Source organism: Cheilinus undulatus, linkage group 6 (genome assembly GCF_018320785.1).
Source record: "Cheilinus undulatus linkage group 6, ASM1832078v1, whole genome shotgun sequence".
Lineage (NCBI taxonomy): Eukaryota > Metazoa > Chordata > Actinopteri > Labriformes > Labridae > Cheilinus > Cheilinus undulatus.
This window is the reverse complement of record NC_054870.1, coordinates 23,398,057-23,504,053: the sequence shown is the minus strand read 5'-3', so window position 1 is coordinate 23,504,053 and position 105,997 is coordinate 23,398,057. Positions and strand designations below refer to the sequence as shown.

Below are 105,997 nucleotides of genomic sequence, written 5' to 3'. Positions count from 1 at the left end.
AAGCCTATGAAGGCTGAGCTGCCCTGTCTAGCCGAAAGTTTATCTTAAAAAATACTTTCTGAATCAATTGCTCATACAGTAAACACAGAGAAATCTAGACATTATTTAAATTTAAATTTAAATTAAAAATAAACTCATATTTTATCATTTAGATACTGACATTCTAGTGACACCTGTAATTATGACTGTAAAACATTTGCTGCTCATTCACAAGTGCACTGGTGGGTTTGTGTCATTGCAACAAGCAATGCACATCACTCTAACAATTTGGCATATAAGTTATGTTAACTAATCATTTTACTTAAATAAAATTAATTTTGCAGTGTTCAGCTCAGTATGTGCACCATCACTTTGTTTATTATTACAAAATCAGATGATTTGTGGAGGCAGTCACAGATGTGTAATTCCCATGTAAAGATCCTAACATGGTAGAGATAATTTATTTAATATATAAAGAATATTTAGGGGAATGAGGTGGATGATGGAGACAGGGCTGCTTTAATACTGTAAGACAGCATCATTAACTATAGGTAAACTGTGTCTGCAGCCTTGGACATACATAGCTGCTGCTAGCAGGCAGCTGTTTGCCTGCTGGAGTTGTCTTCAATGATATAAAATCAACAATCAGTTGATCTCAGTACAGTCTGTTGTTAGCTGATATCACTGCCTTCATTGAAAGTTAACAGCCAACTAAATGCTGTGTTCTTCTTCATTGTAGGGTAAATTTCCTAAATCTATCAGCCATGTTGGCCTTCAGGTCATTAAAAGTATCATAACAGAGAGATTTGTGCCAGAAAACAGTAAATTGAATCCCAAAATTCTGTCACTGCTCTGGCACAGAGCCATGCAGCTGATTGCATTTCTTGTGAGTGGGTGCAACTGCAGCTCATTCAACAGACACCCCAACACCGCCCACACTGCCCACACTGCCCACACCATCCTGGAGCAGAACTTACTGCCTCATTTTTTCATGATTTTGAAGCTTAATTTTTATAAATCACTTTACAGGAACTTTAAGCATACAGCTTTTTAGTATAGAGTTCTCTTTTAATTGCAACACTGCATTATCATTATGCCTTTTAAGTCTGTGTGTTATGCAACATTAATATATATATATATATATATTATAAATATATATTATAATATATATTTTTTAAATCAGCCACTCAACTGTCATAAGCGTTCAGCTTTATTCACTCTTCTCTACAGAAGAAAAATATTCAACAAAATCTCTAATACAGAACATAAAGAAACATTATTGAGTTCCTAATATATACATGAAGTCTGCTTTTTTGCAACAAAAAAAGAAAGAGAGAAGAAATGGGAAGTGATACACATGTAAGACATTTACATACAATTAACTTACACAGAATTTACCCACAAAACAGTGCTATATGCTAGCTGGGGAGAAGTAAACAAAAGTGCTGGACTAGAGTAATATGAAAAATACACCTCTCTAGATCTCAGTGTTTTGAGAGTTACTATAATACAGACAAGCCTGATTTACTTTCCTCTAATCTAAGAAGGATTTAAATACTCCCCACATTACACAAAAACAGTAAAGTAGACCAAGATGATCTCACTATTCAGCCTCCATTATCACACTTTCAAATTTGGTGATTTTTTCAGTGGATTATTGTGTTGTCTCCTACGTTTTCAGTAAGCTGGGATAAATGGTCAAAAAGCATCAAGGAGAATTTGTGTTCATACTGTACATGTAGCACATAAATTCTTGTGACCTCATTTTAAAGATTTAATGCCTCAAAGAAGTATTTTTCTTACATAGTCAGCATCCCATGAAAACCCCCCGTTCATTTATCATTTTGTAACCCAGTTAGGGTTTTATTCCTAATAAACTTGTATATCTTCAGTCTGGAGTCAAGTTGGAAACAGAAATAAAATTTTGGAACTGTAAAAAAAAACAGAAATATAAAATGTATTGTCACTGGGAAAGAACATTTTAAAATTGATATTTTAAGATAATGATTTTTTAAAAACTACTTCTACACAAAGTACTAAGTTACTGTATATTTGAAATGAGTTTAGAGCTCATCGGCCCTGGGAAGTGTTACAGTTAAAACAGTTAGCTGGAAATTAAAAATTTCTTAAAGGTTGATTTTAAGGTAATAGACAAAGTTTTAAAGTGAGTGTCTTTGTATAAAAGGAGCCTTAAAAAAAACAATATCTAGAAGGTACAGGACGCTGGAGAGAATGGAAGACAAGTCAAATCACAAACTACTACTAAAAACCAGTCAACACATTTGATTGAACTGACAAACTCTTCATGCTGAATGTTCAGCTGTGAACAACTAAAACACCAAACTAAGGATGTGAATTATGCAACACAAATCTGATCAACTTGGCTGTTATTTTCCTCCTCATAGTCCATATCAGTAAACCAATACTAACAGTGCAGAGCACTGGATTAGTTGCATTAAGATTAGCATATTATGGCTACAAAATTCAAACTAACAGTCTGAGGGCTATTAGGCACATCTTTAACACAAAGGATCATTTCAAATACACAAACAAAAACACAACAACACAACTCTGATTTCCTCCCATTCTGATGCCTATAGGATTAATACCATAATTAAAGCTCAGCCTCAAATGCTTCATTAACTAGTGATCAGTAGTGATGGGTTCTCTAGTGCTGGTTTATCAAACACCACTCCTTTGCTTCTGTCTTTTTCACTATTTTGTTGAATGATATAAAATACTGAGAGAGTTTTATGCGTAGATCTTTGGTGGCCAATGTGGATGTGTTTTTCTGCTCTTTGGCACTGAAGCAGAACTGAGCTGGTTTCTGTTTTACGGCCACACATAATGCCTTTTGAAATGTTTATTATGTTAAATATATCAGATATTTTGGCACAAGTGGAACTATAGTAAAGATATACATAAGGTTAGATAACATAAACCTCTTGATTAATGTCTGGAAGATGTTATGGACTTTTTTTTCAAAAGAAGATGCATTGGCTTGGATGATCAGGGAGCAGCAAAAAAAACACATTTTATGTCATGTTAACTGCTCCCTTCCTCCCCAAGGAAATAATAATGCATGTTGTTTTGTGCTTTATCTAAATGCGTCTCAATTGTTTGATTTTTCCTCTTTAAGTTCACTTTTAAATTCAATGACTGTTGATTTTTTGTAAATCACTACAATATTGACGATTTGCAGAGTCATCTATAAGAAAAAAGGCAGCTACTCCTTAAAACAATTACTTTGTCATTCTCAAGACGGCACCGCTTCAGCTTTTCTGTAAATAAAATACAAGTCTTTCGGCTTCAGACTGTTACCAGAAAAAAACTGGTGCCCTAATGCACCAAGACAGTCCAGCTGACCATTCATCTGAGATAATGTACAGAAACATGCTAAAACTTTCTAAATAAAAATCAGATTAAATTTCTGTTCAGGATTAGTGTAAGGGTAAAAAGTAGGGGCTGGGATATTAAAATCAAAAGTAAAAAAAACCCACCTGCAAAACCTGGAGTAAACAGTCTGCATACAGAAATAAAGCTCATCCTCCATGAAAACATTCTAATGCAGCCAGCATAGCTTACATTGCTGCGATAGCAACATAGATAATGGAGCTACACAGCAACTGTAGCTATGTTTGCTGAGGCTCACACTGCTAAAGCTAACTTGGCTACACTGTAGTAATTACACAGCTAGTGTAGCTCTGTTAGCTTTAGCTAAAGTTTATGACACTAAAGCGAGCCAGCTTTTGTGTAGCTTCTTCTAAAATGGGTCTATATATGATCTAATCCCAGGTTAGACCTCTGACCTTTATCCTGTTTCATTTATGAAATGCTTCTTAGTCTGAAATGTTTTTAATGTGGTTATTTCATGAATGTTAATGCCAGACTTTGTTTATAAATAAAGTTGAACAGAAAAAAAAAATCTAAATCAGAAATACATATTATCAGCATATTACGACACTTCCTGTCTGAGATACAGTGCACAGTGTCTCAGATGAACGGTCTGTGAGAGTGGCTGTCAGAGACGTATGGTCTGCAGCCAGACACCTCTCTCTAAAGGTGTCACTGGGCTTTCAGAACTGTCAGCTGGCTTCCTCTAATCTATAATTGAATAGTACAGAAAATAATTACAAGATTTAAATACAAAGGAAAATAATTGTTACCAGAATTTACGTCATTATTTGAACATCAACATAACAAATCCAGCAGAGGCAGAGGCTGAAGAAGTTTATGTTTCCTGTTCTTATAAGCAAAGTGATGATATGTTACACGAGTTAACTGAGAAGATGTAAACACCTACAGTGCAAAAAGACCTTAATGATGGCAAAAACATAATTATTTTTTGTTTAGAGTAAAACAGAACTAAAAACAAAGGCAGAAGCATCCATTCCCTCAGTGAACAGTGCGTTCACTGGTCTACAGTTTAATGTGTAACTTCTTAGTTGCATCAACCTCCCATCATCATCAGAGGAGGGTTTGGAGCTACAGTTTGCTGCTTGGGTCCAGTTACTGAAATAATACTAAAACCAGAGCCCTTGTTTGAAAGAGTTATGACAATTTGTACAACAGTGGACTAGTAAAACCACCTCTCTGGTGCAGACACATGTACAACACATAACCGAGACACAGCCTGTCGATACTTTGCTTTTTTTGCTGGTAGTTTCCTCATTAGTATTTATATTTTTAATCACAAAGCCATCTTGTCCCCATTAGGATACTGCCACACTCACAAACAGAGACTGGAAACAGACGGGTTGGCTCTCTGTGTGCTTGTGTATACCATTAACTACTTCTATACATCATATCAATATCGTTGACACTCAATCTTTCTCCATCTCATGACAATGTTTGAACTACGATGACTAGATGATTACTTTTTTGCAGTAAGTCAGCTTCAACTCCAAATGTGACACACAATCTCAAGAAAGAAAGATTAACAGTCAAAATATGGCAAAACTAAACCAGACAGTGGTGTTATTACTAAAGAGAAGGAAGTCTTTTCGTAGGGAGCATCATTTGGAAAAACAAGAGCAGAAGACGTCATTCCAGAAATACAGTACAACGCAATCAGTGAGTATTTTTCTGTTAAGGATAAAACTGGGCAAATAGTTAAAAACTGGAGTCCTGGCTGCTTCAGTGTCAACTGAGATGTAAGAAATTGTGTGGAAGATGTTCCATCTCACTTAGTGTCCATTGTTTGGTGTCACAGCTGCTCCTAACACCCATTAGGTGCCCCATATCACAAGTGTTTGTTCACTTCAGCTGGGACAACCAGTGGCGCAGGTGAAAGAAACAAAACAACTGTCCTACAAGATCTGGTTTGTCCCTGGTTGCTGGGAGTTGCCGTCATCCCCGCCCTCTGACTGGTGTTTATAAAGATCACATGGCATAAGGGGGAGGGGCTGTCCCTGCTCGGCCAGCACTGACTCGTAAGGTGGCGCTGCTTCCAGAGGGAAAGAGATGGATGCGATGTGTTGATGCTCCTGCTGCGGGAGTCCCAGCGGGTAGTGGGAGGGGGAGAACCAGGCTGCGCTGGCTGAGCTCTCTCCACAGTATGGAGAAGGATCCATACTGGTGTAGTTGGGCTGCTCCTCCTGCTCTGACACTCTCTGACAGGGGTCCAAAAGGGAGTAAGGGGGTGGGTCATCTGTAGGAATGTAGATCTGGGTTGCACCTGGGCCAACACACTCATCGTATCTACAAAGAAAAAAACAAAAACCCAAAGGTTAGGGTTTTTAAATGCAGGCTATAGAGATTATTCCTGTATTTGATGTAACCATGGAAGAGTGAAAGGCACAGTCCCATTTTTTTGACCATGTGCAACCTGACCTGACCGATCCACACAGGCTCAGTGCTGTGATTGCAGCCAAAGGTGTATCTACGAAATACTGGCTTGACAGGGGTGAATATTTTTACAATCATTTATTTTACCTATGATTTTTTTTAATTTATTGACATTACTTTGTAGAAATCTGTTCTCACTTTGATATCAAAGACTTTTATGCTAAAAGCCAAATTATATTGGCCATGCTTGATCTGTAAAGTCAGTAAAAGGGTAAACATCCAAGGGGTGAATACTTTTTAAAGGCACCGTATGAACATTGAGAGTGTGGTATAACTACTAGCCTATATTACAATAAAGAATCACTTTTTGTTAAAACTAAAAATAATTAGTTTTGATTTTGTTTCTTCCTCTTACCTTAATGGATAATCATAACCTTCTGACAAATGCTTTGTCTTTGTTTTGTTTTGATGTCTGCATTCACTTAAAATGAATCTAATTAACATCTCAGCACAGAAATTGTGTTTGTCTTTCTACATTTTATGTTCGTATGCTCTGTTGCTGTTTTGTGTTGTATAGCACTTATGTCACCTGTTTCATTTCACACTTTGCCTTATAATAATAATAATAATAATTAAAAAAACTAAAATAACTCAAATTTTAAATGGAAAAGCTGTTAAGTAAGCTGCTGAAAAGAAATGCTTTCATCACCTTAACCTCAGAAATGACTTCCTAAATGTAAAGTGTTAACAAGTCTCTCATTACATACATAAAGTAAGAAAATGAAATGTAATAATTACTAAATGAACTTTAACAAGCATAATTAAAAGTCTACACTTTAGATGAAGTCAAAGAGAGTTTATACAAACAAATTCTATACCACAGTATTTAGTTTTAAGGACACATTCAGCACAAGAACATCATGCACTTCTCATTAGTGTTTAATAAAATGACGAATGCCATTTCACAGATGCCTTCCAAAAGCTTAAACACCATGTAGAAAATCATAACATCAATAATGGCAATCATATGGCTTACCCACCCCCACACTGTGGTTGGATCAGTGGTCTTCTGCAAAACAGGTTCTTTAAAGCAAGAACCTAATTTCTAAAGTTTTTATGTATATTTATCTCTTTAAGTTGTCCCACATTTTCCCTACATAAAAAGAGGTGTTGTAGTTCACTTTGTTATGGTATCAGATCATACTGTACATGCAACCCATCATGGACCATAAGCAATTAAAACATTATAAAATGGCTCTTAGAATTTCACATTTTTTTAAGACATAGAATTTCATTTCATCATGAAAAAGAATATGACACTGTTCTGAAAAGCTGTGTGCAGGGAAGTCCTTTTTCTTTGAGTTTTCTTCGAAAAGACACACCCTCCAGTGAAAAAATGAGGGCTTTACATACAATGATATTTACATTTCAAATAATATCCTATTTTTTAACTTCAATAAAAAAGTTAATCTTTTGTTAGTGTTGATGAATTTATCAAAAAAACACGTCGTGCTGGTGCGCAGATGGCCTAGCGGTCTAAGGTGTGACCCATGTGCACGGACAGCCTGGGTTTGAATCTGGCCTGTGGCCCTTTGCCACATGTCTCTCCCCACTCTTGTCCCATTTCTGAGTCTATCCACTGTCCTCCTCTGTCAAAGAAAGGCACTAAAAATCCCAAAGATAAATCTTAGAAAAAAAAACCATGTAGGCCTGAATTATTAAGTACATATTAATATTATTAATAAAATACCAATATTTCACATAAAAATAACTGTTCAGTAACTTCACTACAATGACTTAACTAGAAAAACATGAGCTCTGTTTTTTGTAGCTTCATGCCTGAAACCCCAATTTCTGCTGGTTTGAGTTTTCTGAGAATGCTTAAACTAAACAAATTGCAACATTTATTTATAGTTTTGTCAAACAAAAGATAAATTCTGTTTTTTTAATGTACTATGGATGATAGTGCATTCATGTATTTACTCTACCCAAACAGGAACGTTCACGTATCTTCTTTTAGTAAAGCAGGTTCTTCTGCATCTCTCTAACAGAGATCTCTCAGAGAGATGAAGGGTCTTCTGCATCTCTCTGAGAGATCACTGTTAACAATGTCTCTACGTTCACTTGTTCATCTTGACAGAATGATATAGCCTTTAGTCTCTTCAGGGGTTAGCATGTACTTCAACAATTCATGGAATTATCATTGCAAAGATACCATCTTTGTATGCTAAACACTAAGAGGCTTTAGGAGTTTTTTTTATGTGACCTTTTATTTAAATGCTGTTAAACTTGTTCTATCTTAAAGGAGAAGTAAAAGGAATTAGAAACAAAAGTTGCACAAATGAAGACATTTTCATTTATATAGTAAACTCATAATATGTATTCATTCTCTTCTGTACAATGCTCAGCGACAGTGCCTCTTGTATGTCATCATATAGTTGTAACAACAACTACTGCTTTAAGGTTAAATACCTTTTATTAATTGAATCCAACAACAATCATGCCATAGGTTAAAGTTACCTTATAAAGATTTGAAGATGTAAAACATTGCCTATAATTGATTTTGTACCAAATGCTGAAGCTCATCTGAACATTTTACTCAACTCATGTTCAGGTCAAACCCATTTTAAGCAGCAGTTTTTCTTGAATCTTTATTTTTTCATAAGGGTCACTCCTGGAGTTTGTCACAGAGTCAAAGAGGAATCAACACATTCAACAGAGAGAATCCCACCTTTAACACTGGAGCCTGCTTCTGCCAATAGGGTCTTTATTTCTGTAGCATCATGCTGAATTAATTCAGGGGAATTAAAGCAACCTTTTCACATAGATCCAGATCATATAAAGGATGACCAAAGCGTTAACATATCATTTAACTGTCCTAAAGACAAAAGTGTGGGATTTTTGAGAACATCATTAAATGAAAACTTGAAAACATCAATCCCCCTGAGAGTTAAATATGTGGATCCAGTAGTTCATCCCAGTTTTCAGCTCTTATGTGTTGTTCTGGATTATACTCTTATTGTCCAAGCTCAGACTGTGCACATTGCATATATACTACACCAAAACAAACCGTGTGACACGTTATGTGCTGACAGCTGTCCAGTTTTATAAGTCCTTCTACCTTAGCAAGAAGAATAAAAGGATGAAAAACTCAACTCTGAGAATTCTGTTACATAACAACACGAGGAAACACAGCCAAAGTCTGGCATAACAGTTGCAGACAGCCATATTTGTAATGTTTACTCAAATCCATATGCATACACAACAAACAAAATCTGCAGTCTATGTAGGCCACACAAATACAGAGCAGCACAAGCTGTAAAATATGTGCCTCAAGATGCCATTTTTCTATATGATACTTCATGACATTACATTCACACAGATCGTTCTGCCAGTTTGTTGCTTTCATTTTTCTGTTTCTGCCCTTTTGACAGTATTTATTATTAGTGCCTTTAAGATCAAATAAAACATCCACGTTTGGACAAGTTTTACTCAGTTTTACATTATTTCAAAATGTGATCCGTGTGTGTTTGGCTTGTTGATGATGATGCACATCGCAAAAGTCATCATCAAACACGAGTATGGGGCAGCATTGGCAGGAAGTGACTGAAGAAATGTGTTAAAACGAGGGTATTAGAAGCTTCAATTTAAACCCAAGACAGCACACCTCTATGAATTAACTTAATGAAGAGACGCACCGTCAGCGGACTTCCTCTGCGCTCTTTTACGCACGTTCCTCCATCCAGCGTGCATCCTAATATACAAGTTTTCATTTGAATTTGGCAGTTAAAGTCTGACTTCTTTGTGTGGACTTAGATTTATTGATATGACTTACTGCAAAGAGTCTTTACTGTTGACAGTTTTCACCTTTATAGAGGATTTCGGTAGGATTTTTTAAAGCAAGCCTTAAAAGAGCCGCAACTGGTCACTAAAGAGCCACATGCGGCTCGAGAGCCTCGGGTTGAGTAGGCTACCACTGGCCTACAGTGTCAAACTCTGAGCTTCACTGTACACCCAGGAGGAGAGAGGGAGGCGGGGTAAGTACAAGTTATGCTGGATGGGAATGCCAACGTGAAAACAGGGGGGCTAAGTAAACAGTGGTGATCCGCTGCAGTTTTATACATAAATGGGAAAAACTGTAAAGGATCAATGAGTCAGGCAGAATATACTCAACTAAGCATGCCTGCTCTGCCCTGACAGAGGGGGGATGGCAGGTTAACAAAGGGGACGCATTTTGGTCATTTTGCTAACAAGGGGGATGCCATCCCCCCTCATCCCCCCTCCAATTGCCTACTGACTATACTGTTCTATAGTTTACTATATTATACTATACTATACTATACTGTTCTATAATTTACTATACTATAATAAACTGTTCTATAATTTACTATACTATACTGTACTATACTATACTATAATATACTGTTCTAAAATTTACTATACTATACTATACTATACTGTTCTATAATTTACTATACTATAGTATACTGGTATACTGGTATACTATACTATACTATACTATACTATACTGTTCTATAATTTACTATAATATACTGTTCTAAAATTTACTATACTATACTATACTATACTATAATATACTGTTCTAAAATTTACGATAATATACTGTTCTAAAATTTACTATACTACACTATACTGTACTATTCTATAATTTACTATACTATACTGTACTATACTATACTATAATATACTGTTCTAAAATTTACTATACTATACTATACTATACTATACTATACTATACTATACTGTTCTATAATTTACTATACTATAGTATACTGGTATACTATACTATACTATACTATACTATACTATACTATACTGTTCTATAATTTACTATACTATACTATACTATACTATACTGGTATACTATACTATACTGTTCTATAATTAACTATACTATACTATTCTATACTATATCATACTATACTGTACTATATTTTACTATACTATACTATACTATACTATACTATACTATACTATACTACACTTTACTGTTCTATACTATACTATACTGTACTGGTATACTATACTATACTATACTATACTGTTCTATAATTTACTATACTATACTATACTATACTATACGATACGATACTATACTATACTGTTCTATAATTGACTATACTGTACTATACTCTACTCCACTATACTATACTATACTATACTATACTATACTATACTATACTATACTGTTCTATAATTTACTGTACTATACTATACTATACTGTACTATACTATACAATACTATACTGTACTGAACTATACTATACTATACTATACTACACTATACTTTACTATGCTATACTACTTTTTAATATACTACACTGCACAATACTACACCATACAAAAAGATACAAGTCTCTATCTAATATACTATACTGTACTTTATAATTTTGTCCTAGTCCATACAACACTGCCTAATTTATAGCTGTAAATTACACCACACTGCTACATGCTCATCCTGTTTCCTCGTCTGTTGTGTTCTTTCACTTGTTTTTCTTTTTGCTACTATTGTCTCACGGTCTCCTGTACCCTCCGTGATTGTGTGCCCACTTGCAAGCTATTTTAAAGCAGTGTTGGAGATTTTCAGTATGTGTCTGTGGTTTCCTTGAAGAGAGAGCCTTGGTGTTGAGACAAGGCTCAGTCAGAAAGACCTAATGTCCACTGCACCCACAGCTAGGCATCAAACAGTAAACACACATTTTCAGACACACAGACTCACAGTTTTGTAAGATCAGAGTGACATAGTACTTGGAAAAAAAAATCCTTTCTGTCTGCAAAATGATCAAAGAAATTACCCTGACTAGAAAGCAAGGTCTTGACTTAGGATGTTCATTGTAAGTCTGTTATACTTTTGTGACTTTCTACCTAACTAACAAACTAAGCAACTAGAAAAACATGCACATATGAAGGCTTTGGTTGTAACTGATGACCTTGACCTTGTGTTGGCCTTATGATAAGAGCACAGCTGCCTGGCTCTGTGCCAGAGAGAGAGACAAAGTTTTCTGGCTCAAATCTCGGTTATGATATTTTAAATGTTTCACACATCCATCTGGGAACGCTTCAATAGGAAACCTTTGAGAAAAGGCAGAGGCTTTGAGAAAAACTCGGAGGGTGATTGGGTGAATGTTCTGTCTATCTCTACAGGCCAATCAGAGCAACAAAACACGTGACATAGCCACTTTCAAGCTGGGCGTGCACAGCTACTCATGAATAACGCGAAACATGGCGACTACAGACATTTAAGTACTCGACTTTTGTCATTTTTGAAAAGAAAATAACTCACTGCGTTCTTTGTTCTTCTTTTAACGAAAAATTGTTGTCAAGTTCTGATAAAACTGGCGCTTTAGCAGCATCCAAACTAATCTCTTCCTCCATAACTGCACCAGCCTCTTGCTGCCACTCGTTTACGTCACGACTCTGCTGTGCCTGAAAGTACTGCCCCTCGTCGCTTAATAGTCCTGTCACTTTCTAACTGGGCCCAAATGGTTCAGATGGGAGCTTTGCAAGATGGATTCGCCAGTGAAAAACAAGGAAACAGGCGTATCCATCTGCTTTGCAAGGTTAGGAGCTGGGAGGAAGTAAATTAAATCTGATTCTAATTATTTATTTACCTTTTGATTAATCTGACCTTACACATTTCATGCTTCAGCATGCTGAGGTGAAAATTGGAGACAGTCTCAGTGGGCTGGGCAGAACAAGAGTGTTTTCAGAGGTGTTAATACACAGTACTACCCAGTGCATGTGGCCTCTCAGGAGTTATAAGCTCTTCTGCTCCCCTGTGGCCTTCTGCTGTGTGTGTTTCTTAAAAGAAAAAAAAATCACACTGGGTAACAAATGTGTTGTTTGACACTTCTGTGTGTTTGGCTAACGTGTTCCAGTGTGACTTAGGTGTGCCTGAGTGAAAACAATTTTTCCCCTCTGGGACACAAACTGAAAGTTATGCAACGGCTTCTGTTTATCTGTTCCTCTTGGTTTTGTGCAGCCTCTTTCTATTTGAGATCAAGACACATCATTTTAAAATCATTTTAAATTAAATGAATTTGATAGGTAATCGGATCAGGAAAATCAAATGTTCTCTGCTGGTTTGTCTATTTTATTCTTTTATCAGTCATGGGGTTTGTATATTTGTGTTTTTTTTATTTATTGTGATAACCTGCTCCTGTGACATAGCAACTGCACAAGTTAGTGTCTTTAAAGTACATTTATCAATCTATCTTACATTTATTCATTATATTGTTCTTACATTTTAACACTTAAATCTTTTTTCTTAATTCCTCACACCTGTGTCTTTATCCTCTCCTTATTTCCTTCTGTCTTTGATTCAGTTTTGGACTTGCTCATTTCTCTAGACTCCTAGACATGGAGACCATAAATCTCTGACGGCCACTCTCACAGACCATTCATCTTCGACACAGTATATCTCAGAACAAAAATAAACACTTTCAAAATATAGTCAGATTTAACCTCTGTTTAGGGTTAGGATAAGGGTTCGGATACCAACAGTTAAAAGTTAGAAAACTGACCAAAACCTGATTAGAAAACTTTTAATAAAGCCAAGTTAACAGTTTTCTTACAGGTAAAAAGCTCGTCTTTCATGAACACATTCTAACCCAGTAAGAGATTCTTATGTAGCTCTGTAAGCTACTGGAAATCAGGCCTACTTTGCTAACAAAGCTACATGACTTACATAACTAAAGCTTAGCTCACAAAGCAGCTATATAAGCTACATAGCCATGTTTGCTAAAGCTCACATTGCTAAAGCTAACTTAGCTTTGGATAAACATAGCTACATAGCTAAAATAACTAAAGCTGACTACATAAAGCAACTATGTAAGCTACGTGGCTATGTTTTCTAACATTCTCATTGCTAAAGCTCACATTGCACGAGCTTACTTAGCTTAAAGCTACCCATACATCAGAAGACTTTGAAAAGATTTGGAAAAGACTGATATAAAACAGCGCAGATTACCACCTTAAACTTAACAATAGAGATGACAGGAGCGCGCCGTGACTCCAGTAAGACTCCTAAAATTTACTAAAGACTTTCGGTTTTTAGTCTGGGACTGTGAAAATGTTTTGATGTAAGCCCAGCATTAGATAACATAGCTAAATTGCTAATGTAGCATAAGCCAAGCTCACAAAGCAGCTATTTAAGCTACATAGCTACATTATCTGCATAGTTAAGCTGGCTGACAAGAGACTGATAAACAGACTGTGGGTTTTGTGGTCATCATGATAAGGCACATTTGTTGTATATTCTTAGCACTTGCAGTCAGAGCCGGCCAAAGGCATAAACAATGTCTGTTGCTAATGCAGGGCTGTTTCAGGCCCTGGTGCAATCAAGGGGCTTCCAAGGGCAAGCAGGTGGATGTTCATGACTCACCAGCTACTTTTTAGGTATAGGTATGCATTGCTAGTACTGGGTTGGATCCCCTTTAGCCTTCAGAACTACCTTAATTCTTAGTGGCATAGTTTTAACAAGGTGTTGGAAACATTCCTCTGAGATTTTGGTCCATATTGACATGACAGCATCACACAGTTGCTGTTGGCTACACATCCATGATCCTACTGGACTGTGATCTCACAACTGTGGAGACCATAGAAGTACAGTGAACTCATTGTCATGTAGAAACCAGGCTGAGATGATTTGAGCTTTGTGGCATGGTGCATTATTATGCTGGAAGTGGCCATCAGAAGATAAGTACACTGTGGTCATAAAGGGATGGACATGGTTAACAAAACTCAGGTAGGCTGTGGCATTAAAACAATATTCAGTAGGTACTAAGGGGCCCAAAGTTACACCATTACAACACCAGCAGCAGCCTGGTACAAGGCAGGGTGGATCCATGCTTTTATGTTGTTTATGCCAAATTCTGACCCTACCATATGATGCTTCAGCTGAAATTGAGACTCATCAGACCTGGTAACATTTTTCCAATCTTCTACTGTCCAATTTTAGTGAGCCCTTATGAACTGTAGCCTCATTTGCCTGTTTTCAGCTGACTGGAATGGCTATCAGTGTGGCCTTCTGCTGCTGTAGCCCATCTGCTTCAAGGTTCGATGTGTTGTTTGTTCAGAGATGGCATACCGCAGTTGTAATGAGTGGTTGTTTGAGTTACTGTTGTCTTTCTATCATCTTGAAGCAGTCTACCCATCCTCCTCTAACCTCTGACATCAACAAGACATTTTTGTCCACATGGCTGCCACTCACTGGATATTTTCCCTTTTTTGGACCATTCTCTATATAAACCCTAGAGATGGTTGTGGGTGACAGACTACAAGAAAAAATACAAGAATAAAGTCTTAAAATGTTGATTAATTTTCCATCACATTTGTTTTGGTCAATATATGTGATCGTGCAGTATGATATCTGCTGCCTGTTACTGCAGCATGGGTATTTGTTAGAGCAGAGAAGGGAGTCCAACTCAAATATATGCAGGTCAGGAGAAAAGGAGGACCTCTGGCATGAATTCATGAGCTGGTTGTGACGCTCTCAGAGCTGGACTCTGGACAACTGTAGCTACAGCATGGACCATATGGTCTCTGTGTGTGCGAGTGAGCATGTACAATGTTGGCATGTTCTTTTACCACTGTGAAGAACCAGCCTGTGGAGTTAGAGAGCCGTATAGATGCTGAATTCACAGGTGTGTGCATCAAAATGAATTGTCAGCATTCAATTTAAAAGAAAGTATATCCGTGTGTGCTGTTTAGCAACACAGTAGAACATGATACATATGAATTTGACAATGTTGTTCATGAGATTTTATAATTGTGCCCGCATCACCACTATCATCATTCCCTCACTCTCCTTCTTTCTTACTCATTTACTTGTACTCGTAGTACTTGTAAAGTTCTCATCCTTGCTGTCTGGTGTAAGCTCTTTGTTCTCAGGTTTTTTATTGTTTCCTGACTCAGTGTTAAAATCATGAGGAGACATTCTGACTGACCACACTCTTCCTGTCTTAGTCAACAGCACTGACCATTTGTGTCAAACATTATGTTGCATGGATCAACAATGACTGCAACACAATCATAAGTTAATGAGACAATTGAGCAGGTTCATTTTTGTAGATATTTGTGAAGATGGCAGTGCACAATGGCACAGTGGTTCACACACTGCTCCCTCACAGCAAGAAGGCTTCTTGTCAGAATCATGATCAGACAGGGCCTTTCTGTGGGGAGTTTGCATGTTCCCCCAGTGCATACATTGGTTATCTCCAGCTACTCAAGCTTCCTCCCACAGTCCAAAGACAAGCTTGTTAGGTTAATTGGTGACTCTACTGTTATATGTTAGTGTTACAATAAGCATGCCTGGGAGTTTGTCACTATATGTCAGCCCTGTGATTGACTGCTGATCAGTCCATGATGTACCCCACCTCTTACTCTGCAGTGACAGCTAGGATCAACTCCATCCCCCCACAACAGCCCTGAATCAGGCAAGCAGTAAAGATGATGGACAGATGTAGGGATTTGTGTATCTTGACAACGATGTGGCCTTCCTCGCTATTTTCAGCCAACCTGCTCTGATGAACTCATAATTTCCATATACACCGGCCACCCCACACTCTTCAGTACCATGGTTTTGCTCGGAGTAATTTCAGAAACAGGCTGAAGTGCTGACAGTGGAGATGATCCAATTGACTAGAGGGGGAGCGTGCGAAAACATCTTCTCTGCTGAGACAAGCCTTTGGTGTGGCTCTTGTTTTAAAAAGAAATGTGATAGAGTTCCGATCAGACTGCCGCTTTCAAACAGCTACATCTGAGCTTCTGCGGATGCAGTTATTGGATCCACAGACCCCACCTATAATGAATGCAAACTCATGCCAAAGCAGACCAGGAGAAGAACAGACACCTCTATCCGGCATGAAAAGCTTTCAGTGCTGCTCTCTGCACTTGTTTTAATAATGAAATGTCCAGTTCTGAGAGAGCTGAAGCTGTGGCTAAGTCTGAGCTCATCACTCCACTAGCAGCCTTTGTGTACAACCACTCACACAACAACTAACTTCCCCCAAACCATCACAAAAGGCATGTCAAAGCAGGTCTGCAGAAGACTGAAAACATCTGTCCCATCATGAAAAGCTTTCAGTGTGTTTTTATTCTTTGTTTCCTACAGAAAAATGATCCTATTCTGGTCAAATTGATTTTAGACTAGAGCTATATCCCAGCTAATCACAGCACAGGAAGCAACCATTGCAAACGACTTTAAGTACAACTAAACGCCCCCCATAGCTAATGCCTTGTTCTGCTCAAATGATGCTGATTGGTCCAAACAGTGTTCGGTTCGGCATACACATTGTAGATTGGAGCTTTTCAAGATGGATTTGCTTGATGACAGAGATGGAGTCTGGAAAATCTGTCTGCTTTGCAAGGTTAGGTTGAAGTCTGAGTTAGAAAGAAGATCCCAAAAACAGTCTCAATTATTGCACATGGCAAAACAATCATCAAGTGCACAAGTGAGCGGTAGAGTGAAGAGAGATGGCCCTGTAACCAGCGCCAGTATAGCCAGTCTGGCTGCAGCCCCAGATAGCAGCAGATGACTGGGTTACTGTTTGAACACAGCATATGATCTGCATTATTGACAAACCAATAAAGGTATTACTGAATCATTTAACCGAGTAGTACTGACTAGCAAAGGGGATGACATGAAATCATTTGGTTGCCTAGTTGCAACTATTATCTTCATAATGAGTATTTAAAAAGAGAATACCAGAGTTTTAAAGCCAACAAATCTAAAAAAACTCAACTATGAAGATGTACAACAACTTGCTATCTACTTTACAATGCAAATTGAAAAAGCAGTGAGTGTGTTTTTGTATGGGCGCTAAAGCCTGCCCAGCTTCTCCCTGAGAGGAAGCAGAAGCTTTCAGTCTCCACAGGTGAAATGCTGATTCTCCTACATGAGTCTTTCTGGGAGATAGAGAGGGAGGGAGAGAGAGTGTCTGTGTCTGTGTGTGTCGGAAGTGTTGCCTTCACAGTCTCAGTAGGTGAGCTGTTGATCTGAGTTTCCCTGCACCATCTGTGGCCCACACACTCACACACACACCCCAGGATCATCACATGACTGCAACTACCTGCTAGCTGACAGCGCACCAAACAAAGAGTTGCCAGCTTCATGGTAAACAAAGTGAACTCTTTGTATATATGTCTGTGCATATGTCTGTAAGTGAGTTTGTGAGTTGGACCATGACTGTGCTGGCTGCTGTCCGGCTCACACACAGGCTGTCCAGAACAACGCTGCCCTGCCAAAGCGCTGACGTAGCTGGCTAACTCTCCTCTCCTTTCTTCCCTTTTCTTCCCAGTCTTGTTCAGTGTTTACTGTTACCCTCTCACATTACTGCTCTGTCAGTTCAAGTGAGGACAAACATTATGAATGGATTAATCAGAGGTCTGGTGAGAGCTGTAATGGGGAAACAGGACATTTTCTTGGCCCTGCAGCACCTAAACCTTGCTGCTGACTAGTTGCATCTTTCAGTAGCTGCAGCTTGTCTCTGTGCTCGACAGAAGCCTTGGTTTAGGCTGTAGCTCAAAACTCCAGCACCACCCTTACAGCCCCATTTCAACATGATGGATGTGAACATGCTCCAACGAGGGGTCAACATGAATTTGGATTTAAGCGGAACATTTAATTCCACTATTTAATTCACTAAGGCTGTAAAGAAGATGATCTATTTAGAGGAGATTCAGCTGCTTTGTTGTAGTGGTTTAATGATAAATGAAAGCATAAGGAGGACACTTCACTGCTATGAAACAGTTCTAATATTGGAGAAATGGTTGTGTTAGAATTACTCTGTTTTCAAACTCCAATTTTTGCACACGCCTTATTTTGGGTTCAGACTCTCAAGGACCCAATAAGTAGCAATACTATACCTTAAAATTCTGCTTATGTGTCACAAATGTAACCTCAAACACCAGATGGATGTGTTTCACACATCCATCTCGGAAAGCCTCAATAGGAAACCTTTGAGAAAAGGCAGAGGCTTTGAAAGAAACTCTGTGATTGGGTGAACGTTCTGTCTGTCACATCTCTATGGGCCAATCAGAGCAACAAAACACGTGACGTAGCTGCTATCGAGCTGCGCGTGCGCAGCTACTGAGGAATAACGCGAAACATGGTGACTACAGACATGTGAGTACTCGACTTTTGTCGTTTTTGAAAAGAAAATAACTCACTGTTGTTCTTTGTTCTTCTTTTAACAAAGAAATGTTGTCAAGTTCTGATAAAACTGGCGCTTTAGCAGTATCCACGCTAAGCTCTTCCTCCATAACTACACCAGCTTTTGCTGCTGCTTGTTAACGTCACAACTCTGCTACACCTGAAAGTACTGCCCCTCGTAGCTGATTGGTCTTGTCACTTTCTAACTGGGCCCAAACAGTTCAGATGGGAGCTTTCCAAGATGGATTCGCCAGTGAAAAACAAGGAAATGGGCATATCTATCTGCTTTGCAAGGTTATCACAAATGAGGAGTAGGCCTGAATAAAGAGAAAATATGTCATGTGTGATAACATTGCTCTGTATTGTGACAGCAATGAGAAGTATGTTTGAAAAAAACTAAAGGAAGAAATCTTGGCTATTATAACCAGGCCTTCCTCCAGTAGTTAGATGTAGTGGAGAACAGGATTGGTTGTCACATGGTTGGTTGTCCCACTCATTATATCTTGCACCCAGAGGGCGCTGTCCCCCATAATTTGGTATGGAAATGTCCAGAATTGGGACCAGATTTCACCAACATAGTCTTATCTGGAATAGGACAGCTGAACTTCAGGTGAGATGACTTTTTATGGTTTTCATGTCAAATTGTAAATATTCATCCCCTCAGCGTTTTCTTATATGCTTTTACACAATGGGTTTACAACAAAACAGTTGTCACTCTTAAAAGATGTAAAGGGAAAGCAATTGTTTAGATTTTTGTTAACTAGCTAACTTGTTGTTAGATGGTTGTTAGCCTTGATGCTAGCAAGAAATTTCAGTTGGGGTTGGTTGTCACATTGGGCTCTAATTTCGTGGCGCAGCGCAAGATGGCGCAGGGTGGTGGAGCATGGCGCACCCCGCGCAGTGGTAATTTTGTCTGGCGCACCACCGTGCGCAGCCAATTTGGCAATTTGGTAGACCGGGCTGCGCCGAGATCGGTGTGGCGGCGCACCAGGGGGAGGTGTCGACAGATTCAGCTTGGGGCAGTGACAATTTCGTGCCAAAACACTGCGTGGAAGGTGTGCTGAAAGCCCGCCAGCTCCAACCTGGTCTATTCTCGGCACAGGCGAAGCGCGCCCGGTGTAGTGATAATTTGGCTGACAGGCGCACAGTGCGCACACGTCAGGCAGGTTTCCAGAGTGTCAGGCACATTTCAATGCAATAAACAATCACAGCAACCACTATTTAATGTAACTGTCTGAACCAGCATATACATTTGTATCTATATAAATTGTCCCGTCACATCTGATGTCAGATCAAAGATGTTTGTCACGCGTAATTGAAACTCAACCTGATGGCAGCTGGGAGTGATAAAAAACTAGTGAGTTCACATCTCTCAGCCAACCACAAACAGCCACGGCATCTGATACAGAGTATATATTCAGCTTCTCTCATCTCATGAAATTCAAAAGAAAATAAAAAGAGAGAGACGCTAGCTGAATAAATGTAAGTCAGTCGGTGTCTTAAGGATTTACCAGTGATTGCCCATATTTCTCTGTTTTAATCTTTATTCTTAATGTGATCTAAAAAGATGGAGTACATTATTGCAAGGAGGATGAGGAGGAGACACCGGGAGAGAATATATCACCAAAGGTTTTCCTATTTGGCGATGACAGAGCAGGAATATAGGTGGATCACAAGCATGATGCCTGGATTAGCCTGCTGCTGTGTTTAATGTAATTGTCACTTAATTTTGTACTCCTATTCATGACACAGGAACAGATTACATCTGTCCCGCGAGGTGGACCACACGGTGACGCGCATCGTGGCCTCTGATGCACAGCCCGGTGGCCACTGTGTGCCTTCTTTGCTCTGACAGCCCTTTGGCCCTTCTCCTTACATCATTGAACGTTTTTTTTTCACATTCGGCAGCGGTTCTCTGAATATCTGGGCAAACTTGATTGACAATATTAGTAACTTCATCCCAGGCAGTTTTTGCATCATCAGCTCGTGGAGGTCTGTTAGCATTACCATATTTTCTGGTACTGCGAGCTTGGACCTCCCGGACCAGCACATCAGTTTCCTCCTGGGAGAAGTTTGGCCGCCTGGAGCTGCTGCTGCTGCCTTCGTCCATGGTGCTGGCGAGGTGAAATTGGCACTGCCCCTTGCCCGCAGCACATTTAAAGGCGAGGAGAGGCGTTCATTTGATTGGTGAAGATTACACTCGGCTGTGTTAAACCCACTCACACCTTCTCTCCTCCCTCTTTGGCACTTACGTCGGTGGGAGGGACGGAGGCATGGGTGCGCCGCGCCGTGCCGGACTGCGCCGAGCACGAAAATTGCACGCGGCGCAGGGCAGGTGCGCCGCACCTGCGCCTGGTCTACGAAAATAGAGTCCATTATCTTTTTGGTTGGTTGTCACAGCTGTTCAGGGAAGTTATGGGAGAAGTGTTGGATGTGCAAAGCTCTGCTTAGTTGGGGTGCAAGGACCCTACATTTGCCATCAGTGTAACTCAGATAGTGAATGTGTGTAGTCTAGTTGAGTAGGCTTTTATTGTTAGGCCTATTTGTTTTGTTCTTTATGTTGCTATAGGCCTATAGGCTGGTGGTCATGTTCATTGCTCATTTTCTTTTAAGATGCATTAAGTGATGTATTTTTCGATACTATTAAAGTTGTAAATTTAGTTCTGCCTTCTAGCCTTCTTTCTAAGATTTTCCCCATCAAAACAACATTGTCACAAGAAACACCATAGTGTGTCACAGCCATCCCTGTGATGAGATTGGTTGTCACAATGTGTCAGAGTGTCTTTGATAGTTAATTACTTCTTCGTTTTAATAAGTTGGGAAATGAGAGAGATACACATTTCAACCAACACCTTAAGCATCAATTTAATGTAGGAATGACTGTTGAAAGATATTTTGATGATGAGCAATTCCCACTAGAATAAAAAGTGGGACAACCAACCAACTACAGAAGAGTTAGACATCCAAAACATTTATTATGATGCAGTAGATTGTGGGGGAACAGTCAGGGGAAGTCAGATACCTGAAATAGTTTAGATGTCTGTTTTTAAATTAATATATGTTTGCAGTCATGTGACCATGATGAAATGGGTGGAAGGAAGTGAAGAACAAGGGTGCCTATCCCAATAAAGGGGGGCAAGAGCCTTTAATACTCTTGTCCTGAGCTAAGAGTCTAGCTGTGCCTTTTTTTGCAGCTTTTCTCCCTCATTTAGCCATAAACATGCTTTAAATGGAAACAGTTATATGTTATTAAGCAAATAAACCTTGTACCAAGTAATCGAGTAGTGATGTCGACTGAGGGGCAGTTGGAGGACGAGCTGGTCGTATAAACTGGTTCTTTTATTTTTATGAATGCAGATAGGTCCTGTTTGAGAGCCAGTTCCTTTTTTCCATTTTTGTCATTTTGTCTGGTGGAAACACCAGAAAGATCAGGGTTTACTATGTCAAACTGTGCCAAACTATACTGAAACACACTGGACTGATTCGTGAAAACCGTACATGAGCTATGTCTGACTATGCTCCCGCAGACTCTAGACAGAGGCTTAGACAGGTGTCACTACTTTCAGATGTGAAAGTAGTTCAGGGCTGTATTTCCTGATTTAAATGGTTGGTACTACTAGCATTTTGGTAGCTCCTCTTAATGCAGAAATCAGTTCCTGCTTGCCATCTGGAATTCTTTGCTGTGATTTGACTTCATCTTCAAACAACCCATAGAAAAGATAAAATGCTATCCAACATTGAATGATGAAATTGGAACAAATACAGGTGTTTGTAAGGCATGGCAACAATGAGTAGGAGATGGATGAACAACCCTCACTCTCTCTCTCTCTTTGCAGGGGAGGGATGTATGTGAATTATTAAAGTTGCCAATTAGACCCGTTGACATTTAGATCAAAAACACCATGACATTGGCCTTTAGAGAGCTCTTTCTTCCATTCTTTCTCCCTCACACACACCCCTATGCAATCTATGACACACACACACACTACCACACACCTACAGGCACACAAACGCTCATTCTGGCACCATTACAAAGGGCACCAAAGCTAGCAGCACTCCTTAATAAATGGATTACCACAGAGGAAGGGTCAAACCGAGTGGACTGAGAGCAGTGGGGGATGAAGGCTGAATGGCCAGGTGGACTTTTTATTGACATTTAAGATAATTGGGTAAAGAGGGAGTGGTTTACTTGCTTTTTGGACATATTGTAGCTGGATGTGGGTGAAAATAAGCAAGGTTTTTACTTTAAATATTTCAGGTCAAATTTCACCAGAACGTTGGAGCTTAAACTATCCAGTACCCCACAGACCAAATATGCAAAGTTCAGATTAAGAGGATATGTAAATAGTTCAATGAATGAATCAATATCTTCTTGTCAGTTAGCCTTAAGATGCTCTTTTAAGGCCCCAGACTTCAAACCCAAATTCTTTGTTATATCCAAAGAGTGTCAAGATTCATTAATACTCTGGACAGCAAGAAACCACATAGAATGTATTTTTTGCAAACTGATTTAAAGCATATTTGGAGGTAGTATCAAATGTGATTTAATTTCAGAGGCTCTCAAATCTAATTTGAATGTGTCTTTAGCGTCATCCCTGATACACATAACAATGATGTCAAATCCAGACTGACTATGATGTTGCTGAGGAGAGGAGTCCTGTAAGAAGACCTAACCACCGCACACCAAATAAATCTGTGTACACGCAAAACATATCTGATCATTTCCTAACTGCTGTGCTTCTACTCTATCTTATGGGATCAAATTCAATTAAAAGTCCTTCTTTTTGGGCAGTAAAAGAAAATAAATGTCAAACTTCTACTTTAATGCAGGACTGTTTGCCTGTCCTCAGAATTAATAAAGCCCTATATTCACACTTACCTTGGAGGTGAGTCTGGGTACAAGTTGTTGACCTGCAGAGTCTCTCTGAATGAATCAAAGTCTAAACCAGGAGGAAAATCCTCTAAGCAGGTTGATCTCAGTTCTCCTACTGACCCTCCATAAGAAAAACCGTCCAGACCTGTAGACACAGAGACCAGAATTTCAATATTTTAATGCCACTAAGAAGCATCCAGTAAATTTGCAATGATTCAAGCAGGGTTTTTTTTTTGTATGTGCACGTGTTGTAGCTTCTCAAATAAAGCTAGCCTTTTTAAGTCAACATGCAAGCCTAGATTATTATGGCAGCTTAGCTTAGAAGCTATTGTTCAGGCTTCGCTCAGTGCCTCATTACATTTATATTTTCTTTAGAAACCCCAAAATTTACTTGAGATTTTGGAAGCAAGTATTTTAATAAGTATTTCAGAGGAGAGAATTTCAGGCCAACACCAGCAAGGCAAATATACAAGTGTTTCTTCAGTTAAGAGAGACTACAAAAGTCTCATGCCTTTTTTCACTCCCTTTTTCTGTGATAACAGGTCATTTCTGTTGTTTTTTTCCCAGATACTGAGTTATTTATCTCATTGTCTCTAGTTAGCGACGATAAGCAGCTAATTTCTCCAAAATTTATGGATGGATTTCCTCTCAGGGCTTGCACACACTGTATGGACATTAGCACTCGGCCACCTGACCACTACACAAACTGCAATGACATTTGTATTAAAACACATGTACTTTAATGTGGACTTAGACCCCTTTTGCAGTTATAACAGCCACCACCCTTCTTCTTCTTCCCCAAACTGTTGCCACAAAGTTGGAATCATAGCATTGTCCAAACTGTCTTGGTATGCTGAAGCATTAAGATTGCCCTTCACTGGAAACAGGGGCCCTGGCCTGAAAAACAACCCCATACCATTATCCCTCTGTCACTCATCTTCACAGTTGGCACAGTGCAGTCAGGCAGGCAGGTAATGTTTTCCCAACATCTGCCAAATCCAGACTCGCCCATCTGACTGCCAAAGAGAAAACCTTGATTCCTCACTCCACAGAAGACATTTCGAGGGCTGTAGTCAACCAAAGAAAAACTTGGTTGACCAAAATTGCACCCAGGCACCAACCAATCGATTGGCCGTTCAGGTTAAAAATAAATAAATAAATAAATAAAATTAAAATCACCTTGTTGGAGACCAGTTTAATCCATACAGGTTCCTTACTGCACCTGCTTGGTTGTCTAAATGATCCGACTCGCAGCTCGCAGACCAGGGTGATCTTGGTTGGACAAAAGCTTTTTGACCAAACACTCGACCAATCGAATGGAAGCTGTCAGCCCCACACATTTCCACTGCTCCACAGCCCAGTGTCAGTGTGCTTTACACCACTCCATCTGATGCTTGGCATTGGACTTGCCGGATGTGGCTGAGTTGCTGTTGTTCCTAAGTGCTTCCACTTTCTAATAATATCACTTATGACTGTGGAATATCAAGCAGAGATGAAATTTTATGAACTGCCTAATTGCAAAGGTCGCATCCATCACAGTACCACACTTAACACCACTGGGCTCTCCAGAACAACCCATTTTGTATTTTAAATGTTTGCAAATAGAGACTGCATGGCTAGGTGCTGGATTTTATACAAATGAGGCAATGAGTCTGATTGAAACACCTGAATTCGATCATTTACAGATGTGGCCAAATACTTTTTTCCATATAGTGTATGAAGCCCCCATGTAAGAGATTTTAAAAATGGGGCCTTAAGACTTTACACACTTCAGTTTTCCAATTTAAAAAAGACTGATCACCGAATGATTTACTTTGAATTAAGTCTACAGTAATATTCTTCTTGCATCTGAAACCTCACAATTCTGCAGTCTTTGGCAATAAGCAGCTGTATTTGAAAGCCAGATATTGCAACAATTCAAAGTGGTTATTCCTGGGTTAGGAGGTCAGAAGTTTGTCAGCAGACTGACCGTAGCTGGCTCGGAGGTGTGGGTTACGGAGTCGACTGTCTTTACGCAGGCTGCCGACGATGATGGTGATGCAGGAGAGGAAGAGGACCAGACCTATAACGATTCCCGCCACCACCAGCGGAGACACCAGGAGAGACGCCTCCCCTCCTGACTCCCTCTCACTTCGGCAGTCTGGGTACTCCCCATGGCTCTGGTTGGAGCTCACTGCAGGGAAACAGAGACAAATGGAGGTCAGGACTGAGAGGGTGTGTTTGTGTTTCCATGTGCATAAACATTCATGTTTATATCTGATTCTGGGACAGATTTCAAACCCTAGTTTGTGGTTAACTCTGAAAGGGATGTTTCACATGATACTCCACTTATCATATACAAAATGTGACCCTATATTAAGTAGGAGTTTCTGACAAACAGTGGAGATTTTGATTTTACTTAGAACAGATAACTCCATGGAAGAAGGAACTTGTTATGGATTGGAAAGGAAATAAGGAGACAGTTAAAAGGTAAATATTATAATATCTGTTTCTAATCACTTGTATGGATCAGCCACTGACCAAGTGAATGAATTAAGCTTTATCCGTCACTGACTGCCCTGCCCTGCCCTGCCCACTTAGGGATGCTGTATGCAGAAGTACAGGAGTGTTTCATCATAAAACAACTTAAGATTTCCAAACAGCTGACTCGGGTCAGAACACTGAGGGATGGGAAGGGAGAGAGGGGAACGGTGTGCTGAGGAACCGTAAAAGTGGGCTATTGTATACATTGAGATGCTGGTATTCAAGTGCTACATCTACTGGACATCTGTTCTTAAAGTTGCAAATTATACCTTAAACGTCTGCTTTTAGTGTAGGGCCTTTGGACAGTAACAAACAACATGCTATTTCACCTCAGTGTCTTAAAATGTATGAATCGCAAAACTCAACTTGTATAACATAGTCGAATACAACATGTTATTTAATGTGCAATACATAAATGAAGCGAAGCCTCTGGGCTACTCCAGGCAAACAACTCAAGCTGTGTGGATTCCACACTCAACAGTTGTCATCATCCAAACACCTGAAAAACATCCTCTAAACTGGCAGTCCATTGAAGCAGCAAGATTTCAGGTCTTTCCCTCTGCTCTGCCATCTTTGCCCTGCACTCATGCTTTCAACCCCACCAGAACTGAAGCATCCACCTGTAGCCTTTGAGGCTTTAGATACTATTGTAACCATTATTTCTACACAGAGTACATTTATTTAGTTGATTAATATTACTTGAGTTCATAAAATTCTTGGTGGTTATTAAAGTAGTTTGTGCACTGCATTGAATTTAGCATATTACTGCAGGAGTAATTCTATTCTATTCTGTTCTTACTATTTATGGTTTACAGAATTAAGTTTACAATCATTAACAACTATTATCTTATTTGCATTTACTGTACTCTAAATCTTATTTATGTTTACACGTGTAATATGTAAGTTACTATATAAGTCCCCTTTCCATTGTTGTAAAGATTAGTTCCTACCAGCTGTAGTTTCAGGAGGGACATAAAAACTGTGGGACAGAGTGAGTTTGACTCAAGTAGCCTTCAGCACGTACTGACGAGTGAATGCTGTATTGTCTTGCTGTTTTGGTGTTTATTATTATTTATTGAATAAACCTGTAGCCGTTTATCACCTACACCCAGAAGAGACTGGAGAAGGGAACCATTCAAGAAAGGATCTCTATCTCTTCACTCCTCAGACTCAGAAAAAATCTAAGAATGATGAGGATGGAGGCTTGAAGCCACATGTTGACTATGTTCATCTGCAACAATCAACGATTTAAAACTTTACAGAAGTAACTGCCTGACTGAATATGCATGTCTTCAGCGCCTATATTTATAGAAGTCATGACATCATTTATCCACAAACAATGAAATATCTATCAAAACACATTTCAAACAAATGAACATTCACATCTATCTGTCTGTCAGGCCTTATGACAGTAGTGCACCAGGAGTTCATGTTACATAACCGCTGTCTTGCCCTACACACGTTGTCATCGAGGACTTTTTTTCATTTCAGTGTGGCAGATAATTAGAGCTGAAGTCTGCACACATACACAGTTTCTTTCTCAGTAATCATCATCATTAGATTACAGCACAATCCTGTTCCTCTCCATTTCTGTTTAACGTCTCATCTGTCTGTTTTTGTTCTGCTTGTTCACTCACGTCTACTTTGTCTGTCTGCCTCCATACATGTCTCACTATCTGTCACCCTCGATCTGTCTGTCTGCACTCAACACAGCAGAGACGGGACAGGGAGGGAGAGTACAATTTGTTTTTTATCTTTACTGTAACCAAAGTGCTCTGGCTCTGTTCTTTGTCCCTCTTTATTGCATGTGACACAAATGTGACACTAAGACATAAAAGAGAATGTGTGTAGTTTTAAATGAAGAACTTGTTGTGTAATCGTTCTCCAATCACAGAAGGCCTCATTTATCTCATGGAGAGGACTGACATTAATGGTAATGTTTCTTGTATCAGTATGTTGCAGTTGACATTGTAACCATAAACCAAACCTCCTTTTGGTGAAAACAAAAGTCAGCGATGAAAATACTTTCAAATATTTTTGTTCTGAGTGACAGGTAGAAATAGCATATATTACATCTGTAAAGGCACAATTAAAACTGAGAGGTACAGGATATATCCTTCCAGACTGTCTTTTTCAGAGACGTACAGGTGCATCTCAAAACATGGGAATATCATGAAAAGTTCATTTTTTCATATGATTCAATTTAAGAAGTGAACTTTCCATAACATCTAGATATATCTTCTACAAAGTGAAATGTTTCAAGACTTTTTTTTGTTTTAATCTTAATAACAGGTCACAGTTCACAAAATCCACTATCTCAAAATGTTAGAGTATAACAGAAATAGCCCCAAAAAGGATTAATGATACAGAAATGTTCACCTTCTAGAAATTTATGCTAATTTATGTACTCAGTACTTGGTTGAGCTCTTTTACACCTATTACTACATCTATGTGACATGGCATGGAGCCAGTCAGTCTGTGGCACTGCTGGTGTGTTATGGAGCCCAGGTTCATAACCTTTAGCTTGTCTGTATTGTTGAGTCTGAGAGTTTCACCATTGCATTGTGGTGTAACAACACCACAATGCAATGGAAAATACAAAAATGTGACACTACTATTACCACATTATATTGTTCAATACGTAAGTACAAAGGTGGAGTGATGCAGGAGGCTCATTGCACCCTGATGGAAAAGCTCAGAGTAAAAAGGGTTCCTTTTTTTACCAGGAGTGCGATGATCACAAATGCAACCTGCAGAGTAACAAACAAAAAGTTATCTTAAAAATTCAAGAAAAGATGCAAAAACTTCTCAGACAGGAATCTTGGTGCTGCATTGGAGAAAATCAAAATAAAAGGAGGTACGACTCAAGAATCTGTCTTCATTTTAGGTCATAATTTCAAAAAGACGAGTGTATTTTGCTGCTGGCTACCCCAGAGGCAGACTATATTTCCTTGTGCTAAAGGCAGCTTTGCTCAGATATGGGTTTCTATTTCTATCACTGCTCTGAATCTCTTTCAGGAGGAACACTTAAAATCACAGGATGATTTAAACATACAATGTAGTTTTCATTTCAATCTCTGTGCCTCACTATTGTTCATTTCTCATTTCCTTCCCTCCTGAATGTCTGGGTCTGTGATTCTGTTGTCTACAGTAATTTGGTTTCACACGGATCCTCCAGAAGAGGAAAATGTTCTCTCGCTGCAAACGATTCCCAACAGAGCGCTCTCCTCTCTCAGTAATGTCTCCTCCCTCACACACTCCTTTGTCTCCTCTGTCTCTTTCTCCTAACATGATTTTCTCTTCATTTCGCTGCTCATCTCTTCCTCATAAACTCAATTTTCTCTTGTTCTCTCCAGAGAGGGCACACAAGGGGAAATCCATAATTATATAGATTTAAATTCACATTAACTTAACTCCCTTTGTAACACTTAGACACGCGCACACACAAACATCAGAAGAAGTGATAATAATCTTCATGTGCTCATCAAAAACATTTTTAACCCATGCATGGCTTTTGGGATGAGAGTATTTATATGTAAACTACTTTGGTCCAGACTGAAACATATGCTTTATTGTCATTATGATAGCATGTACAGATATTCATGCTCCCTACACCGTGTTCCACATTATTATGCAAATGATATTTTTCTCTGATTTTCCTAAATATTAATGCAAATGACAGAATATTTTTCAAGTCATCAGCCATTAGAGCATAATTCAAATGTTTTTGAACAAACTTCATTATGACAAAAATTATTTTAAAAAAATAAAAATTAACATTATTAAGCACAACAGCTTTTTAAAACATTTTATAGGTTGTAAAGAACTGAAAATGGTCATTTGTAGAAATTGGAGCATCAGGGGGTCATATTTACTGAAATCAAAGCTATTTCAATCAAAAACATCTTAACAGGACAAGTTACATGTTAACATAGGAGCCCTTCTTTGATATCACCTTCACTATTCTTGCATCCATTGAACTTGTGAGTTTCTGGAGAGTTTCTGCTTGAATTTTTGCATGATGTTAGAATATCCTCCCAGAGCCGCTGTTTTGATGTGAACTGCCTCCAACCCTCATAGATCTTTAGCTTGAGGATGCTCCAAAGGTTCTCAGTAGGGTTGAGGTCAGGGGAGGATGGGGGCCACACCATGAGTTTCTCTCCTTTTATGCCCATAGCAGCCAATGACACAGAGGGATTCTTTGCAGCATGAGATGGAGTATTGTCATGCTTGAGAAAATTTTGCTACAGAAGGCACGATTCTCTTTTTGTACCATGGAAGAAAATGGTCAGTCAGAAACTCTATATACTTTGCCGAGGTCATTTTCACACCTTCAGGGACCCTAAAGGGGCCTATCAGCTCTCTCCTCATGATTCTGGCCCAAACATGACTCCGCCCCCTCCTTGTTGACTTCCCGGCCTCATGGGGACATGGTGGCCATCCACCAACCATCCACTACTCCTCCATCTGGACCATCCAGGGTTGCACGGCACTCATCAGTCAACAAGACTGTTTGAAAATGAGTCTTCATGTATTTCTGGGCCCACTGCAACTGTATCTGCTTGTGAGCATTGGTTAGGGGTGGCTGAATAGTAGCTTTATACGCGACTGCAAGCCTCTGGAGGATCCGACACCTTGAGGTTGGTGGGACTCCAGAGGCACCAGCAGCTTCAAATACTTGTTTGCTGCTTTGTAATGGCATTTTAGCATCTGCTCTCTTAATCTGATGTATTTGTCCGTCAGAAACCTTCCTCATTATGTCTTTATCTGCACAAACCCATCTGTGTTCTGAATCAGCCACAAATTTCTTCACAGTACGATGATCATGCTTAATTTTTCCTGAAATATCGAATGTTTTCATTCCTCGTCCAAGGCATTACACTATTTGACACTTTTCAGCAGCAGAGAGATCCTTTTTCTTTCCCATATTGCTGAAACCTGTGGCCTGCTTAATAATGTGGAACATGTGGAAAAGTGCATTTTGAGGTTTTTATTTTTAGAAAAAATAATAGTTATCATTATGAAGTTTGTTCAAAAACATTTGAATTATACTCTAACTGTTGATGACTTGAAAAATATTATGACTGTCATTTGCATTAATATTTAGAAAATCAGAGAAATACGTCATTTGCATAATAATGTGGAACGCGGTGTAGAAGATGAATCCTGCTGATGTAATTGACCCCATGGGTTTTTCTTGCACCAGCAAGGTTCATGGTTGTATATATTTTATTAAGACATCTTTAAGGATTTGTCCTGGAATTCCAGATATGAAGTAATTTTCATCCATTGCCTACAGATAAAGTTAGTGTTAGATCATATTTGGGGGGGTTGCATCCTATGGGGATAGGGATTGTATTATTAGCCCGACTTTAATTTAGATGGTAAATATCAATCAGTCTTTGTTTGTAAAGCACAAATTCATAACCAAAGTAATCCAGTTTACAAAGACGGCAAGTCTAGATCGTACTCTCTGCTGAGGCCTATTATAACAGACCAGTGCTAATCATGAATACTATACACAGCAAAATCGCCAGTGTTAGGTTTAACAGAGAGTGTTAAATCTAACACTAGAAAAGTGTTTATATGTGTTTTAAGTGTTAATTTAACACTTTTCAAAGTGCTATTTCTTTACACTGAACCAGTTACTCCAATACTGTACGGTGTTAAAAATTTACGCTGGTGAACACCGAGTGGTGTTGACAGTACTCTACTCTAGTGTCAGTGTTAAAAAATAAACTCAACCAGACTGCACTTCTCTGGTGTGTTTACACTAATGAGTGTATTACAGTTAACTCCATTGGGTGTAGAATATTGTGGATAACCACTGCCCCTCTCTTACAAACCTATTAATAACAAGAAAAAAGACATGCAGGTTTCACAAAATACATATTGTAAATCAGATACACCTGATATCATTGATTGCCACCTCACATTGTACAATTGTAGCAATGCGAGGTATTTTATGACAGTTATGGAGCAATGAGGCAGAATTGGAGCTGGAGCATCCCCTGAGTTGACAGCTTCTTCTCACTCCCAATTCATAAGCAAGCCATTACCACAGTCAAGTCGTGAACAACTTAGAAGACAACTACACTTGTGGTGCAAAAGTGTTTCACATCAAAAACTTAAGAACTCAAGAAAATTCAAGAAACATGTGCAAGTGATCCCAGCAGTGACCCCTGTACTACAGGCAACATCTAAACACAGCAAAACATCTAAAGACTTCTAAAACATGTAAAACACATCTATACATACTGCACAAAGGCATGATGGGAAAATTCTGCCCCCAAGATTTAAAATTGCAGTAGGCAGGGCTTGGATCAATTGACTCTCTACAGAGCTGGACTAACACTGGTAAATCACCACTGTCAAATAACTCCAACACTGAAGTCCATTTACTCTGAATGGAGTTAAAATTACACTTTGAGTGTTAAAACCAACACTAAAATGTTAAACACCGAGAATTCAACACTAGTATTCATGTGATCGACATCAAACAAAACCTTTTTCCAGGGGACTTTAGAGCTACTGAAAACTGTGCAGGGAAATCAGTGGTATGGGTGGATTCTGAGTTAGTTATCACTGTAGGTGATAAAGAAGCTGAAACAAAGGGAACTGCAGGTAGAAAAGCCAATGCAGCAGCGGGAATCAGGACAGGCCTGGGCCGAGCTGACAGTTGTAATGGACTCAATGAGTAGGTAAATCTACATATAAAAAAATTCCCAGATGAAGGGGAACTGTATTAAACACAGAATCATGTCATGCAGAAAGGTGTAGAATGGTAGGGCCAAAGGTGAGAGTACCATCTCACTTCCCCGTATGCTCAGGGCATCCTGGCTGATCAGCATCAGCAGTCTGGGAAGAGCCATGAACAAGAGGAAGACTGTACTGAAACATCCACAGAGGAGACTTTGGTCTTTCTTAAGAACTACTCCAAAGAAACCACAATCTCTGGATTTAACTGTCTGAGCAGCAGTTACAATTGAGATCATCAGTTTATGAGAACTTAAATGGGGCAATTGATGGTCAATTGTTTGTTGTAATGCAGAGTTTTAAGGTGGTATCTAGTCAACACAGCACTGGTTAGTCATTTGTTTGAAGGACTTGTTGGCTCTTGCTGCAAATTTCTGGTAGCAGCTAATGTGCTAACAGGCTAACTTAGAGCTAACGATGCTAAAGTGAAGCTAAGTGCTGTTGTTGTGTATGTGTTAAACACAGATGTTTATTGTGCAACTGACTGCATGTGTGTAAGGAACTGCTCACATTTTCATTGTTTGTTTAGACAACTTACACGAAGACAAATAAAAGAATGTCTTTCCACAGTCCACAGGTCCAGTTGCCTTAGTGCAGACATCAACCTGTATTATATGTCTTATTGCTGTTAGATGCAGGTTACTGGTCACACCTGACTATCTAAAGTAAATTGTTCTGCTGTTCCTTTGGCCGGAGACAATAAGTCTAAAAATGACCCAGTTGGCTGATTGGAGAGTCACAGCTTAGACCAGTCTCTGTATACCAGTTACAGAAGATGGGTGGATCCTAAAAGTTGGCTCCAACCCTTTACATGCCAAATTTCAGCTTCTTCCTTCTTGATGTAGGTATAAAGAACCAGCCTGCAAAACCAAGAATTATAAAAATAGCTTTGTCCCAACAAACTTTGTTATCTTGCTTCTCTTCTCTCAATCTTGTTCGTAGTGATAGCCCATTTCTTATCTTGTTTTAACATACCATGTTTTTACCATTTGAGGCACACTGTTACTTTTTTATCTTTATTTTTTTCCACCTATTTTTTTTAACATGTTACGTTCTTACTTTTATCCTGCTTTTATACCCCTTTGTCTTATATCTCGCTTTTAATTGGGGCTCCCTCCCTTTAAGTTTTGAGCACTATGGCTTTGTCCTGTCCTGTGATTACCTTACATTACCTTAACTGAGCCAAGATAGGTAATTATAGGTATTCTGTAATGACAGTGGTCAGGACTTGTTGAGCCCAACTGACGACATGCTGACCTGTAGCTCAGATTGCTGCATCCTGATGACTTTGTCCTCAGCTTTGATCAGCTTGTCTGTTTTTGCTGATCATGTTGAGGCAAACAAGCCACAACTAACACCCTGAAGGCATGATGCTCCCTTCAAAATATTTCAGCTGTTTATTTTCCTGACCTCTTGGAGACAGGGTTTGGATTTTATTATTGTGTTTAGCAGATTTTTTTCTTTTTCAAAAAACACTATCTATATCTTAAAAGCCAACATGAGGCAATGGAACTATTGATTCAATTACAGCCAAGCGAAAGTCTCTGCTCTGTGTCAGTGACAGTGCTGGGCTGATACTTCCATTGCAAAGATAAGATTATGTACCAGAGCCTTTAAACTGCGCAACACATTTGACAGAGTTGTTTGGCTATATGCAATGTACCAGGTATATTTGTCTTAGATTAAAGACCATCCATGTTCACCTAAGTTGGTTCAGAAGTTCACATTTTAAACAAAGATTCAAAAAATAGAACTAATCCAGTATCATGTCTTTTCTTCTGATACTCATGCCACAGTGTTAAATAACTTGTGTATTAAAGCTGAATTATTCTCTTGCCTCGGCATGGTCTTTGAGGGACAAACAAACATCTTTGGATCAAATTTACAGGTCATGTTGAATCACTTAAAGCCTGTCACAAGGCGAGGGCTGAATGAACTGTGCTTTCCACTTCGACCAAAATTAATTCAATTGGTTCTTTAGGTCCATGGATTAAATTGAATCTTTTTCTGTGTTTCTGTATGAGCTCCTGTGAGACCACTGGACAAAAAGCACAAAGCACATTCTTCTCTTTGTTCTCTCCACTTCACAAAGTGATGTAAGACAGAGGAGGAGAAATGAAGAGATACAAAGAGTAAAGTGACGGTGGAGAGGAGAAGGCAGCCACACAGTAATTTTGGGAAAGCGAGGAAGAAAGAGGAGAGAGAGGGAGAAAGATTGTAATAAATGGTGATAGTGTTATATCTCGAAACCCTGAGGGGACTGGACCCAGCTGCAGAGAGAAAGCAGAGAAACAAGAGAAATTCTGTTTCCAGAAGTGTGTGTGCTGTTGACTGACTGTGGATGGTGAGTGTGTGTTGAATCGTTACCCCTACATGCACATGGCATGAAATAAATCAGTTTAATGAACAGGAGGAGCAGGTTAACAAGGAACCTATAAATCCTGACACATTTGAGGTTATAAAAAAATTGTAAATCTTTGCACCGAAGCTTCACGGTATTTGTCTCAGGGTTGCATCACCATACAATCCTTAACAAAAAATGTGAGGAGAAAAAACACCCATTTAGAGAATTTTCATTGAAAATTACAATATTTCAAGAAAGGAATTTACTGCAAAACAAGAAAATAATTAAGCACTTGATAGTATTATTTCATCCTGAGGCCTTTCTGCATTGACTTCTGTTTATTAGAAAGCAGCGCTCTCTCATAAGCCCTTCAGCAGGGATGCTCCCAGGCCTTTTGCATGAGAAGCACACTTGGTTACAGCTGTGTGTAAGAGAGTATATGGTATATGTTCATATATAATGAAAGAGAAACAGGGGTAATTCACTTTGACAGCCTGTCACTGAGGTTTACTGTTGCACATGCACCCACCTCCTCCACTGTACACTAGAGTGTTTTACAAAAAGCCCCTTCATAGCCCTGCTGCCCAAAGCCCAGCGATATTTACTGGGTTTAAATCTGCATGAGATTCAAGTTGTTTTTATTTCCTGCTTTTATATTTTCATGGTTAGAGCTGTTTTTTTTTTTCTGGCTATACTTTGACTCCTTCCTTGAGAGGAATCATCTCTCAGTGTTCAGCGTTCTCTCCTCTTGACAGACATGACCCTGTACATGGTATGAGCTTTGTTTATCATTATAACACAAATCAATCTGCTGCATCACATTAATCATGAAGTGTTTGCAGAGCTGCAGCAGGAAAGGTGAAATCCAACATACAGAGTCGTAAAAGACAATACAAAGTGGTTTGTTGGATATTTTTATACAGTGTTATTTACTGTGAACTTGCAAATAGATGAAAAGTCATTCATAAAGAAGTGTTTGCAATTCCTCGATTGACTCAATATCATTGACTTCATGTTCCACATATACACTGTCACTTGAAGGTGGGACATTTACACTCCTGTTATGCTTTGCCTGCAATGTGTCATGCGCAGTCGCAGAATGATGTATGTGAAGTTCTTGTGCTTCTGCAGCTTCATAACTCAATGTGAAATCACACACTAGGACATGAATGTTAGGTCATTGCAGATCCAATATATAAGTGCAAAGGCATGATGGCATAATCTGAAAGGTTTTCATGCTTGTGTGGCATAAGTCCTAAAGAGAAAAAAACAACACTGTAGAAGTAAAGATCAGCTGTGTAGTGTGATATTGTTTTTGTGGTATCAATAGAAAAAAAAGGCAAATATTTTTGTGAGACAATTCCAAAATCTTAACCTCAATCTAAAACTTTCAAAACAGCAGACCACTGACATAAGGACAGTTTTGAACAATTTTACAAACATGATACTCCTCCAACGCAGGCTTGAAGATACAGCTAGAGTGCAGCACAACACAACAGCAATCAAATATGACCTCGGATGTAAAACAAAAATGGAGGACCTCAGCTGACTGCTGAAAGAAGGTCTCACAGTTATCGAAATGAGAATTACTAGAGTGCAGTGAACGTGTCTAAAGTGACTGTAGTATAAAGACATTTAGTTCTGGATGTTTTACACACTGGTTAATTTGTATTCCTGTCTACCATTACACTATAAAGACAAAAGAACACTCCAAGCAACTTGGAGTAAAGGTTACTGAAAAGTGTAAGTCAAGGGATGGATACAAAAAGTGTCCCAAGGCACTGAACATCCCCCAGATGTGTAAATCTGCCTAGAAAAGGCCATCCTCACGAAGTGACCATACAAGAATGAGACCAGTGAGAGAGGCCACTAAAATGCCTATGACTACTCTGAAGGAGTAACAAGCTTCAGCAGCTGAGATAGGAGAGACTCTGCAGACAACTGTTGCCCAGGTTATTCACCAGTCAAAGCTTTAAGGGAGAGTGGCAGAGAGAAAGTCACTGTTGAAGAAAACACATTAAATCTCAACTAGAGTTTGCCAAAAGGCACGTGAAAGACTCCATAGTCAGGTGGAAGAAAGTTCTTTGGTCTGATGGGTCCAAAATAGTGCTTTTGGCCATCAACCAAGATGCTATGTTTGGCAGACACCAAACACTGCATGTTAAAACAAACACACCATCTCCATTGTGAAGCATGGTGGTGGCAGCATAGGGATGGCAGCATTATGCTGTGGGGATGCTTCTCAGCAGCTGGCCCTGGAATGCTTGTAAAAGCAGAGGGTATAATAAATGTAGCAAACGTAGAAAAAAATCCTGGAGGACAATCTAATTCAGTCTGCAAGAGAACTACAGCTTGGGAGAAGATTTATTTTCCAGCAAGACAACAACCCTAACCATACATCAAAAGCTACAGAGAAATTGTTTAAAGACAACAAGGTGAATGTTGGGGAGAGGCTGAGTCAAAGCCTAAACCTCAATCAAACAGAGAATTTGTGTCTGGAGTTGAAAAGGACTGTCCATCCCCCATTCCAATGCCACCTCACAGAGCTTAAGCAGTTCTGTAAAGAAGAATGCAGTAAGACTGCAGTGTCCAGATGTGCAGCCTGATTGAGATCTGTCAACACAAACTCAGTGCCGTGGTTGCAGCCAAAGGTGCATCTACTAAATACTGACTTAAAGGGGTGGAAACATACTCAAAGTACCCAGCAGGTTGATGGCAAGTGAAACAAACCTGGATAAATCAGACCAAAGACCAACATTGAAAAATTGTATAAAGGTCTAACCACTACTCCAGGTTGTGACAGCAATATTATTTTCCAGAAACCATTTGGGAATGATCAGCTGAAAATTCAAAACAGTGGTTTATATGAGATTAAATTTGTGCTCATATGTGGCAGGTCCACACAGTACAAAGTTGAGCTAAACTAATAAGACGATGGCATGTTTCTGCTACAGAAATGCTTTGAAACCTCATCAGCTAACATAGCTGGAGAAGTTGCTTTTTGACAAAATGTTATAAGTAGAAGTATGCATCTATTTCTAATGGGGACAAAAAAATATCTTGAAATGTAACCTAACAAATTCAAATGAATTGAGATGTATTCCTAAAAGCTTTGCCAGCACAAGCAGTACAGCCAGAAGAATATATATTTTTAATTGGATTTCTTTTCCATCCAAGTTAAGAAGAAGCTTTTAAATCATTCTGGAGAGCTGTCAGGGGAAAACATGAGTTTAAATCCTTTGAAAGTAGAAATATGTGAAATTATTATGTTCAAAAATATTGGAATTTAAAGAATCTTTGCTCTTCAGGTTTGCATTTTTTATCTAGAGACCAAGTAGCAATCAGGAGAGAAAAAAATTACTTTGTATGATAGTTCATCATAGGATCGTTGTGTGTCCATTCAGATCAAGGAGTCACTAGCAGTCATTTATTTTTGGGTGTCACAAGCTATAAAGGTTAAGAGCCTGTGATATTGACTGCTGCTGCGTCCGCTGCATCACTTTGTACATTAGCTGCATACATTATACAGACGCATCAAGCAGCCACTCAGATTTAATCTGACAGCTTGTCATTATGAGTTACAACCTGCTCTCCTTCAATATGAAATATACCATACAGTGCTGGATGACTGTACATCCACGGACATCGGGGCAGAGAGAGGTCCTCTAGGCAGGATGCTCAATGAGGTACAACAACAAACTCAACTCAGGCTAACAGCTTCAGCATGGGCGATTTTCAGTGAGGGTAAAAGTGCATTCTTAAAGGGCCAGTCCTCTTTTTCAAAGTTAGCTTTTTCCAGAGCATGCTGCCATTAACCTGACACACCAGATGGATTTGTTTCACACATCTGTCTGGAAAACCACTCATAGACAGCGTTTGGAAAAGGGCAGAGCCTTAAAAAAAAAACTCGGAGGGTGATTGTCACATCTTTACGGACCAATCAGAGCAACAAAACATGTGACCTTGCCACTACCAAGCTGCACCCCTACTGAAGGAGTAAACTCCATATAGAACTGCATAACGCAAACCGTGGCGACTGTAGACATGTAAGTACACAACTTTTTTTGTTTTTGAAAAGAAAATAACTCAGTGATGTTCACTGTTCTTCTTTTAACAAGGAAATGACGTGAAGTTTTAATAAAACATCCACCCTAATGTCTTCCGCCAGAATTGCTCTTGTTGCTGCTTGCTTACGTCATGACTCTGCCGCGCCCAAAAGTACTGCCCCTCGTCGCTGATTGCTCCTGTCACTTTCTAGCTGGGCCCAGACGGTTTAGACAGGAGCTTTGCCGGATGGATTCACCAGTGAGAAACATGGAAATGGGCATATCCATCTGCTTTGTAAGGTTTTGCTGCCATATTATGATCAGTAATTTATTTAGCTTGGGTGCAGGAGTATGCCAGCCATTGCTGTCATTTCTAACTTTATGCAACTACCTTTGTTATTTGGTGCTATTGATCTATATTTTGAGCTTGCAGTCGACCCAGGCCATGGGGAAAAAGTACAAAAGGCAGACAGGAAGGACACTCAGCTATAAAGAAACTCTCAACAAGTATAGCAGAAATAAAAAACCTACCCTAGCTTCACCTTCTGAGCAGTATCAAATCAATGAGGATGGGCAGATTACAAAAGGAAACGTAAGAATAAAAACCATAACGAGGTTGTAAAAGGCAGCAACATCTTGTAAAATTATCTATTATCCTACACCAGCCATCTTTTTCTCACTTAATCACCTTTATGTGCTTTCCATCATTCCTCCTCTCTCCATTAAATTTTCTTCAGGCTGTGCTTCAGTAGCTGCCAACCGTTTAGAGTAACACTCTGAACCACTACACATTTTCCTTTTTTTTTTTTTTTTTTTTTTTGATAGCTGACAGCTGGACTGAAATCCACCCACACACAGGCACATGCACACACAAACACAAACATGGATCTCCCTCGAGACTTCAGCTTCTGCAAGGTCAAGACTCTCTTCAGGCTCTGTTTGTGCACCGGGTTAGTCATTAGGACTCATCTGCACTGTAGAAACTCAAAGGATATCAAAATGTTGGCAGCTGCTGGCTAAACTTAAGACTAATAAGTAAAGAGCGAAAGAAAAGGAGAAACACTGGAAATGTTCTTCATCATACCCTAAATTAATCAAAACTATACCATCATGGCTTTATTTTAGATTTTAAATGTAAAGTTATTTGACCATAAAAACCTCATTGGATTAATTGTGAATAATCTGGCCAAGACAGGCATCATCACACTGAACATACTGTAGCTATAGATTTAAAACATAAAAACAGAGTATAGTCACAGAGTATTAAGTTCCATCAGTCAAAACATCGACAACCTGATGCAACTTTCTCTGACACCTTTAATCTACTTTTAAGAAAGATTTAAATAGACCAGCTCCCCAACACCAGGCTGCAGAAGCAACGTACCTGAAACTCCTTTTACCCATTTCAAGATGCACTTTGGGAACAGACCGCAAAAGTAAGACTTGTGACTGAGTCACAGAGTGGAGACTGCAGCTTCAAGCACTTTTCACATGAATAAAATCACACAAGTGAGAAGAAGGCAGGTTAAGTGTCCTTGTCATGAGGATTACCAATGACTTTGTCTATGAGCGGTCAATGAAAGCCAACCAGCTCCATCATACAGAATAAAATGACGAGTTAAGCACATAAGATTTGTTTCAAACCTCAGTATGCAAAGATTTAGGCCAGTGAGAAGCTGCATGTAAATGTCAAAAATCACCATAACCAATCAGAGGACAATCAAATGTTTCTTCTGAATTTTGCCCCCAGAGAAGCAATTGAAATTTCTGGTAATTTTCAGTGCTGTCCTTTTCTCTGCATTGATAAAAGTTCTGATAAGACCCCCGCTATAGCTACATCCTATAGCTACATCCAAGCTAAACACAACACCATTAGCAGCCATTGCTTTCGGCCTTCAGTGCAACTAAACCCAGCCCATAGCTACCATCTTCTTCTCCTTAAATAATGTTTTTTGCACAGTCATTTTTGATTTAGGCTTTGCAAGATGACTTGGAATCTGGCAAATCATCTGCTTTGCAAGCTTATTGCTTTTTGCAGATAGTAGATACCCCCATGCTTCTTGTGTTTGCTATTATATTACTGTCAGCTTGTGATCTTATCTTTTTGTCATGGTCTCTGTATTCCTTATGCATTTTTAGAATGGCAAGGCCCTAGGGGTCTCAAATAAAATATAAGGTTAGATAGTTACTACCAAACTGCAGAAACTGTAATGTTATGTAATGTAACAAAACAGTAATTTTATCCAGAAATTCTGTGACTTCCTATCACATTTTATGTCCAAGTATAACAAGGTTTTAATTTTAGGTGATTTTAACATTCATGTCTGCTGTCCTCAGGCCTTTAGTTCTGATTTAATTGACACCCTGGGGTCTTTTAACCTCATACAGTCTGTTCAAGTCCCTACCCATTAAAAGGTCACACCCTTGATTTTAGTTTTAGTTTGACACCACGGTCTCAGCCTTTTTAACTTTGCACCTAAGGATATCCGTCTCTCAGATTCTAGAATTTATGAATGAAAATTACATCTTTGAAAAATTTCAATCAGGTTTTAAAGCACAACACAGTACAGAGACCACCCTCCTAGAAGTAACAAATGACCTTCTTTTAGCTGCAGACAGAGGAAAAAGCACAATTTTAGTTCTTTTAGACTTGAGTGCAGCATTTGATACAGTTGATCATACATTTAATTGAACGTCTCCAGACCTGTATTGGTGTCAAGAGCACTGCACTTAGTTGGCTTTATTCCTATCTTTAAGACAGAATCTTCGCTGTCACCATGGGTAACCACACATATTCCACCTCTGCTATTACCTGTGGTGTACCACAAGGTTCTATTTTAGGTCCACTTTTATTCTCTGTTTATATGCTTCCTTTAGGCTTTTATCATAAAACGTCATAATCTGTGTTTCCATTTTTATGGAAACACAGATTATGACGTGGACACACAGATATACCTCCTGCTTAGACCCGATGATTTCACAAGCCAAGCTGCTGTTTTAACTGTCTCAAAGATATCAAATGTTGGATAGCCCAAAGGTTTTTACAGTTAAATGACTCAAAATCCAAAGTAATTTTATTCAACCACCCAAAACCACAAATCTCTCAGATCCAAAGTTCCCTTGGTCCAATGTCCTCAAACATCACCAGGAGTTACCTTTAAAACAAACCTCACCTCCGAAAACATATCAAAACAGTTGTACGGTCCTGCTTCATCCGCATCAGAACAATCTCAAAAATCAAACCCATCCTGCCCCCTGCTGTTTTGGAAAAAAATCATACATGTCCTCATATTCTCCCGACCAGACTACTGTAACTTCCCAACTGGTTCCAACTGGTCCAAAACACAACAGGCTTTAATTGGTTTTAACAGACAGCATCACATCACACCTATCCTCGCTTCCCTCCACTGGCTTCCTGTCACTTTTAGAATTGATTTTAAGATTTTACTGATCACTTTTAAAGCTCTCATGGGTTTAGCCCCAGGTTATATTACTGAGATGCTGACCCCTTATGAGCCCTCTCGCAGCCTTAGATCCCTAGGTGGGGGGTTCCTGGTTGTTCCAAAGTCGAGACTCAAATCTAAAGGAGACGGGACTTTTGCTGTCAGGGCCCCTTGACTTTGGAACGACCTGCCCGAGGAGATAAGGCTAGCAGATTCAGTAACATCTTTTAAATCACTCCTTAAAACTCACTTTTACAGAATGCTTTTATGTGATGCTTCCTTATTTTTATTATCTCTCTTTTACCCATTTTGCTGTTCTAACTCCTTTTTAATCCTTGAGCTTTCCTCACATTGTAATCTCAGTATCCTCTATTTTCAATATTTTACCTGTTCCTTCTCTTTTATCTGCTTTTAGCATTCTTATTTTTGTTTTATTGCTAATGATGTGATGTTGTGGTCTTATATGTGTGTATACAGTTTTATTTTCATATCATATCATACTGTCTTTTCCTGGATATTTTTATCTTTCAGTATTTTAACTGCTTTCAAGATCATCTATGTAATTCCCATTCCTTTCAGCTGTGCTAATTTTGTAGATTTTTGTGTTTCAGTTTGTTTTGATTTTCTGTTTGATTATTACGACTTTCTTTTTTTGGTTTATTGCTAATTTGTTTTTGTTTTTTTTTAATGAATCCCTGAGTTCTTGCTATTGCTATGTCTGTTAAAGCACTTTGTAAACATCTGTTTTTAAAGGTGCTATAGAAATAAAGTTATTATTATTATTATTATTATTACTTTCTGTGATGATGAGTTAATTTTAGTCAATTTTTCAAGTTCTCGAGAAAACAGAATTGCTGCCCAACTGACACCAAACCAAGCTGAATGTACAGTAAAATATTACGCCATCATGGCTAAAAGATATTTATGAGGACTGCCAAGAATGGTTTCTGCCGATAACAGTAAAAAATGAAAGATAATGCATCACAGAAGAAACTTTTACATGAAGCAATTTTGGTTCTGTGAGGAAAGTCAGTAAAAGCAATAGCCAGAGAAAGAAACCATAACTTTACACTAAAAAAATAAAACAAATGGTGAACTGGAGAATAATGTGCTATTGCACCATTAGAGCATTGGTTTTTTTATGTGATGAATTTTAAATGTGCTGTGGCAGCATAGTTGTGTGTGCATGTGCTGGAGGACTGAGCAGGATCTGATTCACCGACCTTCAATGACCTAATTGCAGTTTCTCTCATTCATTATCTCATCATTATTGAGTGTATGCTTTTTAAAAATGCTCATGAAGGAGTTTCTGCTTTGAAGAAATAAATATTACAGTGTCTTTTTATCCAGTTGTCATCATTACAAAAAAATGTATGATGGAACAAGAAAATATGAGGCAGTGGAAGCATGTGGGGTGTTCCTTTTGTTTCTGTACATTAATATATGTTGTGTTTAGAGACCTTTTTCAGAGTTGAGTCCAACATTCAAACACTAATTAGCTAATGGACAACATTTCTCACATTTGACACTGGAGGCTAATTAAGCCTCTTACACATAACAATCAGCATCAATGCAGTTAGAGCAGCAGGCTCATTAGGATGCATTAACATCAGTGTAAGTGTCCAACCACACAGCTGGAGTCTTATACCAATCAGGCTGAGTGATATTGACAACATCGGTGACACAGCATGCAGTCATAGCTCACACTGCAGTCAGAGGATAAAACAAGGGAGGGAAGCAGATGCACACTGTACACTTTTTATACAAAAAAAATACGTATGCAGAATTATTAGACATGATTTGGTAAAGTCTATCTGTCATGACTTATGACCTCTTAATTGTCTATGGCATTCTGAAAAATATTGTCCAAAAACACCTGCTGGTTTATGATATTATCCCTAATGCATAATCTTCATAATAAAAAAAGATTTCAAAGTGTGATTATATGTTAATTTCAGCACAAAGCCTCAGCAATAAGATTTCATATTGATAAGATAATCATGCTGTATGATTGCATTAAATTCTGCATCATTATGACAATGATGCACTTTCTGATTAGTGGTCTCCTTTATCTTCTAGCACTAACCTAAAAAGAAATTGATATTAGAGAGCTGTGAAATATGTTCTTGAAGGTGCAATCTTAAGTTGGTAAGAGAACTTTTAATAAAAGTTTGAGCTTGCAGAGCCTAGGGCTATATTAACATGTTTATAAACTGGTCTTCTGGTTGCTTCATCTGTCATGAGGCCAACAACTTCTGTGTATTTTGATATTCTGTGTGTTAATCAGACAGAACGTCAAGAATTAAAAAAAGAAAAAAACCTCCTCCTGCAAAGAGCAGCGTTTTCCCCACATACAAGTGTGAAAAGTTGGCACAGAACACTTCCAAGTTCTTTCTATGTTTAGTGGACTCAAGACAGTTTAAAGTAAGTTCACTTTGTAGCAGTTGCATATGTGGAGTACACATTTAAGGCATCCTTATAATGGATGTAAGTCTGAAACCCAGATTCTATTTGTTTTAACCTTTGCTACTCAAATCATGATGTTAGGAATCATGTCAATGCTGTTTTGCTCGTGTGATAAAACAGTGACCTAGAACCAGGTTTTGTTGATGTCTTTATGACAAATGATGGGCACTTAATTTTGACTAGCTTCGCTATCTTTCAAAACACCCTTAAACAAGAAACACAGACCCATAAGGACATACTGTCCTCCATATTTCCTGGTTTCTTCAAAGCCAAAGGTGTCCTGATTACCTGTATCGAGTCAGAGCTGATATAAGCATTTTCTAATTGATTGGAGATCGGAGATCATAAATGTGCGACAATTTGCAGCAGGCCGTAAATGTGTGATTAAGACAACAAAGCAGCAGTGGCAACATTAGCAGTCCTTTGGATAAAATGTCAGTCCTTCAAGCCTGAAAGAAAAAATAGTCCAACAGCCACTTGAAGCATCTCTAACATGACTGCATTATTACTACCAATTTGATCAGACATCTCTGAACTAAACATGAGAGAATATGGGGACTTTACTAAAGCAACAGAGGAGAAGGCTCCTACTCTGAAGCAACAAACTCTGGACTTTAAGAGAAACAATAAATACCCTGGAGAGAGCAATAAGGCAAAAAAGATGACAGAAAAGGTGATGGAAATGCTGGTTTTCCTGAAGAGCAACCTTTATTTTGAAGTAAAAGGTTGGTGAATAGGAGTGAGGGAAGAAAAAGTTCTGTAGCAGCTCTAGTTGATCTTAAGAAATATCACTATGATAACTACAGTGCCTTGTCTTTGGTATCCAGGTTTTACTGCAATGCTAGTGTTTAGGTTGATGTCTCAGATGAAGCTGCTCCATTTTAACTGGGATTTTTGTTTTGAATCTGTTTGATTCTTTTGTTGTTGACCTGTGATATCAAACAGTTTCTTTTACTCCCATTTTTAGAGAAGTAGTTGTAGTTAAGTATTACTTTTACAATGACACTTTTGTTAGGTGGCTTTGATTTAGAACATCTGATGCATTTTTACTTTGTAAAAGATGCTAAAATAGCCTACTAGTATCTATTCTAGACCTACTGGGGTATTTGTAAGTTAAATAATATGTTCTCATTGCACATTGCACTGCTAGAGGCAGAAAGATGATCTCTACCCCCTGAATCCCCTGGGGGAAATACACAGAAATGCAACTATTCCACCTTGCACCAGAAACTCTACTTGCACAAGTGTCTTTCTCTGTTTGCACTAATTATTTTCGTCAACACTCATTTGAATGCTATAAATCCCTGTATTTATTTAGTTTCTGTGATCATTTTTGCTCATGCTTCTTTCAGTAAACTCATAGTATTTCTGTTTTTTACCTTACACTGCTTGTAATTTATTTATTCAATACTCTACCCATACTGTGTCCATATGTAAATATATTTATTCAAGACAGATTCTGTAACTCACACATTCACCTCAAGGTATCCTGCTTCTGATGCTATTATTTATCGTATTGGCCCGAAAAGATTATACACTGTCCTTGTACATATGTCTATATCTTTTTCTTTTTCTTTTTACTATTTTGCTACCTAATATTCTTCTACCTAAAATTCTTCAGCACATTCTGAACCACAGAACTATTTTGTTGTTTTCTGTCTTTAGATCTCCTTGTTTCTTATTGTCCTTGTTATGCATGTAATGGAACAGCTGAAAATTGAATTTCCTTCGTGATCAAGAAAGTATCTATCTATCTATCTATCTATCTATCTATCTATCTATCTATCTATCTAGTCATTGCAATTCAATGCTGAGAATTATTTGAGAAATTTATTTATTAAACTGCTGAAGAGGTTCCCTTATTTCTGTGGGTCTAAATGGTTATATTGAGCAAAGTTTATTGGAATAAAAAACAAAGCAGTGTTGACATTGATATAACAAAGTGAAATGCCGATCCCAATGTGTTTTTTTTCCAGCCAGCAAATCCTCCTCTCACCTTAGAAAATAGAAAATTATTCATCTTAATATGAGTCCAGAGGTCTCTAAGTGTCAGTCAATAAAGCTTCAGAAGATTTCCGGTAAAATATACTCAGAGTCATCATTTGGAGAGGGTGTAGCCCTGGCTGTGACATTAAATGACAGATATTATCTCCTCACTTGTGCAATGCCCTGGAAAATCTTGGTACAGCGTGGTCAAAGGACAACAGGGGCCTCAAAGAGAACATCTCTCAGTGACACGCACATCCTCCTGCCTCTCCCCTTCTGTCTTTCACTGCTGTCTTACTGTTCCTCATCCATTTCCTCCCCGCAATCCTTCCTGTTGTTGTAACAGGCAGATGCCAGAAGTGCTCTGTTTTTGGAGGAGAGAAGGTACACTGGCTATTAAAGCATCATGTTGTGTTACTGCTGGAGCAGTAAGACAAGGAGGAGGAGTTGGAGGAGAAAAGTCACAGTCTAAAAAACTGGTTTGATATGGCATCCTCTGCTCTAAAAGTAACTGGAAAGGTCATAAAGCACAGAAGCATCAGTGAACAATAAAGAGAACAAACTATTCCTATAGTGTTTCTTTAAGCAAGAAAGTGCATATTTACAGAACAAGCTCCAGTCAGACATGCATGTAACACTAATAATAAATGTGTCATTAACTGTGTGTGCCAGCATTGACCCCCACCGTGGTTAATATGCCAGCATCATCACAGTGTAAGCCTTTAGTAAGGTAAAGCTGAGACACATTCAGAAGTTTTTCCTTTAATGCAGATGTGTTCATGTTTCTGTGAAGACCTGCAGTCATGTTACACACATTAGCTTCATCAATCCAAGGCGTGCTGCTGCTTCAAGGATAACGGCTCATCAACGTGACTGACAGGTGCAGCGGAATGAACAAAGTGAAAGTGGAGACGGAGACCTCGGTTTGCTGACTCCAAAAAGAAGATTACAGAGGATCAAACTCAGAGTGAGATTTGATGTTGACAGAAAACAGATGCATGGAAAAAATGCTAATGTGACCAAAGTTCACAATCCTTCAGCGGCAACTAGAGCTCACAGTACCGTTTTTCTTTTTCTATATTAATGTGAAATACATTTAAAAATTCTGCTATTAGTAATTATTATCATTTTTATTCAACCCCTGCTGCATAGGCAGAATGCAACATTAGGAATTAGGTTAATTATATCATTGATTACTACAGCCTATGGATTTTCTATTGTTATCAAAACAAATTTTATTCATCTTAATATTTCAGTCTGTGGATGATAAATTGAAATTGAAAATGAAAAGTTGTTCCAGCAGCCTATGTACACCAGGGCCAGAGTAAGACAAAGTCCTTGCATGGGGAGAGCAGACAAATGTTTCTGAAGCTCCCCCAGTGGTCAAAAAGCTGAATGGTGCACCATGGTGCTTACTTTAGCTCAACTTATACCTGTTAGCCTCATTTATGGACACTTTGTTTGCTATCTTGTGGTGACAAAAACAAATGAAAATGATCAGTTTACATTGAAGATGGTCATCATTCATATCAAAATGCCCTACAGCCAGTCTTAATGCAAAACTGGTCAAGGCACAAAAGCTGTTCAAATTCTATGACTGAAACCAGTTTATGCTTGGTAACGCTTCTAGCTTGATACGCATGCACATTTGACATATTTTATCAATATTAACAAGCTACAAAAGCACAAGTACTCATATGAGGACACTGGGACTTGATTGTTCAATATACAGTGTCTTGGAAAGATTTGGGAATGAAAGCAACAGTTTTCAAATAAAAGTGAGTATAAATGCTTCTGCACTATTCTACCAAATAGATGTTTTTACACCTAATTGGTTGATTGGCCCATATTTTGTTACACAACGGAGTATTTACTGATATACAGTAAAACAAACACACTGTCCTCATATAAGACACTATTTTTTGACCATTTGAGAAAATGAAATGTTTGGTTTATACTTTATATACTTTTCAGTTCCAACTGATCCCAAACAACTGGAAAAATCAAAGCTCGGGGTTCAGGAGGTTAATGATTACAACGATTTTTTTTTTAATGGCCCCACAGTAGACCCCAAAAATAAAATAGATATAAACTAACTGACATACAATGGCACAACAAAGACACCAACTTACCATTGAGGAATTAAGAGATGACTGCATTGTTAAATTACCAATCTATCATTAAGCCAAACGACATGTTTCCACCAAACAGTCTAGCAATTATTAGCATTTCCAATGTCAAGGTTAAGAATCTGGCATTTTCGTGTTGGTGTACCAGGAGTAAGTCTGTCCATGAAATCTGTTGATTGGTTGAAACAATCTTGACTTCCTGTTCAGATGTTGTAAAAATGGGCAATCACAAAACTTGCAATTTTTGGTCCTTAGCTGATCAGGTTTCCTCATCTTAATTGTAAAGGAAACAGTAATTTGCAATTTGATAAATAAATGTTGTGGGCACTGTTGAGATTGAAATGGAAACTCAGTTCAAGAGAATAAGTTACAAGCTGCATACTGATGAGTTGATCATGAATGAGCTGGTTCCAAGTGCTGGCTCTCATATGTGATCAGGTTTCCTTTTTTTCCATTTTTAATGGCTGTTTAACCCTTTAAGGCCTAAGCTATGTTTTTAACCTTTTTTGTCTCGCCTGGACTTATTGTCTTAAAGCTTGAAAACTCCAACCCTGTGGTGCACAGTCAAGCGCTGAACATCCTTTTTTATTCAGGACAACCTGGACTTTAAGAATATGTGTGCTGCAGTATTGTCAATAGAGTTTTCAAAATCTATGGGACTGTAAAGAGAAAAGAAAAAAAAAACTATACTTAAAAACTCAAAGATATTTATGTTTGACACACAGCAAACAGTGAGGACTAAACCTTTTTTATACTAACTTGTTCTCCCATCTCTTGGGAATCAAAAAGTAAAAAAAAAATATCATTTTGTGACAAAGCAGTTCCTGTCTGACACAGAGGGCTACATCCCAGGCTCTCTGTCTCTCTCTTTCTCAATTATAAGTTATTCAGGTTATCTCCACCAGGATCTGCGCAGCCATAGATGCACAGTTTAATAGATCATGAGGCAATGACAGATCAGCCTGCTGCTGCTATTGGTTGTCCGTCACAAAGCACTGTAGGATACAAAATGGCAGTTAGCATGCAAACCTAGCATCACAAATGATCAAAAGGATTAAAATGGACATAAACATGTTCAATGTTAGACATAATGGTGTGAAATGAATCTTTAAATACCCCAAAAAGATCCAGGCTTGCTTGAGAAGCTTCCATAAGGGTTACAAACACACGGAAAGCATCATTAGAATGGCACAATGACTGGCTTCAATGAGGAAAAAAGTAAGTGGCTACAATTAATGGTTAAAATGTTATTTACGTTTTTTTAATCTGTGTCTCTTCTTGTTGTGTATGACAACACTGGCCTCAGAGGGTTGATAGACAAAACAATACCAAATGAAGAACAATTTGGGAGTCGAAAGACAGGCTCTTATTTCTGTGCTGAGGTAGACATTGGCTGACATCAGAAAGATACTACATGGGCCTTGCGACTTTGTTGTGTCCCGTATATGAGAGCTAGTCTAACATGCAAGGCGCACAGGTTCAAGTCTGACCTGTCTGACCTTTCCCACATATCATTCCCTACTCTCTTTCATTGATTTCTGACACCATCCACTGTCCTATCCACTCTAATAAATGTTAAACAGCCCCAGAATAAAATCTTTTTAAAAAAGAGATATAATGACTTGGGGAAAATAGGTTACATGATTCTAAAAACATGCAAAGTTATCATACAGAGACACAAAATTGTAGAGATGTAAAACACAGAAGACCAAAAAGAGGCATAAAATGGCAAAACAAATTAGATCCTGAATGTTACTTGATTTGAAATGCAGACATTGCAGGTTTGAGTGGAGGTTTCTCTGTGAAAGTTAAAGCACTCAAAGTGAGAAAAAAATGGCATTTAGTGCCGTCACACACTCAGCATCCAAAATCCTCTGACAGAAAAACCCTCAAAGTGGACTGGCCTTCATTGAGAATGTAGGTTAAGCTAACGTTAGTATACTGCAGCCCATTCATCCTCACTCACACATATCAGTATCAAATAAGGATGTATTTATGAGGCCATATGTGGGTCAAAAAACATCAGTGTGTGCATGAATATGGGTCAAAATACATCATACATCCCTTAATCTCTCCCTCTCTTTCCCATGTGGGATAGATGGCAGGGAGACAGATTATCACACCCTGCTGGCCCACATTCCTGCCTCCTCTTCCCTTTATCATCCACCCCTTCTCCTCGCCTGTTCAGCTCTTACCATCCAGTGTTGTTGTTGTTTTGGTTGCTTTTTGGACAATTTTTCTCTGCAAACAGCCACAAATAAGACCTAATCTGATGACATCACTGCTCATGAATGGCAGAATTAGGAAGCAGGAGAATGAGGTTTTCAGTGCAGCCTTGTCACATTGTATAAAGTGGTGTTTTCCTGTTTCGTTCCAGTAAATCTCTACATTTGAAAACTGCCCCATCAGCACATACACAATGAGGACAGATGCATAATGAAACAGTGTAACTTAGTTTGTGTTATATACATGTGAGGTGAAATTACAAATATTTAAATAAAAGTAACAGAAAAATCTGTTCGTCAGGAATATACAAACAAAAAAAAAAAAAATGGAAAAAATAAAAAATATATGTTTGGGGTTTGGCCTTAGTGGTGTCTTTCATTTGTTCAAGCACTAAAACACATGCACACATTTTGCCAAAGGAAAAAGCCTTTTCTAATCACCTGACATCAGCAAATCAATTTCCCCCAGGCAGAAATACACTTGTCAGCTATACCACATGTTTGATTAAAAGATCAATATCAATCCATTTTAGTTCATCTCTTTATATAACCAGTGGTGAAACGGTATACTGAGAAAGTGTAATGTCTTACAAGCTTAAACTCTCTTTTTTATATTGTCATGCTAAACACTAGTTAACAAGCTCAGCACAGGTTACAACATATTTGCAAGTCAGCACTGTTAGAAACTCCCCTCCCCAGAACAAATCACAGAGACATCTAAAGCAGGGATGTTTATGTCTCTGTAACGTTTCTCCTTCAATATGAATGTAGTGGAGGCAAGGCTGCCCTTAAGGGGGGATAAAGGGCAGTGCTTTCTGGGGCTCACCCACCGGGGGCCTATTAAGGTCATAGTTCAGTGTAAAATAAAGCCTTAATACAGATATTTTATTTCTAACCTGAATAAAAGCCGCTCTTATCAAAGCAACAAAAAATTTATGCTATAGAACAATATAGCCTTTTTAAAACTATAAACCCTTTATCATAAAACAGAGTTACCTTTTTTATTTATTTAAAGTGGCAAGAAGAAGTGGCATGAGTGAAAAACTTGCCAAAAAAAAAAAAAAAAAAGGCTGAAAGAAGCAAAAATTTATAAAGAAAAAAAAAAGTGGTAGAAATGGGTCAAAAGGGGCCAAAAATGTGATACAAATGCCAAAGAGAGGAGGAAAAAAATTAGATAAAAGTGACAAAGTGGGCAAAACGTGACAAAATAATGGCACAACTGGACAAAAAAAAAAAAAAGGCAAAATTGGGATACAAGTGCCAAAAAGAAGTAGAAAAAAATTGTCACCCTGGCAAAACAGTGGCAGAACTGGGGAAAAAAGGCAAAAACTGTAAAAATGTGCTGGGGAAAAAAGTGGCAAAAATGACAAGATAGTGTGAGAAAAATGCAGAAGAAAAGGGGCCAAAATGGTTTTAAAAGTGGCAAATAGTGTTAAAAAACTGTTTTAAAGTTGAAAATAGTGGTTAAAAATGGGCAAAAAATAGCAAAAACTGACATGAGTAGAAGGAGTTGTGTGCTACTGTTTTCATGCTGCGGTAACACTTTGTTTTGCTCACAATCTAATAAATCCATATGCATTTTGGGGTGACTTGGATGTGGAATTTAGCTGTTTGTGGTTGTTGTTTTATACATTTTGGTATAAGGTGGTTTGATTATTCACAATTTAAAGATAGCTGACAGCATAAGTGAATATTATGAACTCAGTATTTAACGCACTGACTCTATTATCAACATGTCAGTGTATATAATTTCTCTTAGATTAGTGAATCTCACTTTTGTTCCTCCTTTTTTGTTGTATTAAACATGATAGCAACTTCTAGCTCCCTTGACTACAGTTCTTTGGCTCTGCTGCCACACATGTAACAGAGCTCATTCTAACACAAGGAGACTCATCATCTCATAGTTTCAGGTTAAATTAATCTCTGCCTGGAGTATCCTTAGTTGCATTCTGGAACACTAGCACGATGCCATGGAGGGTGTATAACTTCAGGGGCAGGCGATCCTCTCCAGCTGAAAGCCTCTTCTGGGATTTGAGCTGATTCTTAGGTACTAGATTCACAGAGAAATGTCTTTGCAGCAGCTGGCTGCATGGGTTTGACAAGAAGTAGGAACAGTAATATTTTATTGAGCAGGTGCAATGGAGGTCTGAGAGGTTTACTCGGAGTCCTGTGGTCTGTTACTATCAATGCAGAGTCACAGAAAAGCTGCATAAATAATTGATGCCTCAAATTTTTTATTTCTATTTTTAAAATGCAAATAAAGATTAGATACACTTGGTGTGACTCTGGCATCCCTGAATCAAAAAAGAAAATAAATCGTGACTGCAGCATATCCTCCTGTGATTGGTCAGCAATCTCTTTAAATCCAGTGCCAATTGGTCAACAGATACTGCAGATCAAGCTTTGATTGGTCAATGCCCATGAAAAGCCAACAATGATTGGTGAATGAGCCTCAGAAATTCAAGTCAAATGGTCTTTAAATCCAGCAATGACTAGACCATCAAGTTTTCAGTAGTGCTGGAAATACACATGATCTTTCCTCCAACAAACACACACAGTGTAACTCAAACACTCAAACAGGATCACTGTAATAAAGCTATTACTTATTTATTATTTAATTACTTATTAATTACTAAAGAAGTGCATGATGGTACATTTCAGGCATCTTTAAAAGGATTAAAAATAAGCTATGATAATGTATCAAATGTCAAGTGTTTTTGTGAACCAAGAGACCAATTTCATAAGAACATCTCACCTAATAACAAGTCAGATCCCCCTTTTCCCTTATTTCTTCGTTATTCCAGAGAATTCATAGGCAGCAAATGGATCAGAAATTGTTTAATTTCACCTGTTGCACATGTTGAATGGGTTTAATGGTTTAAGCTGTTCATAAACAGAGCAAAATACATTTCCTCAATCTGTCTGCAATAACACACAACGGCTATGAAATTAGACTTTAAGTATATGTTAGAACTGGTATATTCTGACTCTTAATTTTTTATTTTTGGTTTGTTTTTTTTTAATTACTATATGTCTCTGTTGTCTGCCCCATGTGGCTGTTCTCATTGCCTTCTTTTCCGTGATAGCTAACAAATAAGCAGATAAACAGACATCTATTTCTGCTCAGCTTCTGCATAAAGAGCCAAAGTTGTGCTTTAACACATGATAGGATAAACGCAAGCATAAAAAAATTTATATAGAAAAAGTGACTTGATTGTTGCCTTCTCTGTACAATATATCATGAAAAGGAGCGGTTCATGTTTCATTGTATTTTGCCAAGAAAACATAGAAAAACATGAAATCAGGGTGTAGCAGGACTCTGGTTATGACAAAACTTGTCCTTTAAAGTAAGAAATATATTTCAAAAGATTATTTAGCCCAAATTTCACCAATATCAAGCATCAAACCATACAATTGTGTAAAGAATGGTAAATAAATAATAAAATGAAGGAGGGCACAATGACCATTGCTTGCTTCTTACAAGGGATGCAAGAGTTCAATTAAAATGCAATAAAGTATTTATCAATATACAGTGATTATAAAAAGTTTTTTTCCCCTTGGATGTTTTTTTTTTATTTTACTGGTTATATAAATCAATATTTATTAGATGCACCTTTGCCTGCAGTCACAGCACTAAGTCTGTGTGGATAGGTCTTGATCAGGCCTGCACATCCTTTTTCAAGCACCATCATCAGACAAAGAACTTTATTCCACTTAACCATGGAGTCTCCCGCATGCCTTTTGGAGAACTCTTACTGAGATTAAAACTAAGCTTTCCCATCTCAGCTGCTGAAGCTTGTAACTCCTTCAGAGTAGTTGTGTCTTGGTGGCCTCTCTCACTAGTCTCCTCCTTGCACAGTCACTCAGTCTGTGAAGACTGAGTGACCGTCTTCACAGACAGTCTTCACATGTGTAATTACAAATGGGATGTATTCTTTCCATTTCTTGTTCAGTGCCTTGGAATTATTTGTATCCATCCTCTGACTTTTCAATGACTTTTTCTCTAAATTGCTTGGAGTGTTCTTTTGTCTTCTTGGTGCTATGATAGTCATGAATACTGGTTAACCAGTGAATGGACCATCCAAACAGGTGTCTTTATACTAGAATCACTTGAGATACATTCACTCGTGTGATCACTTTATAGAGAGTTAATATTCATGCAGTCACTTATTTTACATGACATGTTTTATTGGCATAACTTTGTTGAAATCTGTTTTAACTTTGAAATTAAAGAGACTTTTTTATTAATCTTTTTGTCAAAAATTATAAACTTGTAAATTTTACAAAATTACAAAATTATAATATTATAATTACCATGATTTATTTATAAAATCAAAAAAGGGCTAAAACATCTAAGGGGTGGCCCTGTATATATCATTTTTTGTTGTTGTTTGTTTTCACTTTTTTGTTTGTCATGAAACAATGAGGAACTTCTTATTGTTATCATGAACCCAGCCTGTACCAGATCATGACCCCAAATCCAAGATATTAAAATCATTACACCCCCTGTACATAAGAAGTGCATATGTATTATTTAATTTAGGATTTAATTAGAAGTTCCTCTTTTGTTAAACAAAATTGTTTTCATTTATAATGCCACTTTAAATTGAAAAAAAATTTTTTTTTGATTAAACTAATATTTTTTATTTTTCATTTGTAACAGAACCATAGAACTTAAAAGTATTTCTTAATTTTTTTTTCAATATAAGTATGAAAAGGTATATTTTGCTATTGTTTTTCAGGGAAATTAAAGAATCACATTCATTAATGTGCGTTCTAAAATCTCATGTCTTAGGGTTAGGGTTAGGGTTAGGGTCTTGTAATTGGTATGATATCCTGAGTTAAATATATCATTATATATCCCTGGTATGAATGTATGTGCTAACCTCAGTTGTGTGTGTGTGTGTGTTTTTTTTTTTTCTTTTTTGTGGGGGGGGCAAAGCAGTAAACAATCTTACTTGTTACACAATAATCTCTCTAACAATATTATTCCTCCAGCCTGGCCAGAGAGTTAAAGCTGTGAAATTATTTTGACATTTAAATAAAGAACAAGTCTGCAGCAAATTTAACAGGCAGCTACAAAGTCCAACAGGGCATCTCAGCACGCAGCTCAGCCTCATTTCTAACTTGTCAAATAACAACTCTACAGGCCTCATTAACAAAAAGTGACACTTTCCCCCAAAGTGATCACAGTATGGCAAAAAATCAACTTGAATCAGCATAAGAAACACATTTTATAGACATGAAATGTGTTGCATTGTTTCTTTCTTTCCTTCGGAGCATCACGTTGCATATCATGGATTATATGTAAGAACTGTGGTCTGTCAAAGCATCGACATCTGCAGGATCCCCCACACACAGCATCTCAGACTGATTCTTTGAAAATCTTTCTGTTTCTGCCAAAAGATTAGACAACCTGCCTGAAATCTGCTCGTCTGTCAGGTTGCTGAAGGAGGATTACAACCAATGCAGGAGGTGCCGGTGGCTCTGTGGCGACAGTCAGACGAATAAAAGCCAAAATAGACACAGTTATATCACACAGGCCCATTGCAGAAAGATCTCTCCCTTTGAATTATAAGACTGTGATCTCTTTCTCTCCCTCAGTCTTCTCACATCACACAGTCTTAGTCTCTATCTTTGCTTTTCCATGTGTGCTCCTGGTTTGTCTCCTGCCCTTCTGCTCAACTCCTTCTTTTTTTCTTTCTTTCAGCACAAACATGCACTTTTTGTATATCATATGTGTTTCCTAACAAAGTAGTTATATTGTTTAAGAGTCATCCATATAACTGCTCCATTCCACTTTGAGATGCTTCCACCTCAATCGAAATCGTCTTTCAATTCTGTCTATTCATCCTTTTCCAAAATTCACATTAAAGAGGTGATAAAATATTAATGTTGTTATTTGTTCAGCCTTCCACCTCCATCCATCAGATTGCCGTGGGGCTCATCTCCCACTGCCAGGTTAATTGGTTGTAAACAGCTTGGGACAGGTTAGAGCACGTTGCCCCTTACATAAGACAATCAACCTGTCTCAGAGCTGTTGAGCAGAGTCACCACCACAACAGAGAATCACATCTCCCCCTGTCTAACCTTGTCAGAACACAATAATGTGGAAATATGGTGCGAAATGTAGGAATTTGTTTATTATGAATGTTTTTTGTATCCCTACGGTGTGCCATATCTGTAGAGAGAGACGTATCGTAGCAACAGCTACAGTAGATATCAAAGGGGTGGATACATAGCTGCTGGTTGGTTGATATAGTTAGGCAAATAGCATTCTTTTTTTATGACACTGTATGGACAGCATCACACAACAGCTGAGAGCTCCTCTTGTGGGCAATAAATGACCTCTGTATAGGGAAATGTTACCAAACAGGCCATGTTTTGAACAGATGATGCAAAGCGTTCAAAGTGTAAAAATGAAAACATTTCAAAAGCCTGGACAAGCGGTGCCACACAACACTTGTGTATGGTCAGTTTCCACAAAGCAGTCCAGTTTGGTGCAGTCCAGTTTTGCCATGATTTAACAAATAAAACCCTGATCTTACCCATGCTTCCTCAGCTGATGTCTGTCTCACCAACCAGCCTCTCTGGTTGGGATGCTAAATCCGTCCCTTTTAAGAGATCCAGATCATTTGGCTCAGCTCAGTAGAGCTGGTTGTTTGGCTCCCAAATGGCTCTTCATTTGGTACCAGTTTGGCTTTGAATGTGGATTAAATAACGACAAAGAATGGAGGAAAGGAAACAGGAGCAGGACAGGATCCAAACAGGAGCTAGCTACTGTGGCTCACATTAAAGAGCCATTTTTGTCGCACAGGCTCGCTCCTGAACGGCACATCATCACTCAGTCTCTTACCCCATAAGGTTATTTGGTTGATAGTACATCACTGCTTTAATTAAAAGCATGTTTGTGACAAAATAAGGATGTTTTTTAGTTGTTAAAGGGACTCAGCTAGCCTCTTAGCTCAGTATAAGTCTCCTCTAGACTCTGTCTCCATTCATCTGACTACATGACGCCAGACACTAGGAGGTCTGCTGAGTAATATGTGATATTGATCGTCTCCACACGAGATAAATCTGTTCAACTGTGGTAAAAAAGGGTGAAGGGATCATACACAGTGTTTACTGATGATAATTACAGCGTAGATATCTACTTAGAACTGTGGAGTAAAACTTACCTCTGTTCTCGTTCATTCCTAACGCTGTTCCCACTTCCTAACCCCCAACGGACATGCAGGATCACAAACTTTAGGCTTTATTTAAAGTCAGGTTTTAGAAAGCAAACCGTTTTATACCTAAATAGTCTTCCCTCTTGAACTGTATAATGCACAAACCCAGGTTTTGCAGTGTTTATTGTATGCAGACTTTAAAATCAACTAAGGCTGAAAGGGCCCTCACACCTGCACGTCAGGATATGGTGCAGGATTTGGATTAGGCTGGTGAATGATTGGGCTAGGATTCTGGTGGATCAATCATATTGAACTCTCAGCTTCATTCATTTTCTGTGCCTTCAGATCAGATGTGGGTCAGTGAAGGGTCAGTATAATGGCTCAAAGATTTGAGCTTTAGACCGCCGATGGCCTAGCAGTAAGGATGAGCCTAGTGGGGTAATAAGCACCAGCCAAATGAAGGTACTTTTGAGCACTGTAAGGTGAATTTGCGCAACTTGCGGTGGGTAAATAAAAGTAGCCTAAGCTGACCTGTGTTATAGAAAGCAACATAAATAATAACTGGTTTGGCTCAGTATCATTTAAGGGTAGTTCTGCACTGCAACTGGTACTTCTGCTAAACTGTGCTTGAGCCAATGCCTTGATTGTCCTAAGTCTAAGATAGCTAAACAAAGCCTAAATCTTGGTGTGAGACAGCAAACATCAAATTCTTGCGAGTCTGACACTCCTACAGGAAAATGCCTCTGAATTTACAGTGCTGAGGTTTAAAATGAGTGACAGTTTGGATCATTTATGCACCAAATCTCTCATAAACAGGCCACAACATGAATACTATAGGATTTGATTATCATATACCTTATTAAATAATGTTGCTTGTTAGAGTGGCTGGTAGGAAATACTTGTGGCTGGTTGAATTTTGAATCAACCTGCCACAGTGGCAGGTAAAAAGTTAAATTCCAACCCTGGTTGCACCCCAGCTATGGAGAAAGACCAGGTTCAAGTCCAACCTGCAGCTCTTTTCCCTGCATCTCTCCCTCAATCTCTCATCTCTGTTTCTGACTCCATACACAGTCCTCCTATCTAAATAAAGGCTGACAAAGCAAAGAAAAGATTTTAGGATCATCACATAGGGATGTTTGACATTACCACATTTAATGATCACAAAAATACTGAAACATATGAGACATGCTGACTGCTTGTGGAAAAAATCAACATGTAAAGCTGTCGTCCTTTCTCATTTAAAATATCTTTACTTTTCAATGACTCGTGTTTGGTCCCACTAGGTTTCTGAAATGTTCCTATCTGCTGACTCTTCAGTGTGTTTCTGTATCATCACACCGACTGTGATCACTCGCATTTTGTTCGAATTTCTATTCTGTTAAACTTTATTTTTCAAACAGAGAATAACTTAATACTCTGCAATCCCAGACTTAAGAATGCTATTGTTAAATCTGAAATCAAAGTAGTAGAAGTATGCCTTCATTTCCTTTCTTCTATTCAATTCATAGCTATACATAAAAAAATCTATGTCAACTTGAGCCTATGGACAACAGTGCAATAAATAATCCCCCCAAAATGCATAACCATTAGTAAAAAATGAAATTAAATCTTAAACTTCATTTTTAAAACAATGTGGATGGTAAATAACCCCTGGTGATACCGCTACAGCACATTCAAAGCCCATCAGGAGGGCACGGCCCTCACTCTGAGAAGCAGTGCATTCACTTGTACATGGTAAAATGGAAAATTGTCTGGTACATTGTGTAATCTTCAGGTTCACTTTTGTGTACCTCAAGCGATATGGTGCTTTAATGTTTGACACTGCAAACCTCCATCCATCTCTCCATCCATCCATGGTGACATTGAACTGCTGAGCCAATCCATCCATTTCCAAATGACAGAGCTAATGAACTGAAGAGCAGGATGCAGTGAGTGGACTCAAGTCAGAAGAAGCCAGCGAAAGTCAATATTGGCACCAAAGACATCAGTAAAGACATTTACCCTTCACTTCTCCTTCCTCTCTCCCCCTTTCCTCCCCTCTTTATCTACCCCTTTCCTTATTCTCTCAAATGTTCCAAGCCACCTCCCTCAATTTCTCTCCTTGCTTCCTCTCCTCTCCTTGTCCTCCCCTGGAGAGCGAGGCTGTATTCCCTCTCTGACACTCATTACACCTCCTGTACTGTTTCATCTGTTCTTTGTTTCACCTGTGTTTTAAGAGCTCTCTCCCTTGTTTCTTCGGACACAGATGGATTGATAGATGGATGGATACATACTTTTTCTTTTCCGTGCCCACCTGTGGTGTGCATTAATTGTCTATGGGTCTGATCGGGGTTAGTGAGGTGGAACAGCTTTGGTATTTGCAGACCTGCTGGGCCGTGAAATCTCCCTGCACATGCACACGCCTCATATCCATTTAATAGATTTAAATAAACGACCTTACACTGTGGCTAGATTGGACCCGTGCACAGACAGAGAGATGGAAAAATGGATGGCTGGACAAAGAGAAGGATAGGTGCATGAGATAGAAGGTAAAATGCCGTTAAATGAAGTTTTTCCTCCTATTTCCAAAAAGCATGGGAATGCAGTGATTGATGGCTCGATGGTGGGAAGGCGAGGCGTTGCAGCGCAGCACTGATAGATGGATAGATGATGTGTGCAGCGAGGGGGAACAGAAGGAGATTCCATTTCAGATCTGTGCTCATCTGATGCACACACGATGCTAGCACTCTAATATGTAGATTGTGTTTCGCCCTTATATCTGAAGAGATATGAGAGTGCACAAATACACACAGGCCCTTTTAGTTTGGACTAATTATGTCATGACTCATGAATAAATACTCATTTTCACTAGTAATTAGTAACTTTTAACGCCACTTCCCTGGCCAAGGTCATAATTTAGTAGTACGGCTTCATAACTGTGTCTCACACATGATAACAGTTGCTGGACTTTTATCTTTCAAGTGTTTCAGCAGCATCCTCCCTGTCAGTCTTTCTCACCATAAAATCATGCAAACACAAATATTAGGTTACTTTTATGTCTCTGTAAACACATTTAGTGACTTTCCCTCTCTTCCAAACATGGAAACAGATGTGAATGTTTATGTGTCAGTTGGGGACTGAATGCCCTTCTCTGGGGCACAGTGGCAGCAGACCCTCAGGACCTAACAGCTGCCATGTGGTGTACGTCAGCTGCGTTTATATGCTGCGAAAGCACCCAAAGGTGGATCAGGATTAAGTTTTAAAGACCTTGTGTATCCAGGAAAAGTTAACTGATATGTTTTAACACAACCTTGCCACAGGGGTTATTGAACAGGTACTTAAACTACATCTGTTTAAATCATGAAGATCAATCTTACTCTCCTTTGTGTATTATGGATTTACCTTTTTATTGCTTTTATGTTTTTATCTGACTTCATTTCTATTTTCTTTTTCTTATCTCTTTGCTCACATCATGTTGTTGGGCTCCTGTGCTGTCTGGGCTCTCACAGTGATTCTTATCAGTGGTGGACTGGAAAAATTATTTGGCCGTGACATTTCTGGTGCACAGCTGCAACGAGCTGAACATGATGTAACTGTACATCATCCCTTCTGTGCCCCATAGGTCTACAAAATGATTCCCTCAGACCATTAACAAGGTGAGAATAATGCAATAGATCAGTGGTTCCCGCAGCACACTGGTGGGCCTTCAGGCAAGTCTAAGGGCTTCACACTGTAGGCCTTAATGCTTAATTTTGATTTATTGTACTGATATGATTACTTTGTTTGACTGTTTACATTATTATTCCACTGATCAACAAGGAAAAACTTGTGGTTTTAGCCCAGTATCATCACATTGTCATTATCATCTGGACCAGGGGCAGAGCCAGAAGTTTTGACATTTTGGGCGAAGCCCAAACTGAGGAGGGTTTGTGGGTAATTTATGCTAATCAGGCAGTGACATGCACTGTTTTCAATTCATTTTAATAGAACTTTAGATATAAAACACCGACAAGTCTTTACATTAATTGGGTAAAATGATGCAGTTCCATCTTTAAAAAAAGCATCCTTTCCAGCCAACATCATCTATTTTCAATGCTTTGCTTCTCAGAGTGTGCCCATCAATCTAAAATCATACACTGTGAAACTTAACAAGTTGATAATACTCAGAATATTTGCCTTAACTGACTACGCTTAAGTTTTTAAAGAGTTTCATTTCAATTTTCCCTTACAATTTTCATGTAATTTGAACAAACATGCCACCAAAAGTGCACTAATTTGACAGATTATAAGTTAAAAAGTGTACTTTGACCCAGAAAGTGTTCTTCCACAGAGTTCAGTGTATCATCCATGTTATGCTGAAGTTGGTCTCCCTCAGTTGGGAACCTTCTGAGTAGTTATCTTCACTCATGGTGCAAAAGTGTCTAATGCCCAAAGGCATTCTGGGAAAACTATTCATATTAAGGAATTATTGTCAAACAATTTGAGTACAATGACAAAAATACTAAGAGTGATCCAGTAATAAATACTTTAAATGTGTTCTATCAACTCTGAGAAATAGAGATTAAATAGTTGTTTAAGATTTTTACATTAATTTTAAGTTAAACTTTTTTCTGTTCTTTTTTTTTTTTCTAAATTTAAACAATATGGAAAAGGTATGAATTTAGTGTAAAGGATTACAGTTGGCACTATTCATTAAAAAATGAATAGTGGTTCCCAACCTGGGGTCCAGGCACCCAAAGGAGGGTGCCTGGACCCCAGGTTGGGAACCACAGTTCTAGGTGAAAGGTTTAAACTGTCTTAACCTAACCGCTACAGGCAGATATAAATTCTTTAAGCAAAGTAAAGTCAAGAATGTAGAAAAGCAAAACTTGACAACAAAATAAGTAAGCTCTGTAAATCTCAGAGCAATGTGTGATTCCCTAAAGTAAACAACCCAGCTGATTCCACTGATCCATCTCAGGTGCCTTTATAAAAATACATGTTCTTGATGTTCTAACATCTCCTAACTTTACCTTACACTACCAGAACTAGTCTTTTTAAAGGGCTATGTAAAATGTCAACCCCTACAATAGGCCGCATGCAGAAATACCTTGACATATCTGTAGAGCTGCCCATCCCAAAGCTTTTTATCTCTTCTCTGTTCTTTTATTCATCATCCTACTCCTTTCCCTGGGAGGGACGCAGTGCTAGTGGAGGTCTAAACGCCCCGAAGCGGACGGAGGGATTTCAGGTGTCGAGAGAGAAAGAGTCAGAGAGAGATGTGAATAATAGATCAGAGAGGGGAGGAGAGAATAAGGATATAAAAGGTGGGAGAGATGGAGAGAAAGATAAACAGATATAAAGAGGGTGTCTAAAGGACAGAGAGTCAGATAGGGAGGATGCCCGGGGGATGCATGCCAGTGAGAAAGGGAACGGAAGTAGGATTGACAGTTTTTTCTTGGAGGGCGAATGCGACAGGAAACACACACATCTATAAAAGAACTGCATCTGTCCATCTATCAGTCCATCTGGTCCTCCCACGTTCTGTCTCTTCCTGCCTCCAGTGTGGTCAGCAGCTGTTGCATAAGACAGCCATTCATCTTTTATTGAGATGGCAAGCTTCCATAAATATGTCTACCTTGTTTTCAGGAGTTTAAAAGCTCAACCTGTAGTCCAGCTATGAATAAACAGAGGACACTCACAATAATAGCAAGTGACATGTTGCTGTAGAGACACACAATAAGACTCCAGTTCTTTTTATGCTCACATCGTCAGGAGGACTAAAGGGATTTGGATGACAATGAATCAATGTAAAATCTAACTTAAACTCTGTTGCTCTCCTGATGAAGATTAAACCTCCTTAATGGCACAAAAACATTGATACACAGCAAAATCTTAGTAGTCAAAGCAGCACTGTCAGAGGTCATACAGACAATTTTACAGTGTCTATTGGTCCACACCACACAGTGTTGATTTGACTCTTTTTGGAGAGTCAATACCTGAACTCTAAATTTCATTATATACTCTGGAATTAAAAATGGACTAATCCTAACACAAATCAGTGTGACTTTAGCTCAGTACTTCTTTGTAGTGTTAGAAATTTTAAACTTTTAAAGTGTTATCCTCACATCAACACTATAAGTTATTTATGTAATTAATAACTCAATTTAACTCTATTTCTATAGCAAATAATGAAAATAGAGCTAAAATAAAGATTTTAACCCAGAAATGTGTTAGGAATCACCTAGTGATGATGATCCACTCACTACCCTTTCCTGAAGACAATCCCCGGCCACAGGTGGAAAGTGACAAACTCAGTGGATAATTTCACTCATGGTGCATGGGTGTTTAACATCAAAAACAACAACAATCCACCAGGAACAAGAATAAGTCATGCTAGCAGATGGACCAGCACTCTCAAATAACTCAAACACTCTTTAACTACAAATCCTGACACAAATGTTCAAACTGCTTGTATTTGTTGAATGAATAAAAGAACAATTGGACAGAAATGGGACAAAACTAAACCACTTTACTGAAATCTCACATTACAATGTAGAAATTTTGAACAGTTTTCCCCAAATTTTTGAGAAAATAGCTTGTTTAAATGGGAAAGAGACTTTGTTGTCCCAGGAAATGGAGATTTAAAAAAAAAAAAGTTTATATAGTGTACAAAAAGGGGGGAAGACTTACCCTTTCTGATTGTAAAACAGTAAGAAATGTATGATAGTAGGTTTACTAAAGGCTTAGTTGACTTAGACTTTTTAGCCAAGTTTTTCCAGACACACATTTGCAAGTCACTGAGAACAGCTCCAGGACCCACCTGCTTCCAACCCACCAGCTGAGAACAACTAATTTAGATCGCATTCAGGAGTTAAATGCAATATTTGATCATTAAAACCAAAACTTGACCCAATATAAGGTGCTTTAGACTTCAATCCTGGATGCTGTGGTCTCAAACCATGCACCAATATCATTTAATTTTTACTATAGCGTCATACTGAGATTTGAAACTCTGGTATTGTGACAACCATTTATGGATGTAATTATGAATACATTTAAAGCATGAGGCCTTAGTTTATTGATATATGACTTGAAAATAAACTAAATTCTGCAGTTGCAAATATTCCTTTTCAAAGTTTGGCTCATGTCTAACATCACTGACACCTGAATTGTATATTAAGTCACTAATTGAGTATTTTATTCTGTCTTTTCTTTTTATCAAGTTTGAATTGATACATTTAATTTTTTTCCTGTTTAAAGCATCAGTGTTTTTGATGCTATTAAGGCTTTATACAGAAAAATAAAATGCAAGAATCATGCTTTGTCTTTTTTAAGTAAATTGACCAGAGTAAATAGTTCTCCATTCCAGGAGCGTAATGACAGCATTAAAAGGAAGGGGAAAAAAAAAAAACATAAATGTTGTTCCTTACCTGAGCAGATCAATTTCATCAGCATGAACCCCTGTTCACAATGTTTCCTACTGGCACATCTCAACAGGCAGGAAGCCAACCTCGACTGGTCTCCACCACACAGAGCTGCTGGATGTGATACTACAGGAGAGAGAGAGAGAGAGAGAGAGAGAGAGAGAGGACGCTGATGTGCGAGTCACAACCTCCAAGACCGGCTGTTTATAAAGCCCCAGGCAAAGTGTGTGTATGAGGCAGTCAAGTGGCCACCCACGCCACCCTGTGCTTGTGAATCCATGTATGAGTGTGTGTGTTTGTGTGTTCATTGCTCTTTACCAGAACATGGCCACAGGGTTCAAATGTTCCAATCAATACCTGAACCACCACACAGTGACGCAGACTCACAAAAAAATGCATAAAATGCTACGTGTCACTAAAGGAGGGAAATACTACTACTGATCATACTACTAAAAATAAATAATTTATAGAAATAAAACATTTTTCAAAAAAGAGATCAAAGGAATAGCACATCTAATGCATGGTAAATTCAAAGTATGTAACTAGTATTTTTGTAACAAATTTTTAAGTGTAGATCTGAGGAGACATTTGTTGATTTATTCTTTTGAAATTCATTGTTGTATTATCCTAAATTTATCAAACCATGTTTAAATCCACAATATCATATATTCATACATATTCCTCTCTTTTTTTCATTTTTGAGGAATTTTATTCACCTAAGGATTTTATTTGTGTTATTCATTCATGATGGAGTTCGTTATACTGTTTGCTTTGCATTTGGCTTCAGAATGACTCTGTAAAATACAAATACACAAGTGAACCAAAAGACCCAAGAAGATCATGAGACAAAAGTCACATTGGCTAGATTTTTTATCAGAAATAGTAAGAACTAAAGAAGGTTCCTGGTTCTCTTCCTGGTCAGGGCCTTTCTGTGTGGACTTTGCATTTTCTTCTCGAGCATGTGTGGCTTCTTTCCTCTCACCACTAAAGACATGCTCGTTAGGTTAATTGGTGACTCTAAATTGGCTGTAGGACGCCCAAAGGACAGCTGGGATAGACTCGAGCCCCAAGCAACCCTGAATGGGATAAGCTGTGTAGAAAATGGATGGACAGTTTTAACTGCAACTTCCAGGATGCCGCACTTCATTAAAAAGTCATCAAAAGACTTAGGGCTGTCCAACATTTCTTCTGCCTCTAGTTAATCACAATAAATCTCCTTTCTGAGTAATTAGCTTTCTGGTGATAATGGCATGAACTTTAATCTGGTAAAAGGAAATAAGGGAAGAGTAAAAAGGTAAATGTTTGACAACACAAGGTGCAGATGACCTTTGACTTGTCCACTGAGCTGTTTGTAAAATGAGGCATTAACCCCCAAATTACACATACTCCATCTGCACCGTAATCCGTGCACAAAGCGCACTCCAACTGCAGAGCAAACCGCTCCTTTTCAAGTCAATTTATGCACTTCCACAGAGTCTGCTCAGGTCTGTCTCCAGTAAGTCCTACAAGTGCCACTCTGCTCGAGATATGTCAGTTCTATTTTTGGCTCTGGCCATTGCCAAAATATGTTCAGTGGATTGTAGAGTGGATTGACCCAAACAGTAGGAAAAATGTGAAAAGCATGTGCAGACTGTTGTGCCAGCTATGTGTAATTTCTGTCTTTAGTTATGGTGTAAAGTCCACACTAAGCCCTACACTGAAACTTGTTAAGTTGTAACTTAAATTGTATCATTGTTCAGCTGTACCACAGAGACATAAGGTTCATCTTAACATGGTAAAGCTTTGCATCCAAACTTATAAAAATGGATGCAGATATGAAATTTTCACTGAGTTTAACCAATCAATGAAAAGCATTTTTAACCCAGTGATTGCTACAGTGCTGCCTCTTGTGTCTATAGGCTAATGGCTAAAAAATAATTTATGCTTACCGCCGTAGTCCTCAAACAGCATCAAAAGTAAATGAAGAATATGATAAAGCATTTTGCTTATGACATTACCAAAGCCTACAGCCAGAATAAAAAAACAACACTAAAATTGAGTGGTAAAAAAATTATGGCACATTTCTTCCATGTGTTTATCTATGAGGTATTCTGTTTTCTATCTTACTTTTGCTTCTACTTACCACATTTTTACTGATCCAAATCAAATTTGTACTTCTACCTTACCTTTATGTTTCTTTATATTACTCTTGGGTTTTATATCTTGCTTCTATTGGGGGTTACCCTTTTAGCTTTGAGCACTATGGTCAATTTATCATGTGTTTCCATGTCCTGTCCTGTTGATTGTGTGTGGAAAGAGCCTGGCTCACTCACTGTGAACCAAATCTACCTTGAGTATATAATAATGTTACCTTACCACCTTAAAATTGCTAATAACATGACATTATTGGATGGTGGAAACTCTCTCCTCTCAGGGAAAACAACAGTATTATTGATCATGGAGAACACACCACTGACACAAAAAAGCCAGTTAAAATTTAAGTTATAACTCAAGCCTATGTTTAAACTATCTCAGCTGGTGCAACAGCTCAAATCTTAATAAGGTGTAAATGCCATCATAAGGAAGAACCTGCAGTCAAACTAGGCTATGTTTGAGCTTACGCACAGCTAGTGCGACCCATAGCTGGTCAGTTTCAAAATACAACACAATGCATGTACTCCCAACTGTATCTCATCCCTATATCAACACTGCTTTAATATCAACACTTATCCTGTGGCACAAGCTACAAGTCACTGGCTGTCAGTGGGGCCACAGAGGTAAGGTGCTATTGATGAAGAGAAGTTAATCTTTAAGATTGAAAACCACTGACTTTTACATAGCCACACACACTGTCCAGAAAACATAAACTTTTTAACTTCCTTACCAGTGACAGAAGCAAAAAAAAAGTCACCTTCATAAAGGCAAAGTAAACCGTTGTTTACATGCTTTCCCACATGAACATGTAGTTCTCCAGTGATGTTGCTGCTCAGGGTCACACTCTGCTTTGCATCATGACAGAAACGTATCCAGTGGATGACCGTGTGAAGTGGGAATGGAGCACAGGCAGTGTATGTGGCATTCATGGGTAAAGCAATGGTGTCTCTTCATCGTTGTTGGGGTTTTTATTTTTAGATTTTTTGGGGCGCTTTTGGCCTTTAAGTGACAGGACAGCTAAGGTAAGACAGGAAATATGGGGAGAGAGAGTTGGAGAAGACATGCACCAAACATGCAAGAATAGGAATTAATCCAGCAACCATTGCATTGACTATAGCCTCAGCATATGGGCACCAATGGTGTCTTTTTTGTGCATCAGTGAGGCTGCAGGCAGACATGGCAGTGGCTTAACCAAAGTTCAATGAGAATGGGACTAATCACAATTAAAATGTGAGAGACGTTCATTGAAAACAATAAATGTATTAATGCTGTCAGTCCTAAACACTGTGCCTTTAAAATATTTTGATTGATTTTGAAAGGTCTTGAATGTACTGCCTACAAGAATACTACCTCTTTAATAACGGTTAAAATGATTTATTCTCTATTCTGTTTTTTAATTTATTTTTTGAAATCTTATTTGGATTTTCTCTGGTGCAGGAAAGGTTTGATTTAATGAGGCTAAGTTTAGCATCTTTGCTTTATTAAAAACAACCTGCTGTCTTAATAATTTTCCATTTGTTATTTTATTTTTATCCAGTTACTTATTTACTTTGTTTATTTAGGAAATCTAAGCTAGCTAGATCATGTTTTTTTTTCTAACTCTTTTTATATTTTCTAGTTATTTCTTGACGGACCAACGTGAGCAGTAAAAGCCAAGCCATGAGCGGCCATCTTTCTTTGTTTTTCTCTGTTTGTTCTATTTCTTTTCTCATGCACTTGTAACTTTATTAGGAATATTTTTTGTCTTTTTTAATGAAAGTCTGCCTAAGTTGCCTTCATAAACTGAGCTGAGTTGACTTAACCCAAGCAAAGCTGTCAAACATTTTTGTCACAGACATGGCAATGAGACGTCAAAAACCTCCTTCTCCAAAGCATAAAAATTATGACTTGTTTCAAAACTATAATCCATTACTTTGTGTTTGTATACAGTGTGTGTACAGGAGCATGTGTGTGTCTGAGTGTGTATGAGGCTGTGCGTGTGACTCATGTGAACCTCGGATGCATTTTGCCTTGTTGTTACGTAACTGTCCCCGCTCACACAGACAGATATTACAGACAACGCTCTCTGGCAGCTCCACTCAACTATCTCTCCGCTCTCCTCACACACACATACACTTACACACACCAGGCTCTTCTCATCCAAGTCTTGAGCTGTTGTGTGTGTATGGGTGCAAGAGAGAGAGAGAAAACAAAGCCCACTGCATTTGTGTTAACTCCAATCCAACCACACAATGCATTAAAAACTGAAGCTGCAGAGAAACAACAGCAGCAGCAGCCAGAGAGAGGAGAAAAGCTTTCATGGTCTGACCTTCTCTACAGCCTATAAATCATAGAATATCATTACTTTAACTCTGATTATATGAGTTTATATTCCTGAATATGTCAGCACTTTGAAGTCATAGTGATAAGTGATGAGGGGCCATATAATAAGTTTGTATTTACTACATTATAGCTTTTATAATAGATCATTCTAGATAATTCAGCTAAAATGTAGCACAACACACCTGCTGTTTTTATTGCACAGACATAGAATCTGTTTTACACCGAATACAACAAAAAAAAATCATTGCTTAGAAGACGGTGAGGTTCTTTGCAGTCACAGGATTCTGATGATGTATGAATGTCCGTTGGCAGTCAGGAAGTGCTGGACAGCCACAAGGTATTAATGGAAATAGAGGAAAGTTGGTACTTTAAAGTTTTGAATGGACCTGTGCCCTGCAGAAAATGTCTACATAAACTGAGTATGATCCCTGCACTTTACAAAAAAGTGATTTTTTCCCAATTTAACAAATTTACCTGGTAGAGAGGTGATCAATGTCACAATTTACCCAGGCCTGCTGTCCAGCATCATCTATCCAGATGAAGGGAGACAAGAGTCTAGAGGAGTCTTATGCTGAGCTAAGAGGCTGGACTCTTATAGCATATAAAAATCCTAATGTAGCCATAAACGTGCCTTTAACTGAAACAGTGATATATTATTAACTTAATAAACCTTTTGGGTAAGTGACTGCGTGATGATGTGCCATTCACAAACAAGCCTGTGCTACAAAATGGCTCTTTAATGTGAACCACTGTAGCTAGCTCCTGTTTAAGTGACTGTTTCCTTTCCTCCTTTTGTCCATCCAAACTGTTTCCCTATGAAGAGCCATATGAAAGCCAACAACCAGCTCTACCGATCTGGAGCTCTAAAACAAAAGATATTTCTCTTCACAATGAGCAAGGCAAGACGGACATGAGCCTAAGAATCACAGGAAAGATCATTGTTAAATGTGCTAAACCATGGAAAAATTGCACTGAACAAAACTGGACCACTATGTGAAAACAAACCATACACAAGCGGGGTGTGACACTGCTTGTCTATATAGGTTTTTTTCTAAATTCCTTCCTGCTGCCATTTCACAGGGAGCTTTTCAAACTTTCTATTTTTGCCTTATATTTCTCTACTTTAAGGAAACAAAAGCAGCTTAAGATTCATGAATTTCATTTTCACACTTTGAATGCTCGTATAGTCTCAAAAAGCTCAAAACATGGCCTTTTTGATTGCATTTCTCTATGCAGAAATCCCTACTCACCCCCCAAGGGGAGCTGCTGTGTGATGTCATCTGCAAAGAACCTATCGCTGTAAAAAAGTATGTATCACTGTAACCAATGCTAATTTTTTCAACTTAAAGAATGACTAAAAATGTTAGTCGACAATCTTTTTTCCATGAGAAAGACGAGACTGAGACTATATAGCTAAAAATAGATCTTTGATGACTTAAACTCTGATAAAATGTAAGATTAATTTTCATCAATAAGACTAAAACAATACAAAAATGTAATTTAGTTTAGAACATACAAGTGTGATTAGGCAGGTAGTTTTGACTGAAAGCAAAGACTTTTAATGGACTAAAACTGGACTAAACTGATTATTGAGTTTTCATTGACTGAGACTTGAATAAGACTACAGAGGACAGAAATGACTTAAATGTGACTAAAATTAAAGAACATTTTATCCTGAAGACAAAGATTAAAATTCAAAATAGCTGTTAAAATTAATACTGCATGTTACATATGGTTGGTGACGCTACCTGATTTGCTTGCTGATTGGCTGTTGCAGGTATTCTGTTTGTGGCAGCCCAACTTGACATCCAAATTTTTTTACCATGTACAGTACATCTGGCATAGAATCAGGTATAAAATCATCTACTGTGTCATCATCCTTGGTAAAATAGTTATTTGATTGCTTATGTATTTCAAATTGTGTTTGTTTGAACCTTCAGAACAATCTCTTTGAGGGAAAATTTTCAAATTAATGCACGTAATTTTAATTGCTGTATTAACCCATCACTACAAACACATTATTCACACCATTAACATTGCTGTGTTTTAGATCGATTGATGATTTTTAAAATGGTTTAGTCTCAGTAGCACCCATACATATAATACAAGATGGACAGAGAAACAGCCACCTGAGAGAGAAACCAAAATATTTAGAGCCTCCTACACCTCACACCTCCTCCATGTTAACAGATAGGACATAAATCAAACTATAAAGTTAAAATGCACATCTTATACATTTTTGTCAAACCCCAATGCTTTTGTGAAAGTCTGCAATTGTCATGCTAATTTATTCTTAAATGTTAATTTTTTAGGGTAGTTTGCCTTTATTTAGAAATTTGATTAAAAAAAGAATGTACCATCATGATTGGCAGCTCTGTTAGTTAACTGTACTTTGTGTTATAAAATAGAAAAATCAAGAATAAACACAAGTACCAATAAGAGGGTTTACAGACATTTAATTTGTTTAATTTGTGCTCCTCTTAGCTGAGGAGGCAGGTTTCCAGCCAGATTCCTTTCTTCTCCTGTCTTATGTCCAAGTTATGTCACCTGCACTAAAGGTCAGCTCCTGCCACAAGGGGGGGGGGGTTGGACTCTTTTGATCTTTGATATTTTATGTGTAAGTTAAATTTGTGTCTCTGTAAGTATGGGTGCATCTCAGTGAATTAGAATATCATCAAAAAAGTGTATTCTTTTCAGTAATTCAATTCAAAAAGTGTTTCATATACTGAAGATTTATTGCATACAGGCTGATATATTTCAATTATTAATTTCTTTACATTTCTTTTCTTTTAATGTTGATGATTATGGCTTACAGCCATATATATAATACCTATATATATATATATATATATATATATATATCCAAATTCTGTATAAAACTAGAATATTAAAAAAAAAATTTTTAACAGAAATACTGGACTCCTGAAAAGTATGAACATGTAGAGCACTCAATACTTGGTCAGGGCTACTGTTGCATGAATTACTGCAGCAAGTCAGCATGGCATGGAGGAGATCAGTCTGTGGCTTGAGGTGTTATGGTTGACCTGACAGCCTTCAGCTCTTCAGTGTTGCTGGGTCTTGTGTCTCGCATCTTCCTCTTCACAATCCTCCATAGATTCTCCCTGGGGTTCAGGTCAGGCCAGTTTGCAGGCCAGTCAAGCACAGGGATACCATGGTTCTTAAACCAGGTGTTGGTACTTTTGGCAGTGTGGGCAGGTACCAAGTCCTGCTGGAAAATGAAATCCACGTTTCCATAAAGCTGGTCAGCAAAGGGAAGCATGAAGGGCTCTAAAACTTTCTGGTAGACTACTGCGCTGACCTTAGACCTGATAAAACACAGTGAACCAACAGCAGGAGATGACATGGCTTCACAAACACTCACTGACCTGACTTTTCATCTGAAAAGAGGACAAGTGAACAACAGTCCAGTCCCTTTTATCTTTAGCCCAGGTAAACACCTCTGACATTGTCTCTGGTTCTAGAGTGGCTTGAAACAAGGAGTGCAACAGTTGTAGCCCATGTCCTGGATCCAACTCCAGCTGCAGTCCACTCCTTGTGAAGCTCTTCCAAATACTTGAATGAGCTTAATTTCACAATCCTCTTAAGGCTTTGGTAATCTTGTGCACCTTTGTACCACATTGTTTCCTTCCATTCAACTTTCCATTAATGTGCTTGAATACAGCATTCTGTGAACAGCCAGCTTCTTTAGCAATGACCTTTTGTGGCTTACCCTCCTTGTGCAGGGTGTTAGCAACCCTGGCATCTGTCAAGTCTGCAGTCTTCCCCATGACTGTGTAGGCCACTGATCCAGACTGAGAGACCACTTGAAGGCTTAGGAAACCTTTGCAGGTGCTTTGAGTTAATTAGCTGATTAGAGATTGACTCCATGAGTCTCAAATATTGAACTTTTTCACAATATTCTAATTTTCTGATATACTGAATTTTAGTTTTTCATCAGCTGTTAGCCATTACTATCAAGATAAAATAAACACTTTAAATATATTTGTGGAATGAATCTACATAATAAAGGAATTTCACTTTTTGGATTGAATTACTGAAATAAATTTAACTTTATTGATGGTATTCGAATTTATTGACATGCACCTGTAGATGTCTTGGTTTCAAATAACTTTATGTCCGCATACCTTGCAGAGGCATGTTTGCTTCGCTTTGGTACAACTGAAGGGGATGGAGAATTGATGTCCATACAAGTATACAGTCAAAGGTTTCAGCATAGTCCTTGATTATGAGATTTCACATGAATCTTTGTTTAAGTATTGTTAACTTGATAATGAGGAGAATCTTATAAAATTTAAATTCTAGACTGTTTTGAGAGTCAAACAAAGAGAAATGGTGAGGTGAGAAACAAGGAAGCAAAAATAATAGGAGTAGACTAAAAAGATTGAAAGGGTATAAACATAAACAACCCAAAGCAAAGTGCACAGCACATTAGAGCATCAAAGGCACATCCAGAAACAGATGCAGAACAGAAGAGAAGCTCCAGCATGCAGTGCTGGTACACAGCATAATTTAATACATTTACAACTCCATGTAATGCATTTCCATGCAGAGAAAGCGTCTGTTCAGTAGGACTCTAATGCAGTTTCAAAATAGGAATGATGTCATCTCTCTACAGACTTGCATTGCTGATTGTTGCCAACAGCACACTACTGCCAATTTCTGAAAATCACATTTAACTGTCCACTGAGAGAGATTGTTTGGAGATAAAAGGCTTCTGAAATTATTAACTGGACAGGAGAGAGGAAAAAACTGTACATACAAGATTTTAGATTTCACATTGCAGGTAACACTAATTTCTCCGACATTAAAATGGCGTGACATTTGGATTCTGCACATTACAGACAAGACAAAGACAAGATTAAGGCCATTTGATGATAGAAGAAATAGTACTTTTAAGTTTCCAGAAACTGCCAAAACCCGATAACATTATGTGCATGAAGCAATCTGGTTTCAATTTGTCATGAGTTTGTTGTCCAAATAATTTTAACCAATTCAAAGCAAATGAAAGGAGAACACATTAAGAATGTGTTCAAGGCACCTTGGCTCCCATGGTAATTGAATTAGCTACACTTTATCTGTGTTTAGAGACAGAGATTTATTTACATTCTGACTAGAATACATCAGAAATGATCGATCCCACCTTCATATCACAAACAAACATTTTAAAGTTTTAAAATTAAAACCTCTGACGCAAGACTAGACAATGCTTGCATTTTTACATATACAAACTGCAATATGATGTTGCAATTAAGGCAAATGTAAGACCAATTAGCTGCACTTAAATCTCAAAAATACCATTGTATTTGTCAGACTCATGCTGCTCACCCGATACACCAGATAGACAGCACAGGACAAAATACACAGCTATCTGGTTGACTGTTCATTGATAGTATTTAGGAGGGGTAGATCTTAGAGGGTGACCAGACGAATGTTCTGTCACATTTATTACAGACCAATCTAAGTGACAAAACATTTGTAATAGGCATGAATAGCCCTGCAAACTTGACAGGTAGCCGCTATTGTTATCTCCTGCTGGAGCCAGTTTGTGAATCAAACTGATGCCAAAAGACGTTGGTAGAAGAGCAAAGACATCTTTTATGCCAAAAGAAGCTATCAACATATTTCTTTGCTCTTCTTTGCCCAGGTCTGATAAACCTGCCATTATAGCTATAGCCAAGCTAAAGTCTTCGCCCATCGGAAGCCATTGTTTACCAACTTGCAGGGCGACTAAACCACACATAGCCACCACAAACTCCAAGGCTGGTCAGGTGAAAAGCAAAAACATCTTTTATGCCAAGAAAAGCTTCAATGCAGTTCTTTGTTCTTCTTTTAATAAAGAAATGTTTGTGCCAAACTAAGCACTGTTCAGACCAATCAGTATGATCTGAGCAGACCAAAGCGATAGCTACAGGCGGGGTATAGCTGTACTGAAAGCCAATAACAATGACTGCCGCTATACAATTAGCTTGAAGCGGTAGTTTGATTGCCAAGCTGTCTTTACTACAGGAGCTGCACATGCATACAACCTTATTCTGTCTCGTCACTTTGTTTGGTCCATGAGACAGGCAGGATGTTTGTCCAGTCACCTTCTGAGAAGTTTTTGAAAAGTCCTGCCCTTCCTTAATGCTTTCTATGGGAGGTTTCCCAGATGATTGTGAGACATATGCAAACCAGCAGCCTTGTAGTAAAACAAAAACCCGCCCGTAGCTACTGCAATATTCTCCTCAAAATATGCTGGTTGTTCTGGTCATTCTCAGACCAGGCACAAATGGTTCAGATTGTAGCTTTGCAAAAGGGATCTGCCTGATGACTGACCAGAAATGTTGATGCAGTTAGCACAGGAATGATGTTCCTGATTTTGCAGACATATCTGTGGGGGATACATTCATGTTATTTTTGATGCAAACACATGGTTGGTCCAAAGTTGCTGATTGGACTGTGAGCAAAGCAGCACCAGAAAAATAATTCTTGGCTCATTGTTTAACTACCTGATTAGATGGAAAAGCTAAAGAAACTGCAAAATCTGTTTATAAGAAGCGTGTCAATCTGCTGCAAAACAATACCTTGTAGCACATGCTTGAGATTTAGAGCTTGTATAACTCTATGAAGAGGATAAAAGCCAGCAGTGACATGGAAAGAAAAGAAGGTGAGATGAAGCAACAGGACCAGTATAAGAATGTGAATCCAGAGGATTCAGGTATTGCCTGTGGCTACAACAGCACTTCATCATTTCTCTATCTCACTTTCTGGTATTTCCCTCCCTCTGACTGTCTCTCTCTCTCTCTCTCTCTCTCTCTCTCTCTCTCTCTCTGTCCCTCACTCCCCCCTCTCATCCATCTCCTCCTAGCTCTCTCTGACAGTCTATTTGGCCCACACAGCCCTGTCATCCATTCAACCTGTCAGTCCTGGCAACGGCAACAATCACACACTGACGGGTGTTTGTAGCTGCGCATGCAGGACCGGGGGTATGAGCGTCCGTGCCATCACTGAGAGCCTTTGGGATCACACGACAGTCGGGTCACAGAGCCGACCCCTCAGTGAGAAGGTCGGAGTGTCGGTCCTTGCGGGGCTGAGAGATCATCTCTTGTTAGAAAGTATTCACTCAAATGAAATGGACTCTTCTGTAAATGAGTTATACAGTGAAATACTACAAGCTTTTAAAATTTAGACTCTCTCTTTGGTAGGTTGGTTATCATTATTATCAATTTTAAGAACAGTTTCCTTGAGTGAAGGGGCCAAAAGTAGCTGAGGCAACTAAATTAGTTTTAAAATGCTGCCAAGTAAAGCACAGAAAGGAAAAAATGAAGAAGCACTTAATATAGTACGGCTTTTTCAGTACTCAGTTGCAATGATACTACTCTACATACTGCAAACATTAATAAAACTTCACTAAGAAGAGACTTTTTTAGATAAAATCAAAATAAACATTAACTTGAAACTTTTGCCTGTTGTCAGAGCTCCATAAAATGCACAAACAACAGATTAATTTAGCAGCTCTTCCAATTCCATTTCACACTTTGCAACTTAACTTTAATTCAACCCCTTTCCCATGCAGCCCCACTGGTACTTGCTTAGCCAACATTTACTAATTAATTAAAATTACCATACAGTGGTATCAGGATCACTGTCAGCTGTCACCTTTATTCAATGTTCCGGCGCAGTGTTAGTTTAAAGGCAGACATTTAGCTCATGTTAACACAATATATTTATGGCAGGGTTAGATGAAAGATTGTTGATAATTTCAAAATAAATCTGGTTAAAATGCAAAGGTAGCCTAGAGTTTGAGAACTTCTCAGTAGTGTGCTGGAAAAGGAAGCCTTTCTTGCCAGCCAAGTGGATGGTTCCATAAGTGTGTGACATCACTTGAAAACTATGAAGAGGATAGTATTATCTATTGGTGCTCCTTTTGTGTCTTGGCTGGATTTTTAATGTTTATATTTCCTTTTATATCTACTGTTAGGTAAGACATTTTTAGGTTTCTGTCATACTCTCTGACAGGCTTTTATATTTTCTTGGTCTTTTTTGTTTTTTTTTAAAGCAAAGTAAAAAAAAAAACTAAAAGTTGGTTAATTTTGTAGTTTCAAACCTTTAATTGCTTGGAGTATTACTATCTCCTCATCCTTCCTAAATTATCCAAATGCAAGAGCCTGTTGATATCAAAGTCTGCCACAGGAACTCCTCATACTTTACTTTAGTACAATGAGAGATAAAAGGAGCACTAAAAAACTACCTCTTGGAGTTGTAAATCCAGTCCCCACTCATTGATCCTGTTACAGTTTAAAGAGTGTGTAAGTGTCAGACTGAAGTCAAAGGGCTTTTGTAGTGTTGACCTTCACGGCTGAGTGGAGAGAGAAAGCCACTTAGATAACACGAGGACAGGCCTTGATATCCTCTGGGGAACCCAGCATCAATGCTGCACGCAGCTCCGCTACTGTGAGGCTCTTCAGATCAGACTGTCAACCTCTGTCACGGAAGTCACACATATTAGAACTGGTTTAAAAAAAGAGCTTTTTAATTTAGACACAGATGACCATATAAAGGGGATTAATAGATTTGTTTTTTATAGCTTTTTATTCATAATACTTTGCCATCTTTTTTCCGTTTTCAGGTTCATGTTGTCTGTTTTTATCCTGACCCTTCCATCTTAGTTACGTCACCTGCACCTGTTTGGATTTCCTCCTTTTTATACGCTGAAATAACTTTTATATAACTCCAAATGCGTGCTGATCTCAGAGATAGCCGCTGAAAACATTTGGCCAGTACTGCTCTTTGCACTGTTACTGTGACTGTTACTGTAGGGTTGTAAGGCTTCTGTACTTCAGTGCTGAAACAACAGAGTTAGAGTGTGTGGGAGGAAAAGCCTGGGAGGAAATCTGTGCTGGAGAGAGAGATGAGCTGATCCAAAAATCACTACAACACGCCTACAATGTGTTCCTATAGGGAGCTACAGTGTGTTTGCATTGCTCCTCATGTAAATTTAGTTTTGAAAAGTTTATATTGTCTCATAGAGTTGGATTCTTTGATCCAAATGTTTTGTTTGATTCCTGTATGCTTTAAATTGCTTTTAACTTAATGCCAGAGGTGTACAAGGCTCTACATCTGTATTTATATTGTGTTTTCTTCCTGGTAAAATTAACCATGGAAAAACAGGAATGATCTGTTTGGTGGATAATGCATACAGTACCATTAAAAGTATTCATCCTCTTTGATTTTTTTTTTTTTTTTTTACCATTTTATTGATTCTATAAATCAATCACACAAAGCAGTTTGACTTTTTTTGACCATAAAGATGCTCTCAAATATCAAAGTGAAAACAGATTTCTACAAAGTATTATCAGTTAAGTAAAAATATGTCATGTAAAATAAGTGATTGCATAAATATTCACCCCCTTCAACTCAGTATTTAGTAGATGCATCTTTGGCTGCAATCACAGCACTGAGTGTGTGGATAGGTCTCAGTCATGCTTGCACATCTGTACACTTCAGTTTTACTCCATTCTCCTTTGCAAAACTGCCAAAGCATTGTCAGATTAACCAGGAATCAGGTGTGATCTGTCCTTTTCTAGTCCGGCCATAAATTCTGTATTGGACTGAGGTCTGGGCTTTGACTGGGCCACTCCAGAACATTCACTTTGTTGTCTTTCAACCACTTCAGTGTAGCTTCTCTGTATGCTTCATGTCATTGTCTTGCTGGAAAATAAATATTCTCCCAAGCTGTAGTTTCCTTGCATACTGAATAAGATTGTCTTACGCAATTTTCCTTTATTTTGCCACATTCATTTTACCCTGTACCTTTACAAGCCTTAAAGGACCACTGCCGAGAAGCTTCCCCCCAGCATGATTCTGCCATCACCGTGCTCTCACTGGGGATGGTGTGTTTGTGGTCTCTGATAGCCAAAAAGCACCATTTTGGTCAGATTTGTTCTCACTTTGACATTAAAGAGGCGTTTTGTTTTATATTTTATTTATAAAAGGGTAAAACATCCAAGGGGGTGAATACTTTTTATAGGCACTGTAAATGTAAAAGTCCATTTTTAATGTGTCTAAACAGTAACTGACTTTGGATATCCTGCATGCATCTGCATCTTCTATGTTTTATCACAACTGACACATTTCCAGCTCCATTTATTTAGAGTTTTCATGACAACACAATTCTATGCTTTGACTCTTGTTAAATTCAAGCTATATAGAAAACTGTTTTGATGCCATGGCAAAAAGTCACACTTTACAGGAACAATTCTTGTTATTGATCACCAAAAATCATTTTTTACTCCTGTACGGTTTATAAAATCCAAAAACACTTTATAAGGTTTTTTGTCATGATAAATACCAACATATTTGTGCAATTATAGAGCATATTTGTGCAAATGTATGTACTGCATGGGAAACTTAAGTTAAACTGTAACTAAAGATCTGTCACTTTAAAGATGTTGTACTTTTTATATAGTGAGTCAGTAAAATAACAGAGATTGTGTAGTTAAAGAAAATCTGGTATTAAGAAAGTACAAGCATCGAGAATTCAAGTGGCTCCGATGGTTGAAAAAGTCCCTTTTAACATATTAGTATAAATGTTTCACAAATGCACTGGCAGCAGTTACATATTGTTGCAGAGGGAAGTAGGGGTCATTTTTATTGTTTAGCTGATGATATGATAGGTGTCATACATTTAGTAGAAAATTAAATAAAATACTCAAATCTGTGAGTTCATTTGAGTTGCATTTAATGGCAAAATACATGAGCAAATATAAAATGCACCAAAGTCAAAGAAAAACTGACTCGTTGCATGTAGCTACTGACTTATTTTGACCTGCACTTTCTCGTTTTGTAGTAATCTCCTGTTAGTGCACCTATTGGATGATTACATAATATCATTTTCATACTGGAGTTAAAAATACTACAAAGACCATGCTGTCTCAAAAGTACCACTGCTAAATCCTCAAATACAACCTTATTTTCCTTTAAATCCCTGTTTTTGTTATGCTTAATATATAATTTGCACTGAAGGTTGCATGTACTTGTAGTTTGAAGATCACGAGAGAAAGAGAGTTTAGACAGGGATGCAACAGAGAGGAAGAGAGGCAGCAAGAGAGAAAATGAGTAATGGAGACAGAAAAGGAAAGAGGGGGTTGCTTACCTGAAAAAAATGTAGAAATGTAAGTCCACGGCCACGCAGGAGTTCTTTCATGTGCTCCTTTATGTTGCTTCACATGTCTGACAGCAGCAGCTGCAGCATCCCGGTGCGATCATGCAGTCCGAAGGTCTCTCTCTCTCGCTCGCTCTCTCTCTCTCTTTCTATCTCTCTTTCTCTCTCTCTCTCGGGACTTGGCCCACCTCCTCAGAATAGCGCTTCGTTAAACTCTCGGTGATACCCAAGATTTACCCGACACGACGATCAACACTGAGCAGACACACGCTGCGATCGTCCGAGCATCCTCCTCTGAACGGTCTGGTCCTCACAGCAGCATCAGCATCGCTGTCATAATCCTCCAACCCGTACAGCTCTATTCTTCTTCTTGCTCTAGGAACATCCCTCTGTCGATAGCATAATCATCACCATCATCAATAGCCCTTATCTGCGTCTCACTCGCGCATCCTCGTCTTCTTTGCGTGGCTGTGTCCTCACGGCTGCCTCTCCGTGTCTCTGTCCCGTGGTTCGTCCCGTGGCTCGGCTCTGCAGCCCAGTAAGTGTGTCATGCTTGGGTAGAGGAGCGTTTCATCCAGAGCAGCCATATGCCCAGAGTGAGACAGCCAGCCAGGAAATCCCTTAACAAAACAAACCGTGATGATGAACTGAGAAAATTGTAAAACGATAGAATATAGCCGGCAGAAACTTCTAGAAGATTTCTGTTTGCACGAAAACAACAGTGATCATCAATCTCACGCATAGCTCCTTATGTATTAACCATTCGTGATCCATTCACCAGAACTTTAGAGGCAATCGACTCCTAAAGACACTGACATGTAGACATCTTTGCAAGTGTTCAGTAGCCTACAGCGACCAGAACATCACTAATATAGCAGACTGTTAATCCTTTGTTAAATTAAAAACAACAAAACTAAGAAATGTTAGTGTCACACCAAAATATATTTAGCATGTCTTTATCATTGGATTGGTTATCATTAGAATTTTATATTACGATTATGTAATATGGTAAATGGACTTGGACTGAAATAAACATCAGTAGTAGCTAATTCTACTGATACATATCCATTTACACACCACCAATACAGTAAAGTGTTTCACCCAAAGATGAAGTGACGTGACTGCCACAGCCTTGGTTTGGACTCAGCATGATTAGAGACAACCAACTCTGCCTACTGAGCCACAGCTGCCATCACTCAGTGTTGGGGAAGTTAACTGGCATCAGTACCATCACTCACTGCATTTTTGCCACAGAATGGATTTTTTTGCAACACTGCAATCACCAGTTTAAATGCAAGTGTTGTATTGTAGTGCAAACACGCATAGCAGGAACAACTAAAGTCACACATACTCTAACTCAGTGGATAACTTAACTAATGGTGCAAATGTGTCTCACACCAAAACCAACAACAATCCACCAGCATAACCTTGCAAAGCAGATGGATTCGTCCCTTTCCGTGTTTCTTACTGGTGAATCCATCTTGCAAAATCTCCCATCTAAACCATTTGGGCCCAGCTTAAAAGTGACAGGACCAATCAGCGTAGAGCTGCACAGTCGTGACGTATCCAAGCAGCGAGAAGAGGCTGGTTCAATTATGGCCAAAGGCGTTAGCATGGATGCTACTAAAGCATAACCTTTATTAGAGTTTGACATTTTTTTGTTACAGGAAGAACAGCATTGAGTTCTTTTCTTTTCAAAAACGACAAAAGTCATGTGCTGACATATCTACAGTTGCCATGGTTCGCGGTATGCGGTTCTCTGTGGAGTTTACTCCTCGGTAGCAGTAGCGGCTACATCACGTGATTTGTTGGCCTGTAAAGATGTGACAAACAGAACGTTCATCTAATCACCATCTGAGTTTTTTCTTAAGGCTCTGCCCTTTCCCAAACGCCGTCTATGGAAGGTTAACCAGATGGATGTGGGAAACAAATCCATCTGCCGTGTCAGGTTATACCACCAGCAGAGATGACTGTACAACAGGCAACATCTAAACATAACTAAACACATAAAACACACATCTATACTCTGCCCAAGGGCATGATGCGGAAGCTTTGAGATTTGACTCTTTACTAACTAACACTAACACTGGTGGATCACCACTGTCAAATAACTCCAACACTAAAGACCATTTCCCTCAGAGTGAAGGGTAAATTGCATACATTTTGGGGGTTAAAACAACTCTAAAACATTTAACCCTGAGAGATCAACACTCCAGATTTTGCTGTAGCTGTTCATGGATTTGATGTTGGCTCATTCTCTCTCTATGTGTGACTGTGTAGCCAACAGAGGTAGATAAAGTACGAGAGTATTGTACTCAAGTAAAAGTATAATTATGCTGGGTAAAACTCACTGAAGTACTTAAAAACAAAAATCAATTACAGTAATTTGACTAAATGCAATTAGTTACTTTCCACCTCTGCAACACACTCACACATTTACATGTCGACCTTAACCAAAGGTGGCAGCTTTGTTTCAAATAACACAAGAAGCTTGGGGAGTTGCACATCCATTGTTTGGTGTGATCAAGCATATGATTATTTTACTTTTGGTCATCGTCACCTGAAGCCTGAAGAGCTCAAACCAACAGTGCTAAGGACGGTTCAACAAACACCCAGAGCCCTAAAAGATATTTAACTAAGTTAAACACAATGAATTCATGGGCCAATGCCAATGAGTCTGTTCATTTTGTGTTGCAAGACATGAGATGTAATCTGCTTTAAATATAAACAAACAATTCAGTATGATAATTACTGTCATGGCAGAAACCCTGTTTGATGCATCTAGTATTTTTACAGTTTGTTCCATTTACCATTTGTTAACTTGGAGAGGGCAGGGTTTATGACCTGTATGACCTATGTATGACCAGTTGGGGAAGCTCTTAACATTTTGGCTTATTTTGTGGGCAGTAAAGAAATACGCATTCTTATACAGCTAAAGGTTACAAAAGAGTCAAAAAGATGATTTTAATATGAGCCAAGATGATCAGCCCCATGCACATAGTTTAGGTATTGGGGTCATCCCTGGGATGGTCATTAGATTTCTGTGATGGCCAAGGCAAACCCGTAAGCACCCCCTAAATCCGCACCCATCTTATGGTCTAAGCCAGATCCATGTCTCCATATGTTGTTATTAGATTTTTGATTGGACAAATATTTTTATTCACAGCATTACTGGGGAGGGGGTCGTAGGGCTTAGGGGAGGTTTAGCCTTTTTTAAGCGGGGTTAAAGACCCACTATTCACTAGCTTGTATTCATTTTTGGTCTGTTTTCTTCTCTCTGTATGTGATTTAGTATAGAGGCCTATGAAGGTCAAAAAACAATATAACACATCAAGATATGCTGTAGGTCAGTGATATTCAAGAAAACAACAAATTCTATATTCAAAAACTCATTAAGCAGAGGCAATCTAACGGGGCATTTTAAAACTATTTTCAAGTTTAAATGTTAAATCTGTTTACATTTCAGTGACAAAAGGTTGAACTTCTGTAATATGTGTATTTTTGACAACATGTAAAACTACACGTTTTTGGACAGAAAAGATAAATGGGAGAGATATTTCCTTGATCACCCTTTTGCAATACCGTAAAATCAAGATTATAAGTAGCAGTCAGTCTTTGGGTCCCTGGGTGGAAAGAGGGTTTATCTGTCTTCCTGTGAGGCAATGTGCAGTGTCTATGCAGCTCTGTAGCTCTAAGTAGCATCTGTTTTCAGCAGACAGTTTACAACTACTGGCTGTAACATGATAGTTGAGCTCAGCCTGCAGTCGTTGTTAACTTAAGACTAGCTGCACACAAGTCACAAAGGGTGTAACTATCCTTCCGTGTTTATCGATACATCGATTGGTTGATTAAATATCCAATCAGATCATAGAAAGTCAAAACACTGATCTACATGGTCAGCCTCTAGCTATGCTTTAATTTTGAAATTCCTGACGTGCCTCTTCACAGTTTCCACCCACCAGCAGCATCCTTAGCCAGTGTCCTCAACACGCTAGCAGTAGCAGCAGTAGCTTAAAGGGGCTCTATGTAAGATTTTTGCTTTAAAACTTCCCACTTTTGAGTAAATAATGGTGCGCACTTTTACCGATGTGAAGAATGAGGCTCTTTACGTCTTCCTTGTTTGCCTCTATAAGCCTGTGGAGTCATTTCTCTGTGAAGAATTTGGGCCAAATTTTCTGCGAAATCTCAACGGAAGTGACGTCGGGTACTACGTAATGCGTGCACCCCCTTGCTCTGTTTATACCTGACAACAGCGTGTTGAATGGAGAAGACAGAGAGAAACAGTAATAGAGAGGCTGCTTCCGCGAGTAAACGACCAGCTAGCCAAGCCCAAACACCCAAATTAACTCTGCAAAAACATAAAAAAACAAAGATAGTTGTATTTGCTGAACCCGTCAAGCTAAAAGAGAGTATGGCCGAAGCAGGGGGAAATCGAGGATAAATATCAGTGGAGCATTTGAGAAATGGAGGGAGCTTCGCTCGACGTTCGGGATAAATACAAATGAAATGATAAATAGAAATCGCCCTCTTTCTTTTGAAAAGGTAAGGCATCACTCCGGGCCATGAAATACAATGTAGTGTTTTATGTTGTATAAACCATATGCTACATCACGTTAGCTTACTTACGAAGATGCAATCTAAAAAACGAGAATGTCACGTTGCTCATTTAGTGTTTTCCGGATAATATTGAATCTTTTTCTTGTTTCCTGGCACTGGACTCAACTTACTGAGTATGTTTTTTTTAAACTTAGTTCATAAAATATCTTCAATACAAAATGTCAGCTATCTGATATCTGCGGTCGAGGCACCATTATCAGAGCAATGTTTGCCCTGTTGCTTCCGCTCTAAAAAGCCTCCCATTCAATACACATTACACACGTAAAAAGACAATAAAATTGTTCAATGCTGCACTAAGAAGCGAAGTTGTTCATTCATTGAAATGGTCGCGAAAATATCATCCTTTTTTAATCGCCTCATATGAACCAATATTTAATTTTGTGCCGTGTCCGCACTAGAGGTTCAAATATACTTGATTCATTTTCATTTTTAGTTTGTGGACCTTTAAAGTGTTACATCACTTACCTCCTCTGTATACATGATGCCAGTAAATCACCTTGGTCTGCGTGTGTATCAGCCGATAAACCGGAGGTTCGTTCATGAGCAAGGAGCACGTCGTCGTGGATGAGCAACACAATGTTGTTGCAGTTCGTCTAATGGCCAGCGGTGTCGCTACACTGATGTTTTTCTAAATCTTGCATAGAGCCCCTTTAAAGTTTTCAGCTGAGGGGTGGGCCTCTCACCTTAATTTGCTGATTATGTCTGCATTTTTATCCATACAGTCACTTTGTGAGATCATTCACGGATAACAACCCCTCTTTGTTTTAGCTGAAGTTGCACAAGTGGTGTCTAATACAGGCTCTACAGAAAAACAGAGAGGGAAAAGTTCAGTAGCCCTGTAGCTGCTCATCACAAAAGCATCTGTTGATAGAAGACTTTGCTCTAACTCCTCCATTTATCAAAATAAATCAAAGATAATGTACTTTAGTCACTGTAACTGTAACATCACATGCCACAGATTTAACCTCATTTAAATCTTATATGTACAACAAATGAACTATACTCTTGCTGTTTTTAAATCGGCTATAAAAATAAACTTGATTTGATTTGATTTGATTTGATACTCACAACCACTTTATTAGGTGCACTTTGCTTGTACTGGGTTGGATTCCCTTTTGCCTTCAGAACTACCTTAATACTTAGTGGCACAATTTTAACAAGGTGTTAGAAACATTCCTCAGAGATTTTGGTCCATATTGACATGATAGCATCATGCATTCTCTTTTTCAGACCTTCCTCTGCAAATCCTAGAGATGGTTGTTTGTGAAAATCCCAAGAGAACAGCAGTTTCTGAAATACTCACACCAGCATGGCAGTCTGGCACCAACAACCATGCCACTTTGAAAGTCACATAAATTTCCTTTCTTTCCCATTCAGGTGCTAGGTTTAAACTTCAGCATGCCGTCTTGACCACACCTACATGCCTAAATGCATTGAGTTGCTGACTGGCTGAATAGATGCTTGTGTTAACAAGCAATTCAACAGGTGTACTTTATAAAGTGGCCAATGAGTGTATATGTCAAATTATTAGACCCCTAGGTAAAGTATGAAGGGCTGATATAGAGCAGAAACATCTATTCAAGTCCACATGCATCTAAAAAAGGTCAAGAAAAATTTAGAAATAGGAAAACAGTGGCCAAAAATTTGGTTATGATTATGAAAGGCTGCAGAAAAAAGCACATATTGATGCTTTAGAGTTGTCAGAGTACTTGAATGTTGGTACATAAAATGTTTGCTGTTATTAAAGAGGCATGTTTTAATACAAATGTCCATGCTATGTTCCCAATTCAAAGTGAATCAGGAGCCCTCAATTTTCAGAAAGCAATATTACCAACATTAAAAAATGTTGATGTCGTGAAATGCAGCTCTTTTTCCTTTTTGTTAAAATGAATTATTTATTTTATTAAATACAGAAACTTTTCAGTAATCCAACTTCCAAAACTCTTTCTTTTTTCTGTTACTATCTGACATTTCTGCATAAAATCATCTGATATCTATCATAGGCTCGATATTGATATTGAATGGTATCAAAATCATACTGTGGCAAATTTTGTGATGTCAGAAAATATGGTATCGTTGTCCAAAATATGGACAGCTTATTGTATTGTATCATATCACATCAAATTGTATCATATCGTATCATACTGTATCGTATCGTATTTTATCATGAAACAGGTGATTTACACCCCTACTGCACTCCTATATTAGTCACTTGTTGTCTTGTAATCAAACCAGCTCACACAAAAGTTGTTTTTCTTTTTTTTAATATAAAACTTTACTCCTGATTTTTTAAAATACAGTATTATGTCCAAATTAGGGATAGAACTTGTTTAAAAGTGGCAGCAACCCCTGCCAGCTATATGTGCATGGCTATGTATCCCAGCACATTGTGATCAGTGAATTGCCGATCGTAATACTTGGGAGGAATTATCAGTAGCCTTTGGTCTTGTAAAATGTATGATGTTGGAAGTATTTAAGGTCATGACAGCACAAGTTTCAACACTTTAAAACAGTTGCACTGGTATATTATAGAGCCAACTTTTAGACATAAAAATTGTAATTTAAAGGGTTTCTTCATACACCAGATTTTACAGTAATTTAAAATTAGATGGATCTGTGGTAAAATACTTTAGAGAGACTAGAAGAAATTGTTTTCTAATTTGACTTACATAAGGGACCTCACAAAGCCCTGATGTTAGAGATGCACACAAGTCATTTTTTGCAAGTCCAAGTCAAGTCTCAAGTCTTTGGTCACGAGTCCAAGTCAAGTCTCAAGTTTTTGGTCACGAGTCTCAAGTCTCAAGTCTCCAATGGTTGTAATGAGCGTTCTATGATCTGCCTCTGATGTCCAGTCTGCTTAGACCACTGCATTGTTCTATCTGAGGAATTTAAATCCTGTACTGTGTTATCACCATCAGTAGGGTGGGGTATTGTCTGTGGCCAGCTCGCTGTGGTGTACATGTGTACACTTTCATATGAATAGGGCTTGACATTAACTTTTTTCACACTAGCCACTGTGACTAATGGCTACTAGCCACCCAGTGTTTCCACTAGCCACAGTTCTGTTGTTGGGAATGTATGTGCTATATATAATATGTACCTCTGCTATAAGATGAAACATATGCTCTCTCCTTGTTTCGCTCATCAACATGATCAATATCAGCTCTCTTTATAAATCTCCTCTCTGTGTACATATGAAACACTACAGACACATGAGTCATACTTCACTGATAGAGACAGACACTCAGACATTGGAGATTAAATGTTCTTGTTATTTGTCAGATATATTTCTTTAATGGTAGTAATTTTATACTAACAAAAAACTAACTGTTAATGAACTGTTTATTCTGAAATAAAATAAAAACTCAATGAACATTTCTAATTCTCACTCAGACAGATCTTCAGCAGAGTATGCTGAGTATTTCTCCATTCTCCTTGAGAAACTTCTGTCATCATTTATGGTGTAAATTTCTTTATATGGGTAAAATCAAACTAAATTTTACCTTATTCAGCTGAAATCTCCTGGACTCCTGAGTTGCTAATTTATCTATTACAGCCTTGTATCTGTCTGTCTCTGTTTCTCGCTGCCTCCATGAACTGTATTTAAAGTTTTGATGTTCCTATCATCTTTTCTGTCTGTTCATCATCAATAAGCAGCAATGCAGAGATTCTAACATTAATTTGATCCCCATAAACATATGATATTAAGGGATTATTAACCAAATAATATTTTAACATGGGGCACACCCATGGCTCACATGGGTGCCACAGAGACACACACAGCTGGAGCGCACACTCAAACAGTGCTGATGCTGATCCTCTGTGGTCAGAGAGGAGCTTTAAAACAGGAGAAAAGAGTTTAGGTATTCTGCAACTTTTGCCCTCAACAGACTTAAGTCTGCAGTCTGCACTACCAACATGTTAGCGTGCGTGTCAGAGTAGGTGTGTGCGCGAGTGTCGCGTTTGTGTGTCATCGTTTTGCAATATGAACGAAGATGAGGAAGAGAGGAGAGCAGCCGTTGGTGCAACGTAAAAGACACACGAACCGTCAAACGGAAGGGGAGTAAAGGAGAAAAGAGTGACGGGGGACAAGAGATCATGATGGAAAAATAAAAACCAAAGATTGTGCCAAATCACGAGTCTGAGTCAAGTCTTGAGTCTTTTGCTCATGAGTCCAAGTCAAGTCTAAACTCACTGATGTGTGCGACTTAAGTTCGACTCCAGTCCAAGTCGCGGACTTGAGTCCCCATCTCCGCCTGATGTCACTCTTAATGACCAACCTCACTGTTGCTCTTTTGGCTGAATGGGGGGTTCCAAAACCAGGTTCAAAGCCTAAAACCATGAAGAAGATTAACACTAATGGATTTGGAATGTCATGATCAACAAAAACATACAGCTTTAATTTGTAAAAGTCCACTGACCTTAGGCATCTGCTTCTAAAAACAGCACAAAGAGGGGTTTGATTATCATGTTAGTTTAAGGAGTGCTGTTTGGCTGATTGATTGACATCACTCTTATTTGAGAGTAATGTTGTCCAATTGAATAAAGTTAGAAAATAACAAGGCTAAATATAAAATTCTTAAGTGATTGTTTATGCTCTGGCACAGTTATTCAGTTTTCTAATAACTGTTCTGTTGGGTTTTTAAAAAATCCTGTGAAACATGAACATGCTCTTGAGTAATTACAGTACTGACAAAAATGACAGTATAACTGCATTTGAATTGACAATTCCTACAGAATCTCCAATGACTTTATGTACAACCCTCTCTTCCCATCCACATGAGGAAGATGCAACTTTTGCTTTCTTTATTTAATTACAACTTAAGGTATCATGATTTACATCATCTTTCATTCATTAATACTTATGATTGTGTCATTTTGAAAGACAGACCGTGCTGTATTGTTCTGTCAGAACAGTCAGTCTGCAGGTTTGAATATTTTTTATCAAACAAATTACATTGTATGCAGGCTGAAGGCTTCACTTCTAAATATCTTGTAGTTAAAAATGGAGTGCCTCAGGGGTCAGTCTTAGGACTGCTGTTATTTACATTGTATATCAACAGCATCAGTCATTATGTTCCCTGTGCAAATTGTCATTCATATGCTGATGATGCTGTTATTTATTGCCCAGCTCTTGCCAGAAAAAGCCACTGAACCTGCCTACTATTACTACATCTCATGGTGATGTGACTGAGTTTGTGTCTTCTTATAAATACTTTGGGTTCTTGATTGAAGATTCTTGACTTTTAAACTTCATATTGAACAACTTGTAAAGAGGTCAAAGTTGGGGTTTTACTTCAGGATCAAGTCTCTTTTTACTTTTGCTGCAAAGAAGAGGATTGATGCTGCCACGTTAATGCCTCTGATTGATTACAGGGATGTTTTGTAAATGCATGCATCTTCTAAATGCCTTAAATCTTTTAATACTGTATACCATGATGCACTTTGGTTTATAGCGAACCTTAAGTCCTTTAACCATCACTGTATCCTGTATGATCAAGTTGGTTGGCCTTCTTTGACCGCTTGTCGGCTAAATCATTTTAATTTTCTCATTTATAATGCTTTACTTAACCTGTTTCCATCAAACTTGTGTGATTGTATAAGTTCTGGAAGCTACAATCTTCACTCTGTGACTCAGTCACAAAATTCACTTTTGCTATCTGTACCCAAAGTCAGTCTTGAGATGGATAAAAAGGGTTTGGATATGCTGCCTCTGCAGCCTTGAATCTTCTGTGGGAAAATATATGTCAGGGGAGCTGGTCTCAGGGATGCCACTAGGATTGGGGGGAGGGTTCGCCCCATGGGTTGAAGGTATAAGTTTGAGCTCTGAGATGCTTTTTAAAGAGCTGATGAATTATGGTTGGCTATTTCTTATATCTCACATGGGGACATTTACTGTAGTTCTGTGGCTCTATTCAACTTAGAGATTTTTTCTATTTTTTTCACTCATTATTGATGCTTTAACCTAAAGGGGGAGGGGCCTCATATTGGCCTTGCCCTGGGCTTCAAAATGACTAAAACCGGCCCTGCCTCACACCTGCAGCTGACACATCATTCCACCTCACCTCATTCTGTAGTTTTGGTTTCCTGTTTGTGCTCTTTTGACAGTATTTATTATCAGCAGTTCCATAAAGATCAAATAAAACACCCATGTTTGGACAAGTTTCACGTGATATTACATCATCTCATGTGATCCTTGTGTGTGTGTGAGGCTCGCTGATGATGACATCTATCGCAGTGATCATCATAAATACTCCTGTGGGTGAGCATGGGCAGAAAGCAACTGAAAAAACTATTAAAATGAGGGCAGAAGAAGCTTCAGTTTAAACACAAGACAGCACACCTCAATGAATGATCTTACTGAAGAGACGCAACACCAGCGGACTTCCTCTGCTCCCTCTTGCACACATTCCTCCGTCGTGCACACCTGACAATAATAATACACGGATTAAAAGGAAATAAAAGTTTTCATTTAGACTTGCCACTAAAGAGCCACAGGCGACTGGAGAGCGTTAGTTAGAGAGAGTTAAATTTCTCTGCTCTATACATTAAGCAGAAAGTAACGTAATGGTGTGGTAAATTCCTTAATTAGTTTCGTCACTGTTTTTACTGTAATTACCCCCCTCAGTGGGGCTGAGGAACATTTTAGGGTAGCTTCAGCCCCCTCAAAAGGGCCAAACAACGTCTATGGCTGGTCCCCTTTAGTTGTTTTAAAAGTAGATTGAAGATATTGGAGGACGGTGCATCAGGTTGGAGATGATTTGACTGGTGACTTTCAAATCTATGACTTTGTAGCTGGTTGATCCGTGTTTTTATGTTTCATGTCTGTAACTCTGGCCAGGACAATTTAAACCAGATTCAAAATCTCAATTAGGTATTCCTAGTTAAATGTACACACATAAAATTGATCTATTTTTTACATTTATTTTAAAAAATGTGCATAATTAATTAAGACCAAGATACCTAGTACATTTAATTTTTACCAGAGGTCATTCAGACGATTTAGTGCAGACTTCAATATAAAAAAATATGTTATTTTAAGATTACGTTGAAATGGCTGATATGATGGTAAGTCTCAATTTTCAGAATTCCTCTGATGTGATTGCTTAAAATATAGGAGATAATTATTAGAAATAAATATTCACTTACAGACAACAAAGTCAAGCAATAACTCCTTGTAGTATAATAAAGTGTGTATTTTATGGTTTTAACCACAGGGTGGCGACAGAGTACTGCCTTATTTTTGCCTGCCTACAGTTTGGCTTTCACATGTTTGCTTTTGTCTCCTTTGAATTCTTCATGCACTTAATGAGTTTAATAATCATTAACATTGAAATCTACAGGTTTAAACTTGAATACAGTCTGTAAGGGGAAGAGTCTGTGAAAAGTGGTCGATTTTGGCAGGAAATTCTGCATTGCATTGAAATACCTTTATTTTGTCTTTGTAGAAATAACTTTGAATGATTTCTTAGTCTTGAAGATCTTTAATTTCAGTAAAATTGTATCTAAAAGGCTTTGGATAGATGTATGACTTACACAATTTAACCATCCACATCACTGTCACAGCATGTTAAGTGCTGTAAGGTCCACATTCTTGAATACAAGAAAAATAGTTTTTAATGAAGCTGAGCAGCAAAAATAGCCAATTTTCTTCACTACTTTTAGTTCAATAAAAAATAAGGCATAGCATCTGTTTTAAAGCTTTTAAGCCTCTTTATCATGGATATTTGTCAAACTTTCTACTTGTTCTTGCAACACAAAGAATAAAAGAAGCAAACAAAGAGGATGAGGAAAAGGGATATCCTCCTCCTCTCGTTGTAGAGTATTTACCGTTCACAGACAGGATGTTAGTTAAACAGCAATGACAGTCATCGTTAAAATCACCCTTTTGTGTGTATGTTTCACCTCTCATTTCAGCAGCTGATAATTCAGGCTGCAGTGTTGTCGCACAAAACCACAACATGTCCCTCTCCTCAGAAACACGATCCAACAAACACTCAGTGAGATGTCTGACCACAGCGGCGTCTACATCTGCAACAGCTCCAGCTTTTGTGTTGGTTGTTTTTTTATTTCATTCAGGTTTGTTTGTCAGCGTGTCAGTGGGATGTTTGATGCAGCTCTGCTTTTGTGATGGTTGACTGCAGTGCTTTTCAAACCAGGAATGAGGACCAGGCCTGTTTCCAGTGGGTATCCATAAGGGAGGGGGCACCGGTATGTTTGAGTAATCCTTCTCTACCGTGACTTACACTCAGGGAGCTCAAACCCCCCCTCTGAAATCTGGCACTGCCATGGTCTACCTCCAAAGCTACATGCCACAGCTTTATGTCCGCCTCCGACAGAGACAAAACCACATCTGCTGTACAGACCAACAGAGGACACGAGACAAAAGCAACCCAAATCCTGATACACAGCATGAAGCCAGAACCTGAGTCTGTGTGCCATGGTGTTTAGTCTGTGGATGCTTGTCAAATATTTGCACAGACAACCCAAAGAAAATATCCTCCTACAGTAACAAAAGACACCATTTTTATTTGTGAGATTGAATCAAAAAGATGTGGGACAGGAGACAAGTTGGCAGGTTTTAGTAGCAACATCTTTGACTAAAGAGGACAATCTTCATGTTGTGACGGACAGAAAGTCTGTTTGATTCACATGAATATTAGGCTTGAAATCCTGCTTTCTATTGAAAACACCTTAGTAAAAACCCTTGAAATTCATTCCAGCTTCTTGTTTGATTTCAAGCCCATCAAAAAAAAAAAAAAAAAAAAAAAAAAATGGTGCAATATTTGGGAAATGGGCATCATGTGATACAATGAAAAGAGTTTTGAATGACATTTCTGTACAGCAGCCTTTCCCAAACTTCAAAATGCAGCCAAGTTTGAGATCGTAAAATCCTCTGAGGCCCACCAAAAACCCTTATACAAACATAGCATGAGACTCAGATAATTACCTTTTATGTCCAATTTATTTTTCATATACAGCGAATTCGAATGTAAATGTTTTGTAGACACATTAACATTACTTTGAAAATGTCTCCATGGTAAGAAGGTACGATTAATCCACTGCCATTTCTTTTGTCAGATAAGTGGCAGCAGCTAATTTATCAAAATTTTCTTTTCTAATATTCATCTCTGTAAATGTACTTTGTGGCCCAGCAAACTCTTTCCAAGTGGCATTAATGTCTTCATGAAGTGAGTGGCAAAGAGCCTCTTCACCCAGTCTCACTTGTTAACCCAACACCAGTTAAAGCATGACACCAATCATATTGTTCACACAAAATAAAAGAAAAGCAGCCAACATGAGTTAAAACAAGGGCTGCCAAAAGCAGAAAAAAATAACATGATTAATCTCAGAATGTCTGTAGTTAATTATGATTAATCATGCCCTTTTTTAAATTCCACCATTTAGTGAAACTGTTTTTGTCATTTTGGATTTTGCTGTCTTAAACTTCCTGCTTAGATACAGACATGCCTTTAATATCAGAGATTAACCGCAGTTTGATGTTTCACAGAAAGAGGGGACTTGTTATGGATTGAAAATGAAATAAGAGAACATTAAAAAGGTTCAGATGACCTCTGACTCATTCACTAAGCTGTCTGTGAGTTTTTAAAGTAAAACAAGTCATTGAGAAACAGTGGTGGACTTTTTATACATCGCTGTGGCTGCAGTGAGATGTTGATGTGCCTTAACCAAATCTTGTTGAAAGGGACAGTAAAGCATATGATGAGGAAAAATTTGTGCACTAATTGTGGACCTTAAGTAATCACGATTATCTCAAATATTCTTGACAGACCTACTTGAATCCTACTTGGGGAAGCACTGCTGTACAGACTGTAGAAAAAAAGTAGGACAAAAGCCCTGCAGGGGGCTCTTTGCTGGATTTCTGGCCATTACCACCTGCTCCTGCAGCCCACACCTGTAACAGGTATGTCAATCCTGCCTGCATGGATTCTGACAATCCATGTTAAATATTCAGAAAAACACAGTTTGTTTAATCAAAGACAATATTGATATGTTGTTCACTTAAGTACCTCCCTGAGATACCTTTCTGCATGAAGGAAACCCCAAGAAAACAACCACATCCTTGTCATGCGTAATGGTGCCACGCATGGATAAAAAAGCCGCTGTGAGACTCAGACTGATTTAACTCCTGGTTATGGCTTGACAGCAATGTCAAACTAATATTTAGCAACCTTATTTACAAACCATTTATTAAAATGTTTTATCACAGTCATAGGGAGGTGAAATTGTTTCTTGATCTCTGGAAAGTTTGTGCATCATAAAAACTGCAGCGCACTTCCATCGGCTTTCTTAGACAGACTATCTCTGTTCTTTGCCATGCTATTACTGTCCTGACCAATTTGCATGGAAATGGTGTTTTTCCCAAAAAATAATTGCACAGCATCTCTGTGAGCTGGAATATATGAACACAATATATATCATGTCATCCAAATACGTTTCCTTGTGGGCGTGTTTCAACAAAGTCTAGCTGTTTCCCGGCTCTACCACTTTTACAAGCTCATAGCAGAAGATACCCATTTAACTCTGGAGTGACATCTCTCCCAGCTTCGACATCCGACTTCCCAGAAAAATGGAATGCAACAAAAGTCCCCGAATGATGACTTGGTGCAACATTTGGGGATTTTATTGAAAATCTGTACATAATTAGGATTTTTTCATGGCACTGGTTTAAAACCAGTATACCCAAGAAGTCTTCTGAGAGGTATAAAGGACAGTTGGAGCAAATGTGTGGTGTGCAAATCAAGACAGACAGATTGGCAGACAGTAGTAAGATGTGTGGGTGCATTACTGCAGAGATCACGTTATACCTCTGCAGCATCACATGCTGAGAGGAAGCCTTTGTTGTGGATCCTTCTCATTCATTCAGAATGACAGTAAAAACCATTGGAGTCATTTTTTCTTTAAATATTTAAAGGATTTAAAAATTGCATGGCTGCATATCCTGCACCTGTCCCAAAAAGACATATTTTGACATATGGAGAATGTTCAAACCCATTTAAAATGCTTTACTTCTATTGCCCTATAAAATAACCATTTTCCTTAGCTTAATCTTGCAATCATGATATAATGAAGCAGTAAGACAGCGATAGATTGGATAAATGCTCTTTTAGAATGTGCACATATTCATCCTTTACACATTATTATGTTATATGTGCAGAATGTGTTCAATCTCTGCTGTTTTAGTGATGACAGGTATCAGTGCTCATTTTTCACACCAACAGACACAAGCATAACTCCTTATGACCAAATGCAGAGTATTTTCTAACTGGATTACATGCTGTAGTCATGTAAACAACCACCCCCTATTAACTCCTTTTGCATGTAAACACAAACTGAAACCCACTTCAAAATTCAGACCCTCTTTTGATCATGCTTCAAAGGATTATCCATTCACAGTCTCCATGTAATCGTATTCAAGGATAAATCACGCCTCACTTTAATAGTCTGGTTTTGTACTTTGACCAGAGCGTGGCGTTTAGCATGTTGCCTCCAGCTGCTCCTGTCCCGTACTCGCCACAAGTAGACCAAAGTTTAGCTGAGGTTTACAGAGAAGAGGAGGAGGGAGTGAAGAGGAGATAGAGTTACCCCTCTCCTCTCACCATCACCATCTTTTTCTTTCCTTTCAGTCCCATTCCTTCCTGCACACATCCGTCACATCTTCCAGCTATCTTCCTCGCCTGAATAAGTGATGACAGGGTAAATTTGGTGTCTGTGCAGCTCAAAAGACTCAGACTGGGAGCTTTTTTAGGGCATCCCTGTTCCTGATGAGGTGCTATTACAGAGCGCTATCATGGTGGAAATATGAGAAAATATCAAGGGTTGAGACCACAAGGAGAGTCGTGTTGTGGTTGTACAGTCCACAGAAACACAGCAGGGAGACACACACATCAGATGGAAATGCTGTTTCATGGTTTATAGATTTATTATTTATTTTAAGTTTTGAGTGTATCTTTGAGTCGTCTTTAGAGCTTTTTTTCCTCTCATGTTTTGCAGTCGTACAAAAAGGAAAGGCCAAATTTTAGAAATCCTCGAAATTGAGTGAATTTGGTTAACAGCCTTATATCAACACATTTTCCTGTGTTGTGCATGAGGGAGAAACTTGCCTTCGGGCTTTTCTGCCAGAAAACTTCACCTTTCTCAAAGTTTAGGCATCAAAACTACTCCTAGCTGAGAGAGAAACAGCCTTCTGGCAGAAAAAGCCCCGAAGGCAACATAATACACTCTTCCAGACATTTTTTCAGATCAGTGATGGGGTAGTTACCAATAAAGTAATGCACTACACCTTAGAAGTAACTTTTTTTAAATGTATTTTACCTTATTAGATGCACCATAACTTGCATCACTTTTGTGTTATTATGTCAAAATCCTAAAGATGAGCTTCCACTTAACTGCCAATTTAAAACATGAAGTTGTACCTTACATGTCTGTCAGGTTAGATCTTTTTTCTAGTAACAGGACATACACTGAAACCCTCTCTATTGCTCTATAATACAAAAAGATGGCAAATTATATCTCCTTTTCTGTATAGTTCAGTTGTACTGAAAATCAAGCGATCATTTTTTTATTTCATTTACATGATTTTGTAGAAAAGAAAAAGAGGTTTTAAATTATGTTGCTCTGAAAGATGTTTTTTGTTTGTTTGTTTGTTTGGTTTTTTTTTTTTTACAATGATTCTGATTTATTTTTGCACAAATGATGTACAGACAAGTTGACATTTTACATCTATTTAATGTTCTGGGGAGGCATGTCTCCAGACCCTCCCAAGTATGGGCTAACCGCCTGAATTTTGATGGTTTTTGGCTCTACCCCTGTTTTTGGGCAACAAGACAAATTAGCTGTAGGCTTTAAAACTTGTGGAAAAATTTGCTTCCTGACAAATAGGAGTGCATTAACATTGTCACACATAACAACCTACATAGAGCAAAGCCTGAAGGTGTATGTACACCTGGTCCTGTTTTAAAGTCACATTTGTCGGTCAGATCAAAATCTCAAACTCCTTGTTGAACTTTAAACACTTGTTTTAGTGTGCCTTTGTGTGTGCGTGAATTCCCAGCAGGATGTCAACACGAGACGTACTGGGAGATTGACGTCACTTTGGTATTTTCCTCTCAAAGTCTCACTCTCTCGTTTTTGCCCCTGTGATCTCGTACTCTCTGTCGTGCCTCATGTTCGTGTCTCATATGGATCTGATCACATAAAAGAGGTCTGACCCCTCGGTCCACAGGCCCCTCACAATAATAAAACTTCATGAACCTGTGCTGAATTTACACTTGGTTTGAAACAGAAAAACAGAGGATATCCCCCGACTCACATCTGATCACATGTCAAAGATGAAGGTGGAGGAGATCAAAGCTTTCTTTACACCACCTCTCAATGCGTAACATTTGACATATTGGATTGTTTTACACGGAGAAACAGAGCTGATCTTCACCACATGGAATCTTATATATTAAAACACTCGCTGTATAAACACAGGCTAGTAACATTTACAGTTTTTTAGTTTTAAAAATCCATGTCAGCACATAAACAGCACAGTGAAAATCTGCTATAAATCCTGATCTGACACAACCTGTTACTGTGTTATTGTCAGCAAATTCCAGCCTTTTATGGTGTTATGAGGTATTTGTCATAAAAACACATAATGTCATTTCTTCCAAAGTGGCCTTAAGATCCAAACTCTAAAAACAGTGAAACAATGTTTTTGAAAGTTAAGATCTCCTCTTTTTACATCTGCATGCTCAGATAATGGTAACGCCACACTGACCTACTCAGCGAACCCATTGCACAATGCCTGAGTCCAATTCTGCATTTGAGCTCAGCCTTGCAGTCAGTGGATCGATGGATTATGCTGCCAAGGTAGATGACCTGATCCACAGCCTCCACGCCTTCAACATTTACAGACATGGTTTCGATAGTTGGGGAGACAGTTGCCTGGATTTTTGTTTTGGCTCAGGAGATGTGAATTCCCAACTATTCAGCCTCCTTGTATACTAGGCTCATCACTGCTGGATTTCTCCTGTTCTTCCAAATATTTTCACTTCAACAAATAAAACAGAAAATGGAAATGGTCAAAATTCCAAACTATGGGCTTCATATAGATAGGTAGCACAACAACAGGTGCATTTAAAAATATACATATATCATTTATTATGTCAATGCATATTCTTGGAAAGTTGACTGGAATGGATATTGTGGCAATAAAAGGTGTGAAAGCAAAAGGGATGAGCTCAGCCCCTCAGAGGGTTGACAAAATAAGCAGATTTAAGAACTTAGGGGAACTTCATAAAGAGTGGACTGAGGCTGGAGTCAGGTGAACAAGAGCCACCATATACACAGGTCTAGGAAATGGACTATAAGTGCCCCTTGCATCGGGCAGCTCCTGAACAACAGATGTCATAAGCGTCTCTCCTGGTCTAAGGAGAAAAAGAACTGGACCATTGCTCAGTGGTCCAAAGTCCTGTTTTCAGATGAAACCAAATTTTGCATTTTATTTGGAAATCAAGGTCCGAGAGTCGGAGAGGATCTGAGAGGCCTGGACTCCAGGGTGCTTGAAGTCAAGTGATGTCACTGTCCACAGTCAGTGATGGTTTTGGGTGCAATACTATCGGCTGGTGTTGGTCAACTGTGCTTTATCAAGTCCAGAGTCAGCCATCTACCAGGAGATCTGCTGAGAAGATTTATGGAAGTACAGATTTCTTTTTCCAGCAGGACTTGGCACCTGCCCACAGTGAAGCCATGACCATGTGTTTGCTTGGCCAGCCATCTGGCCTGACCTGCACCCCATAGAGACACTAACCTGACACGCCAGAGGGATGGGTTTCATGTTGGATGAACGTTCTGTCTGTCAAATCTTCACGGGCCAATCAGAGCAACAAAATACGTGATGTCGTAGGTGCACTTCGTAGACATGGCGACTGTAGACATGTCAGTACACGACTTTTGTTGTTTTAGAAAAGAAAACAACTCAATGCTGTTCTTTGTTTCTTCTTGAAATCTCGTCAAGTTCTGATAAAACTGGTGCTTTAGCAGCATTCACGCTAATCTCTTCCACTATAGATGTATCGGCCTCTTGTCGCTGCTTGCTTTCATCATGACTCTGCCGCACCTGAAAGTACTGCCCCTTGATGCTGATTGGTCCTGTCACTTTCTAACCGGGCCCAAACGGTTCAGACGGGAGCTTTGCAAGATGGATTCGCTGGTGAGAAACACAGAAACAGGCGTATCCATCTGCTTTGCAAGGTTAGAGAGACACCAGGCTCAACAATAAAGACAAGCTGAAGGCTGCTATCAGAGCAACCTTGGCTTCATAACACCCCAGCAGTGCCACAGACTGATTGGCTCCATGCCATTACACATAGACGCAATAGTTTTTGTAAAGGAGCTCCAACCAAGGACTGAGTAAATAAATGAGCATAACATTTGTCAGTTGTTTCAGGTCAACATTTTTTTTTAATCATAAATCCATTTTTGGACTGATGATTTGTGATATTTAGTGTTTTGAGATAGTGTGTTTTTCTATTTTTGAGAGCTGTAGGCCATAATCATCTACATTAAAATAAAGTCTTGAATGATTCACTTAATATGAGATGTATCTGGCTAATATTGTAATCTAATGTTCTGACAGTATCAAAGGAAAAAATAAGATTTTTCATGATATTCTAATTTTTTAGCTGCACGACACTGTGGTAGCCAGTTGTCTTTCAACTGGACAATTGAGGCTCAATCCTCTATTGCAGTCTAATGCAAAAGTGTCCATGGGAAAGACACTGAACCCAAAACTGTTCCAGCTGCTGTATCAGTGGCATGTGAATGTGTATGACTGGGATTTATCAACACTAATGGACACTTTACAATGCAGCCGCTCCCATCAGCGTATGAATGAGGGTAAATGTAATATGCAGGGTAAAAAGTGCTATACAAGTTAACATGAACTTCTCAGGTTTTTGTTTAAAACCAAACATAGGTCTTGGTTTTTCATTTTAGTGTTTCATTAAACACTAGAATGGTGTACAAGCTTACTATTTACCAAAGTAGAGAACTCAGAAGCACAAATCACAAAACAAAAAACATAATTTGAGTGTTTATTTTTTATTCTACACTTACAAAAATTGTCAGGTAATAAAAAGTAGATGCTTTACACCATAAAAACAATATAGAAAACATAGTGTTTGCCATCAAAAAAATGAATTACAGTATTAATTTTTTGAAGAATAAAGGCACATGTTGCTCCCCTTTAGAGCCTTCTTGTATTTACACAAACAAAAAATGTATTCCTATGTGGTTCCTATTTTTTATTGGTTTGACACACATTTGTGTGTATGTACATGGGTACAATCACTGGCACACGCACTGACACACACGAACAAAAACAGAATCACAGATTCACTCTGACTGTCACTCATGCATCAAAGACTATGCTCTGTCATCTGGAGAAAATGAACCTACTGTAACTTTTTACAGCAATAAAAGAGATTGTGTCAAGTTAAACATCTTCTAAATACAGTTATTGAGGCCAAATATAAACAAGGTGAGGCAAGAAAAAAATATTTTAGGCACATTTTTTTCTATATACACGTCTGTCAAAGCAGATTCCTTAAATAACACACGGGTTACACGGGTGGAGATACAGATAAATCACTTAAAGGTCTGCATTGTGAGGTTTGTACATTGAAAAGTTAGGGATGTCTGTTTCTTTACCTAAAGTTTAACTGTGCCTGGATACCAACCTGAGATATTTTTCACCGTCTGGATCCAAAATGATTAACTGTTTGATTAAAGGAGAGTATGCGTACACACACACACACCATTGGCCATGAAATACATAAAAAAAAAAAATATATGGCACTTGGACAAAAATGAAACAACTCAATTTTGCTGTGCAGATGCACAATCATGCTAAAATCAGAATGTGCACATTTGATGAGTCATCAAAGGGAAATATGACTGACTAGAAATGACTAAGTGAATATGGCAGCCAGAAATCCATATGTTGATTCTCTTTTTAGAGAAAATAAAGGAAATCCCACAAGCATCTTCACTGTTTCTGTTTCTCTCCTACCCTTTGGCACATAGCTACATGCCAGCAAAAGGTAAACACAGCTGTGTCAGTTCACACATCCCTAGCTGTTTGAGCTAGTGAGATAGCAGAGAGGACAGCAATACAATTTAGATTTCATTATGTTGTACTTTTGCATGAAATGGACAAGAATAAAACTGTAATTTCAAAAGTTTGTGTTTTGGTTTCATTGAGGCATACAGCATTGCACACAGCTGCATAATATGGTATACCTCTGACCAGCTGTGAGCATATTAAAGAGCTCCCAGAGTTTTTAGGCTGCAGTGTCACACATCATGGGCAGTAAACCAGGGTAGGTAATAATAATAGCGTTGACACATTCAAAAGCAGACATACAGTAGGCTATGTGCTGTTTTTATGATGTAGAACAAGTAGTTAAAGATTTTATTTTTTTTGTCCCGCTATAGTCTTCTAATGCATTTGTCAAATGTTCCCATCTACCTCACAAAATGTCCCAGGTTTTCTCCCTGTAAGAAACACATCACTTATTGCTTACAGGAGAATACATAATGGAGAACCTCCATCTGCTACAAGCTGCTAACTTCCAAACACAAACAAAACAGAATCAAAAATCAATATTGTAATCAATAATAATTATGGTTATACACAAGTAAACGCAAAAAGAAAGCACTCTTTAAAACCCTTTCCTCCAGTGTACAGTAAAGTTTTACCTTGAATCATAGAGGACATCCCCAATCTTTGATCCATACAAAGATGGCTGCCAGAAAAGTTTGCAGTTGCTTGTTTAATGTCACACATAGCAGAGAAAAAAATTGGCCAATCTTGGATTGGACTGCTAAAATCTATAGGGCAGTAACGTAGGCTGTCCCAACATTTAGTTAAAAAGCTGTCTTTTTTTGACAGAAACAATGACCTACTCTGATTTAAATTCAGTGCAACTTTCAAAACATAAGAATAAGGATAAAATAAGAGGCACTTTGGTCACTGCCAAAGAGGAGATATTACTTCTTAATCCTAAAACTGTAACAGTGGCTTCTGTTTTCTTTGTTGAGATGCCAGGGCAACGGGATGTTATTGCCACCTGCACATGCAATGTGTGTCAGCATTTCATCCTCAAACATCTTTGCTTTTTAGTGTTTCTACTCAGGTGGAAAACTCATCAGCACCCTACATTGTGCTCGTCATCTTTCTTTCTTGTTAACCCCCCAACCTTTAACCACTGTTTCTCCTCGCCTCGCTCCCTTTTCCTCTTTAAGGTTGTTTCCCAGGCTGAGCTAACGGGAAGTGAGTACAATGTGTTAGCTCTCCTCAAGATAACACAGACAGGAAGGGGCGGGAGTAAACCTCCCAGATGGACAGGAAGTGGACTCCAGTGTTTGGTTTAGCTGATTAGAGGGCGGAGAGAGAGACAGGGAGAGATATGTGGAGGCAAACAAGGAGAGCAGGAGAGACGGACTGAGAGTGAGGAGGTTGCTCTAAGTATATATATGAAGCCAACAGGAAGGCATTCAGAGGGCTTCCAGTTATTGTATCCAGCGTTTATCAAATGGCATTCCACAAAGGCTTGGGTTTTAAAGAAACAAGTTCAAGTCCAAACAAAACAGAATAAACAAGAGAATAAATAAACTTCATTCTCTAAACTTTTTAAATTTACATTTGAAAACAATGGGACTCAAAGACACGTGGCCATCTTCAGCAGAGTTAAACAGGCCTCAATGTTGTATTGAAGATTTTGTCAAATAGCCTTGTTTACAACGAAAGGACTGAACTTTATAATGAATCAGATTCATTATAAGGTGTCACTTAAAACAATTAGTGACCTACCTTAATGTACTATTACTTCAAAATAACATTAAATGTTCAGATGTTACCCAAGCACTGATTAAAATGTCTTATTCAGGAGGTCTAAAGCCTTCAGTTTAATGGCCAAGGGTGACTGAATTTAGGCCTAATAAATCAAAAGTTTCAAGCTTACTCTCTTCATTACTCGTTTTTTTTTTTTTTCAGTAGCAATGCTTCGAATCCTCTGTAGCCTGTTGAAATGTTGGATCAGGGAGTTTTGTCCTGACAGCAGCCATAAAGGATGAAAGGTTAAAGTTATTCGAGCCACCTCAGAGCCATCACAACTGCACGACATGGCTGCTTTTGCCGCACCATGTTTCCGCAGCTGTCTGAATGACTTTTGTTCTAGTAGGCCTTTGAGAATTGAGCTTTCATCTTAACAATAACTGCGATGATGGCTCCTGTCAAATAAACTCTGGGAACATGCTGTAATTCTGTCTGAGCAGCAGTACTGCCATTTCCTTTCCGTCCATCCATCTGTCTGTTTTTTCTCTCTTCTTAACAGAAGATAGCAAAGAAAATTGACAAAACACCTCAGTTAGAAAAAGACTCCCCATTCATTTCAAGGTTTTACC

At 38.5% G+C, this 105,997-nt stretch overlaps 1 protein-coding gene across 1 annotated transcript; it reads right to left on the bottom strand.

Moving 5' to 3' along the window:
• Positions 1–4,368: 4,368 nt before the first annotated feature.
• Positions 4,369–74,528, bottom strand: bean1 (brain expressed, associated with NEDD4, 1). Its single transcript, XM_041788985.1, has 5 exons — positions 74,471–74,528; positions 66,292–66,411; positions 25,783–25,986; positions 23,820–23,958; positions 4,369–5,679 (listed from the first exon to the last, which is right to left on the bottom strand). Exons 1-5 carry the CDS (start codon positions 74,526–74,528, stop codon positions 5,289–5,291), a joined length of 912 nt encoding a protein of 303 aa, XP_041644919.1. The 3' UTR covers positions 4,369–5,288.
• Between the last annotated feature and the right edge of the window lie 31,469 nt (positions 74,529–105,997).

Bases quoted from the DNA above. Each gene is read 5' to 3' on its own strand.
- bean1 (XM_041788985.1), bottom strand. From the start codon at position 74,528: ATGGGGAAGACTGCAGACTTGACAGATGCCAGGGTTGCTAACACCCTG. The intron at 66,412-74,470 runs GTAAGCCACAAA...TCTCTCCTGTAG, and splicing joins TAACACCCTGCACAAGGAGG to TATCACATCCAGCAGCTCTG. The intron at 25,987-66,291 runs GTAAGGAACAAC...GTTTCCCTGCAG, and splicing joins GATGAAATTGATCTGCTCAG to TGAGCTCCAACCAGAGCCAT.